This window comes from Asterias rubens, chromosome 8, assembly GCF_902459465.1.
Source record: "Asterias rubens chromosome 8, eAstRub1.3, whole genome shotgun sequence".
NCBI lineage: Eukaryota > Metazoa > Echinodermata > Asteroidea > Forcipulatida > Asteriidae > Asterias > Asterias rubens.
In genome coordinates, this window is record NC_047069.1 from 13,309,764 (window position 1) to 13,436,747 (window position 126,984).

Below are 126,984 nucleotides of genomic sequence, written 5' to 3' on the forward strand. Positions count from 1 at the left end.
CAAGGATGTACAAAGGCATAACTTTGGGGAAGTTTTTTAACTTATACAGAATTAATCTCGTCTCCATTGCTGTCTTGTGAATTAGTAATAGGCGTTATTTCACACCGTTATTTTCAATGTTGAAGACGATTGACACCTTTAGCAATGTCAAGGACCAGTATTCTCACTTGGTGTGTCTCGACATGCATAAAATAACAAACCTGTGAAAATTTGGACTCATTTGGTCGTCGAAGTTGCGAGAGAACAATGAAAGAAATAACACCATTGTCACAAAATGTGTGTGTTTTCAGATGCTTGAATGCGAGACCTCAGCTGACATTCGAATGTTTTAGTCAGAAACTACCTGAATGACTTTATGGGGAGACGTTACAATAATCTAGTAATGTACACTATCACCAGCTCTCCTCTGAGCTGCTTCTTTACCAATTAATTTCCAAATTTTTATGCTGAAACAGTTATTTTGAGTAATTACCATTAGTGTCCAGTGCCTTTAAGCTCTGCACAGGGTTTCTGTTAATGGTAAAAAAAATAGTCAGCAGAGTCATTTTGAGGCTGTCAGAGTGAGCAACCCAACTAAGGTGTCAAGCCTTCTTATTGTCTCCGGACTTTATAAAAACACTACAAATAAACCAAGTAACTGGGCGCCGAAGGCCTAACTCCTTTTTTCGAAATTTTTCAGTTTTGACCAAAATAAAATCGAAAAAGGAGTAGGGCCTACGGCGCCCCAATACTGGGTCTAACACCGTGCAAGTGTTTACAAGTTGCTGTGGTGCAGTAGGCATACGAGTATTTTACCATGCTGCCTCCGTCCCGTTCCTCGTATCGAATAACAATAATGCGTGTTAATAACCATCTTGCAATAAGGAACCAGACTAGTTTGTTCTTCCAGCCTCGGTCTGGTCATTCACATTAATGGGAGAAATGCAAGTTGGCTGCACCGTGATAAAGGTCTATTGAGCGAGCTGTGACATTATTGGGCCTATTTTTCTTTTGGGTTCCATTTTTGATAATATTATAACTTCAGCGCAGCACAATTTGCAGTCTACTCTTGAATCATGTGTGCGCGCACATGCGGATTTTTTTTTGTGTGTGGGAGATGCCGAAAAACGGCTCCTTAAATCGCAAACTGTCGCAACTCTGTCAATGCATAGCTCTGTATAGGCCTACTGGTATAAATATTGATGGCTGCGAAAGGAAAGGATGACCGACAACTTTAGTACGACGACAGACGGATGCAATCAGGGAAGTTTTTTATTCAATATTTTACAAAATTTAACAATGTCTTTGGAAAAAGGCTCTGATGCTTTTTGTTTATAATTTCTTTGTAGACCCGTTGTATCTTAGATTCAAATCCCGGATGTTGTTGCAACATGAAATTATTTTAAAATGTTCACAAGAAATATGCCACCCTCTCCCAATAACTGCCCCCTCTGCCAGCCCCCGCCCCACCCTCTAAAAAAAGGGGGGGGGGTAACAAAGACAATGTAACAGGAGATTTTATTAATCAAAGTGCTTTTGTTCCCCCATACGTCGAATTGAGTAGAAATTTCGTCAGTTAAAGTGCCATCTTTTGATTGATTTCAAGCCCATGTTAATTAATTTACCGTGGGGTGACAGTGGCACCAATTTAATTCCCTTACTGAAACTCCACATTTTTTAAACAATATAATTTTTGTTGACCCTCTTGCATAATGTTCATGCTATCAAGTAGTACCCTGGCCGATTTCATGTTGTCATGTTTGTTTGTTTGTTTGTTTGTTTGTGTTTTTTGTTTCTTTCTTTCTGTATTTATTTACTTCCTCTTTCTTTCTTTCTTTGTTTTAAGAACCTTAGCATAACTTTCAGTAACGACCGAACTGGGATGAGGGCCCAACCCTCCAGAGCTGCTTAAGAAAAAATTGCTTAATAAAATGTATGATATTCAAACTACGAGGCATGATAGGATGCTTCGGCGTTCTGCCAAATTCTTTTCGTTCAATTTTTGTTTAATGCTTAGCAAACTGTTGGTCTTAAGCAGCTCTGTTGTAGGTTGTCTACTTGACAATTTCGAACAAACCTCGGAAACTTTGAGGTATATATTGAAAAATACATTTTCAGTGACAACTTTGATTTCAACTTACACAAAGGGTGTACATGTGTACTTTTGGTAGCATTAATTTTGGGTACTTTTTGTAACGCAAAACACAATGTCCAAAGATTTACATTAAACTTACACCGTTTGAAGATAATGATAGTAGAAAACTTATCTTAAAATATTATTAGCCGAGGTGCTGTAGTTTTTGAGAAATTTATAAAACAATGTCACGAAAATACGTTTTAGAAGACGAAAATTATTTTCTTTACTAACTTGTTTTACTCATTCTCAAAAACATATACAGCACCTCAGCAAGTAATATTTTAAGGGAAGCTTTCTATCATCATTATTTTCAAACTGTGGAGTGAGATGTTTCGTGCCCCATAGTACCCAGACCCTTAAAAGGCACTAAACACGTTTGGTAAATGTCGAAGACCAGAATTCTCACTTGGTTTATCCCATAAAATAACAAGCCTGAGAAAATTTGGACTCAATTGGTCATTGAAGTTGCAAGAAATTGATGAAAGAAAAAACACCCTTGATGTACAAAATAGTGTGCTTTCAGATAGGAATAAAAGGCTTCTTGCCAGAAGTCTTTTATTATTTTAGTGAGAAATTACCCCTTTCTCAAAGACTACATTACTTCAGAGGGAGTCATTTCTCACAAAGTTTTATACTATCAACAGCTCTCCGTTGCTCGTTACCAAGTACGGTTTTATGGTAATATATATTTTGAGTAATTACCAAACGTGTACAGTGCCTTTAACAAAGGTATACTTATTAAATTCCATTACAAAACAAAACAATAATCGACAATGTAAATGATCCGATAATTATATCAAAAATAACTTCATTTTTATTGATAACTTGTGGTAATTAATGTACACTTACAATGGAAAGTTAGAACTTTCTCCTTATTTTAAACGAAAGCTGGAGCACAAACTACGGATTGATAAAGGCCCTCAGGGTGCATCACACCAAACTGCAGAGAGAAATGCATGCACGGAGCCTTAATGTAAACCAACATTGTTTTCTGTAACTCGCAAAAAAAAAATCAAGAAGGTCATGACTTTTATGGTTTGTTGAAAAAATATTGTGCCCCGTAGATGAAAATTTCAACCTGGAGCATTATTTTGGGTGTACACTGGCCCTTTAAAATGGCCATATCTTGCTAAAAGGTGTAAGGTCATTAATTTCCACAAGAGGGGTCTGGCCATTTAAGTTGTTCATTTTGTCATGTATTTTATATTAGCCTATAGCTCAAAAAGCCAAGATAACCTACTAAATACTCGTTAGAAAATATTGCTTAGTTGTATGGAAACATATTTGGCTTGTTTTCAAGAGGCTGAGATATTGTATTGCTTAACAAATTAATGTGTGCTAAACAACAACAAGCAGGACACCTGTCACAGATGCATGTACATTGGTATTTTAGCTGGTAACCTTTTTCTGGTAAGCATAATTTTTGTTGTGCTTAGTTAGCTACACTATAACAACTGTGTTTAGATTTTAAATACATTTCTAAGCATACATTTTTTACCCACATGACATAGCCTTAAACATGTTTAGTGAATCAATGATGAACAGGTGTCAAAATGATAAACATTTGTTTATCATTTAAACATGTTTTAAACTTGTGTACAGCATGTGTTTTAAACTCTAAACACAGTTTGTATAGTAGTTTTTGTGCTACAAAGCAGCTCTATGAAATTGGTCCCTGGTGCTGATTGTCTCCACTAAAGAAGGGCGCCACCATGGTTGCTTGTAGAATGTTGGTGGTGGATGAATCCTCTTGGGTAGAACTAGATCTCGAGGCAGTCCGTCTCCAGCTCCTATCACCTGAGCCTAATTTCATAGAGCTGCTAAGCACAAAAATTTTCTCAGCATGAAATGTTTGCCATGATAAAAACAGGATTACAAACCAAATTTCCACGAGATTTTCAGGATAAGCAAACAGCTGAATACCAGTAACAAGCAATGTGCAACAAATGGAAATTTGGTTGGTATAATCCTGTCTTTATCAAGGCAGAAATTTCACACTAAGCAAATGTTTGTGCTCTATGAAATTGGGCCCCGATCCTCATTGCAGCAAGAATATCCCATCATCTTTATCTCGTATCTTCGTCATCCTCATCCTCTTCCAGAACTGCAGATTTACAACAAAAAAATGGTCTTCAAAAATTGTACACTTTACTACAAAAATTTTGATGAGCAGTATTTTGAGAAAGGACTACCTATGAGGACTCCTTCTGATTCCTGAAAAATTATCCAAACCATACGGTTTGGATAATTTTTGATCCAAAAACATTTGAACCTGAGAAACGATTCATGCATGAATCTTTTCTCTTTTTTCTCTTTTTTACAGTTAAAGTTGAGCTCTCACACTGTTGGCCAGATATTTTATATCAAATATAATTTTCAGGAAAGAAAGATTTTTGTGTCGATTGAAAAGTGGAGCAGAGGGGAAATATTTGGAGGGAATTGTGCAGAAGTTGAATTAACCATGGAATTTGTCACACAGTCATAGTGTGTCTCAACAAAACCTATTTGGCTTTAGGGTCATCACAGATTTGGCCTTTGGAAAAGTATAGGTAGAAAATAACAAGCAATTGCAGCCATTTTGTAAAAAATGAAAATTGCTTTTTATTGTACATACTTTTTTCAAAGGGCATATCAGCGATGGCTCGATAGCCAAAATGTCTTTATTATGACATACTTTGATTGTGTGCCAAATTTAACACTATCATCAAACTAAGGCAGAATCCCATCACCTGTCTGCCATAGTGAGAAGTAACTTTCAAACTTCAGTGTGTCAATTCGTTTTGATTTTCTTATCACCTCCTGCCATGTATATAATCATACCTGTTAGTCCATTGTTCTGACTTGTGATGAGACCAATCAGAATGCTGATTCGATGATTCTTGAGTTCACTGAAGCACTTTGTAAGCAGGTTGAGACGTCATCACAATGCACCACCAGAACTACTCAACTGTCGGATGAGAAGAAAAACAACACTTTTAATAAGCTAGTTGTTCTGGGAACTGACTGTTTCAGAATCGATAGTATTTTGAACTCAATTCTTTCTTTGTTGCTCGCATTGTGCTGTACTGCTTCGATTTAAAAAAGATCTTTGATTCTTTTTGCATTTTTCTTTTGCACTTTTTAAAACTTTTTACTTCACTGTTAGTAAAATTTAAGGTTTACTCTTTTAAAGTTTGAGTTTTAAGATATTTTGACAACTTCTGAACATTAGTTTCGGTTTGTGATGTTTTCATGGAACTAATAGAGTTTAAAATGTCAACATTTTTAAGCCAAAAAGGTGTATCCATTTACACAGCTGTTTGCAAGGAGATTGGGAACTATGAGAATGAGGAAGGTGACTTTTGTTTAAACCAAGATAAAGGATTACATGACCTTTATGACATTTATATACTTGACCTTTCTGCTATGATTGCACCTGATTATCATGTCTCCTCTTTCGAACCTGCTTCCACGAGGTCCCTGTTCGACGTCAGGGACAATGTTAACCTTCTCATGATACCGTTTTCATGCTTAATACCTAAAAGGGATGACAAAAAGTTGCAAATGGTTAACAAAAACAGTCAAGAAAACTTGGTTTAAACCCTGTTGAAGAAACGGGTAACATAAGGAGGGAAACGGTTGTTAAGGAGGGAAACGGTTGTTAAGGAGGGAAACGGTTGTTAAGGAGGGAAACGGTTGTTAAGGAGGAAAACGGTTGTTAAGGAGGAAAACGGTTGTTAAGGAGGAAAACGGTTGTTAAGGAGGAAAACGGTTGTTAAGGAGGAAAACGGTTGTTAAGGAGGAAAACGGTTGTTAAGGAGGAAAATGGTTGTTAAGGAGGGAAACCGTTATTAAGGAGGAAACGGTTGTTACTGCTGTGGAAGGAATCGTTAAGGCTGTTGGAAAATCAAAATTGATATTAGGCTGTGGGAAAGTAAATTTGGTTAAAATCTTGAAGGATGTTTGTACCTTCACATCCATCCTTACATCACAACTCATGTGACCTTTATACTTACACATACTTACTCTCACTGCAACTGCACTTGACTTTGTTGATGTCACATAGTACAGCTTCTCAGTTCAGTGAGTCAATGACGAACAATTAGTGCTTAGTCTTGGCTCAAGGTATATTTTTTGAAACTCATTCGAAATTTTCATCTTAATTTTTTTTTCTTCAGAGAGATGTAGATAAAAAAAACGAAACGGGTAGCAAAACATCACTCTGTTCCTTGAAACCAAGACTAAGCAATACAATACCTGAACTTCACCATCTGATGACTCAAGCCTGTTGAAAAGGAAGGGTTAATCCTATATCCTGGGCCTACACTACTACATTCTAGACCTGCTAACTTACCATGTACTTACAATACATTGGGATCTTCAAGGTTGCTCCTTCTGTATCATCAAGGCTTCTGCATCATTGCATTGTTGACTACTTTACCCTCTGGAAAGACAGCATCTTTTTTTCTCTTCTTTTTTTTGTATGTGCATCCGCAGCGAGTTATGAATGGCTAGCAGCTTGCTTCCGCAGCGCTCAGCATAGAGAATTTTATGGTGTGTCTGCCCCCCCCCCCACGCCCCTTTTAGACAATTACTGCCTTGGTTCAACTGGTGGTATTTTTGGTGAGATATTGATTAACTTTTATGAATGTAAGGAATGAGTTGAATTTGTGTTAAAGTTTTCGGGAATTGGCACATGCAGGCGCATTTTTACTCTGGTCGATTAAATTTTAATTTAGACTAAACCAAATTCATGGATGTATGGAGCTTAATAATTGGGAACATAAGTTACATAAATTGATTAATTTAGCTTTACTAAATTGGAATCAATTTAATATTCCCAAATCAATAAACTTAGAAACTGACTGCTAATTTGATATTAAAAATGTCAGTCACTACTATTTGTATTATTACTGTATCTTCTTTACTGTCAATAGAGTTACAAAACTTTACGTTTGCTTAACTACAATTGGGATGGTTGAGAAGTCTTTGGGGATGAGGTCTATATAAAAATGGCGTGAGTTCCTCAGAAAAATGGTTTGAGTTCCTTAAGTTTGGAATAAATAATTTGTATTTCATCTATGGATAAAGAGTAATTATGTTAAATCAAGGTTTCCCCGGTTGAATTCTTTTTGGATATGAAACTAATTTGCTTTAAAAAATATTATTTGCTAGTTTACAGTAACTGTTGCATAATAATCATGGGTTTTTATTATGTACTATTCACATGACAACTTTTAAACTTAACATGTCAATGTAGAGCTTCAGCTTCCAACTTTCCAGGAAAAATATCCAAGTGAAATGAGAACAGAATCTAACAAAGAGGCATCACTGGCCACGACCAACATGCCACACAAAAGAACCCAAGAGAATCATTGTTCGAAGTCACCAAGAAACAAAACAAGTAGACAACATCAACAAGTTTAGTCGAGCATCTTGCAGAGAATCATGGGGAGGGAAACGGGTTAGATCTTCTCTTACCATTAGATGTCCCCAAGATCTTGTCCTACCTTTGTAGAACTCCACATCGTCAGAAAAACCAATACCACACACTCCAAAGAAACCTTCAACTTCACTGACAGCCAGAATCTTCTTTACCACACATAATCCATAGAAACCTTCAACTTCATCCAGCAAAAGAGTGGCTGGAAAGATCTGAAAAACACAAACAAAAAGCTAAGATTAAATTTCCTGTCATAAAACAAAACAAGGTTAAAGTTTTATCTTCAGCTGCTCACTTCACTGTTCACAGAAAACCTTTTTTCCGTTTAAAGGCAATGAAAATGTTAAACTTTGTGTCAAATTACTTCCCAAGTAAGCTGTGGCAATAGCCCCTTTACTTGCATTTGAGTTGTTCTTTATAAGAGCCGTTTGCTCTTTGCTGAAACTGAATGGTTGAACATTCTTCTGCTGCTGGTTGTTCCGAAATTGAATGGTCTTTGTGACTCAATGAAATTGAATGATCTAATTTGACCAGTGAATGATAAACTTGACATTCCCCCAAGTGCAATTGAATTGCTTTTCACTTTGAATGCTGTGGGATTTCCCTGGTAGATTGACTGAAATGGTCGTGCCAATAAAGCCCCTTTACAAAATGTAACCCTTACATTACAATACTTTTGAAATGTTGCAGAGTGCCGTTTGTGCAGCTTGTTGTGACAGAGCATGGACTAGCCCAGGTTGGACTCCTCCGTTGCATCATGGAGGAATCCTTCCTCCATGGTTGCATGCAACGCGACGGAGTCCAGTGGCACTGACTGACGTCCTACCAGAGGGCTAAGCATAGACATGCTACACACGTGGTTGCCGGTTATAGACAGCTGTGGTGGGCGGGGCTATGGTTGAGGGAAAAATACTCTAGCATAAAAGCCATTTACTGATTGGGCATTTTTGTCTAACAGGTGACCGTAGTCCTGCTTTTGTTCCTACTCACAAGTCCCTCAAAGGTATTTGGAATTACATAAGACTATAGCAAGACAATTTTGCATATGAAACGAGGAGTTAAAACCAACGAAATTAAACTAAACCAGCTCCTCTGAATGGCATCTGTAGCCAACAGTAATGGGAAAACCCACTTTTTGCACTTCTAAATTTATTTTCTTTGCTAAGGATTTGCAAATTCTAGATATCAAACATGTATAAACAGAAAGAAAAAAAAAGAAGAGGCATAAATGTTTTTGGTTTCGGGGGGGATTTTTTAAGGGATTTGTACAGTTTGTCACAGCGCTGACAGGCTGAACGAATTAGTGTAAATTCGATAACTTTCCGTATCTTGCCACCACTATTTTACTAATATTTACAAAAAGGGATATCATATCGAATGAAAAAGTGGTGGCATGATACGGAAAATTCTCCGTGGTGGGCACTGTACAAAACTATAGGGTAAAGAAGTGCAACGCAAATCTGTAACTTCAACAATTTTCCTTTTTTCTTACAGGCCCCGGTACAGTCAATCCTTTGCCTCTATTAACACAGCCTAGCAGTATTCAAAGTGTACTACTGTCTGCTGAGTAGTCTTTAGGCAAAAATATGAATAATGTTATTTTTGGCAACATTTCACTGGTCGGAATTCATTAGCTTCCCTACCTTTTAGCCCGTTCAAATCAGCGGTACAGCTTGTTGGCTCGTCTTCCCCGCCAGGCTGGGCGTCGCACAAGCCACTCTGCTCCGCGCCCCGGGCTGGGTTCGTCCTCGTTGTTGGTGTGGCCAAGGTCCCGTCTTCCTTGTCAAAAGGGAACTGAAGAGTTCAAGCAATGGAGCTCGCAAGAAACCGAAAGCTCAGCAGACAAACATTAAGTCTGGTTTTACCATAGTTCTCGGTGGCGGCAAACTCAACATCGCAAATAAATTGTTTAGTGAGATTGTTCCCTGCCATGTGAAGTCCAGTCCGCTCGACCCTCGTGTAAAACTCTGGAGCACATGTTTCCACATACAGTACGCCCTTACTGCATGCTGTCGTTGAAAAGTCAAAGAACCCGGGAAAGGCACTGAGTACACCATGCTTAGTACGGGGGGGGGGGGGGGGGGGGGGGGGTACTCATGGAAAACAAACATGTATCTGTTTAATGACATTAAGCAAAATCTGTTTTTATTATTTCAATATTTTTTACTGTGTGCGATCGTTTGAGTTACCCTTTTGGAGGATCTTATAAAAGAGTAATTATTTTATTTAACTGAACTGAGTTGAATTGAGCACTTTCTGTGCATTTTGCAAAGTTTGGTTAATGATAAATAAATTATTACGTTTCTTACATTGTTAAAGCGTTATATTATTGCAAGAAATAATTGAGTTTTGGAATGATAGAAGGGGCATTCCTGAGCACGTAACTTGTTTTTAAAAACCTCAACAAGCCATTTTGAGGTAATACTATTATGACTCTTTTAGATTTTGGGTAAATTTGTCTGTACATCAAACCAAACAATGCACTCCGAAAAACAATGTCCACCATTATCTCAAATAATATTCTAAAATAATGGCATTATTAGCGTGATAACGACATTTCAACATTATTTATTTTGCATTTCGCATGTTTTTAATTTTATTCGTAAAATTGAAAAGCAATGTCATTATCGCGTACCAGTTGGGGTGGGTGTAGGCCTATGAATTCCCCCCAAAATACAAAAAATTATTATGGCTTTAAGTTTATTAAATTATTAATTTTTAAATCTTACAACTTCAAAATTTTATAGAATTATCAGGTTTCCATATAATTATATATAGTCTAAAATCTCAATTTCAAACAATTTTTGTATACGTGCCATGCCGGTTTTCCCCCATCATTATGTCAATAAATTTCAATTAATTTTATGAGTTTAATTGACAAATAAAGCATTCCTGACAATGTTTTACTCACCCGTAAAATGTGCTAATAAGATGTTTTACAATATTGTACCCTTTTCCCTTAAAACTACTAACTTTGTTTTCAAAACACCTATCAGACTCCATTTCAAATTGAAAAAAAAAAACCACAAAACATTCCATTATATTTTCTTTTTATAAAATTGTATGACAACTATTTAGAAAAAATAAAACACCTCCACGTGGTTATTCGTTTTTTCCCAAAGACTATCCCAAACCCAATTAATAGCCTATTTACGTAATCTGCAAGGAATATGAAAATGTTGTGGTATTTTTTTGTGAATTATTGTTAAGTGCTTTTGTATCTTGATTTGAGGCTAATTACCTCCATGATTTGATTAAACAAAAGTAAGTGAATTTCCAGGCTTCCATTCGAATGAGGGCGGTATTGAAACTCAGAATAAAAATAAATAAAAAAACTCAATCAAAAGACTTGGACCAAGTCTATTTTTTACCTCTCTCGATGCGAGCTCAAGAGGGCGCCCTATCAACTTAACGGTTATGGTATTCCGACTTTTCGTATGAAATTCTACCGTATCATTTTGGGTTACCAGCGTAAACAAAAACGTGCATGTTCTAATGGCATGTTGTAAACAGTGTTGTTCTTGGTGATCAGACAGTCTGTAGTAAACGAATAAGCGCTAAGTTGAATGTTATTCGAGAAATCAGATCAGAATGGTGAGTCAAATTGTTTCTAACAAGAGGTTCCATCCATGACAAGAGCTTTTCACATGATCTAATTAGCTTAGTTAAAACAAATAGTTAGTAAAAACTATAATAAATGCAATGGTATTATTAATTATATTAATTATAAATTCCTAATTACAATTTGTTTTTATTTGTTTAATAATTATCATGTCATGGGGCCTAGTGGTTGGGGTTTAATTAAGTCCATATCCAAGGATTGTTGTTCTCTAGCTAAACTAAACTTACTTTAAAGCTTGAAGCTGACCCCACTGCACTCGCTTTAAGTTGTATGTCTATCTACTATGTGGCCAAGCTTAATTTTGCTATTTTTAGATGATCTTCTTCAGCATCATGATCATCAATGATCATCATGTCATTCATGATGGTGACGAAGGAACTCTGCAAACTTTTCTCCACACACGAAAACAAGGCGATGTAATTCTAGACATCGAATTGAAAAGTCTACATTGCTTTACAACAAGCCTACATACATCAGCCGTTGTTAACAAAACAAATGCTGGATTCCCAAATGCTTCCACCAAATGTAATAATGGAAAAGTTTCTTCCGTATGGCGCCACCACTTTTTCATTCAATATGAAATAGTATAGTATCTAGCTTACCTCAATGAGATATCCCTTTTTGTAAAAATGAGTGAAAAAGTGGTGGCGCCATACCGAAAGTTATCCGTAATAATAGTAATACCTGTTTGTTTCCTCTTTTTGCATTTTAAATTAAAGTAGTTGCGATAAAGTAACCCTACTCCCGACTGGAGGAGGGTTACGCTATCGCAACTAATTTTAAAGTTGCTTGTTTTGTGTACTGTTATTATTGATAGTATCATCATTGAGGAAATGAAATAATCAAGAAGTTAAGTTAAAGACACTGGACACTAATGGTTATTGTCAAAGACCAGTCTTCTCACTTGTTGTATCTCAACATATGCATAAAATAACAAACCTGTGAAAATTTGAGCTCAATCGGTCATCAAATTTTTTGCGAGATAATAATGAAAGAAAAAAAAACACCCTTGTCACACGAAGTTGTGTGCTTTCATATGCTTGATTTCGAGACCTAAAATTCTAAACTTGAGGTCTCGAAATCAAATTCGTGGAAAATTACTTATTTCTCGAAAACTATGTCACTTCAGAGAGAGCCGTTTCTCACAATGTTTTATACTATCAACCTCTCCCCATTACTTGTTACTTAGTGAGGTTTTATGCTGATAATTATTTTGAGTAATTACCAATAGTGTCCACTGCCTTTAAGGTACAATTTAAATGTCTCTTTTTTCTTCTTTTTTGGCCAACAGTACAGCATCTTGTTCAAGCAGGAGCAGGCCCATACAGACAGCATATGGAGCTGTGCTTGGATGAGGAGTGATAAAGATGGCATGGAGAACATCGTCACTGGATCTGTAGATGACCAAGTCAAAGTCTGGCAATGGTAAATTGATAGTTAACCGAGATGCTGAACTTGCAACGTTTGTGGGTTAGAATCCCACCCAAGTAAATAATGCCTGTGATAATATCATAGGGTTCTTTGATGAGAAGCCTACCTGGTTTTAAAAAGCACGTGACAGGCCTGGAATTTCAGCTTTTAAAGGGCAGGCCATTTCCATTTTGCAAAAGGTATTTTCATTGGAAAATCTTAAAATCTATGGGAAAAATTTGAAGGGGCGCCAAAGCCAATACCAGTGGCAACAAAGGTCATAATTTTTGTGGCCTCCACAATTCTAGGCCTACATAATACAAACACTTTTTGTTATTATTTTAACCCAATTACTTTATCCCTTTATCAGGTCCAATGATGAGCTGAAGTTGAAGTGGACATTAGAGGGTCACCAGCTGGGTGTGGTATCAGTGGACATCAACCCAACAGGGACAAGTATCCTTTATACAACTGTTCACAAAATATTAGCAATTTGGGCTTCCTCATTGGCTTGGACTGAAGGCGTGTCCAAACTGTGTTTCAACCAAGGAAGAGAAATGTTAGACTTTTATCTGAACTCAGACTCTTTAAAGACACTGGACACCTTTGGTAATATTGTCAAAGACCAGTCTCCTCACTTGGTGTATCTCAACATGCATAAAATAACAAACCTGTGAAAATTTGAACTCAGTTGGTTGTTGAAGTAGCAAGATAAAAATAATAAAAAAACACCAGATGTGGGGAGGCAGGTCTATGGACCACAGTAATTATTTTGCTTTTGTTTTTCCTAGCCCATCTGGAAGTATTTTTTGTATTGTGACAATTTGTCATGTATTGTCGAAATGGCTGAATGAATAATAATAATAGAAATAATTGTCACACGAAGTTGTGTGCTTTCAGATGCTTGACTTTGGGACCTCAAAATCTAATTCTGAGGTCTCAAAATCAAATTCGTAGAAAATTACTTCTTTCTTGAAAAAGAGGGAGTCGTTTCTAACAATGTTTTACAGCTCTCCATTGCTTGTTACCAAGTAAGTTGTTATGCTAAAAATTAATTTTAGTAATTATCAATAGTGCCCACTGCCTTTAAGTCAGCTTGATAGAAATAATCAGCTGTTTGGTTCGCCACAAATAAGTTCATCCTGCTCTTTGATCTATTCTCTTGTGCTGAGGACACTGTTCTTAAAAGTTCTGTGAAATCTTAACCCAAAGGGCTATCAAAATGTGGAAATGACATCATTTTGACATTCTGCCTAAAATTTGGATCATAATTTAGTTTTTGTTGTTGTCAGCATTGATTCTTAACCGCCACTTGTCAACTCCAGGGGTCAGTACATACAGCTGCCTAGCATTATTTTGATAGAAACTGGTTTCAAGCCCAAACACAACGGCATGAGAACTTAAACTGGTTGTCTTTGATTTTTTACATCTGTTGTGATAGTACACTGAAATTATTTTCTATCGTGTCTACATCACTAAAAACTGAACACACTACGTATATGTTAGCTGGCAAGAGCAGTTGATAAGTGAAAAAGTCTCTTGAGTCTTAAAATGTTACCCTAATAATAACAATAATGAAAATTTAAAAATTTCAAAAATCCACAAAAGTGTTCAGGGCACTTATACAAAACAAATAGAGCTAATATGTAGATAGAATGCTGAAAACCACTGAGAGAACAATTTTATGCAAACACTTCATAAGAAAGATAAGTTGAGAAGTTTTTCTTTAAAAACTGGTTTAAGGAAACCGATGATTTGACAGTTGTTGACAATTTTAATATCGATAGGCACTGTACAGCATGACCAGAAGATTTGCCACTCCATGAACGATTATATTTTGACTCAATAAAAGTGCAACTCTTGTAAAAAAAAAAGTTTCATCCTTAACCTTGTTGTTAATAAAAGTCGCCGCCTCAAGCTCTCTTGACAGCAACATCCGCCTTTGGGACCTGGAAGTGGGCAAACAAATGAGGAGCATAGACGCTGGGCCTGTTGATGCGTGGACCATAACATTCTCACCGGACGGTCGTTTCTTAGCTACAGGAAGCTACACGGGAAAGGTCAACTTGTTCGGGGTCGAGAGCGGGAAAAAGGAAGCCACACTTGACACCAGGGGAAAGTTCATCCTCAGTATTGCATATGTAAGTTTACTGTAGATGTTAATTTTGCATCTGGTACAAAGAATATTAATTTTAGTTTTATCCTTACACTGATGTGTGTTAGCACTGTATACTCGGTACTTTCCCTGAGTTCTCTGAGTAAAAATCACAGGCTTATTACTTGGGTGGGATTCGAACCCATGACCTTTGTAATTCTAGAGCAGTGTCTAACCAAAAACATTGGTGTTTGGGTAAAACCGAAATTAACAAGTTTACTGTCTCAATATAGGGTTCACAAGATCAGGGCCCAATTTCATGGCTCTGCTTACCTTTGAACTCTGCACCTATGATCAACATCCTCCGCTTACTGCTTGCCTTTGAACTCTGCACCTATGATCACCATCCTCCGCTTACTGTGCAAGCACCGAATTTCTGTGCTAGCTGTGTAAGCGAAGAATGTCTTGTAACTTGGAGTAGGCATGCACACAAGCAAAAATTCCCTGCCAACCCGTGAAACATGCTTAATGTAAGCGAGGAATTTCCTGCTTAAGTGTTGATTCTTTGCTTACTGTAAGCAGAGCCGTAAAGTTTGTCTCTGTCGTAGAGCCACAAGACATAATGAACAATTTTTTTAACATTTGATTTTGGGGTGATCAAAGACAAAGCGACCAGAGCAGAATTTGAACCAACGACCAATGGGTGGTCGGGTTGGCGTAGTGGTATCTTTCCTCCTATTCCAACTCTAGGACCCCAGTTTGAATCCAAACTGGGGGCACTATGTGGATTGGGTTTCCTCCCACAACTCAAATTAAAACTTCCTTCCTTGTCTTCTCTCCATTGGGTTCCTGTCTAGTACAGTGGATAAGTTTACTTTTGTAAGAGCCCGCGGCTTCACAACTGGAATAAATAAAATGAAATTAAATGAAACGACCTCTTGATTAACAGTTGGGCAATCTACCAAGCGACATGTATCTAGTCCTATCTCCCTGAAAATACCGGAACAGTTTGTTGACGTTATCTTAAAACAAGTAGACACTTTATTCAGCGGAAACTTTTACACTTGACTTTTATTGTATCATCCTCATTCAGCATTTTATTGACACAAAAAACCCACAATCTTTGTCCCTACAGAGTCCAGATGGAAAGTACATAGCTAGTGGCGCCATCGATGGCATCGTTAACTTATTTGACATTCAGACAAGTAAACTACTTCATACATTAGAAGGTAAGTATCAACAGTCAGTGTGCTAGTATATTACATATAGACTTCTTACATATGTGATGTGATCAAGCTAAATGAGTAGTTTGTCAGAGATATCAGTTTGGAGAAACAGGCCAACATAGGCGAAATAAAAAAATAAAAAATTGTTTAGAAGGTTAAAATGCCAAGTATAACACATTTTATATTGGCAACTTCCTTCCTGATAAAAAAGTCTAAACGGGACTGGCTAAATTTAGCATTGAAAGAAAATGTGCCGTTGTATTTTCAATAAACAACTCAACTTTAAAGGCAGTGGACTACGGAAGCCGGATAGTGCCAGGAGATAAGAAGTGAAATATTTTTTTCATGAGCGCGAGAATATTTTTTTGTACAATTTATCTGGCGGCCGCCACATATTATCTGGCGGCCGCTACATAATTATCTGGCGGCCGCCACTTATTATCCGGTGGCCGCCACTTATTATCCGGCGGCCGCCACTTAACTATCTGGCGGCCGCCACTTAAATATCTGGCGGCCGCCATATAATTATCTGGCGGCCGCTACATAATATTCTAGACTACACGTTCTTTACTTTGCGGATTTCGAGTGCGTGTTTTGATGCTCTCGTGTTACCACGACGACTTGCTCCACCCTGATCCTGCTGCTCCGCCGGATATTAAGTGGCGGCCGCCAGTTAATTAAGTGGCGGCCGCCAGATAATAAGTGGCGGCCGCCAGATAATAAGTGGCGGCCGCCGGATAATTAAATGGCGGCCGCCTGATATTAAGTGGCGGCCGCCAGAAAATTAAGTGGCGGCCGCCAGATAATAAGTGGCGGCCGCCAGATAATTATGTAGCGGCCGCCAGATAATATGTGGCGGCCGCCGGATAATTATGTAGCAGCCGCCAGATAATATGTGGCGGCCGCCAGATAATTATGTAGCAGCCGCCAGATAATATGTGGCGGCTGCCAGATAAATGGTACAAAAAAATATTCTCGCGCTCATGAAAAAAATATTTCACTTCTTATCTCCTGGCACTATCCGGCTTCCGTAGTGGACACTATTGGTAATTACTCAAAATAATTATTAGCATAAAACATTTCTTGGTGACGAGTAATGGGGAGATGTTGATGGTATAAAACATTGTGAGAAACGGCTCACTCAGAAGTGCCATAGTTTTCGAGAAAGAAGTAACTTTCAACAAATTTGATTTCGAGACCTCAGATTAGAACCTGAGGTCTCAAAATCAACAATCTAAACGCACACAACTTCGTGTGACAATGTTTTTTTTTTCTTTCATTATTATCTTGCCACTTCGATGACCGATTGAGCTAAATTTTTTACAGGTTTGTTATTTTATGCATATGGTGAGATACACCAACTGTGAAGGCTAGTCTTTGACAATTACCAATAGTGTCCACTGCCTTTAAACCTCTTTTTAGCTCAGTTTTATTCTCTCACATTTTTTGATGTTTCTACTGTCACAACATGGGGTTTACACAGTAAAAAAACATAGAGGATAATGCTCTTTTCAAATGTATCAACAGCAAAAAATTACCTGGGTTGACAAACAACTCATTTTACTTGATGTCATGTAATTATATAGAGTTATAAAAAAGAACTAAAGAGCGTGCAAATCCATATAAAATATAGAGTAATGCACCACAAGGAAAACTGACTGGGTAAGACTTAAATAGTTTGAACAAAGACAAAATTGACTGGAGTGGTACTTGAAGTGACAACCTCAGGGTTAACAAAACGGCACTCCACCAACTGAGCTATATTGACTAATAGGGAGACCGCCAATATAGGGCTGGATAGCTCAGTTGGTAGAGCACCGGGCGCCATTGGTTCAAGTCTTGCGCCAGTAATTTTGTCTTTGTTCAAACCTAAGCAAATCCATATGAAACGGCCAGACAAGAAGCATTTGGGGCCATTGAGAAAATGGCGCTAACCCATCTCGTAGTACGGATCACAACAATTTGTATGGGGGAAATTTGTTAAACCATGGTGGGCCCTTGTGGTTATGTGAGTAGGTATATACATTAAAACAGGGACCTATAACAAAATAGTACAATAGAGTCCATGGTTTGGGAAAGGTCCACGGTTGGAAAACGTGTACAAAACATAAGGGAGCTGTTGCAAAAAAGTTTTTAGAACGAGAGACAATAGGAGGTCCGCGTTTGCAGGAAAATACAATCTTGTGTGTACATGTATGTGTGCTCCATCTAGTTCTGTTATAAATGTACTCTATGCGTCATAAGCTCAAACAGTGCAGTCAATGAGGTCAAAGGTCAGCGCATGACCCCTGAATGGCTGGTAAGTTTGAAGCGTTTATTCACATTTTCATTGTTTTCCTCAGTGATGGCGGCTTATATCGGTTATAGAAAAAATATATAAATTTTTACCACCCCCCCCCCCCCCCAAATTTAAATATAAGAAGTGTTACAACTATATTTTATACAACTGCAAGGATTAAAAACAATCGAACGGTTAAAAAAAAAATATGCACTTTTTTAAAACTGATTTCTTTTTTTACTGCGACTAAAACACAACAATAATATAAGACAAAGAAATGTTACCCTGTTGAGCTATCAGTTTTATATAAAGAAAGAGATTTTATAGCAAATAATGAGCTGGACATTGCCCCCTTTTTTTGTCCTTTTTTTTTTTCGATTTTTAGAGCCAATAACATTTAATTTTTTCTCGACACTTTAAAATATCATGTCATTGATGCACTACATGTGCATTCAAATGTACATTGTACATGTAGTATATCAATGAAAATGAGTTAAATAGAAGTATCCAAGGTCTGGTGCGACTGGCCAACGGAGTATGGGTTCGAGTCCCGGTCGTGACACTTTTAAGTCTACATTGTATAGGCATTGTTTACAGACCACTTTTTACAGTTTTACTAAATTTGTCAACAAATTTGTTTGTGCTGCTCAAAACCAATTTTTAGTCCATCAAACTCAATTTACATTTTGCAAACAAATCTTTTTACATCGTTTTCACAGTGTGCCTCTTTCCAATACCCAAACTCATTATTTAATGTGTTGACACACAAACAGTCCATATAGAAATAGCCATACAGTGCTACTAAATGGTGATAAACATACAGACTCCCATCTTCCCAAACAAATACTGCCTCTATAGCTCTATCAGTGAGTCCAATCCAAAAATCATCCCTCACTATGGACGTCGCATATGCAATAGTGAAGCTGTTTTCCGCATCGCTAGCAATGGATACCAAATGGGAAGGTCTGCCAGGCAAGGACTGCTGCCTGCAGTAAAGCTCTGCATCATCAAATTTTAAAGATTGATTCACAAATAGATAACAATGTTTCCCGTAGCCTAGCCAGGGCGGACGGCAGCAAGCGGTTTTGTCCTTGCGCTCCTGAAGCCTTTCTTTGCATGTTTTTGTATTCAGACAGGTTACCTGAGTTACAAGTAAGACAACCAGTATGAATGGTTGACTAGTGATGAAATGCATCGTGTTTGTATCAAACTCACTGCAATATCAACTCAGACAACTCAGATTAACAAAATAGTCTGATTCAATGTTTTTTTCAACTTTTTAAATTTCAATAGTGCTGCTTCCTAAATTGTTGTTTTGTTTTATTGATATTGTTGTATTCATTGCTAGATTTTAAAATGTTTACACTGTCAAAGTTTCTGTAATTTCTCTATTGTTATCTTGATGTGTGCATTGTCTCAATTTAGCCTCTGACTGAAAATGCGTTGTCTTTAATTTAACCTGCAAACAAGGCTGCTTATCTGAAGTTAAGTGTGAGAATTTAAGCGATCAACAAAATAGTTTGATTCAATATTTGCCCTGCAAACAAGGCTGATTGTCGGCACATGCGGATATTTTTTATATTTCCATTTCAATCAGTAACCGCGGTTTTCACACTAGTCAGCACGTGGTGCATAACTTACTCAGGCAATGCAAGCAAAATTACAAGACATGCAAACAACACAAAGAAATCGTTGAAAAAATGCAATTCAACCCCTGTTTGATTTAACCTACAAAAAAAGTTGTCAGCATGTGTGTTGACAATGTAGAGTTACGTTAGTCCAAATATGAATGTACCTCACCTTGAGGTTTAAACAAAACTGATTTCTTAACTTCCAAATTGCAGACCTCTGTAGTTAAGTTTGAGTGGTTGTATCAAGCTGGTTCCTTTGACCTGTTGTTACATGAATCTCCAAGAGTCAAACAATTGTTTCCTTAGTGCGAAACAGTTCACTCAAAGTGGACCGCAACACAATGAAGTCAGGCCTGGAATAAACCCATGGCACCCACAGCAACTGTCATGCCCCTTTGCTGTGGTGTTCTTTGCAAAGTTCCAATACAATTTGAAATTTCCCTCATAGAAATTCCCCTTACCAGAGGAATACTGTTGTGCCCTTCAAGAACGAAATTCCAAGGCCTGTGGAGTACAGTACATTCGTTGCTCGGCAGTACAGTAATGGCTATTTTGGAGTCCACACAGTATGCACTGAAAGACACAAGAAAAATCAAGACAGGTCTCTGATCATACTGTCGATGTTACACGTTGGGTTCGTTGTCGCCAATGACTGGATATCACACAGCTGTAAAATATTCGTATATAGGCCTACTAACATGTAGCTTAAAATAGTGCAATATGCAATTCTTAAATAGGGCAATTCGTGTTACTGTACCACTGGGGTAACCTGAACCGGGTAACTAGACATTATTTGAGGGGTCATGTGGGGGGCAAAGAAATGTTTGTTTAACCATACAGAATGATTATTTTTTATGTTAGGGAGGGGAGGGGGGAAAAGGGCTACATGTTGAATACTTTTTTGTTAGCAGTGACCCTCAGCCTTACATGCTCAGATACAATAAAATATAATTTCTTTACCTTTGACTGACAGCAAATCTGAAAGGCCAACACACAGTATTAAGTATTAGGTAACTCGACTTCACAGGTTGTGTAGATTCACCTTACTTGCTGTACATGTACTGATAACTATAGCCACACTGACAGTCTGTAAAACAAACCTGTCCAGAAAATGCAAACTTAGAATTGTGGCACAGACCAGCGAGCTGTCTGTTCGTTTTCTGCCTGTGCGCAAACCCTGTCACAGTTGCCGTCACCGTCTCGTAATTGATGGTTTGGCCAACAAAAAAAAAAAAAAAAAAAGTGAAGAAAAGGTCTCCACCAGTGAAAATTGCTTTTGTCTGGTTACTTGTTTCTGCTCAATTAAGCCCTTAAAACGTGCAGAGTAACCATGGTCTCTGTGAACTCACTTTTGAGGTGAATTCAAGCAGAATTGCAAAATTGCAGTAATTTCGTTAAAATATTATTAATTTTATTAAGTTATTAATAATTTCATTATTTCTTTTGAAGAGCTATCATTGGCTGAGAGTCAGGCCTAGCGTGCACATGGAAACACTTATACTTGCACGTTTCCATTGATTTACATCAATTATGGCGGACAATGCAAGGGGGTCTATTTGAAGGAAGGCCAACGAATATTGCCAACTAATTGTGTGACTTTGCCACAGTTGGCATCATTGAAGATAATTTGATTAAGTCCTTTTGTTACCATGGGAACTATTTTTTAGGCCTGATCAATGTTGTAAGGGGAAGGTTGTATTACACTGAGACAAGGGACTACATGTACATATTACATGAGAAATGGTAGTCTGAGTCAGACACCATCTGAAATAGAGGGCGCTGTAAGATTGGGGGGGGGGCATTACACCAACTGCATTACACAGGCCAGAGGTCAGGGTCAATCTCATTTGGCACTGGTTACATATTAGGCCAGTCGTGTTCCCAGAATGCCTTGCTCGATCATAAGCCATACAATGTATATTGGATATTTTAATTTTGTTTATCCATTCTGTGTAAGAGACTACGCAGAGTGTACTTTCAAGTCATGGAGCAACTGGACCCTTTAATTCTTCTTTGACTTTTTGGTTTGTCAAACTGTAGCATTTCAGGGTGACCGTGATTCATTTGAAGAGGATTGCGTCAAAATACATACAATAGTACAATACTTGCATTTTGAAACACGCGTACGGGGCCAAATTTCATAAAGCTGTTAAGCAGAAATTACATACCGGTACTTCTTTGCCAAAAAAAAATTGAGTGGGGCACCAACCACAATAATGTTAACTTAATGTAAATTTTGCTGGTAACTTGTTTCCGCTAAGCTATGCTATTCTATGCTAAGCAAGTTTTGGTGCTTACAGGCTTTATGAAATTGGGCCCTAGTCAGCCAAAGAAACAGCAGCCAGGGGAAGCACACTAAGGGGACATATTATTTTGTGTTTAAACAAGTAAACTGTATCATTTCTTCTTCATTTGCAGGTCATGCTATGCCCATTAGATCACTGTGTTTCTCCCCAGACTCACAGTTACTTGCCACAGCGTCAGATGATGGACACTTAAAAGTTTATGATGTGTAAGTACATTAAACAAAATTAGGTGGGGGGTAGAGGGGAAGACATGATACAGGGTGGATCCTTTAAAAAGTACTAAATTGAAACATTTAAGGGCTGCAGGAACACCATGTGGAAAATCTCTTTTGAGTTGTGTTGATTCTGAAAAGAACCAATTCTGGTTGACAACTCAACACTTTGGTCAGATATGCTGTGATCATCTTTAGGAGAATGCTAGACTCTGTTGATGGACGCTAAATTTAAGGCCTTTAAAAGTATTAAATTTTGTTTATTTCAGGGCTGAATAAATTGATGGAGTGTGCACTCAAATTTTCCTATCGGATCATTTAGAACCAAATTACGCTGCTTCTAAAATTAATTAATGTAGTGTGAGTGGGTATGGCTGTTTCTCTCTCTCCTGCTTTATTCACTTCCTTTTGATCTTAAATTGTGTTAAGAGTTTGAAAAAGTCTTAAATTTTACTATTTGTAGTGTGCAGATACACTGTAATATAAACTAATGACCAACTTGCATTATAAAGTGTTCAGTTTTTGTTGTTGGATATGGACGAAAGCCCAAACTGGGGGAAAACTGAAATTTGAATCCTGTTTCAGTCAATGGCCGGTGATCAGCCAATGCAAGTCCAACCGAAACAGTTTTTGGTTACAACCGTGAAAATGCACCCCTGGCCTGGTTGGTGCAACAATGGCAGTCTGTGCATTGGAATAGTTAATGAAAGTAATTTTGTTCTTAATTTCTTTCATGTCTTGACCACTACAGGCAACATGCCAACCTAGCTGGGACGCTATCCGGCCATGGGTCCTGGGTTCTGAGTGTGCACTTCTGTCCGGACAACACCCATTTTGTCTCCAGGTAAGAAGAAGAGTGACCTGTAGCTGGCTCAAATTTGAGGAATTTGGGCCTTTTTATGAAGTAGCAAACCTAGCTAGTAGCTAGCTCCCCTCCCCCTATTCAAATTTAACAATGATAAAGACTTGTAATGTGTAGATATCCACCCTGCTGGGTGTTCAAGATGCAGTCAAACCAAAAACAAAACAAAAGAAAACAAACACAACAAAATTAGTCCTTGAAATCTGCGACATGAGATAAGTTCTGTGAAGAAATTTGTATTTTGTGGTACAAAGAGAAGATCTAAGATTAAGTTGTGGAGAGTTCCAGATAAGTGGTTTTATACTTGCCCCCAGAAAGTTTTAGTAGCCCAGATGTATTGTCATGAAAGTATATTCCTGATGTGATAATGGTAGCAAGCACAACAAGTTTTATTGCCAGTTGAAGTTAAATTACTCTCTTAAAAGGAAACTGAAAAAGATAAAAAAATTGAGCATTTTTATAAATAAGTAGGATGCATAGTTTTTAGAAGAAGTGGTGTTTGCTAGCCCTTGGCAGTTTTTACTAGACATTGTACACAGCGGATTATTCTTTTCCAAACGAAACTGAATGAGGCTGGTGTTGGATTAAATGATTTTATATTGAAATTGGTCAGGAACACTGATATTTAAATTACAAGCGCATTTGAATATATAGATATGGAAAATGCGCTATATAAATACATTATTATTATTATTATTATTATTATTATTATTACAACTGTTTTTACAGCTCGTCAGACAAAACAGTGAAAGTATGGGACGCCGGAGCGAGACAGTGTGTTGCAACATTCTACGATCACTATGACCAGGTATGTATTGACATTCTCTCCCTCACTCTCTATTTGAATTTTAGTATTATACTAAATTAAAATGGTGGATAAAGCCAAGTCCAAACTGGTGGCTATAGCTACTACAACTGTTGCTATGGGCATTTAATGCTTCAATGCGTGCCCATGTAAAAATCAAGCTGCTACCGCAATCGCTAACTCATCCACAGCCTAAGGGTTGGCTCCATCCTGCAAGTATATTTAGAAATTTCCAAAAGTTGCCTGCAGGCAATCTTTGGAGATTCAACCATTTTGACACATTTCAACCATTTTGATTTCGGTTATTGCGATGATGACATCTGGGCCAACGCAAAGGAACAAACAAAATGTAAAGTCAACCCTCAATATGGGCATTGTTGTAAAGACTTCTGCTTATAAAGAGTAGATTCTGAAGTCCTTAATCTCATTTCTGCTTTGTGTCTCTTGGTTTTGCTGTCCTCTTCTAACTCTGTTCCTGTTATAAAGAGGTAATTTTACCAGTCCCAAAGATCTTTTTAAAAGAGAGTAGACTGAAGACGCTACTTCAAATGTTTTGACACTTTTCTTTGATATATTTCATTGAAGACTTCAGTCAGAACCATTCCAGCAAAATACATTTTTAAATTTTCTTTCCCTTCTTCACTTTCCAGGTCTGGCAGTCAAAGTACAATGGAAACGGATCCAAGGTTGTTTCAGTATCTGATGACAGAGCCATCCATGTATACGACTGTCCGTTATAGTACAAGAAACTCCAGTAGCATACTTCTAAGACTTGACACATTCTTCCCAGGCTTTTAAGACGATCCCTTGATAAAGTCACTCTGCCTGTGGGGTTCTCAAATCGAGCACTGGAAACATCCCCACTTGCATCGCTGCAACACCACCTGCTGAAAGCCATTAAGGTGTACTGTACAGTCCCACAAATTCAGCTTCCTTTGAACATCGTTCCAAGCTTTTTAACTCTAAAGTTCCATCTTTGAAAAGTCACATGGCTGTGACATTTTTCCCATGGCCAAAAGAACTGTTGTCAGGAATGACTGAAAGGAGGCTAGTTTTTTTTGTCCGAAGATCCTACAGGTACAGACTTTACTACACCTTACTGATGTAAAGATGGGCAAAGATCTCTTGCAGAAAAGTGGAAGGAATTTTATAAGAAGTTGACTGCGTTGCTTTCCATTGAGTTTTTTTGCTGATACTGAATTTTAGGCAAAATTAATGTAATACCAGGGAACCAAGAATAAACTTGGACTGATTGGGAGCATGTAATTCATGTAGATAGTTTTATCTGACATCATACCTTGTAAACTTTAACTTCCAGCAAGTAGAAATTTCCCTTGGGGTCTGTCTACCATATTACAGAACACCGGTTTGCATACAATTATGTACACATATGTTGTGGGTGTTTTTGCTAGAAGAGCACAAGTACTCAAAGTTTTGAGTTTTTTTTTAAATTCTTTTGGAAGTTCTTAATGTCGTTTGCCCTTGTGGAACAAGAGGGAAAGTTAGTGTTTTCTTTTGAAACAATTTAGTAGAAAACAAGATTCTCTGATGGTACAATATGTATGTTGGGGGGGAATTTTAACTTGGTTAAACCATATCTTACCATGGATCTCTGAAATTTAATTTTTACTTACACTCTGTCGGAGTAAGTCTGTGATGGGTATTTGTTTATGCTATCATAGATTTAATGGTAACAGTCAAGGTACACTGGAAGCATCAGTCAGTACATTGTTGTACTAAAGGGAATGAATTTGGTTGGTAACTTGTAAATAAATATGTCACACTATTAATTGTGAATACATTTTGAATACAATCTTCCTAGTCTGTGTTTTCCTTTTATCTTACCATGTCTTGCCTTTTATCTTCTTTGAAATCGTTGTGTGCCCAGAAGAAGGGGGTACAGCTCTACGCCCCTTTTTTAACAGATGGTCGTAAGCAATAAAGTTGCCCGACAAAAAACAAACATGGCATTACTGATACATATTTTTGCTAGAATAACCAGACATGTATTCTTATTGCTAAGCAGAATTTAACATTTCTGTTATGATATGCTAATGGTAGAAAACCGATCAAACTTTCACACCCAGTTTTATAAGAAGGAAATTGTTCACACTTGTTGCTTACGCCACTCAAAATGCAAAACAATGGAATAGAAACAGTAAGTATTTATAGCCACTGAGCATTGACTGTGTACTGCAAAGTTTCAGTTTACATGTAGGATGTTGGAGGAGAATTATTCAAGGGAAAACCCACAAAGTCAGGCGGAGACTGACAACTCAATCCACATATAGAATCAATGTCTCCTATATAGCGCACGTATCTACCAACAAGGTACTCAAGGCGCTTAGTATATGTATTTATACAGTAAGAGAGGCTAAGGAAAGTTATGAGTTCTGAGACCCAATTATGTAGCACCTTGCAAGGGTTTACAAGGTGCTACAGTGCATATAGCAGCCATAGGTCCCCCATTGGGATTTGAACCCGGGGTTCCTGAGGTGGAAGGTCACCATGATGATGATGATAAGCTATGATTCAGACAGCACTGAAAACAGTACTAAGGATCAGACACATCTCGGTTATTTTACAGAAACAATTTAACCTTTAGACCTTACGTACATAATGACGTCATTTCAGTAGGACACCCTCGGCTAGTTATCAAAAGAAGGTACATGTACCTGATTGACCCGTCCTGTGCGCTGTGCATACATAGCTGCGCGTTTCTATCACTATTTTACCTCCAAGATGGCGGCTTTATGATGACAATGCATAAGGTCCATTTAGTAGGTGAACATGGAAGGTCAAGAACACCACTTTAGAGGTGCAATCAACAAATGGCAACTTTCCATAAACTGTTAGCAACTTTTCAATGCGTCAAACTGTTCATTTTTGACCTACATGTAGATGAAATTTCATAGAACTGCTGAGCACAAACAGTAGCTAAGCACAAATCAATTATGCTTACCAGATTTTGTTTACCAGCCAAAATACCATCATGTCAAATGGACTATTTGTGACTGGTATCGTGCAACAAACATCAGTAAAAACATTTAGCATTTCACATACTCAAAATGAACCTGTGAGTGGACTCTTTTATATTCTGTCATTGCAAAAATGTCCTCTTTAATAAGTGTTCTTCAATTAATTTCACAACAATGTGATAAAATCTCTCCTGTCATATATCTGTATTATATATGCATTGCGTATAATATAAAATGTTCACCTAATTACAAGTATACATTAATTTTGACACAAATATGGACAGGAAGTTAACGGATGGGTTACAAAATTATTACAAAATTACATTAATCACAAAAGGTTATAACTAAAGTTTTAGCCATACACCAATGTTTTCAAAGCACCGTTACTCAGAGTAACTGTCTCCCGAGTCCTGTAAGCATCCACAAATATTTTTCTTTATCCCTGATGAATTTTGAACATCCACTCACATTTAATTAAAACGTGTAATCAGTCAAGTATTACACAACTCTTTCTTTAAATTAATCCGAAACAAATATAGAGTACCTTGAAAGAAACAGTGAGTGAAAGATAGATTCAAGTTAAGCAGATTACAATTATGCAGCTTCAAACAAATAAATTTGGAACTGAGACTTAAAAGAGTGTAAAGAACTAGCCTGGCGAGTATGCACATGAAGACTGTTCCAAAGAAATGGAGCAGGGTAAGAAGATGATCTTTGACCATAAAAAAATGGGAGAAGCTCTTGTAGTTGTGGTGAGAAAAGAATGTTTAAATGATTATAAAGTACAATTTGGCAAATAGGTAAACAAGATTACAAAAGTGGTGGAAAGCTTGACTGAAAGCTTGACTGAAAGCAGACAGCCAGGTATTTTGAGCAAAAGTTACTTCATTAGTGCAGAGTGCTACTGTATAGTGTGCACTTTCCAAAATTAATGATCAGATAAAATATTAGCATACAAATATGTAGAAAAAGGGAATATTTCAGTAGGAATAATATACAAATGTGCACTTTCTCGTTTTGCAACATTTAACACTGTAAATGCTACTACTCTTTTTCCATGGTAAGTACAAATTTGTGTACATTTTCTTTTCAAAGGCATCTTTGGACTTTGGACGAGGCAATCTTGCCCGAATTTGTGCAGCGATTAAATATGTTTAATGATATAAACTTGAACGTCAATTGGCAAAATTGGAAACAGAGGTCAAGTCCTATTTTCTGGTTTTCTTTGTTGATTGGTTAAATATATTGTACTTCCATATCAGTTTCATTTCATTAGCCATAAAATATGCTAAACTAAAGTATTTGAAGAAACCAAATTGTGCCCATGTTAAAAAAAAACAAATATGGTTTGGGACCAACTTGGTCCCGGAAGTTTTAATAAGCACAAGACTTGAATAGTTTATGGAAGCACATCAGGGAATTGAGACAGCAGTGTCTGAGGTCTGTAACTGTAGGGTGCATCACTAAGAGCCTTACACCCTGTTCCGACAGGCGCTCCTGAGTCGCGCTGAACCAAATAGATTAGGAGCGACTCTGGGTCGATCCAGGCGAACTTAACAAAACATTTATACTAGGTTCAGCTCAAGACATGATCGACGTCTGAAACCAAGGCACTCCAGAGTCATCCTGAATGTCTGCAACAGTCGATCTTTCGACTTCTAGCGCGTCCAGTCGCTCCTAACTGTTTCAGACGTCAGAATTTGGTTATGCACGACTCTGGAGCGCCTGTCTGAAACAGGTGTTACGAGGCATAAAGTACACATCCTTCCTGTGCAAGTTGACACATAGCACCTAAGGATCTGTTCCTTCAAATAGAAGACCAGTTTCTTCTAAAGAAATCTACTCCGCGCTAGTAGAATAAAGAAACACAGTTCTCTAAAGAGCAAAATCTACCTGGCAAGTAGACACACACAGTTATGGCGTTACCGCAAACCAAATAATGTTGAATTTTAGTCAATACCATTATACAAATATATTTTCATTTATTAATTCTGGTTGTGGAGCCAAGGGCTCTCAGAAAAGCGAACTAATAACCACTGTACTAGCCAACAACCTAATGGAGGGAAGAAAAAAGAAGTTTCAGATTTAGATGTGAGAGGAAAACCCCAAAGAATTAGGATCGAATATAAATCCATACCAGTACCATTAATAAACAGTCTCTTTAATATAGACATTTCAATTACTGAAAATTAAATCAGCTGATAAGTGGTTCCGGTTATTTATAAGATGCTTTCTCAATTAGATTAAGAGTTGATGTATTAATATTTACACAATATAAATTTCAACCTACTTTAAGAGATTTGGTTGCTAATTTGATTAACTAAAGCTGCCAGTTATTCACTTTCGAAGCTAATATTAGTCAGAGTGAAACATGAAACCCAAAATTATGTTGCACACTGACCATTAAATTATTGATAGTACTTTAGTAAGAAAAAAAAGATAGAACAAATTTATGTTTACTATTTTGCGTTCTTTTTTTTTTACCTCACATCCAAAGGGCAAAGTTATTATGGTTAAGAATATGCTGAAGTGCCCTGACCTAGACTCGAACCCAGATTCTGCTGATCAGAAACACCAAAGCTTGAGACATGTGCCCTTAACTGCTCGCTATGAACGGCTGATAAGACAGCATGGTGTTAGTAATAAATATAAACAATGCTTATAAAGACCCCTTGCAATTGGCGCAGCGTACTCACATGTGCCTATCCTGGGTGTCATTTTGGGAGTCAAAACCGTATACGGTATACAAGCATCGGAAAAGAGAGTTGACACCCAAAATTGCGCGCATTGTTTGGAGGCGCATTCTGTTTTGTGTAAGAAATCAATAGCTCCCCCTTGCATAGCACGAAAAGCTACAGGTGTGCTGAGGTCACGGGCAAGTATTTACGCACAGAGAACAGCTATTGTGCAATGATCTGCCTCCTTTTTGAATGTGTGACGTCATATTATGAAAAGGGTCTATAGGGAGCAAAATATTTGCAGCACAAACAATATGAAGCATGTTGACGTGAACAGAATATGCTGATAGTTGTACATTGTAGCAATACTTAAGTGCCATGTCACACAAGGCAATAATTAAAGGCAACCAGTTCCAGGTAATCTCCAACAAGAAAAGCCATTCACATTGTAATGTCCACATATTTTTCTTGGGGACTGGCATACATTGTTTGAAGAATGACTCAAGTGCAAACCAACCAAAGTGGTCCTGTAGCATGCACTGTACCGGTAGTTGGTTGCCTCCAAGTTGCCCTCGTGTGACAAGGCCCTTTAGACCGAGTCACACAGCAGCAATAACGAAAACGATAACGGTAACGACGCAAAGAGAACGCATTCTGAAATGCTCCACACAGAATAACCCCACGCTTATTCATCAAATCGAGGGTGTGCATTTTTAACAATCTCGTTTTCGTTCTCGTTACCAAGGCCTGTGTGAAAAGGCCCTTAGACTTCCCTTTGACCGTGAATCTTCATCATCTTTTGGTCAGCTCCTCCACAGATGGAAGGTCCACATTGCTCTCCTCAAGAGACTGTCTGCTGCTGGATTTACGAACTTTCTTCTTGGATTGACCGGACGATCTCTGCCGAGACAACCAGAGAGGATACACTTATTAAAAACGATTTCCCAAACCTAAGTGATTCACATTTAACATTTCTATATTAAAATACGGACAGCAGTGGTATGATAATGTACGTCAGGCTTGATATCTGACCCTCACACAAGAAAAGAACAACTTTACAGATTGCAAAGGCTGACATTGACATAGCGCTTAAGCTTCTATAAACTTTTCAGGCTAATGAAAAACAGTTTTGCTGGTTATGCTGAAGGATAAAAAAAAAGTCAGATTAAAGTAGGAAGGATACGACTGAGATGTGGACTTTTTTGGCGTATAGGCCCTAATTCACTTGTATCGGCACGCAATTTTGCGCATACCAGCTCGATTCACTACCTTTGGGAGAACCCTAATTAACAACTTTACATTTTTATAGAAATAGATTTGGGGGAGGCTTTTGAAGTAATGGACCATTCCTTTGTGCATTTTTTAAAGCTCATTTGAGGGAGGGGGCAAGAGGGGGAAAGCAAAGGTCTGAGAAGGGAGTCACTAGGTTTAACAGTAAATAATAAACACCCTTAACATTAAATCTTTTAAAAGAAATTTTAAAATAAGAAAATCAAACCATGGATTTACCCGTTTAGTCCTGGATGACTTGATGGATAGCTGATGCTTATAGATTCTCTCCCCTTCTTGTCTCTCGGAGGTTGTGATAGCTTTATCGTCCAGCATTGTTAAATTTGGCAACTGGCTGATAACATAGTGTCTGAATTTAAGAATCAAAATTAACAATAATTAGAGTGATGTTTGAAGATGGGGGATAATAGACTGCGAAAAATGTATTAACAAATTGCATTCATTGTCCGTTTTATAGAAGTCACACATACTCACAAATGTACACGTATGTAGACCCTTGTAATTTGTTCACAATAAAAAATAATTAAAATAACGTCCACCCTACACTAAACAAAACAGACAGCTCTATGTTCACACAAAGTGTCCCCTTACCTCACTTGACAACAGGACATCAATTGCATGTGAAAATGCATCGTTAAAATAAAAGATAATATACTATCACTCGGTCAACTAATAATACATGTAAGACTCAAATATGATAAAAGGAAAAACTATGACGTATTAATGCCAGAACACATCAAGTGATATGAACAGTTAACTAGTGCAAAAGTGATATGAACAGTTAACTAGTGCAAAAAAAACTTTTATACTAATAAAGCTCTTTAAAATGATTACGGAAAAGCGTCCTAGATATACCAAGAAATTCATTTCTCAGGAAAAACGAAAGGGAGTTAACTATTTAAGGTAGATGTTTAAAATAAATGGAAGAAACCACATCCACTCTACAAATATCAGTAAGATTATCTTGTCTTGTAGCAAATGATGAAAAATACGAAGAAGAACCTAAATTAACCGGGAGAAAAGTAGTGAATGGCAAATTGAACATGAAACATATCTTTCAGCTTCAGAAATTTATATTTGAAACAAATAGGAGTGATACATATGCATTGTACTGGACAAGCCACACATACACGCTGGGCTAGTGTTAACGACGAGCGAGCCCTGCACAGATTTAAAGGCAGTGGACACTATTGGTATTACTCAAAATAATTGTAAGCATAAAAACTTACTTGATAACGAGTGATGGGGAGAGGTTGATAGTATCAAACATTGTGAGAAACAGCTCCCTCTGAAGTAATGTAGTTTTTGAGAAAGAAGTAATTTTCCGCGAATTCGATTTTGAGACTTAGAAGAGGTCTCGAAATCAAGCATCTGAAAAAACACAACTTCGTGTGACAAGGGTGTTTTTTTCTTCATTTTTATCTCGCAACTTCGACGACCAATTGAGCTCATATTTTCACAGGTTTGTTATTTTATGCATATATGTTGAGATACACCAAGTGAGAAGACTGGTCTTTGACAATAACCAATAGTGTCCACTGTCTTTAAACTGCGCAAATTGATACTTTATTTATGTCATCACAGACTATATTGGGTAAAGCCAGGACAACAATACTATACATACGTATATTAGGATACATAATACTGAATCATCTGAGCAGCAGTGTTCTGTTGACCTGTACATTATAATTTACTTTTTTTTCTTCAGGAAATCCTAGTACTAAGATGGCCTTGGAGAAAATGAGCCACAAGGAAATAAAAAAGAAGACCATTGACTAATCATATAAAATAAAATAAACTGATATTAGGATATTATAAAAACAGAGCAAATTAAATATGTTTCTACTTTACTTTCTTGAGAAAATAAGGGAAAAACATGCTGAAGCCTTCATGTAGCAAAGTCATAGACTAACTTGAAAACACAATAGATGTTGATTTTGCACTGATATAAAGGGTGTTGTTTAGTTTCTATCCTTACACCCGTACACAGGCCTGTATGCTTCGTTTTTGAAAGGGCAAGGGCACCAAGGCATTTTCTCCTAGGTAAAGGGGACCCTTTGAGGGGATTGTAAATTTCTACTGTGGCATTTCACGGGCACCAAGGCAATGACCAGGGGCAACGGAGGCAATTGCCTTCGTTGCCTCCGTGAAGTATCAGGCCTGCGTACACTGCTGTGTATTGAATTAAAGGCAGTGCACACTATCGGTAATTACTCAAAAAAATTAAAAGCATAAAACCTTTCTTGGTAACGAGTAATGGGGAGAATGATAGTATCATTGTGAGAAACAGCTCCCTCTGAAGTAACGTAGTTTTCGAGAAAGAAGTAATTTTCCACGAATTTGATTTCGAGACCTCAGATTTAGAATTTGAGGTCTCGAAATCAAGCATCTGAAAGCACACAACTTCGTGTGACAAGGGTGTTTTTTCTTTCATTATTATCTCGCAACCGTGAAGGTTAGTCTTTGACAATTACCAATAGTGTCCAGTGTCTTTAAGCACTGTATTCTCAGTACTTTCCTGAGGTCTTTGAACACAAATCAATCAGGATTTCGTTTTTCACAGAATTCAGCAACGATTTAACATTTAACTTAAAAATAGTTCACAAACCTGTAGTCTAGATACTGTTCATACGACCCTCCGTTGAAGAAACTCGGTGCAGCCGGGTTGTTTATCATACTCAAGTATTGAAGATCCGGGAATGCCTTGTCAACGGTCTCAATGAATACCGTCAGGTTGGCGATGCGATTCCTATTGACCCACAGAATCGTGATATTGGGAAGGGACGGGAACTTTACATGGGATTTCAGGCTGTTGTTGTCCAGGATGAGAGTGTGGATGTTTTGGAAGGTCTCCAGAGAGCGCAGGTCACTGTAGAGGGTAGAGTTTAAATGAAGATATTTACCTTGGTAATCTCTCTTTAAAATTAACGGCAATACACATTGGCTTGGTTCATAAGTAGAAGTACAGCTTTTGAAGCATTTTGAGAATCATTTCAATTCAGAGTCTTATGTGGTTATGGAAAAAAAGAAGAATTCCTGAACGTCGACTTTTTAGCATACTGAATTAATTACATTAATTTAATAACACTACAGCATACAGTATGCTCAATCCTCACTTTTAAGTTATTAATAGTAAGCACAAAAAATGTGCTATAAACAGCTTCATTAAAAATGATGGAGCACAAATTAGGCCATGGGGTATGAGCTGTTGGTTTGGAGAAGTGGTATCTTTCCTCGACCTCCACCTCATAGGGTCCCTGTTCAAATGCCACCGTGGGCACCATGTGGATGGGGTTTTCAGCCCATACCGTGGTTTTTCCAAGGCTTTTCCTCCCACATCTAAAACTGAAATTCCTTCTTTGTCTTCTCTCCATTGGGTTCTTGGCTATGATTAAAAAGTGCACTTTTGTGAGAGTACTTGGCTTCACAACCATAACCAATCAATAAAATATACGGCTAGATTTATAGTTTTAAAATATACCTGAAATTGTTGTGGCTTAAATCCAGGACCTGTGCTTTGCTTGAGTATTTTGAGACGATATCTTTGTCGAGTTCTGTCAGATCGTGGAAGGCCAATGAAACTCTGATGCTCTCGTCCATGACTGCTTTGGCACTCTCTAAGCTTACTTACAGTTCGCAAAATCCTTCTCAGCACTTGGTATTATTGTATTACATCTAAAAAATAAATATTTTGGGTCGAACAAAGGAAAACTTGAACCTGTGTCCTCCGCACTAGTAACGTACCCGCTCTCTACCAACTTAGCTACTCCTAGAACTATGAGGTTCGTTAAGCTATCTCCACGTGTATAGAGAGCGAACCTCATATAGTTCTAGGTTTACAGCTTAGCTATCTAGCCCTGATGTTGGCGGGAAAAATGTAAACAAAACTTTCAAATCACTAAAATATTCCATTCTAAGCAAATTTCTGTGCTTAGCAGCTAGGGCTGGGCCAGGGAAATTGGGCCCTGGGCCTGGTTGGACTCCTCTGTTGGGGTCAACGGTACAGTTGTGCTGAATGTGGTTGTCTTGCTCTCAGACCTACCAAGTCTCACGCATTAGGGGTGAGACTCACGCATTAGGGGTGGTCTGTCTCATGCTCCTCACGCACCGCAACCAATTTCTCACGCATTTGGGCCAGACTGAAAAAATAATGTCACAATCTTCAGACTGCACACAGTTCAGAATTATCAACTTATCAAAAATCTCACGCATAGCTGGCCTCTGAACTTTGCATCTCTGTGCTCTTGGAGTCCTTGGACATTGGTATGGTATTGGTAGCCCCACTTTTGTGACCAACTCTTAATCTTAACCGCACATCAAATAAAATAAAATTTGACAGCACAAATGGGATACCTTACATGCCTTATATTTATCTTTATAAATTGACATAACTCCATTGTATTTTAAGCTATGAAGCTGAATTAAGCACAATTGAACTTCTCGTGAAACAAGCTTTCCATTGATATCAAATGTGTAGAGTAATACAATTATTATGTGATGCAAAACCCACCAAACCCCTTACAATAAGGGTAGCTAAGTAGTAGGAAATCTAACAGATAAACAATGCCGTATAAACTTTTGTTAAACTTACTTTATTTTGTGACACACCTGTCCTATTTTGACTTCTGTGTGATGATGACACTGTCCACTGCTGACGACACGAATTGCATTATCAAGACACAATCAGCTAGTCGTCGGCGGCGGCCGGCCGGGGAGAGGTGGATTTTATACAGCGCCCTCTAGCGACATAGAATATTTCAGTGTCAAGAAACACACAACAAAATGACATAACAATCAAATAGTTCCCTTTTCTTCTCAGCATGATTTGCCTTTGAAAGTTTCCACAACATTACAATCATAATTGCAAAAAACTATGGAGGAAACAAACTTCCTCCATTTGAATCTGACTACTTTTTTTAAATTTCTGTCTCTATGGTATTCAACATCAGCCTGTTCAGCCATTTTGACTTTGAAATTAGGTGGCCACAGCACTATGAAACCATTAGGTTTTGGGTTAAATTGTCTGCTCAATACACAACAAGTCTAATTGAGGGTATGCCCATGAATACCAGGAAAATACACCCTGTGAGGAAAGTCGCTTCAGTTTTGCAATCGCCTGAAGCTTGAACAGGGCTCTATTGGCTCTTTTACGTGCAGTACACACAGAACCATTGGCTTTCTGGCTCAACTAAAAGTGCCTAGCTAAGGATACAAGTGTCAAGACCAGGACTCGAACCAACACTCAGCTAATCATTATAACACGAGAACTCAAGTCTGGTGCACTAAACCGCTCAAGCCTGACTTGCCACTTCTTTATGAAACAGAACACATATAATTCAACAGCCAACAAAAAATAAATACAATAAAACACCTTGATATTTTTTTATTTATTTTTTTAATTAAAGAAAGGACATAAACAACAACAAACAGTAGAGAAAGGAAAATAACTACACAGATTTTATCACAGTTCTACGAACTACGTACTTACAAACTCGGGACAATAACAGTTTGGGCCCAACTTCATAAAGCTGTTAAGCAGAAAATACTTGCTAACCAAAACAAAGAGTGGGGCACCAGTTTCCATCAACGTACACTTAATGGTAACCTGATTCTGCAAGAGTTGTCTATGCTTAGCAAGTGTTTGTGCGTACAATACCAGCTTCATGAAACTTGGCTTGAATCTTATATAGTAAACCAATAACTTGAAATACCAATCATCAGTGAGTGGGTGTTGTCTGTGTGGACCTCCTTATTTTAAATTGAGTATCAGTTAGCACCCAAAAGCACCATTGTTACTCTTAACATTTCTTAACGATTTCTTTTTTTTTATCAGGGCCTAATTTCATAAAGCTGTTAAGCATCAAAATTTGCTTAGCATAGCCAACACACCATGGAGAGTATATTGTTCGTGACTGGTTCCCTGCTCATATCTGCTTAGCAGGCCAATTTGCTAAGCTTTATCTTCTGCTTATCAGCTTTTAACGGTCATTATTTTTTAGCGCTATTCACAAAACCAGTAATTTCAAACCATGTTTCATAATGAAAGTTACATAACTGACAATTCTTATGCTCAAAATCATTTCCATGTTACTGATATTTTTTTCAAATGGACCTGCACAGATATTTCTAATTGGACTACAATAAAGTAAGGACTGATTTTGAGTGACTTTGGCTACTGTTACATGGCTGATGGCTACTTTGGGATAATGTGTATTTTTCAATGATCTAGCCATAGCCGCAACCAAAACCATGACTTCAGCCATGATTTCAGCTTTGACAACCACAGCTTTTGCTGTAGTATTTAATTAGCCCCATGCAGTAAGTGCGTAATGTCAAAATTTTCAATGGGGCCTCAGCCAGATAGCCAAAGCCAAAGCCATGAGTTAAATAAAAAAGTAGGACAAACAAAAGTCTTCAATTCATTAAGACCTAGATTGGTGCCTTTTAAAACATGTAATAATCAAGCCTATGGGTACAATGTACATAACGTATGACGCTACAGTCTTGGAACCAGGCAATCTGTTTTCAATGATGATCGTTTTCAATCGTGATAAGTTGGTAACATAATAAGAACTTCTTCAACAATATTGGCAATAATTCAGGCACTCCTTCTTTTTGGCAAAACTTGTCAGGCCAGTGCTTACAGCATTAGCAAATGATATGATTATGGTGATAATGATTGTCTTTTAAGTGAATAAAGTGAGTGAATGAATGAAGTAAAGTTTCCATCCTACCCAAAAGAGATCAATATTTCTCTGAATCCTGCAAGTTCGAAAATTGGACAAAAGTTTGTTTTCACTAAACTTAAGTTTCATTTTTGAGACATGCTTAAAACTCTCCATTTAAATGGTTGGTTGTATAATTTGAAGTAAAGTCGTGCTTTTTTTGTTTTTAATTGTTCACCACTTATCTGAAGAGCGAATGTTTGTTCTTTTTCAAACACCTGGCTTCAGAAATCTGTCAACCATCACATCACTACTCAATCACTGCGATCTGTAATTGGTTCAGGGTAGTCAATAACCAATCAGTGTTATCAATAACCAATCAGTGTTATCAATAACCAATCAGGAATATTTGCAAGGCAATAAATATCACCAGCTAATTTTGATGAAACAAAACCATTCAAAACTCATTTTTTTTTAAAGGGAAGCCAACTTCAATCAAGTTGAAAAGATACCAAGGCTTAGGCTGAGACTCCACAGCTTGGACTAAATCAGTAATTTGGAAAAATGAACAATCAAAGCCCAAACCATGCTGTGCTAATATGAAAACGACCTTAAAATCTATTAACCAGCAAAAGGGCTAAAACTTCTGAGCAGTGTAACCAAACATAATATGTTTCATCATAAATTTGTCCCTATAAGTCAATTAAGTATACATACTTTGCACATCTCAGACCATCAATTGCAGATTTATTTGTACCATCATTTGGAGACACACGAGTTGACACTAATCAAAATTGGTAACCGTGCAAAAGAAATGACTTCAAAATCAAACAAATAAATGTAGCTTAGCATGTCTTTATGCTTAGCTGAAGAGGACCAGTACAACCCACAGATAAGCACAAAGACATGATGTACAAGTTAAAAGGGTTTACACTGAATCATAGACAAGACACTCGTTGACACTGGTGGTAATCCGATTAAATACTCAATCCGGAAAAAACAAGCAAGATTATACGCCCAAGCAGCTTGTAAAGCATGGTTTAAATACTACAATATTTACACACATTTAAAACTACCGAGGAAAAAAACCAAAATTTAACAATGTCAAATTTAACATGCAGTGTTTAAAATTTATTTGTGGTGTTTTTGTATGTTTTTTTTTTAAACTTGGTTCAGCTCACAAATTTTGACAGTATATCGACCACTGAAATCAAAAGGAAAAAAAATACTACAAATATGACATGTTTCAAAGGTCAGAGTTCAAGGCCAATGAGAGGAGCACTCCCTCATCTTAAATAAATTTATCAAATAATCAAAATACAAAATAATGTCAAAGTTTGATCCAATGTATTGAATGTTTTTGAGAAGAAAAAAAATTCTGAACATCACTGAATCTATTGAATAAAAAATAACTCTCCTTTTAGATTTTCAACTAAAAAAGTACAAATTTATTAACAGCGGAATAGCCTTGATATGGAGCATTTTCTTATAATGCCTGTTGAATCTTCAGATTTTAGTGGATTTATTCTTGGTTTTGTTTTTTGGGGTTTTTTCGTAAAGAAACCATGATTCTTAAGCTTGCTTCAAAATCGGTACAAAACAGATGAAATGGACAAGACACACTTTTTAAAAACCAACAAAAAAATGGGCATTTGTTTTAAATGGCCATTACTACCAGACTACAATGGCTTGAGCATTTTAAAATGTACATGGAATGGAACAATAATTTTTGCTTTCAGTTAGTTGGTTTATTTTTTTGTGGAGGGGGGTTGAGGTTGACCAACATAAATGGGTTTTCTAGTTCTAGAACATGTTGTCACAAAGTTTCTAATTGTTTTGACGCACATCTAATGTGCAACTGAGAACTTGGCCCAACTTGGGAATCGGCCCAACTTGGGAATCAGCCCAACTACAGTTCAGATGGTAAAAAAGAACCCACTTGAGCACACCAATTCTGGAACATACCCATGTTGGAACAGTCAGGTGGTACAATTACCATGGAACTATAGGCGGTACAGTTACTCAAGTTGGGTTGACAACAGTATCCATAATGTGATAACAAAACAAAATCATGTAGCATCCATGTTTAACTCGCAAATTTGGAAATTTTGGGGGGTGTTTTTTTTTTAAGGGGGGGGGGGTCACGTCAGTGGACAAACGTAGTAAAACTGTACCTCTAAAGCAGGAAGCCATTCATGGGTAACACGGTACACAAAGGAATGCTTCAAATCAATGCTTCTCTGATTACTCTATGTTTAATGTCATACACTGGTCGCTGAAGCTGATGTTCTTAATTCACAGGGGTTGTACAAAGCTGGTGTTCTTTTTCCATGGGGGTGGGGTCGGGGAGGTAGTTTCAATGTTTCAATGTCTCCACAAGTGACCTCCTGTTTGAGGCATATACGCTTCTATTGTGTCATCATTCTCAATGTCAATCTGAAAATATAAGAAATTATATTGACTTGATCATACAGAATGAGTTCCAAATATAACAGACTAAAATCAGGCCTGGAATTTCAGGGCAGCCATGGCCTCCGTTGCCCTGGTCTTGGCTTCCCTTCAAGATTATTAATTTTGGTTTTTACCCATACACCGATGTGTGTTAGCACTGTATACTCAGTACTTTCCCCGAGTCCTGTGAAAAAAATATCACAGGCATGTTACTCGGGTGGGATTCAAACCCACCACCCTTGCAATTCTAGAGCAGTGTCTTACCAACTAGACTACCGAGGTTGCCCGGTAGCTAGAGGCAGTTCGAATCCTATGTTTTTTGGCAGCGGGTACCGCAACGATATAATAGATGTTAAATTTGCATCGGGGATAAAGAAGTTTCCTATTAAGATTTTACAATGGAAGTGCCCTTTCCAACATGAAAATGGACTTGCCACCTCAAGGGTGAAATTCAAGGCCTGCAAAATACATTTCTTATGGTACAACTATTACACACACCATTTGCACAAAGAACAAAGGGCACATCCATTGTCGATGTCTATGGGAAACTTTTGAAGGGGGGGCAAAGGCCAAGGTCTCTGTGTTACTCCGGGCCTGGTATTTAAAATGACAAACTATTGCCCAATACAGGGAAAAAGATATCTAAATAACTGCATTTTGAGTTTTCCGAAAAGCAACACATCCTCACAGATGCATGAAATGCATTGCAACTGAGGAGTGTAGGTATACATGTAGGTCAAATCATCTGACAGTTTCACAAAGAGACACATATTATGTCGGTGTGCGCATGATCACATGACGCGTGTGTCAAAATATGTTATTCAGATGATGGCAATAATAAGTATGTCATTTCACCTGTGGGGTTTCACAAGGAGACATTCTTTGTTTAATGACTAACGGCAATAAGCCAATGTTTTAATGTAAAGTCAGTACAGAATCATACGAGAGGTCATATATTGCAAACTGTGGCTTTAGTGTTGCAGTTTTAAGATTATTAATTTTTGGTTTTTAGCCATACACCAATGTGTGTTAGCACTGTATACTCAGTACTTTCCCCGAGTACTGTGAAAAAATATCCCAGGCATATTTACTTGGGTGGCATTCGAACCCAAGACCCTTGCAATTCTTGAGCAGTTTTAAGATAAGCGCATTGTAAAATGTAAATTGCATTCACAATTTCTGACATCGAGTATTTGGCTCTTCGTGACAATGTACTGGTTGAAAGTGAAAAATTTTAACTTAGATAAACTTTAAGAAATTCTGCAATTTCATACGACTTCAAAATGTACAAGATCTGACCCATTTCTAAAGCAACTCGATAAAATTCACAGGTGCTGTTCTCAGCATCACAGCTGACTTAATGAGCTTGTTGGGAGTAGACCATACAAGTCCAGCGTTTAAAAAAAACAAAAACAAATTGGGTCCACGGACACTGCTTTACCGTGTGAAGGAAATAACCTTGCACACTTTAATGGGTCACACGCAAGACTTGAGATTTACCAAACAATTTTTTAAAGACAGAAATTATAAAAAGTGCCGCAAAATTTACCGAGTTAGGGGTGTCGTCTTGGCCTATTGCATTTCCATCAAATCTAAACCTCATGCTGTCAAGTTGCACTCCCTGCAAAAGAGCACAAGATCAAACAAATTATTAAGAACTCACAGTTTGAAGTAAAATGAAAAAATAGAATGAGCTGTTGCAAACTGCTCACCAACTAAACGGACATATAACTGAAAACGGACATGTTAACAGCCAGACACTTTGCCCCTAGCAGAAAGACTCTGCTATGGTCAAAAACGTCAGACCATTAACTTTTTTATTCAGTTAAAAGTTGAAGACACCTTTGGTGTATCTCAACATATGCATAAAATAACCAATCTGTGAAAATTTGAGCTCAATGGTCATCTAAGTTGCGAGATATTAATGAAAGAAAAAGCACCCTTGTCTAACGAAGTTGTGTGCTTTCAGATGCTTGATTTCGAGACCTCAAAATCTAATTCTGAGGCCTCGAAAACAAATTAATGAAAATTACTTCTTTCTCAAAGATTACGCTACTTTAGAGGTCAATGGCAATGGTCAAAAGGCAATGTGGGAAGGAATATGGGAACACTTTTTGCCCCCTGTTCATTCCCAGAGTGCATTTCGGCCATACATCGTCTTAACACTGGTCGCACTTGGGTTAAAATACTCACCTGTTTTTCACAGTATGCAGTCATCAATTTTCTGAAGGGTGTTCCTTTCTTGATTTTGAACTGTATTATTGAGTTATCCTAGGGAAAGAGCAAACATTTCAATTTTAACCCCAAAGAAAATAAATAGAATTAGCTGTTGCAAATAAGCCATTTGCGAGTTAGATTTGAATAATGTCTGTACAATGACTTGCTTAGTTACGATGCACTGCTTACATTCGAATTCCTATGACTATCGAGACAGTTGCTACGCCACGCGATTAGGGTCAAGCTTTTGCGTACGTAAGAGACAGTGAACACCCATACACAATTCTGAATGGATGTGTATGTCACAATGGTACCAGGGTTTGCTCATCTTGGAGGTTGCTATACAAAAGCTTGCCCCTAATCACGTGGCAAAGCAACTGTCTCTATAGTCTGAGGAATTCAAATGTTAAGGGTGCATTGTAACTAAGCGAGTCATTGTACCAGACATTATTCAAATTTAACTCGCAAATGGCTTATTGCTTACTGCAAAAATTACCTAGGGTGTCAATGCAAAATGGGAAGGCAGGCCTGTACAGTATGCATCGTTTTTTAAAAGGCAAGGGCACCAAGGCATTTTCTCCTTGGTAAAGGGTACCCTATAAGGAAATTGTAAATTTCTACTGTAGCATTTTCAGGGGTTTAAGGCAATGTCCAGGGGCAATGGAGGTAATCGCCTTCGTTACCTCTGTGAAGTATCAGGCCTGGGGAGGGGAAAAAGTAATAAATAAGTAAATGAGGCAGACTACAAGGGGGACATCTGTGGTAAAAGGGAGCAGGAAAAGACAAGTGAAACCCTTCAGAAATCTTGAATTCTTGATGACCATTTGAAATAACGGCGGTCATTGCCATGCTGCCCCTTGAAATATTCCAGTAGAAATTTACAAGCCAGCAAATTAGAAAAAAAAGAAGATTTTGCTAATTTTGTCTCTTCAATAAGGAACCAAAAAGGAAACCGACTCATCAATTTTTAATTTACTTGGGGTCAAACAAAATAGACCAGAGCAGGATTAGATTCTGCCACCTCTTGATTACAAAGCCAGTGCTCTAGTGTGCCCAAAGTTGCAGGTTCAAATCCTACTCTAGGCAAATGTTCAACCAAACATTAATTAAAGTTTACCCAGTCAGTTTCCACGACTGGCACTCTGACAAATCTATTGACAAAATAGGGAGATTAAGGACATAGGACTAGATGGATTAGTTGGTGGAGTGTTGGTGTGGCATGAGATTCTATCCCCTTGGAGATTCTGTCCCCCCATACAGCGAACTGTGTACAAACTTCTTCTGGCAGCGTCCTCTTTTGAATCATCTTCCTTTAACCCATGTGTTAATTTCCAATTTGGGGGTCAGAATCTCCGGCGAACAGATTTCACGAGGCCAAAGGCAAGTTAATCTACAGGTGGCAAGGTTGGAGTCCTCCTCTGGTGTTATTTCCTTTAGTTTGTTGACTAAATAAAGCCCGGTTCATATTTCTTGCGAATTTGACGTCACAACTATCCTTTCGCAGCGATATTCGCAAGCGAGTTGACCAGAGCTGAACTGCTGCGAAATAGGTTGTGAATTTTATACATCAACATTTGCCTCGCGTTCGCAGGAAGTATAAACCGGGCTGAAAGACTCTGGACACTGTTGGTAATTGTCAAAGACAATTTTCTGCGCCTTGAACACCCAGCAGGGTGGATACGTGCACATTACAAGTCTTATTATTATTAAGATCAGTCTTCTCACTTGGTGTTTCTCAACATATGCATTAAACAACAAACCTGTGAAAATTTGAGCTCAAATGGTCGTCGAAGTTGCCAGATAATAATGAAAGAACAAACACCCTTGTCACATGCAGTTGTGTGCTTTCAATGCTTTATTTCGAGACCTCAAATTCTAAATCCGAGGTCTCGAAATCAAATTTCGCGGAAAATTACTTCTTTCTCGAAAACTATGTCACTTCAGAGGGAGCCGTTTCTCACAATGTTTTATACTATCAACCTCTTCCCTTACTCGTTACCAAGTGAGGTTTTATGCTGATAATTATTAATTACCAATAGTGTCCACTGCCTTTAAACCCAACTCTTTTATTACCTGGCCTTTTACTTTTACAAGTATTTGATCTTTTCCCTGGCCACCAGAGCCTTTCAGATCCTACAATAAGATAAAAACAAAAACAGTGATTAATTTCTGGCAAATAAACAGGTGTCAAATTTCTTAAAGGCACAACAAATGGATTTAATATTACATTTACACATTGAAGAACAAATTCTTGTTTTTAGAATGTGTGTCACAATTTTTAAAGCGGGCAAGTCTGTTCACTGCTCTGACAAAACTGGTCAAAACTGAACAATTTTATGGTGATGCATTTCATACAAGCCTAACAAAGGCCTGTGAAATCGTCATGACTACGTTTAACGGCAACGCAACTCATGCCGACTGCCTTATCTGAAGTAAGAGTTAGTTGGTAGACGGCAGCTTTCATCCTGCACGAGGTGTTTACAAGTTAATTTTTCAAATTTTAAATAACCAGTTGTTTACAATTATTCATTCTTCACTTTTCATCTTTATTTACGGTTTACCGTTTACCACACCGTAGTCAGGTTTGACAAGCTAGAGCGGTGCAATTAAAAAGGCCTACTCCCTGGACTCAGGTCAGGAGTAGATTTTAGCAAATACATGTACATGCTCGTGCTGGTCATATTTACCGGTACAATTCTTGATACTTCACTCTAATATTATTATTAATTAATGCTTCTTTTTTTGGATAACTTTCCGTATGGCGCCACCACTTTTTCACTGATTTTTACAAAAAGGGATATCTCATTGAGGTAAATTAGATACTATATTGTTTGATATCGAATGAAAAAGTGGTGGCGCCATACGGAAACTTTTCCCTTTTTTTTTTAATAAAGAAAGGTAAACTTTCACTTTTCAAATTCTTGATTTTTTAAATTGGGAAGACCCTTCCTCGATCTGAAATTGCAAACCAAATCATGTACTAATTTCATAATAACCTCCTTTTAATAAAATCATAGAGCCAGAGTTATAGCGTTTACAACCGACGAGCCCGTCTAGAAAAGCCGAAACTTCTCGCCCTAATCGGCATTAGTGCGCAAGACTTTTCATCCTTCGGTCACCCCCATCTCGTCCGTCCACTTTCTTTGTCAGTGTTTTGTGGAACACCGGACAACAACGTGACTTTGGATGTTAAAAATTTGCAGTTTAAAGCATCAGAACAAGGAACAAAAACACACAAATAAACTGCAACAATAGTCTAAATACAAAGTTAAAATCTGAAAATATACCGCTGATTGTTGCGTTAATTGGTCTGACATCTTTGTAACTGGACTAAATTCAGCAGCAACTCTACTTTGACGACTTCGGCTGGAGCGCTCGATTGACGAAATAAATCAGAAATTACATGTGCATTACTCATCATATAAAGTGTTTTTGATTGGTCAAACATTTATAGCACTGAACAGCATGTTTTGCTTGTTAAAGTTATTTTAAGAGCCACTAAGTAAAATATGATGTGTTAAAAAGTTATTTTGATATATTTAAATTATAAAAAATAGCATTTAAGATTTAAAAAGGTGGAATATTACAAGTATTTTACAAATTTGTACTGCTTTGTCATTTTATCTTAGCCAATCATATTATCCCAACCATGTGTATTTATCCAGCATTTTTCGACACTTGAGGGCGCAGTCACCACATGCCAGTTTGTTATTTTTACCGCTGTATTTTATGTTTTCGTGCATGCATAAACATGTGAGATACGCTGAGGACGAGGTGGGTGAGTTTGCTTATTTTTGATTGTGTTGTCCATTTGGCATTGCCAAGTTTTGTAATAATAATAATAATAATAATAAAACCATTCTTATATAGCGCATATCACCGTGAGGTCCCTGTGCGCTGTGGTTAGTTTACTTATTGTTCAAGTACAGTAGGCTACCATTACAAGAAGGCAAAGGTAGCCGTTTTAAAAGTAAGTTTTGAAATGGCTATTTTCTCGCATTGTCATCTTTTCTTTTGATCCTCTGACTGTCTAACTGTCTGTGTTTGTTTATTGACACAAGGGGTTTCCGACAGTGACACAAGCACGCTCATGAGTGTAAGTAGAGTGCTAGTGCTAGGTGTGCTAGTGACTTTCGTCAGCAAGCTGACAATCAACAAAGACCTTCAGTACACACGCACCACTGCACTACGGACTGACAGTGACAGTGTGAGAGTATGACACTGACCATGCTGACCAGTGATTTTTTTTAAAGAATAATGAATGCTGAATACTCAATAAAATGTATAAAACAAAATTTAAACTAAAAAGGTATTTATATAGGCCTATTTATTAAAATTATTATTTATAGAAAATAAAAATGGGAGGAGTCTGTATCCTGCCACCACTTTATCATTGTTATGAAATAAAAAAAGTATCTTATTTACTCAAACAAGACATTCCTTTTCATAAAAATGAGTGGACAAGCGCTGGCAGGATTCGGAAAGTTTTTCGCGAGGATCATCAGATATAGTCTGGATCTGGTTGTTGCTGTACAATCGCCTGGAGGGGCTATCACGTACAGGAGCGCGCACATAGGCTAAAAAATAGCGCTAGTCGTAGTCCCACTTTTACTATTTAGTTTTAAGCCTTAATATTATGGCTTAATAATAACATACATCGGCGATGTAAGGATAAAATCAAATTGTGTTTTAAAATTTGTTCTTAAAACTATTTTTTGTTTTTTCTTGCTTTATTTTTCCTACAGATACTGCTGGACCAGTTTACTTGAAAGCAGAGAAGAAAATATCCATGGTCAATTGTTTTAAATTTGACGTAAGAACTTCCTTTTGTCAACAAATCAGTTTTCTGAATTTGTTGGGGAAGATTATTAAAAACCACTGGGAAACCCCAGCCCAAAAGCAGAACTGAGTGAATATTTTGACTTTGTGAAACTTATTTCGGTTGCCAGAATGTACAAAAAAAGCCATGGCGCATTTTGATGAAAAGAGCGGCGTAGTCCCTTGCCTGACCCCATGGGGTAAGTGGTATCAGACCATGGAGGAAATCTTCATTGAGGTGAATGCTCCAGAGGGTACAACATCTAAGATGGTCAAAGTGATCTTTGGCTCCAAGCAGCTGGCCTGTACAGTCAGAGGAGAGGAACTCATTAAGGTTTGTGCTTGTCAACCCCGCCCCGCCCCAAACCCCTGCTTCCTTTTGAATCGGAACAGTTGCACCAAATTTATGTGACGCAAAAAACGACTAAAATTACCAGTAACTGGTTTCTTTACTGTTATGATAATCGTTTTTTATTTGGCCATGGATACAAGATAGGAATATACAGGCAGTTAAATGAGATAAAACTTGAAGTTAAAAACTTGAGGGTTAAAAAATATGGTAGATTAAAAGTCTGGTTATCAACTTTGTGATTTCTATGTGTATAAATGTCTGTATTAATTAAATTTTCTGTCACTGCATTTTCTGAATTTTAAGCTTTTTACATCTTTCTGTTCATTTTCTTCTCCAGGGTGAACTGAGTGCTGCAGTTATTTCTGATGAGTGCACATGGACACTTGGTAAGGCATTAAAGTCTGATGGAATATTGATTTGATACAAGCTTGGTTATCAATGAACAGATTGAATGTGTTTTATAAGCGGGAACTGAAGCTTTAGTGAATGAACTCGGTTGTTTCGCAGAATATGTGTTGTAAATCAGTTTTGGGTGAACAAAGAAAAGTGGAAAGGAATGTGATTACCAAAACCGCAATGAGGTGTTTTGACCGAGCATCTAGAGAGCATTGGTCTCAAGTTCTGTGTTTTTGAAGTTTGCAGTTTGCTTGCTAGGGTTGGAAACCCACAACCTTGTTATTTCAAGGCCTGCAGTCTAAACTAGCCACTCTTTGGGCCTTTCTCTATTCTTGGCTTAGGCTCTGACTTTGGCTTTGCGTGCTGCGTATGCAGTGGAAATACAGCGATCTAAACCGTCCTTCAGGCCTATCAAATTAAAGAGCAGTGTGTATTTTGCACCCAGTTGTTTGTACAGCAACAGACAGAGTCTGAGCCCAAGCCCAAACCAAGGTTTGAGAAAGGCTGTCCCTTTTTGACAATCTTACTTTTTATTTTATACATGTACCAACAGAGGACAACAAGCTGATTGTAATCGTCCTGGTCAAGTCGAGCCGACTGGCTGAGAACTGCTGGCACAGCTTGCTGAAGGATCAGTACACAGCTGACCCGTACATCTATGATCAGATGGAGAAGAAACTCACCTTGCAAAGATTCCAGCATGAGGTAAGAGGAACTGTTATCTCAAATGGCCTTATAAAGAGCAGTGAAACAATTGTATTCTCACCCATTAGATGAGAAAGTTTTTCAGTTTGGCAGGAAGTTTCGGTTTTCGGCATGGAACATCACATTTTATCCTACCTTTCGCCCAGGTTGTTTAAAAGCAGGACAGTTCTTTTCATAACTAAGTACTCTCCTGAATTTCTACTCTGCAGCAGCAAAATAAATAGTTAGACAAGTTCTCAAGTAACAAAATCTACACAGCGAATACACATAGTGTTACCGCAAACCGCGTTGACATACTCTCCAAGGTTATCTCTGTGAGATTTCTTGGAGAACAAAGACAGATTTCTAAGGGCTATGTCTGCCATCTGTGACCAATTTCATGGAGTTGCAATTGCTTACCACTAAAAAAGAGTTTTTAGCAAATCATGAGAATTTCATAGGTACCTATTTGTGGCTGGTTTTCTGCTCACTTTTGCTTCTAAAGCTGAAAAAATTGTAAAGCAACATTTCCTGCTTTAGGTCATGTATGAATTGGAAGCTACGACTTAGAGCTGTTAAAATATGCTCGTTGACATGATGATGAAGCGACAGCGGCTGATTCAGACATCAGGGTTCTCCCCACGTACAAGCTAGTGTATCGGGCTGATACGCAGAAATTATTGGCCGATACGCTGCCAAAATTGCCGATCACACTTTTTCCCACCCGATACGCTACCCATTTTTGAATACCTTTATTATTGGATACAAAATCCTCTGCGAGACAATGGAATTTTTATCATCCCATAAGTCACTCTAAATCATCAGCTGCATGTCGTTTCCCAGCTGGTAAATCACACGCAAAAAGACCACACTGACACAGCGGACGACGTAGACATACAGAAAAACCCACAATGGAAGCTCTTGCATAATGCATGCGAGTATGCATGCAATGTACATGTACATGTATGCTGTTGATGTGATCGCGTGCGCGGTGCACAGTGTAACTGGTTTCCTTCCGAAGAAGGCAATTTTGCCGTTGCATACTGTTATCCGACGACGGGTACCAGCTTTTAAAAACAACTTCGAACGCAAATTAATGTTGATCGCTCAACCCCACGTTTGAACACACACCCAAAATAACATGTTACGCGAGCCGTGAGTTTGCCACAGACCTGCGTTAACAATGGCTGCCAAACAACTGTGTTTTTTGTGTCTAAACATTCTTTACCAAATTGACTGTATACATGTAATGTGAATTGTGTGTGAAAAAGTTTTCTTTCATTAAAAATGCAGCTCACTTGTAAAAAAAAAAGGACAGATTATAAGAGACTTTTTGTATCTGAACTTAACATACTCAAAATAAGTTAGGGTTGAAGAACATAAAACACTGGCTGGTATCTAAATGGTAAACTGTGTTACCTGTCCTTTTGCAATTTTGTTATTTATTTTGTGAATTATTGCTCACTTAAGTGTGCTTACACACACAAAAATCCTTGATAAAAAAAGTAATTTCAGATGCCTCTGGAGTCTTTTAAAATGCACCAGAATGCAGCAGAGAGCATGTAAAACCTCAAATTTTCCCGTAGGGGGCTTCGCGCTCGCATGCTGGGATTGTGAACATCCAAAATTAAAAGCCCCCCAGTTTTGAAAAATCCTGGGGAGAACCCTGAGACATGGCTTAAGAGAGTATCAGTATAATACTTTTATAGTACTGATCTAATCCCTTCATTTTTGACAGAATCCCGGCTTTGACTTCAGTGGGGCTGAAATAACAGGCAACTACTCTCATGGTGGGCCCACTTTTGATCCATAGTGCACTTTCATCAGGAGACTCCTTCCAAAGATGACGCCCTGCCTTTGCTTTTATTTTGTTAACTTACTGATGAAATAATAATTTGTGTTTTTCTGATGACAGTTATACTTCTTTCTTTTTATCAATGATGTAAAAAAAAGACATGTTCATAGATATTTCATTCTTGTGCAGCGTGAATTGGGGAAGTGTCACCCATAGCAATTCACAGGAAACCAGTTCCAGACAAATCTTTTTGGAGAAAATGCTGTCACATTTGAACATTAACATTATAATGTGGGTTGTTTTGGTGATATTAAGACACTGGGAAATACTACTCATATACCATTGCAGTGTGAGCTTTTGCAAGAACTGCACAGTTGGTGTCCTCAACATTGCCTGTAAAAACTGACTTATGTAAGGCCCTGAGCCTTGGTGAATTGTCAAAATGTTTCCAGAGTGCTCTTTGTATAGTGCACTTTGTCTTGCAAAGTAAAATGGCCTTTTCCCCTAAAAAGTGATTTTAAATTCAAGGTCAACATGTTTGTTTTCTTCCTGCTATTTGTTAAGTTTTCAGATTGTTTTCACACCATGTTAAGCTTCATTTTTAATCCTGTGTGCATGTCACAAAATAAAGTTTATGTATAATTCACCAGTTTAGGCTCGATTCAGGAATCAAAGTTTACCTTAAAAATGTAATTGACTGTTATAATACACAAACTGTGTTCAGCTAATTGGTTGGTACCCTGCTAATGCACACATTCTTTGATCAGCTAATTGGTTGTTACCCTGCTTGCATGTATTCTCGCAAGTAAACTTTGTTCGGGCTTTTAGGTTTTGGATGTTTAAAATCTGACAATAGTCAGACAATAACAACTTCTTCATTGTTTTGTTTCCACATATGCAAACAGCAAAATTCTGGAAATTTCCTCTTTTTAATTTTTTCTTTTTTAAAATTTCATTTCACCACTTTTCTCCAATTGTGTTGATCTGTTTGTTTATTTCTGTAGTTCATTGACCAGTACTTATGACATCGGTAGGCGGAGGAATCGCCAAGCAACCTTACATAAAAATAAACAAGGTAAATCAAATCAACTTATCATTAATATACCACAGAAAGATCAGTGAACAATTTGCACGGTACCAACCAATTCAGCTTAAACGAAAGCTTTGCCTAAAATAGTTTGGCTAACTGTAAAACATATTATATTTTTTGCATGTGAAATTTACTGCAATGAGAAGTATTCCTATGGAAATATTGTTTGCATTTATAAAAAACTTGTGAAATCTTATACTTAAATTTTGTGAAACATATTGCATACAAAAACTGATGTGACTGTGATACAATGCTTTTTATATTAAATTCCATTTGCAATTAAAGGTTGTAACAAAGCGTACATTTTGTTTGCTAATTTTGTTCGTTTATTATTAATTAGGGGGAGAGATATAAATCAAGTGAAAAACAACATTCAAAATCCGAGCATGGCTGAGTTCAAACGGAAATGCTCTAACTCTGTACCGTGCACAATTATCAGCAAGTGACTCTTTGGCTGATACAAGTGTGCATTGGGTGACCCTTTCCGCCCCCCCCCCAATATTTGCTTTGCTTGGCACACAGCTTCATGACATTGGGCCCTGCTGTGGTCAAATGCAATGGAATTTGGGGCCACTGTTGGAAGTGATAGTTCTCAAACTTTGGTCAATTTCTGCACTGGCAATCTGTAGCACTGATTGATCACACACAACCTGACAACACACACTTACAATGACAGAAAGTGTGGCAGTGGTTACTGAACCATTTTGTGCATGGCATGAGCATGGGAGAAAAGATGGTGACCAGATTATTGTATTTATTCTCAGTGATTTGTATTTGTATTATGATGGTTTGGTTTCAGTGAGAGACGACACTCTATAAACGACCGAGGATGGCACATCTAAGCTTACTGCTTACAAATCAGTGTACAGAATCAAAAGAAAAACACATAATCAGTCAAGCTTTGCTGATGTGGTGTTAGGGGGTTTGTGGGGGCTGGGGGTTATGTCATCGTACATTATGAGAAAACATCTCAAAATCAATCAGGGTTTTTCCCCAAATTAGAAGGCCAGAATTTTCCATTTACAGAGGAAAGAGAAAAAATGATTTTTCGTCCAAACCTCTAGTTTCCATTAGAGGTGGTCAGGTGTGGTTCATGCCTCCTGCAAATGTGAATGCCATGAGAATTTTGACTTCACATGTTCACAACGACGATTCAGAAGAGTTGAGCTGTGTTCAACTCTTCTGAAACTTTTGCAGTGAAAAACAGAGTTGTGACGTCAAATTCGCTTCACAGTATGAACTGGGCTTTTAGTCTGTAAATTCTCTCAGAAGTTATGTTAATATAATTTCCAGAGAAAGAACTTTTCTTCATTTCTTGGGATCGCTTCTAGTGGTTTTCAGGGTGGGGTGGGGGGGTCACCGAAATATTCCAGTGGGGGATACACTGTTACCCAGATTGCAATAGTTTTCTCAAGTTGGTTTCTAGGAAATGCTTAATGACACTGGACACTATTGGTAATTATTGTCAAAGACCAGTCTCCTCACTTGGTGTATCTCAACATATGCATTAAAATTGGTTGTCGAAGATGCAAGATAATAATGAAAGAAAAAACACCCTTGTTACACGAAGTTGTGTACTTTCAGATGCTTGATTTCGAGACCTCAAAATCTAATTCTGAGGTCTCAAAATCAAATTCTTGGAAAATTACTTCTTTTTCGAAAACTATGTCACTTCAGAGGGAGCCGTTTCTCACAATGTAAAGTATTATACTATCAACCTCTCCCCATATTACTCGTTACCAAGTAAGGTTTCATGCTCATAAATATTTTGAGTAATTTCCAATAGTGTCCACTGCCTTTAAGCAAATTTAAGATAATTTCACTCGTAGCTTTCCGACATTATTGTTCACCGCATTTGATTTAATGTTTGGAATTTAGGCAACAAATATAAAGGCTGCAAGTTGAAACCCTTGCAATTTTTGCTTTGCACCGAAATAATAAATTTGTATTCAGTTAACCATGCTTTTTATGAACCCAAATCCTTTTTGCCAAATTATTATTATTATTTTTTTTAAATACCTTTGTTTAGATATAAACACTGCAGGACACTGTTTGACAGTAATGCTCTTTGATTTGTTAACTGTACATGTAAATGTGATAGCAGAAATGACCTTCTCTATGGTGATAGTCAATGAATGTACATGTACTTCTTCTAGGGGGGGGGGGAGGTGAGATATTTATGAAAATGTCCAACTATATTGGAAAGCAGTTCTTACGATGGGGGGGGGGGTCACACCTATGTATTTCATGAATATTTAATAGTGTTTACCTTGAGTTTTTACTGACATTATTGAAAACAATTATTTATGAAAACTTTCTTATCTTAATATCAACACGAAATCAAACATTAAAAGACAAAGAAAAAAAGAAAGAAAACTATTGGTTTATATTTAACTGGAGAAAACAGTTTTTTTCTTTCTTAAAACGTTGAAGTGCTTTTAAGAGTGTCATAATATGCTGTTTTTGGATTGGATTAAATTTTTGGTTTCTGATTTCTACATTTCATGGTGCAATCAATGCAGATTGGTAATACAGCGAAAAGAAAATCTCCCACTGTTAAATTGTGAAATTGCAATCTACACTGCATTATGAGTAGACATTGCAAATTACTCTAATACTGTATAACTAAATTACCTCTTGAACTTGTGTGATGTACAGAATAATAATTAAGTTGGTGTGAGAATAGGAGCTTGTTTCGACTAAGAAATTACCAAAATGTGTGTACCATAAATTTTAAAAGAAAATACTTTTGAGATAAACACTTTTGAGATAAACCCACCCATAAAAAAAACTACTTAAAGGAACACGTTGCCTTGGATCGGTCGAGTTGGTCTTTGAATAAGCGTTTGTAATCATTTGTTATAAAATGCATATGGGTAGAAAGATGTTGTAAAAGTAGAATACAATGATCCACACAAACATGCCTCTAAATTGCATGGTTTTCCCTTTACATCGTCGACTAACACGGTCGGCCATTTATGGAAGTCAAATTTTTGACTCCCATAAATGGCTGACCATGTTAGTTTGCACAGTAAAAGGAAAACCACGCAATTTCGATGCAAATTTGTGTGGATCATTGTATTCTACTTTTTAAACATCTTTCTAACCATATGCATTTATATAAAAAACGGTTACAAACGCTTTTCGAAGACCAACTCGACTGATCCAAGGCAATGTGTTTCTTTAAAGTTTACCCTTGAGATATAATTTCTTTCCATTAAATTTAAAAAAGGAGATGGTTTTGAAATTGTGTATCTTTATTGTAAATAAAATGATCACTATTGCTTTAAGCATAATAATTTTGTAAAATGTATAATTTTAAAAGAGATCTTTGTAATTAAATGCTTTATGCTTTATAAATGAAAGAAAGACGCCTGATTCTGTGTGGTTCTTTTATACATGCATTTAATTGGCAAATGATATTCTCAATAGATGTATCCCAGCATTAAATAACAAATCTGTGAAAATTTAGACTCAATTGGTCAGCGAAGTTGCAAGAGATTAATGAAAGAAAGAATGCCTTTGTTGCACAAGAAATGTATGTGCTTTGGCAGATGCATAAAGTCTTTAAATATTTTAGTGAGAAATTACCTCTTTCTCATAAACTAGGTTACTTCAGCGGGAGCCTTTTCTCATGTTTTATATTATAACACCCCTAACAAATATTCTGCCTTTTCATTGGTTTAGCGTGTGTCACATGATATGTCTGAGTTTTACTAGACGGCGGCCGTGTGATAGTGCATCCTTTGCCGTGTGATAGTGCATCGTTTGCCGTGTGATAGCCTGACGACTATCACAAGGCGTGCAGTACCCACACGTCTTTTTACCCACCTCAAACCCAATCAGTTGTGCATCTGTGTATCTGAAATGCGCATACGAACGTTACGTGTACGAAGATGATAAATAGTCTGTTACCAAGTAACTTTTTATGCTAACAATTATTTTGAGTAATTACTAATAGTCTTTTTTGTTTTTATACCATAGCGGTCGCACTCCTGTTGGTGTTTGACACAATGACATACATGTACCAACATAATAACAGCCTCAAAGCTGACCACAAGATTTGACTTCTCTCACTGGGCCAGAAAGGTCACAGTAAAGGTCTTCTTCTGAACTGACTATTTAGAAAATATAAAACTAAAGGTCCGTTTCAAATTGTAAAAAGTACAAACGTCATGAAAATCAGATCTTTCATTGAAACTTTTTCGAGAGAATGCTCTTCAGTTTTCATACATGTACATTCAAACTTGGCCGATTTATCCAAATAGTTCCTGTGAAAATACCTTTGTACAAAGGATGACCGTCAGTACCGATGACTGTAAAACTTACAAATATTTGAAGAGTCCGTGGTTAAAGGCACTGGACACCTTTGGTAATTGTCAAAGACTTGGTGTATCCCAACATATGCATAAAATACAAAATCTGTGAAAATTTTGACTCAATTGGTCATCGCAGTTGCAAGAGAATAATAAAAGAAAAAACACCCAAATTTGTGTGCATTCAGATATTGAAAGACTTCAGGCCAAAAGCCTTTTATTATTGGAGTAAAACATTACCTCTTTCTCAAAAACTACTTTACTTCAGAGGGAGCCGTTTCTCACAATGATTTTATACCATTAACAGCTCTCCTTTGCTCATCGTAAAGTAATTTGTTATGCTAAAAATTATTTTGAGTTATTACCAATAGTGTCCAGTGCCCTTAAACTGGAAACTAACATTATATGCCACATAAACAGATCCTTCTCATTTGATTGGTGGAACACCCGTCACATATCATTCAATATTTTGCCATGTATTTACTGATGCGCACTACAAAATTTAATATTGGATAGGCGCCCGTCCAATATTTAAACATCTCTATTGGCGCTAAGCATCGACGTTCCAAAATAAATTTGTTCGGTGCTAATTCATCAACACAAGGCAATGGAATGATCCAGATTTTACATCGTCATTTTATTTTGCTGCAATGCACTCGTACATCCAATACGCAAATAATGTTATCTCAACCACAACTTTTTGTTGCATTATAAATGATTTGGGGTTGAACAAAGACAAAATTACTAGAGCTGAAATTGAACCAATGACCTCAAATTGAACTATATCTAGCCCTATATTGGTGACCGGACACATATTTTTATATGTGATATTATTAATTAATATTTTTAATCAATCTGTCTGTTTATTGTTATAAAATGTTTAGTGTTTTTGTCTGTACTGTTTGAATCAAGGCCAGTTTTAATTTCCACAGTGTGGGATAATAAAGTTCTTATCTTATCTTATCCTATCTTATCTCCCAATTTTTCAACATCTTTGTTCCAGGTGCCAGTCAGAATTTTAAAACATTTTTTACTTCCCCCCCCCCCCCACTTCCAACTCCGTACATGTATTCTCAACTGGCTGCTTACGACACATAACAACATCAGTTTTCCAACTCTTGAAGGTGTTTACTGAATAATGCCTTCTGTCTTGTGAGCCAGCTGTGCTTCAGTCCCCACCGTGCAGCATTCTCCCTGAGTTGCATTAACTCATTTCTCTCCGTCTCAGAAAGCTCCAGTGTCTTACTGGCAGTTTGACAGATGTGCATCATCACCGTGGCACTTTCTAGAGCATCTGGAAATGGGTGATTTACCTGTAGAAAATGAGAGGATAAATTATAATTTTGCAATATTGAAAGAAGGCATAACATTATAAGGGATTGCATGGTTACATGTAGGTGTCAATATATATTTGGTATGTGGTAACATCACATATCTATTTGCCAGGTATAACTGTCTTGCTTTATGTTCTACTACCATGGCATAATATTATTATTATAACTGATGTGTGTGAGCACTGTATACTGCGTGTATAGTTCTGTGAAAAGTACTGGGTATACAGTGCTTACACACATCGGTGTAAGAAAAAGAAGGAAAAACAAATTCTTTATCCCCACCCAGATGCAAATTTAACATTTATTAAGGCATTTAGTGTTCTAAAAACACTATGCCTTAATAAATGTTAAATTTGCATAAGAACACTGACTATGCCTTAATAAATGTTAAATTTGCATAAAAACACTGACTATGCCTTAATAAATGTTAAATTTGCATAAGAACACTGACTATGCCTTAATAAATGTTAAATTTGCATAAGAACACTGACTATGCCTTAATAAATGTTAAATTTGCATAAGAACACTGACTATGCCTTAATAAATGTTAAATTTGCATAAGAACACTGACTATGCCTTAATAAATGTTAAATTTGCATAAGAACACTGACTATGCCTTAATAAATGTTAAATTTGCATCGGGGTGGGGATAAAGAATATTATGTTCTTCCTACTTTAATCTGATTTCTGATTTTTTGGCCCCGAGAAAAATCAGTAACATTTTTATTAAATAGTCTAAAAAAAAGTATATACCATATGTTTGTCAGCCCTTGTACTCAATACATTTTGCCTATTGTTATTAAATAGTCTGACAGGTCTATACCATATGTTGTTTGACCTTTCATTTCAATTCAATTCACATTTATTTCCACTAACACATTTCCACAAATTATAGAACTACGTTGTAATGCATTATGTATAATAGACAGAAAAAACTAAACCAGCGGGAAAGCCCTGGTACTCAATTCAATTTTCCCAATATGTTTCCCATCAAGGACCAAATATCACACATGACTGAAAACTTTCAATTTGGGTTAGAAGAAGTATCTAACTGTAGAACTTCTGCTCATCTGCACGAGAATCAATCTAAAATCGTAGTTAAAGCCTATTTGAAGGTTAAAGAGTGTACATAAATTCACAAGAAAATTAAATTGTTCACAGATTAAAAAAAAAAAAATTAAATGGTATAAAGATGGTCATGGTGGTAAAACTTCCCTTGAAATATTTGTTGCCAGAAATGTTATATTTTCGAGAAGTGAGTAAATCAATTGGTTTTGATCTTGCGAGTCCAAAACCGGATGTTTGATGGTAACTGTGAATGGGGTTATACATGTATAGTGAGGTTTCCAAGAGTACAAATGTTGTTCCCTATAATTGCCATCATAATAATGTACTGTAAATTTGAGTTGCCTTTTATTCAACACCTTTCTTGTTGAGGCTCAACCAGTTTGTTTGCCACTGATATGGATCTAAAAGAATTGAACACTAAATTGAATATTGAAGCTTCTTTGATACTTGTTTTCATCCATTTCCCAAACTATAGTGCATCCACCTATGGGTTCCAAAAACTCACCTCTGAATTGCTTTCAAGTTCCCTCAGGTCCTGTGACAGTTTGTTTTGTTCCTCTAACAAAACGGCGCACGTCACGGCAGGGTGCGTATACTGAACATCAGCCATCAACTCATTCCAGTCTCCCGGCAAAAGATCTTCTGAAGATATGTCCACAGCTGAGGAAATTCCCAAAGCTTTCGAGGTACCTTCACTGAGCTCTGTTCCATCATTGATCAGTTTGTTTGAATTCTCTTTTGGAATCTTCCCATTTGGTGTGATATCCGAGGCAGCTGACCCAGCTTTGTCGTTGAGAATACCTCGAGTTTGACCCTTGACATCTGCTGGAGGTAGCAGTTGTTGCACAACCGCATCCTCACAGTCACCATTTTGAGTCAGCTTTCTACCCTGAGGTATATCACCCGAGGTTCTTGTATCATCAGAAACCTTATTTACAGGGTCTAAAGGATCCCTGTGTTTGTCACTGACAGTCCCACCAGCAGGTTCTTGGGGTTGGAGGACCTTGTGAGTCGGGTCTTGGGGCAAGAGGACCTCCTGGGTTGGGTCTTGGGGTAAGGGGACCTCTTGTTGACCCTCTTGGCAATGCTGGCTGACGAGCCTCCCCACAGCCATCTGGATGTATTGAAGCCTACCCCTGATGCCACTTAGCCTAGCATGTGGCTCTGACAGCAACACATGAGATGTTACACTCAGTTTTTCACTCAGAGAATATATTTTATGTTCAGAATCAACCATTTTCTGTGAGGATTTCATTTCACTTTCAGTCATTTTATTATTTGCAACTTCGTTTTGTTTTCCAGTCATCTCCGACACAGCCCCATTACAGTCAGGTTCCAACTTTGTCCCGACTGAAGTTGATTGATGATCAGTTTGATTGGTCTCAGCATTGACCCCAGATATAGAAGGAGCTTTTGACGAGCTCTTCATCATTTCGATTGGATATGAAGCATCAGCGGCTCCCACCATGACTGACTTACCATCCGCAATCTGATTCCCGACACCCCACCAGAGATGGTAAAGCTCAGTGAGCATGAAGTGAGCTTGTAGACTCGTGATTGCACCTGTAGATTCAACTGTAGACCCTTCAAGAAGTTGCTTGATTGATTCACTTCCTAAAATGATCAAAATAATAATACCATTAGTGGCTTCTTATATAGCGCTCAATTATATCAGTCAGTGCCACTCAAGGGGCTTTAACAGTCAGTATATTCCGCCAAGGCATTGTGGAGCTACATTTTTGAAGTACATATGAGACCAATTCCATTACAAAGCACCATATAATGGTCTACAAGGTGTCGCAATAACCAGCCAATCAAACCAGGAACACTGGGGCAAATCCCTTCTCTTTTTGATAAGTGCACTGGTTTCTTTGATGTGCATTTCACAATACACTTTATGGCTTTAAGTGGCACGACCGGGACTCGAACCCACACTCTGCTGAACAGAAACACAAGAGCTTGATTCCGGTGCTTTTCAATATCTACTCGGCCACAACACGTTAACAGGCAAGTTTTTCTATTTCTCATGTTTATTTCATCATGTTCATTCAACAAAAAATTGCTAGAAAATTTGTCAACAGAAATAACATAAAACAGAAAATTTGTTTTGTGTTTAGAAAGTTGGATACAGTGTTAACATACTACAATGGAAAATTTCATATTTGGACATGGTCTTTACTCTGACGTCTTTATGTGAATGGTTGTTGATCAAACCCTGCGGCTATTTGCGGCCACATGAGCATTTTGGTACAAGCCGCTTGTGGCTGCAATGGTCTCTAAAGGGTTAAGTTACCCCAAGATAGTTTTGAGAAGGTGCCCTATAGAAAAATATTTGTACAGTAAATTTAATTTTCATTTTACCTTCAGGAAGTATAAGGGAAAATATTCCTCTAGCAATGTCCATGTTCCAAACACTGTGACACATGACAATGGCTTGTAGCCAATGGGCGACTGCCTTGGAAGGACAGTCCATCATGACAGACAGCTGACCCAGTGTCAACTCAAACGCCAACTCCACAAGAAGCTGTAGAAGAGCCAAAACAAGTTTCAAGAAAACGTTATCGTTCACATTTAACATAATGCAGTACAGACCCAAGCCCCCCTGTCTAACATTCTGTTGGGTCAGTTTATGGTACAATCCAATGGGTAATCTAATAGTAATCCATAGTAATCTAATAGTAAATAATAATAATAATAATAATAATAATAATAATAATAATACCAAAACTTGTATAGCGCCCTAATCATGTGTAAACATTCTCTAGGGCGCTGAACATGGAAAAATAGACAAACTAAAACATAAGAAAATACTGAATTATAACAACGGGAGTAAACATTCTTAAAAACATTCAACAACAAACTAAATCAATAGAAATCCTGAAGTAGTAAAAAAGCAATTAGGTCTAAAATCTCAAATACAAAACATTGTTACACATTGCAAGCATTAATAGTAGGTTTAAAAAAATACATTGATTATTGACAATTAAAAATTAGTAAACAAAGGCAAGATGAATTTTACACACCAGCGGTTTGCAGAAACCAGCTAGGCAAACAATCAAACAAACAAACAAACAAACAAACAAACAACCACACCAAAGGACAGACAAAAACAAGACATGACAATAGCTACACTGACACACAATAAAAATACTCATAGATCATCATAGATAATTATGATGGACAGATGGTTTAACGATAATTAAAACAGGTTGGAGTTTTGGTATCTGCTCCATTTATCCTTGCTTACCTGTTTGGTTTGCCCATGCTGGGCATTTGGTTGTTTGATCCCTACCACTGCGTCGTACAGACCATGTACAATACCCTCATCTGATGAGTCTAATGTACATTGCTTAAACCATTCATGTATCGAACGTTCAAGAAATGTGCCAAGGTCCCCATGAGGTGTACACTGCGTCTTGTTTTGACATTGTTCTTGTATCCAAGGGTTATTTCCGGCCTCCTTAAACAGCTCCTCTGATATAAATGCCTGATGCGTTAATGTTGTAACTATGATCTCATGCATGGTGGCAACCAGACTACCAAACTGTAAAACACAAAGAAGAAACGCTGTAAAAAAATGCTGATATTTGGATTTTTTTTCCGATACATCAAATTCAACATTCAAAATGTCTATAAACCCAACCTTCAATACTTTAAGAACATGTCACAAAGGGCAATTTCTTCCTGCAACTTGGAGGCAAACTTTTCTATATCATATTCCCACCATGCAAAGTTTCAAATCCTACAAATGATTGTATCTACTTAAAAAACACAAGATCAAAAAACATTTTATGACCCCAAATGATTAAAATTGCGAAACAAATCACAAAACAAACCATCAAACTGCTGCGGTTGGCTAGAAGTCCTTGAGCATTCAGCCAATCACCAGCCATGAGACATTCATGCAAATAGCGGACAAGCAAGCCATTAGTCAGGTGACTTTGGCCCGAGATGCACGCGACATGAAGGGCAGTCGACAGTGATGGGATGTCACTTTTCCTTGCTAGGAGCATTACTGCATCCGCTGGCTGGTTAATTGTCAGGTAACTACATGTAAAATAAAAACAAACAAGATTTTCTTTTTAGTTTTAAAGGCACTGGACACTATGGTAATTGTCAAAGACCAGTCTTCTCACTTGGTGTATCTCAACATATGCATACAATAACAAACCTGTGAAAATTTGAGCTCAATTGGTGGTCGAAATTGCGAGATAATAATGAAAGAAAAAACACCATTGTCCCACAAAGTTGTGTGCTTTCAGATGCTTGATTTCAAGACCTCAAAATCTAATTCTGAGGTCTCATAATCAAATTTGTGGAAAATTACTTCTTTCTCGAAAACTACATTACTTCAGAGGGAGACGTTTCTCACAATGTTTTATACTAACAACAGCTCTCCATTACTCGTTATCAAGTAAGTTTTTATGCGAACAATTATTTTGAGTAATTACCTATAGTGTCCAGTGCCTTAAAAGAACCCAGGGGAAATGCCGAGTATACAGTGCTTACACACATCGGTGTAAGGGGAAAGTACTGAGTATACAGTGCTTACACACATCGGTGTAAGGGGAAAGTACTGAGTATACAGTGCTAACACACATCGGTGTAAGGGGAAAGTACTGAGTATACAGTGCTAACACACATCGGTGTAAGGGGAAATGACTGAGTATACAGTGCTTACACACATCGGTGTAAGGGGAAAGTACTGAGTATACAGTGCTAACACACATCGGTGTAAGGGGAAAGTACTGAGTATACAGTGCTAACACACATCGGTGTAAGGGGAAAGTACTGAGTATACAGTGCTAACACACATCGGTGTAAGGGTAAAACCAAAATAATATTCTTTATCCCAATGAAAATTTAACATCAATAGGATTCAAACTGCTTCTGGCTACCAGGCAATCTGGATGGTCTAGTTGGTAAGACTTCTGCTCTAGATTGACAAAGGATGTGGGCTCAAATCCCACCCGAGTAGTATGCCTGTGCCTGAAACTAGGGTAAGTGCTGATTATACAGTGCTAACGCACAAACAATAATATTTTCTTTCTTAAACAGGAAGTCCTAGAATGACATTTGGAAAAATGTACATTCCCTGCAATCTACTAAAGGTACAATCATTCCAAAGAGATAATTCCTTGTACACACTGCAAAGTTGCAAGTCCTGATTTTCACTGAAAACTTGTTAAGAATAACAATTTGTTATTAATGTATAGCAGTTTAAACCAAAATCTCAAAACGCTGTACAGGAAATCACAACAAAACATACAGTAAACCATTATATCAGTTAAACGAAAAAGCAAACTTAAACAACATTTGCAAATGCCCCCTGCAATGCACATAATTTATAAATGCAAAATTATTCATTTGTACATGGCTGATAGATGTGAGATAATGTCAGGATCACAACAATAATTCATAATTAAAGTTTAATCAACTACCACTCATCATTGGTTGACTGTGGGGTCCAATCAACCAACAAATCAGATCTAGCATCTTTAATCAAGCTCCTGCGATTAGCTCTATCGGACTATGTGATCAGCGCATAAGTGGCTACATTCAAATGTGCTATTTATATCAAATCCCAAGCCTGGTACTTACCACTTAGCTGCTGGTCCATAGTTACCCTCAGACTCAAGATGGCTTGCCCAGGCTTTGTAAACGTTGGTAAAAGCTTCATCAAATGGAGACAGCCTAACAGAGGCCAAAGCTACTGCTTCTCTAAAATTGTAAACAAAATAAGAAAATGGAATTAGCTGGTGGAAACTTCATACCAAACCAAAGGACCTAAGGTATAAATGCAAAACAAAATTAATGGTATGAAAAATGATGAAACAAAAATACAGTGGGTGCGTTCAATTAGCTTCCCTGGGTCGACCCCGCGGTGCTCACTCGGGTGAGCCTCTGACATGAGCTAATAGAACGATCACTCACCCTCTCATGGTGACGTCATGCACATGGGACCAGCCCCAAGTGACCCACTCCCCAAGCAGGGCACTTGGGGTGACCCGGGTGAGCCGCTGCAATGACGTCAAAGCTATTGGAATGTACCGGGAGCAGACCGGGGTCGACCAGGGAAGCTAATTGAACGCACAAACTATTTCCTTTTAGGCCAAGTAAAAAGGACACCAGTTGATCGTCCACACCCTCCTTATGAAGCCACATCTTTTGAAAAAAAAAAATGTTGTCCCCCAAAAAAAATTAAATTGTTAATGCGGTTTGCTGCATTTTTGCTCCATCTTGGCACCATTATTTCAACTGTTGATTGAAGTTTGACTTCTTAGGTCTATAAAGCCAGCATTTTTTTAGTCTGCCCATTTCCTCCTTGAAAAAAGGAAAAAAGAAGACCCCCATCTTGTTCTTTCTATATTCAAAGAAACCAGGACAATCAACTGGTGTCTTTTTCACAAGTTTTTGTTTATCTGCTCGGTCCTTTTACCATGACTCTAAGAAAACTTCCAACTGAAACGCTTTGGCGTAACAAAATCCTGACTACCCACAGCATTTAACTTATTAGCAGAATCAAAAACATGTACAAGGCTTGTACATGTTTTTTATTAAAAAAAGAAGGGCTAAAAAGAAGGGCTGCAACAAATCATTCAAGAACTCTAATAAAAACCATTCTAAGATGGTTCCTTAAAGATATTCTAAGATGTTTCCTTAAAGAAACTAGACACTATTGGTAATTGTCAAAGACCAGTCTTCTCACTTGGTGTATCTCAACATATGCACAAAAAACAAACCTGTGAAAATTTGAACTCAATTGGTCATCGAAGTTGCGAGATAATAATGATAGAAAAAACACCATTGTCACACGAAGTTGTGTGCTTTCAGATGCTTGATTTCTGGACCTAAAATTCTAATTCTGAGGTCTTGAAATTGAATTCAAATATTTTTAGTGGAAAATAACTTTTTTTCTAAAAAAACTACGTTACTTCAGAGGGAGCCGCTTCTCAAAACGTTTTTTACTATCAACAGCTCTCCATTGCTCGATACCAAGTTCATTTTTGAGCTAACAATTATTTTGAGTAATTATCAATAGTGTCCAGTGCCTTTAAAGACATACTCAATTGCCACAATCATGCTAATGACATACCTGTACAGCTTGTTGTCTTGTAGGACTTTTATGGCCTTGTGAATCTTATGGCATGCCAAGTAGTAGGTAGCAGCTTGTGTGTAATCTTCATTCATTTCTAGCTGTCTTGCATAGGCCTCCGTAGTCTCCAACCACACATCGTGACCACCTGAAAACAATGAAAAAAGGGAGAAATTCATTCATTTATTTGACTGTTTGTTTACAAAAATCATTCAAAGAGCTTCATCCAGACATAATGCTATTAAAACTCAGCATTGTCTCAGATAACTCAACATAGTTACCTCATCTATCTCATATCTGCCTGAGTCATTTCTAATGCAATGTCTGTATATATATCTGGTCATATACTGCCTCAAATAAAAAAACGTTATGACATTGTAAATAAGGCAGGGTAATTGTCAAAGACCAGTCACCTCACTTGGTGTATCTCAACATGTACGTACAATTACTTTTTCTCTTTAAACTACATTACATGTACTACAAAGGGGGTCGTTTTTAACTATGTTTATGCTAAAAAGGGAAAAACCAAATGTAATTTTGCTTTTGCAGAACCGTTGACTCCTTTTTGTTGGAGCAATTATCCCTGGGGTGCCTTGTTGCTACTGCTCACGGTCATTCATTATTGCCATCATCTGGAGGGCTACATGCCACCTTGCCAGAAGGACACTTAAACAATGTCCTGCAGTTGCAATCGTTAGAACATTGCTTTGCAAGCTTTTAGGTTAAAGGAGCTCATAACCATTCCAATCTCGGCAGCACTTGCACCAACAATCTTTCTTTATTAGTCTGTGTTTCTATAAAAACACCTTAATAGAACACAACACATAGTTTCAAATTTTTTGACCACTGAAATAAATCAACTGTACACTTCATACAATGTCCTGTGTAGATTACTACTAATTGCAACATATTATAATATTGTCAACAGATCTTTATTTGCACAGTAACAACAACAAAAGTTTACCTAGTGGTGACATTGCGACCAAAAAGCTGTTGAGTTGATTGTGTTCCGTTGCCTGGGTCAGGGCACCAGCTAAATTCCCTTTCCACATCTCTAGATTCTGGCGTGGGTAACCACCTTCCTCATGTTGCCCGCCTGTACAGATGAAAGCATAAAGTATGTTCTAAATGCGCATAAATACATGATAGATTGACTGTTAGCCAATCTTTGTTGCAAACAAGACGATAACAACAAAAATTGCTGCAAACCTAAAAAGAAATTCCCAACCCACCCACTGTTGGGTCATGAAACACAGTTAAAGTGAAAGTGCAGTCCTTTTATCTAGTGGATGAAAATTTTCTTGAAATTTGAGCCATTTTGAAGTTACAAAAGTTGGTAGAGCCCCAGCACTTTAATCCGGAGGTTGCTGGTTCAAGTCCTACGTTAGTAAATTTTTCTTTGTTTAACCTTAAAGGAACACGTTGCCTTGGATCGGTCGAGTTGGTCTTTGAAAAGCATTTGTAACCGTTTGTTATAAAATGCATATGGTTAGAAAGATGTTTTAAATGTAGAATACAATGATCAACACAATAATGACTCGAAATTGCGTGGTTTTCCTTTTACTTTGCGAACTAACACGGTCGGCCATTTAACCCCAAACCATTAGTTTGGCTTACAAGCAATTAAACCATCAAGAAAAGACAAACCAACACTTATCATTAGGTGGACTTATCTTATGGTGGACACTCTAAGAATGCACTGTTTATTTACGGTGTAAACAGATAAATTAACCCAAACCTGATGGTGCCATAGTAATTTGTCCACTGTATCTCAAATTGGCTTACATACATGTACATACAGATCGAGTTATGTGTGGGGCATACACACATACCCGTTTCCAGCTTAATCATAATAATAATAATAATAATATAATACAATTTATTAGGCGCATAGTATCTGGAATAGAACCATTCAAAGGAGCTGGATGCTAGCAAGCTGACAAATTGAACAGATGAGTCTTGAGGTTGTGTTTGAAAGTAGACAGATCAGGTGTGTCCCTCAGCTCGTCTGGCAATGAATTACAGAGACGCAGCGGAGCTGTAAAAGGCATGGTCTCCGTAGCTTGCCAGACGAGTTTTGGGAACATAGAGTATGTGTGATGAAGATGACGATCTAAGGCCTGGTCTCATGTTACGTAGTTGTACAATGTAGTATATCTATAATGTATAGCAAGGTGCTAATCCATCCCAACAATGGCGAACTATGCAAGGGGTCTATTACGTTTGCCTGCTGTGTTAGTGAAGAAGGTTTTTTGAAGTAAAACTAATTCAAATTTCATTCTCTAGTTTGTATAACTCTTACCTTCCTCTTTGAACATAGCATAGGCTGCTCTACGGTCAGCAAAGAGACCCAAATGAACATTATCACCGACTCCTGGGTGCAGTGATGCAGAGAGTTGGGTCTCCTTCGAACCTAGGAATCAAATGGAGATGTCCATATAAAGTCATACATAGCACATTTTGGCATTATGTACAAAATTAACACGACTCTGAGTTTCTGTGCAACTCTGTCATACATGTATATTACTCTTTGATAAGCCCTTTTTACAATGTATCTAATCCGCCTCTCCAGTACTTAAGCAGCATGCAGCATCAGAGTCCAGCTTTCTCCAGAAGACGATCAGAGCAGGGCCCAATTTCATAGAGCTACTTAAGCACAAATTTTTGCTTAAGCAAAAAAATCCTTGCCTAGTAAAATCAGATTACCGGCCAAGACTCCACTCAATTGTTATGCTAAGTAAAAAACAGCTAAATACCAGTCACAAGCAATGTATATGGCATGAATTTTTTGTCAGTAAAATGTGAAAAATGAGCGAGCAAATTTCGTGCGTAAGCAAATTTTTTATCGAAACGCCGAGTTGAAACCAACGGTTCTTTTCAGAACCACCCCAACTCATTAGAGATAGTCATTGCATGGTGTTACCGCAAACCTTTCTATATCGTATTTCCACCATGCAAAGTTTCAAATCCTACTTAATACAATGTATCTCTTATCTCAGTGGGATACAGCCATGGGCCTTTTCTCACACATGGTTACCCCGACGTATTTTACACTGTGTCCCTCAGGCCTGATACTTCACGGAGGCAACAAAGGCGATTGCCTCTATGCCACCTGGTCATTGCCTTGGTGCCCAAGCAATGCTCCAGAAGAAATTTACAATTTCCTCTTAGGGTGTCCTTTACCAATAGAAAATGCCTTGGTGCCCTTGCCCTTTTAAAAATGAAGCATACAGGCCTGGTCCCTATTCCGAGGGCTTCTGGTTACATGTGTTGTGTAACACATGTAAAAGAACCCAGTGCACTTTTTGAAAAGAGAAGGGGTTCGCCCCGGTATTCCTGGCTGTGGCTGCTGTATGCGCCGTAGCACCTTGTAAATCCTTATAAGGTGCTAAATGATTGGGTCTCAAAACTCATCACTGCAATTACCTATCTTTCTGGAAGTTTGTATATACTCAGCGCCTTGAGTACCTTGTTTGGTAGATACGTGCGCTAAATAAGACTTTGATATTACTATTATTATTATGTTTCAACAATTCAATAACACCCCAGGGTTTTTTACTGCATGCTCCTACTCCAGAGCATGGGTGGCAATTCCCCGAGGTATACCCATTTACCGGGAAAGACCAGAGGTAAAGTGATCATAGTGTGAAATAGATAAGTGTGAAAAGGGCTTCGTAATTAGTTTTTTCATATATATTTTTTTATAACAGCCCATTTGCAGCATTATACACAAAATGTACATAACTCTGACTTTCTGTTTGACTCTGTCATACAATACGCTTTGATATCACTTTTCAAAATTTAAAGTCAACAACATTTCACCATGAATGTCGAATCCATCCACATTTAGCATTCACAAATGGACAACATGGTAAAATAAATATTAATATTTGTTCTTTCAGGAGGTCTTTACCACAGAGTGACCGTATGGTTACAATAATTGTTGCATGGCCTTCTTCTGAACATCAAGCGAGTTACAAACATTCATTTTGTAATTCTCACCCCACAATTAAACCTTTCATGGGTGTCTGATTTGTTTACTTACTGTATTTATGGCTTGCTAAAGCAATGCAGTCCTCTAGATGGTAGATTTTGCCTCGGTTGTCCTGATTGCGGCTCATGGGGAAAAGCGACTTTTGTTTCTTCCTACGACGGCCATCTGCAAGATGAATGGAGACAAAACTGTACTTGATGAATCGAGATGGAACATTCAAATACTCAGCCACCTTTGCCTTATAAAAGCCAACTGGGCATTCGGGGTTGGTTTGGTTTCTTGCATGCCTTTCACTTCAGTAAACTCTGGTTCAAATCCCACTTCAGTAAACTCTGGTTCAAATCCCACTTCAGTAAACTCTGGTTCAAATCCCACTTCAGTAAACTCTGGTTCAAATCCCAATTCAGTAAACTCTGGTTCAAATCCCACTTCAGTAAACTCTGGTTCAAATCCCACTTCAGTAAACTCTGGTTCAAATCCCACTTCAGTAAACTCTGGTTCAAATCCCACTTCAGTAAACTCTGGTTCAAATCCCACTTCAGTAAACTCTGGTTCAAATCCCACCTCAGACCAGGGCCCAGTTTCATAGAGCTGCTTTAAAAGCAGACAAAATATTCCTTAAAGTCACCTGGAAATAGAATTGTTTTTTCTTTCAAACATAAGAGTATATGCTAACGAACAATAAAACAATTTTTTTAGTAATTGTTTGTCACGATTTATATGTTTAAAAAATATATAAAGTTGTTTGGGGGGCTGACTCCACCTACCCCTTTTGTGACGTCAATCGAGGCAGACTTTGCCTGCAATGCGTATAGTAAACACACGTGCAAAGTACATGTACGTCCAAGTCGTGAGTTGGTACATTTCAAAAAGTGTTTTTCTGCATTCAGCAGCAATACACCTGGTCGGGATTGCCGGAAAAAAACAAAAACAATTTTTTTTTTAAACGTACAAACTCACGACTTGGTCCGTACATGTACTTTGCAATTGTGTTTACTCTTCGCATTACAGGCAAAGTCTGCCTCGATTGATGTCACGAACAGCGCCCTCTCGGGTCGGGGTCTACTCTTAAATTTGTAAATAACATAAGAACTGATTATTTAAAACCTTAGTTAACTGTTTATTCACATTCCACTCATCAAAACACATATATTAGTGACAAAAGCTTTATTTTGAAAAAACACCACTTCCAGGTGACTTTAAGAATTTGAGCAGGATACCAGTCACAAATTGTACACTTGATATGGTAGTTTGGCTGGTAACCTTATTCAATTTAGCAAACTTTTGTTATGCTTGGCTACTTAATCTACTTAAGCAGCTCTATGAAATTTGGCCCAAAACCTTGCATTTGAATTGGATTATTAGTCAGTGCTTAAGTGCGTGGGTTTTCCGCCAGTTGGGTTTCCCTCCCACATCGAAAACTGAGATTTTCTCTATAATAATAATAACAATAATAATAACATGCATTTATATAGCGCTTTTAATACAGGGTTTCTAAGCGCTGAAACATGAAAGTAATTAAATACACTATATAATGACCATAACAAAGTAAGTGTATCTTCAGGCCTACAGGTTACAGTGCAATGCACCATTGAGAGTCCCTTAGTTTCATTACCAGAAAGATTTGTAAATAAAAAATATGAATAAACAAAACGTTTTGCTGCTGTGAGCAAAAACCTTCTCTTCTGGGTAAGAGTTTTATACATTGCTGTCTACTTTAACATTGAACCGATTTGGACCTGTGTTATTCAAAGATGTTCAATTACGAAGCATAACAAATCCCTGTGGATGTATTTCCTTTGCTTAATATTTCTTAATAATCTCTGATGTGATGTGGACTGAATAGATAATTATTGTAAGATACTTAAATCAACATGGATATAAAGTTCACTGACCTTTCTTCGCTGCAGCATCAGGGGCATCTCGTGACTGGAAGTCAGAGGTCATATCTGAATCTTTGACCCTTGAACTCTCACTCCCTTCTGCTACGGCCGTCTGCCTTTCATTTCTGTCTGCATCGCCTAATTCAGAACTACAGTTTGTTTCAGTTACCCTCTTTTGTTCTGAGGAGTCAACTGCGACCGCGACCTGTAACTCCAGTCTCTTTGCTACAACGAGTCTCTGTAGATCACATGCATCACCCTCAGAAGATTTGGCCAGATCAGATCCACTAGCCGGAGGTTCGTTTCGGGAATGGGTTCCGGGAACTAAAGGGGTACCTCCTTCAAGTTTGGCTGGCACTTCTGGAGTGGATGGCCGAGGCGGTGTGCTTCCCTCACTCGATGTGTCCTTGAGGATTTTGGATTTCTTTTTGTTCTTAGATGACGGTTTTCCCTTCCCCGGGCGTGATGTCATCATGATGTTTCTCTTGTCTTTTTAAGTTTCAACAGAGAAGAACACAATTACAAAATGTTTTACCCCTCCTTTTACCCAAGTTGACAAATGATCAAATTTAAAATTTCTAAAAAACATCTACGCCATGCCTTTGACTTTAGACAAGTTAGAGATAACAAATCTAACACCAGGTTACCAGAAGAAAATTCATGTAAAGAGTTGTTGGCCCTACATGAGAATTAGTGTCTAGAACTTGGGCAAGAAACGTTACACAACAGCAACCTGAATGTCAATTCGAGCAGCACTAGCAGCAACCCTGGCAGGCTAGAGGGGACAGGGCCCGAGATGCAACAATTGTTGGGAAATTGCTTTGAAATTATGTCAATGCTATTCATGTCTTATCATATGTAATAAGCACTTGGAATCAACCAACTACAGTCAATTCTACAGGACCACTTTGGTAGCACAAAGAAAAGTATGTGAACAATCTCTTGGAGATTGCCTGGAACGGTTGCCTGTAAATTGCCTCGAGTGATATGGCCCTAACGTTACATTCCCATGCTTCACAAACACACAACAACAAATTGCAACTCTGATTATTTCTTACGTGTTGGTGGTTTGGTGTGTTGGGTTTTTGATATTCTCCATTTCATCAGACAGAAGTCCTCTCCACCCGAGAAGATAATATCAGGGTCAATGACGCTCCACGCCACTGAAAATAACCGCCCAAGATGACCCCGAAAATTGGCAATGGGTTCCCCTTTCAGAACGTCCCAAACCTTTGGGGAAAAAAAACAAAGAACACAGGCAAGTAAATCCATCTGAAAATGGAGGTACAATCGACATACATTTGTAGACTTGATGCACTTTGATTGTTTTAGATCAGTTCCTATACTGCATTCATTGTACCCCCACCAATAGCATAATGTGAACGCCTGCTACACTTTTCAGTATCCTCCTTAAACTCCACACCTTTTTGCATGTTTTTTTTCTTTTGACCCCCATCCTCCCACCCTTGTACGACCATGAACATTTAAAAAAATAAATGGTGACACATGAAGTAATTACAGGGGCACCTATTCACTTGTGGGTAAATGTCATCACCACATTTAGTTCTGACCTGAGCAGTGTAGTCATACGATGCAGATACCAGATGACCATTGCCATGGGGACTCCATGACAACGCTGTAATCCTTAGGGTGTGGCCATTCAGAGTGCGGAAGGAACTTGTCATGGGGGCTTTCATTTGAACTGGTTCTACTTCTCCTGCAAAAGAAAAAAACATGAGATGAACATCGAGATATCTATATGTACTCGCAACACATTTGGAGGAAACACCAACTGACATGTCTCAAATTGTTTTTCTATGTCTTGCGATTCTTGCAAATGGTTTTCTTTCACCCGTATATGAGCATCATGGAGTACGGCCAGAGATTGAAAGTAAAATTTTATTTTTCTTTAGGGAGGTAATCCAGAGGGCCCAGAGAAAACCCTTGTGGCATTAATTCACAACTCTTCTGAGCTTTTGTGGTGAGCGCTTTATGCACAAGCTATCCCCACCCAAATAGCCAATTTTCACCCCCCCCCCCCGATGAAAATGTCCAGTTGTATATGGCAACCAGTTATCTATAAACAAAATCTACATCCCTTTTCTACAACAATTCTGTCCATTCAAATCCATGTTTAAACAAAATTATTTACCTAATACAGGCGTCAGGTCATGCACTTGCACCTGCGGTTCGTTTGAACCCGAGGCCAGCCAGTACCTCTTCCCTGATTTGTTAGAGCCATTCAAGTCATCTTCTAAGACAACATCTGATTGGTCAGTGAGTTGTGTGTTTGTTCCTGATTGACTGTTGTTGGGATACCATTGCAGGCAGTTGATGAGCTTATGATGGACTTGGATAGTGCACAGCAACAAGAGATTGGGTGCCGCATAGACATCGATCGAGCTAGAATAAAATTAAGGGTCACCTTTTTAGTGTCAGATGAAGCAGTTATTAGACATCACAGAATGTACCCTTCAAGCTGCCCTTACATTCTGAAGCTCACATCTTCAATCTCAACATTTCTATCTGCTTTGAACAGTGTCAATTTGAGTTTACGATTGATAAATTTGGTTATCACTAATTTGATTGGCAACTATGGTTATCAACCAATTTATCACTAGTAATAATAAATTAACAACTTCTGGTCTGTTTTCTTAAACAAATTTCGTGCTCACCAGCGGGTTTATTTTGCAGAACTTTTTGAGCTTCTTGAGTTATCATTCTCCTTTGAAAATATCGTCACGACAATGAAAACCTGACGTGAAGAACACACAGGTTCTCATAAAAAGCATTGGGAATAACTGTGATTTGTAGAACCTCGGCCGTGAGCAACGGCAGAAAATAATAGTGTGCTGAATAAATAAACGAATAAATATTTTTAAGAATTAGGGCTTACCCATCCTCGTTGCCTGTGGCAACAGCTACTCCATCATCCCTCCATGACACATCTGTATGCAGGGGTAGCATATGCTAGAAAACACAGAAAGGTACAAAAGAAATAAAGTGAGAATCAAATATGTTTATGTTACAGGTATAAAACATGCCCCCCCCCCTTTACTTTTTTGGTGAATCAACTTTAGTTTCCTCCTTTAACTAATTCTTTTGTAAATTGATTACACTCAACGCCAGGTTTTTGGGTGCTCCAATAATTCCTATGAAGACAGCTGTCTATAATGGTACTTTGATTGTCTTCATTCTTTCATGAAAATTTCCACTTTTCGTATTATATATATTTCTATTTCTACAGTTTTTAAAGTTTATTACCTAAGCTTGTTGTTCATAAGACATTAGTTTGAGAAATCAATGTCTTCAGAATCTGCCATCTATGCTCTAGTTTTGTTACCGTTTTGTAAATTTTGCCAATGTAAATAGTACTTCAAGATGGCGGGGCCCAGAAATCTGTGGCAGGAAGTGTTTTGAATAATCTTCTGCTCTCATTCAATCATTTATTTTAAGTAACTTTGATATGATTTATTGTAAAGTGTTTAAGTTTTTTGATAATTTCTATGAAGAAAACTATCTGTAATTGTACTTTGATTGTCTTCATTTTTTTCAGATCGATATTAAAACAAAAGAAGCCAAATCCTCAGAAGCATATTAAGACCCATTATTTAATGAGTGTCACATTCAAAAAATAATAATAATAATAGAGGGGGGAATATTCAATGATCAAAGACCAAATGTGTTACTCATTGAATGACAAATGTGGGCAAAACTGCTGAATTTATTTTCCTGTGATAAGTATAATTTCCCTTCTGAAAGGAATTCTGGATTTGTGAAAGCAGGAAAACAAATCATGCACATGAAAAAAAAGGGGGAAAATAAGAAATCTTGGTTTAAAATTAAAGAGCATTCATACTGTGATCTTGTTGGTGGAGCGCACAAGGCTGTTGAAGTTTGCGGCATCCTCCCCCAGTTTGCTTGGATCATGTTGGTATATAATACCATCTCCACTGCAGCTGTAGAGACAATGGGTCCCTAGCCCTACACCCTCTGGAAAAGAAAACAATTTAAATTGAAAAAAAAAAAAAGTGTTATGATTCAGTAGGTCAACATAGCTCAATCTTAAAATAATTGCAATAAAACCTTACTGATCAAAGAAGTATAAAGCGTTTTGAGAATTATTTTACTTCGAAGTAATGTGGTTGTGAACAAATTTAAAAGGTTTAACCCCCAAAATCTGAGAATCTCAGATGTTTCTCAGATTGTGTATTCCAATTACCGAATATTCTTCAAACGCAGACATTCATGTAACCGCTCTGAATTTTCGGTGATATCTCAACAAGGGTTCCACCTTTCAAAATGAATTTTTCACAGGTTGGTTTTACTGTACATATCTACATGTATACAAGATTAAAACAATCAAACAGTTCCATAAACAAAAAGTTTATGCTCCCTTAAAATAATTTTGGAAAAAAAATAAATATCCGATATGTGAACAAAATTACCTTTGGCTGGGCACTGCGGACCCCAACTCAGCGAGTACACTGTCTTCTTGTGAAATGTACTGGATAAATGAGGCCCCTTCCTGAAAACAAACCAAACATTTCAAAGCAGAAAGAAACATTAGCAAATGATGAACAATTCCACAAGAAATATGGCAATACTTTTTACAAGGTAATTGTTTACTCAGGAAAACTCACTGTAACTCAGTGCATTAAAATCCCAAACCATTAAAATTCAACAGAAGGTTTTGCCTGATTCTGTTTTAGGTTAAAACCTGCTAAAGAATCATAAAGTCTATTTTTATTATTATTTTTATTACTTTTTTTTATAAGATCATCATCATCATCATATCGGTTTTAAAGGCCGTTGTCCAGTCTGTTTTTGGATGGCCTGCTTACTCCATATGGCTCTCCTCCACTTGGCCCTGTCCGTCGTGTCTCTAATCTAAAATCACCAGGCCAGACAGACACTTCAAAACGAGGGCTACAGATTAACTGATTTGGGATGTGTTGACCAAAATCATTTGTCACCAGGACATGTTGCCACCTACTCCTGGGGCTGAAACATGGTTACCCCCTAGCTGGTAGAGCAGAATGCACTACCTTCCCTTCTTGATCAAGAACTAACTGTGGCCTAGACTTTTCTGAGTTTTGAATAAGACTAGAAGACTCTTTTTGTGTTTTCTGGGTGCTGTTGACAGTTTTTATTCACAAGATGCAACTCCAAACTTTACAATCTTCGAGCGAATAGGAGAGGCATCCCTGGTACCGAGTTACTCAATTGCCCAGCAGCGGGTGGCTAGTGGCGGAAGCTCTACAGAGGAGCTATGCTGGCAACACCCCCCCCCCCCCACCACCAGATGATCAGCTTCGTCATTACAGTAAACTCACCCCTGATTGAATGTATTGTAGATGCCAACACGTCCATCATCAGTGCCATATGCAAGGCAGTTGTCCCTCTCTGGGTGCCAGGAAAGCTAAGACAGGCAAATATGTAAAGGTCAAGGACTGGACCGTTCCGGCTTTCCACTAAGCTCCGCCCACTGCGCACGTGAGCAAGACACGTGTACGAGCACTCTCAATGACATTCTGCACGATTCTGCCGCGCGTGCCAAATATACACGCATGACCGAGTTTGTCCGACCACAATCATTGCTGTGATTGGTCACATGGGTGAAGGCGCACAGTTTGATTGACAGGCCGGATCGGTCCATTGTCCTTGGAACAACTAAAGAATGCCCTAACTGATTTTCTTGAACATTCCATATGTATGACCATACCACTCAAAATCATCCACTGTGGGTTTGAATGATAGATTAAACAACTTAGCCTGCAAGATGATATCATGTAGTGAAATTCACTGAACCAATTTGATTGTTGTCTTTGTTGGCTTTGGTCTTGGCCTTGGTGCCCCATAGACTGTAAGATTTTACAATGGAAGGGCCCTTTGCAAAATGCCCTTGCCCTATCAAAGGATGAAATTCCAGGCCTGTTACCTGGTTTAGTGATGGCTTCATCTTTAAAAACAATATTCTTGAACATAAATTTCAATTTGAGTAATCCGAGAAACTATACTTTGGTTGGTACGGGAAGAATTGGGGGAATCTGAACTAATTAAAAAAAAAATTACATCCTAGGGCTTGAATTTTTGGAGAGAATCCACAAGACAGCAGCGCTGACCAAGATTAACTTTTATTTAAAGCCATTGGACACTTTCGGTACAGAAAAAAAATTAAAAGTTCACAGATTTACAAATAACTTACAGGGTCTACAGAAGGTAATGGCGAAAGACTTCTCTTGAAATACTATTTCATGAAATGCTTTAATTTTTGAGAAAACATAAAACCAATATCAATTCTCGATATCGAGAATTACTGATTTATTTTAAACACATGTCATGACACGGCGAAACGTGCGTAAACAAGGGTGGGTTTTCCCGTTATTTTCTCCAGACTCCGATGACCGATTGAGCCTAAATTTTCACAGGTTTGTTATTTTATATATAAGTTAAGGTACACAAAGTGTGGGCCTTGGACAATACTGTTTAATAAAAGTGTCCAATGGCTTTAAACAAGCGCTTAAATATCTAAGTGAAGATTTAACTCATTTGTCTTCATAGGTATTGCATAAACTTTGTCAATGTCATTACTTAGTAGAATTGAAAAATTGCCAGGTTGGTCGGTCAACTGTTTATTGACCCGACACAAAAACTACTGGCTGCGCCTCAAGCCTGTGGTCCAGTGTAAAAAAGCCCTGAAAGAAAACCCGCTGCTCAAAACTGACTTTGACACCACCCCTGACTTACCACGGTAACTTTGGATTTGATCCCCTGCCACAAGATGTTAACAGCATAACTCTTCCCTGCAGCTGAGGTGTTCCACACACGGATCATGTTGTCCCCTACACCTAACGCCACACACCCTGGATCAACGGGACAAGTAGCTAAACTATAGACGAATCCCCCCAGGGTGGGGATAGACCAGATTGGTTTCAAGGTCTTTGTATTCCAGCATATAATCTGAAATAGAAATGGCAAACAAATAACGAATGGGCAAGACAGTTGTGATAAAGGTGCGGCGAGTCTAAATAGTACTCATAATGTTTTATAACACACTTCTTGCTTTTTCTGTATTCTGGTTGGCTGAAACACAGTCACGTGGGATGAACTAATATAGGCTAGTGATCGCGCGTGCATGTTTTGCGGGAATAGTACCAGAGCGGGCACTAGTCTTTGCAAATAGTGCTCGTGGTAACAGCGCCCTCTCTTGACTTGAAACGTGAACAAACTACAAAATTCCTTTTTCTGTTCTTATTTGACATTTTAAGACCGAGCTGTGTTATAAAACACTTATTGACTGGCATAATTCGGTAACTAGTGTACGTCTATTCCCCTCGGGCCTTTGGCCTCGGGAAATAGGTCGCTCTTCTGGTCACTCAAAGTACCTCGTGGGAATACATGTATACTAGTTACCTCGTTGCCAGTCAATAATGTGTATAATAGTGTATATATTAGAGTGTGCACTCTATAAATCATCATACTATTTTTCATGGGCAATTTTAATAGTGGGATAAAGTTTGATCCTTATGAAGCTCTCTTCACATGAATTGCACTGTGGGAGAAGAAGCGCATCGACAGTCACCATCAAGAGAAGCGACCCCCTCCAAACCAAAGCACAGCTACCCCCTGGAAGAATAAATAATGCCCAAGTTAGTGGCCAGGTTTTTCATATTTGAGCTTTCTTAGTGCGCAGAAGATGCACGTTTTGTGTTTCCTTCTTCTTTGATAACCACTGACGGGTAGCGACAATGAGGGGTGCAAAGTACAAGCACAACCACTTGATGCTCAGCTCTTGTCAAAGAAGGTTCTCCATTATCTTTAAAGACACTATTGGTAGTTGTCAAAGATCAGTCTTCTCACTTGCTGTGTCTCAACATATGCATAAAATTAAAAAAAATTGAAAATTTGAGCTCAATCGGGCATCAAAGTTGCGAGATAATAATGAAAGAAAAAACACCCTTGTCACACGAAGTTGTGTGCTTTCAGATGCTTGATTTCGAGACCTCAAATTCTAAGTCTGAGGTCTCGAAATCAAATTCGTGGAAAATTACTTCTTTCTCGAAAACTACTCCACTTCAGAGGGAGCCGTTTCTCACAATGTTTTATACTACCAACCTCTCCCCATTACTCATGACTTAGTAAGGTTTTATGCTAATAATTATTTTGAGTAATTACCAATAGTGTCCACTGCTTTTAACTAAGACCGTTTTCATCACTACTTTTGTTCTTTAGCCAATGTAGCAGGTTTGGAACTGGCTCGGTGGTGTTTGCCCCTTACAGCGGAGAACCTGCGCATTGGTTAAAGTTGTAAGTAATACTTTATTTTTTGCCTAGGCAGCTGCAGGCATTTTTTATAATTATAAACCCCGGCAATTGCAGGCCGATCTAACTTAAATTGTGGGTTACATTTTAAAAATTAATAAACTCTTACCACAAAAAGTCCCTCAATAGACTCTGTACAGAGGAAGGATGATGCAAGACAACATGAAGAAATTGGGGGTATATCAACGATGATGACACCAAATGCGATTGTCACACCTCACCTCAATTTCTGACACACTTTCCATGAAGCCCAGCCGTTTGTTTGGGGCAAACTCGCATTAAAAAAAAAACCAAAAGGAACTTATACCTGTCTGTCCATGGACGTTGTGATGACCATATCCTGACTGCATGAGTTGATAATGTTGAACACTATCCTGTTGTGGGAAATGCTATCCTCTGAACCAAAATACTCCCATTTCTGCCTACCAGGTTTGCTCAGGTTCCACTGTAAAACATCTCCTCTGGGTATGAGATAAAATCATGGCGCACACCTAATGTTAAAATTTTGTGATAACGCCAGGGGGGAAAAAATGTGTCATTTCTATCCGAAAGCTTGTGAACAAGATCGTCATGTACATAAGCATCCTGTAAAAAAAATAGAAATAAATAAAAAAACATTTGAATTTGAGATATCTGTGGTTTCGTTCGTGAATGCTTCAGCCAGAGATGTCACCTTCCTCACATGGATGGATTCAACATTTTTGTCTGCTACCACAACAGTTTTTGTATGTGTTCTCAAAAGTAGACACCGGGTTCAGTCAACATTTTTACAGGTCACTTTTGTTATACCTGTCTTGATAAAAATGCCAAAAGATCAGCATTACTTAGACAAAAAAACAACTTACGACCATTTCTTAAAGGGTGTTTTGTAGGACAAAAAACACAATGTCCACAGATTTACACTAAACTTACACAGTTTGAAGATAATGATAGTAAAAAGCTTCCCTGAAATACTACGAGCTGAGGTGCTGTAGTTTTTTTCGGTAATGAGTAAAACAATGTCATGAAAATAATTTTCGTCTCATGAAACGAAAATTATTTTAAGCATTTACAAACATATTTTCATGACCATGTTTTACTCATTTCTCAGAAGCTACAGCACCTCAGCAAGTAATATTTGAAGGGAAGCTTTCCACTATCATTATCTTCAAACCCTGTAAGTTTAATGTAAATCTATGGACATTTTGAAAAAGTACCCAAATCCTTTAAAGTATGGCAACAAAGTTATACAAGCTGCCTTTTTTCAGTTGGTAATTAGTAAAAAAAAATTCACAGAGAATTACTCACCCATAGGAGCTTGAAATAAACTCTCTAGGCCGATTCTGGGGCCAGCAGAGACCCAGCCATACCCTTGCCTTGATCCCTTCTTCTCCCCTCTCTCTAGTTCGATGGGCCCCACCCCGAGGGGGTAGACTGAGGGTCAGCACTGCCTTTCCATGGGTGGTGTTCCACACCCGGATGGTACGATCCCGGCACCCAGATATCAAGAGGCAACCATGTTCTCTAAATGTCAGGTGAGCAGGAGCGTCTGGTTGGGGTACTTCAAGTGGCCCTTCGGGGGCGGTTCCTTCCTCAAGCTGAGTGGTTTCTTCTTTAGGCTTTTGAAAGAGGCGAATGTTCTCACCAAGGGCAGGAGACCAGCAGATCGATTGAACTTCATCGTCATGGCCCCTTAACTTGTGGATGATTTGCCCCTTGCCACTGATATCTAAAATCAGCACAAGACCTGTCTTATAGCTGTGTGGTAAAACAAAATTGATAACCTGGAAATATATCGTTTCAATTGGTTAAAAGTGAGACGGGATAGTGTAAGTTGTGATCTTTATTCCAGCTCACATCCGCATAATTCCGTATTCATAAAATTACTACGAATTTCATGCTAGAGATTTTCCTCTAGTAAGGGCCACTTCTATGAGGAAAATTGAAATTTGTATGGAAACCTTGCAGAGGGTACCACAGCACAAAACATAGCGCCCACACCAATTACTGTGGACGTGTCAGAGGTTATTTTGAGGCCTGTATGTAGGTTTATGAAGCCATATAATAGCCGAACCTCAATTTCTTTGCTCAAGGCGTACGTGAACATTGTAAATGTTGACTTGATGAAACCAAACTTATTGGGTGCAGCTTTATATTTGAGTATCATACATGTAGGTCTTTTTCTCTAATTGCAAAACTTCTGTCCAATATTATAGTCTTTACTTACCCTACAGCAATGTAGTCCCCATCGTGTGGGCAGCTTGCCAGAGAGCCAATAGGTCGTCTTTCTGGGACAAACTCCCTGTTCTCACCACTAACAGGATTCCACCATATCAGTGTACCCCTCTCATCTCCAGACACGACCAGGCCCTGGTGAACTTGCGATGTAGACCATTGAATTGTTGTTACTTTGACCTTTATCATTTAAATATCAACAAAACAATACTGTTGTGGTTTGAGTTATAAACTTCAAAATTCGTAGTACTAGATAATCAGGCTACTAGAATTGTCATGTAGAGTACTCCTAGAATTATGAGGAGACGATAGTGAAACGAATATCATCATATATTACAAATTGTAATAAAATGTAGTTCAAGGAGTAGGAGTATCTAGAGTATAGTTTGTTCCTTTATTAAAATTAAAGCCAGGAAAGCCGTGACCAAATCTACATAAAAATAGTTATAGCAAATTTATGTTGGATTGGATTAGGCCTAGTATTACTCGTTTGGTGAAGGGAAAAAGTTTTTGTATGGCGCCACCATTTTTTCATTCGATATGAAATAACATAAAATCTAATTAACCTCAATGAGATATCCCTTTTTTGTATGATGGCGCCATAGGGAAAGTTATCCAAATTAAGAGCTAACTTTAGGGTGGATACATTTTTGGCGAGTTGCGGAAAATTGTCCTCATTGTTTACCAAGCAGGCACTATTTTTTACAGAAAAAGGAATATCTTATTTGAGTAAATTAGATACTATTTCATAATGAATTAAAAAGTGGTGGCAGGGTAGGCCTACACTCCCTAAAGAAATTTCCAAAAAGCATAACAAATCCAGCAACCTCAGCCCAGAAAGTTTTTTGCTACAATTATTAATTCTAACATTAAAGTTGTAACCTTTTTCATGTTCATGGTTATTGCAACAGCTGTAGCAAAAGTTTGAAGTGTTCAAAATAAAAGTTGAAAACTAAACAATAAGCAGAACAAGCAAGCAATATGAAATGATTAAGTTGCGATAAGGTAACCCTCCTCCTGGACTAGTTGCGATAACGTAAACCTCCTCCCTCCTCTTCGCCGTCGGGAGGAGGGTAACGTTATCGCAACTACCTGGCTACTCTCACTGTAACAAACAGTTTAGAATTAGATAGAGACTAGAGTGTTTACAGATAAAAGTAAACATTTCAACAACATAACAAGCACGACATGAAGAAACAGAACAAGCAAGTAACAAGCAAGGGTTACCTCCTTGTGAAAATGATGTTCGGTCTTCATAGCCCTTCCAATCACGTCCCAGACTCTTACAGTACAATCATCACCCGCCGTAGCACACAGGTGTTTACCACGGATTCCATGTCCAAACTTCACGGCCGTCACCCGGTTCGAATGTCCCGCCTGCCCGGCCAGGCATCCCACGTAACACGGCGGACTGGTTCGGAGATCGAGCAGAAACACGACGCTCCGTGTGGAATAGGCAAACAATCCATCCTCGCTACAGTCACTCGCCTGACTGCAGTACCAGTTAGGTGAGGGTGGGAGCAAATCGTCTACCATTCTACCGCTGAGGATCGAGTGACGATTTTGATTCACGATTTAGTTATTATAATCTCAAACGAATGAGTCACGTTACCACATCCATGGGGGCTGCCATCTTGAAACTCATCTTTAGACTGTTCCTGTGTGTGCGGTCCGCAATTTTTTTTTCCAGGATGGTAAAGGCCAAGATTTGCATACCTCGCTCTCATTGGCTGAGTCTTGCTTTTATTCATTAAAAAGTTGTTGCATACAAGCTTACGCGCGTGTGTTTTGTACACTGTACTGTATGTACATATGTATGCTCGACTCTAACACACCGTGTCTGATCTATGTGAATGTACAGTACACGAGTGTGTGGTGTATCATAGGAGGTCCTGTTTTCGAGGTGTCCCTAAAATCGTGGCAAATCTTTTACCTCTCTGTGCGCGATGTAAACAGTCCCTAGATACAAATTGTGTGGTTTTATTTGCCAAGCAAAGAGTCTCCTCTTTTTTGACTGGACAAATTAAATAAATAGTAACAACCTCGTCCGTTTGTGGTTTGTGAAATGACAAAGCTAACTGTTTGTCTTTTGGGAAACCCAGACTTCAATGTAAATATCGGTATGAAAAAGAATCAATAATTTGCAAAAAAGACATAACTTTTTCAGACTGTAATGCTGAAATATAGCCAAGAAAAGTAATAACAGCTAAATTAACTGCTGGTTAAAAGACTACAACAGCTTAAACATCAATATTCATTTATTTCGTCACACAAATACGGCGATGCCATTGGTTAAAAACATTTTGACGTCGAACAAAAGCGGTGACCCCGCCGCTGCTGGGGTTAACACGCTGTGCGCATGCGCGAGTTGAGCAGCGCCATTTTATACGTTTGCGTTGCAGGAAAGACGTAAAAGTGGAACCAGCCTACCCGCCTAGTTCTAGGAGTACTTCGTGACGCAGTTCCAAATTTCACTCAGGAAAGGTAAATCTATTTTGTTTTAAGTTCCATCTGTCGAAATGCATTTCCGTAAAATCCGCTGTTCGGCTTGAACGGTGTTCTTCGGATATTTGCACCTAAATAAAATACATATACAAAAGCTGCGAACTTCCTTCAGAATCTGTGCTAATACTGTGATGACGACACTTCGTTCACTTGCGTGTATTTCACATGTACATTTTCATGTAAAGGACCTGCGTACACTTGTCAGGCGAACGGCCACAGTATTCAGTAAACAGCCTACCACTCAAGATTAATTGGGAGCTAGTATTTTAATAATAGAGCAATACGATGTTCAAAAAGAATTCTAATCATTCCAGATGTATTTAAATCATAATAATCATTAATAATATTTCATTCATTCATTGTCTGAATGATCTGAATGAATGAATTCTAAAATTGCCATCCCATCCACACAATGCGCAAAGCTGGTGTGATGTGTATTTAGACACGTATTTGCCGACTCAACAATACAGACGGATACAGATAGTGCCAAATAACGTCAAAAAAGTCCCTCCACTTCTTGTCTATCTCTCTCCATACATAGGTAGGAGGTGGAACCATTTTTTAATTTTTTAATAGAAACACACGTTTTTATGCCGACCCCAGCCATCTTGCGTTTTTGAATCTTGTCTTAGGTTTTTTATTCTCCCACGTTTTAGGTTTTTCATTCCTACGTCAGGTTTTACAATCACCAGGTAGGAGGGCAATCCCCACCCCCCAAATTTTAGGTCTGGGAAAAGTTTCCGTATGGCGCCACCACTTTTTCATTTGATATGAAATAATATAGGGAAAAGTTTCCGTATGGCGCCACCACTTTTTCATTCTAAATAAAATAATATAGTATCTAATTTACCTGATTGATATATCCCTTTTTGTAAAAATGAGTGAAAAAGTGGTGGCGCCATACGGAAAGTTATCCTAATATAGTATCTAATTTACCTCAATGAGATATCCTTTTTTGTAAAAATTAGTGAAAAAGTGGTGGCGCCATACGGAATGTTATCCCCAGTCTATTAAATGTCTTTTGTAAATATCCTTCTGTAAAAATTGTCTTTGTTCACCTCTGACTTTATGCTGCAATAATGTTTTTATCAATAAACTATTTAAAACCATTTCAATTCAATTCAATTATGGAAGTTCTTAATACTTTATTTGCAGATGTTGTTGAGCTGCCAAGATGCTTTGATCTGAAATCAAGCATTATCATTAATTGTGTCAACACACAAGGTCGGATCTGCACTCAAGCTTGCAAGAAAAAGAATGGAATCAGGTCAGTGTGTAGAATGCATCCAGAAATGGATCCAATTGTATCAATAAACATGTATTCTGTTAATCTATGCAAAGGTACTCTTTAGTTAACAATAACAGTGCCAACTGTTGCTTCAGTAAATATCAGTAATGGTTGTTGTTGAGCTACCTTTCCTATGTAATCACAATCAGGGTTAAAATTTCGTTAATGGTTCTGCAAAAGTCATGCAGCATCAACTTATTTAAGTCCACTCAAGATCAATGGCATATTTTTATTGTTTATGTGTAATCTACATGATGTTTTTCGAATGGACCACGCAATTTCTACAGATAACATAGTGTCAAAAATCATTGAGGTCTTTAAGTGTGTGTAAGGATCGACAATAAGTTCACGTCCTTCACGAGGATGAACGAAGGCACGGTATGAAAGCGCAGCTAATGATTTACAAAACGTGCCAATGAAAACAACGTTGACGTTGTGCAGCACGAATCACGTACTGCACAAAAACCTGATAAGCTCTGCAACTTCGGCTCGCACTCATCATACACGAGATGGCGCACCCGCTAGAAATTAATTCTGCAAATGTAGCGGTTCTTGGTAGGCATCTGCAAGTGTAGGTCGACAGAATTTAAGTCGCCTTGTGGTCATACTCAGAGGTGGATATGACCACAGTGGTGTTGTCCCTTGTAGTTGTAGGCTGACATGAAGTAGATGGATTGGTCTTGAGGTAGAGCTTAGTTGGCCGCATTCTTTAGCTTACTTTGGTTGGTTCTCTGGTAGTTTTAGGTTCTTGAAAGTTAGCTATCCCTGGATAGGGACTTTTAAGGTTAGGACTAGGGTTGAGTTCAGGTTAGGGTTAGGGTTTGTAGTTTAGGTTGACTGTGGTCAACACCTCTGACTTGACTTCAAGTAGACTGATTTTGTTGGCCAACACTTGCAGACACTTACCAAGAAACCCCATCTAGGCCATCAAGCACAAGATCAGCAACCAGTCGCGCTGCAAGCCATCAGCACACGCATGTCCTGCCACCATAAGACCTCTGCATTTTCCTGCCTTGTTTCTAAGGTGAACCGTAAATACACAAGCCCGATGTTCCCCTCTATCCAATTGTGGCGTTCAGGGTTTCAACAACCTACAACGAGACCAGACATTTTAACCAAGATCCTCCACCCATTAGTCGGCCTCTCACACAAACCACACACTTATACACCTCAATGATTTTTGATACTATTTTATCTGTAGTAATTGCATGCTTCACTCTAATAATAATATTAATAATAGTAAAAATTAATATAGCTATATCCATCAAGAAAATGCTCCATGGCGCTAATACAGAGAAACATTTAAAATATAGATAATCAGCAAAAACAACAAGATATAAAATTAAGTTTAAAATCAGCAAAAAAAAAATAAAAAAATCAAGCGAACAATGACAAGCAAAATCATCATATATGAATTGTTTGTAACCAATCAAATTAGGTCAATCATCTCGAGTGGACTTTTCACAGGAATCGGGGAAAGTACTGCGCCTGGAACACCCAGCAGGGTGGATATGTGCACATTACAAGTCTTATTATTATTATTATTATTATTATTATTATTATTATTATTATTATTATTATTATTATTATTATTATTGTGTTAACACACATAGGTGTAAGGGTACAACCAAAATTATTATTCTTTATGCTTGATGCAAGTTTAACATCTAACAATAGGAACATGGTAGTTTTACAACAATCATTACTGATTTTTACTGAAGCAACAGTTGTCACTGTGCTCAGAACTGTTTGCAGTCCATACTGCAATTTGTATGGGTCTCGTAAAAATGCTTTTGCATATTTTGGAGATCCTGGTAAATGTGGTTAACTGAATCTGCTTGGCCAAAAGAAACTTTTATTTCAAAGGAAAAAAAAAATTCAAATGTTTTGAATTTGTAATGCATTTTTCGTTCAATTGATTTGATTATTAGAAATACGAATTTGCTGTTAATGACCTTATAGTTCTGAGCAATAAATAACTGTGCAAATGGAGTGAGAAAGTGTGTTGGCTAGAGGCTAAGTAAAGTTTAATGAATCTACACTTCAGAGTCTATTCTCCGACTTAAACTATTTCACATAAGCCATTGTTAATGAAATAAATTAAATGATTTTGGTATCTCAATAGTAAGTGTAGAATCCTAAGATTACCTACGCATGCATTTTGTCAGCAATTTTACAAAGGACCCAAAAAAAAGTTGAGCAAGGTTTGAAAATAATGGTTTGAAGACTATTCCCGGTTTAATCTTTGAAGTTTTACATACCAGTGAGGTAAAGATCTGAAATAATTTAAATTCCTTTTAAAAGTTTGTCTAAAACGGTTTGGTAAAAGAGTGTTCACTAAATTTAAAAACAAAATGCCTCTTCCTGGCTGTAAAGTTGTGTGAAGTTTTTGGCTGTTTTTTCATATTTTTGGCTTTTTGTGAAATTACTGATGATTATAGTGAAATGCTTAACTTAGCTACGTCAACATTCATTTGGTGTAAGAATTTCTAAGAGCACGCTATGTGGACCAAGAGAGGCCTTCAGCAAAGCTTAACTTTTACAGATTGTACATTATCTGTGTAGTGGGATGAATTGGTGTATGCCTATAAATAATTACAGTGTATTCTGTTCACCCTGTAAATTTCCTGAAATGTATCAAGAGTTTTATCAAAGAGTGTTTAAATGATTTATATACAGTGCAGGCCTGGAATTTCATCTCTGAAAGGGCAAGGCAATTTTCATTCTACAAAGGGCACTTCTATTTCCAAAGTTTAAAGTCATTGGGAAACTTTTGAAGGGGCACAAAGGGCTAAACCAGGGGCAAGGGAGCCCATGGCCTCAGTGGCGGCGTGTATTCCAGGCCTGACATTGTATGATTATTTTAAGGCATTGGATACTATTGGTAATTACTCAAAATAATTGTTAGCATAAAAGCTGACTAGATTGTCGTGCAATGGGATGCTGTCAATAGTATAAAACATTGTGAGAAACGGCTCCTTCTGAAGTAAATTTGTTTGAGAAAAAAGTTAATTTCTCACTGAAATATTAAAAGACATTAGGTCTGAAGCCTTTTGAAGTCATCTGAAAGCAAAGAATTTGTGCTGAAGTAACATAGTTTTTTAGAAAGAGGTCAATTATAACTAAACTGAAGCCTTTTATTAGGCTTCTGAAAGCACACACACTTGTGCAACAAGGGTGTCTCTTTCATTTTGGTCAAATAACTTTGTTGTCCAATTGAGTCAAAATGTTCACATACTTTGTTATTTTATGCATGTCAATGTCATGTACAGTGAACATTTATTGTTGGGATACACAAAATGAGAATACCGCTCTTTGACAATATTACCAAACGTTTCCAGTGTGTCTTATACAATGCAGAAATATTAAGAAAGATTATCATGAAATGTCTGCTCAGAACCATATGAGGCTTAATTGCAATAAGTATGGGTTTGGGTCTGATGAAACTTCTTTTGCATTTTTTTTAAAGCTCCTGTGGTGAGTGGGTTTATTGATCAAGACCAGTCTTAAAGGTAGTTGTGTGGCAAAAAGGGACAATCATTTTCAAAGTCAAACATTCATCTTTGATTTGTTGTAACTTATGCGTTTTTTTTTTTTTTTTGACCATGGTCATAAAAAATATGAAATTGTAACTAATGACCTTATATATGTCTGAGCAGCAAATCATTGTGCAAACACTTTTAAAAGAGAACTTTTGTGGATCGAATTTAAGATTCAATGGTGGGTACATGTACATGTACATTGTAGTGACAAATACTTTCAGAGTCTATTCTCTGACGACTTAAACTATTTCCACCGAAGCCAATGGAAACATTGTATAGTTAATGCTAAACTACTTGTCATCATTCATTTGGTGTCAATCTTCTGACAAGAGAACATTATGGAGTAGTCATGGACCAAGACACGCCATCAGGAAAGCACTCAGTACTGCAGAGTCTGTCGCACATTCAAGTACCATCTCTTTCAAGCAATGCACAGAGTTTGCATATTCATCAAAAGACAGCCACATGTATCAGTTTATAGTATAGTAACATTAATATTCCAATTTGAATTTGATCTTGTTATTGATTAGTTTGTTTGAAGACACCGGACACTATTGGAAATTGTCAAAGACCAGTCTTCTCACTTGATGTATCTTAACATAAATGCATAAAATAACAAACCTATGAAGACTTGAGCTCAATTGGTCGTCGGAGTTGCAAGATAACTATGAAAGAAAAAAACACCCTTGTCACACGAAGCTGTGTGCTTTCAGATGCTTGATTTCAAGACCTCAAATTCTAAACTTGAGGTCTCGAGATCAAATTCGTGGAAATTAACTTCTTTCTCAAAAACTACGTTACTTTAAAGGGAGCCGTTCTCTCACAATGTTTTATACCATCAACAGCTCCCCATACTCGTCACCAAGTAAGGTTTTATGCTAATAGTTATTTTGAGTAATTACCAATAGTGTCCACTGCCTTTAACACATAATTTTTATTGTATTGTGGTGAATTGGTCATTGTCCAAATTATTAAGTGGGTATTTTTATAGGAGTGTTTCTAAATTGAAGTCATTTTCGCCCTAGTCTTGTGTTGGCATCTGCAACTCTCCTTAAAAAGTCTTTAACAAGAAGATTTTTGTATAGAAATATTTTGCAGATGATTTTTGGAGGTCCAGCAAAGTTGAGCTCCTCCATTTTGTTTTATCACCTTTTTAAAATATTCAGTAAAAGCGATATCAACTTTCGAGACTTAATTTTCAAAAAAGTATGAATTATTTACATTTAAGACACTCCTTTGACCAACATGTAGTTTGTAGGCAATGATCATGACCAGGGGGCATGGAGGCAATCACCTTCGTTGCCTCCAAGAAGAATCAGGCCTGAGTTTTGGGTATGTCTGTTCACTCTCATAATGACTTTTTCTGAACTTCATGTAACCAATTTTGTGCTCTTTCCCTCATAGCAGTCTTAAACATCTGCAATTTATGCAAAACCACTATATTTGTACCCGTTGGATATACTAGTCATGGGAGAGCAGGAAAGACTTCAAGCCTGAAGCCCTTTTCTTGCATCTGAAAGCACACATAAGTGCAACAATGGTGTTTATTCTTTTATTATTTTCTTGCCACTTCGATGACCAATTGAGTCAATTTTTTCTGGACGTTGACAAATACCAAACAGGTAAAATCTTGGGAACAAATGGAGAAGCCTAAAACAACATGACATGTCCTCAGTGGCCCTTAAACCACTCATCACATGAAAAGCCCTCTAGACATTGCATTTCTTATGAGAGGGAACAGACATCACCCAAAAAATTCACTTCAGCCGTCACTAAAAACAAGTTATGTAATTGGTTGTTAGGATTAATAAAGTAAATTATTATGTCTGATTCTTTTAGTGTAGGCCTAATGCACATGAATAATCTGCTTTCAAATAAAATAGACATACGTACATTTTGTCTTTTTGCTAGTGATTTTTATATCTCATTGTAGGCCTACTATATTTACAATTCAGCCATGTGCTGTGATTGTGAATAAACCTTTTATCTGTCTATAATCATACTTTCTATCTATCTATCTATCTTTCTTTGAATCTGTGGAGCGCAACAGCCAGCGGCAACGCTTTTCTTGTTACAGATAACATATGTTAAAACCAACGTTGACATTTAAGTCCGCTTTTAACCGGAAGTAAAGGTCACATGGGGTCAAACTCTGTGTAGCACTTGTTAAAGTATTCGAAGTCCATCATTTGATGTATAGATTGTATTTTTATATAAAACATTCGTTTTAAAACATGTTTAAATTTGTTATTCAATGTGTTTGGGCCAAACAGTAAAAAATAAAAGATAAGGTATCAACCAGGATTAAGGCAGGATGGAGCTCATTTGGACAAAACAGAGGAACACTTGGTGATAAGAACAGAATTACAAGTATAGCACTTAGGAGAAAAATAACTTGATCAGTGTGTGCTACGAACAATAACTTATGGAGCAGAGACAGAACTGATATAAACTCTGCAAAGCACAGAAAGCACACAGAGCAATGAAGAGACAATTGTGCATCTCAAATAGAGACAGGATTAAATGCACAGAAACACCAAAGAAAACTGGAGGAAGAGAATGTTATATAAGGACAATAAAACAAGCTAAATGGAAATGGGCTGGACACACTGCCTGAAGAAATGACAACAGATGGACAACAAGAATAGCGGATTGGCAACCAAGGATAAGGAAAAGAGAAGAGAATGGAGAGATGACATCAGGGTTTATGCACGAACAACATGGACAAAAACTGCAAGAAATTGAAATGAATGGCTTTTACATTTGGAGGGACATCCTACACAGCCTAAATGATGATGATGAATAGTGACAGCACTATGATGTAGCTGAAGAATGTTCAGTTTCAAGTTTCTAATGGGAGTTGCCTGCTGGCTGGATGTGTGTAGGCTGGAGTGTGTCATCAGTGCTGTGGTGAGTGGATGCAGGTGTTGGAAGAACTGTTGTCTTGGCATGGGGCCCATAATGTAGCAGAGCAGAGGTTGGGGCGAAGATCAGCATTCTGGGTGTGTCCAGTTCGAACTCTTCCATATATGAGCAATTTCGTCATTGAATTTCGCCAGAACCATGGATAGAGGAGATCCCGTGGTAGGGGCCCAGCAGTTTGCTCATAGAACAGGTCCATTTGTTGGAAGCTTGATGAAGCAATACTTGGGCGATAAGAAGATCAAGGATTTGTTGAGGAATGAGGCTCATGGCCATTGGGTCTATGTCATGGTGGAATCGGCTTGGCATTGTTTTGCATTGAGGCATGCTGTTTTCGTAGGAACTCGTTTTATGGTGAAGAAAACTGAAATTCTGTGTTAGGCAAACTAGTTGGTGTGGAGAATCTTGGTGAGATGTCTGGCCATGTTGTAGGCTGGTAAACCACTTCGACCCACTTTGTTATTGAGGGAGTCATCAAGATTGTGTATCTTGGGTTGACTGAGGAAACAAGGGCAGTAGGATTCAGAGAGCTTGAGATTGCAGAGGGCTTTTAAAATGACGCTTAATTAGCTTGAAACAAATGGAGAGACCGGAGCTGCTATGTGATCTTGCATTTAATATCCGGGATGGGCTTTCTTGTAGGTGCTGTCCCTAACACAACTCTATATAACCCTCATCTTAACACTAACCCTAGGACTACCCGGGAGTTCTATCACCTTAACCCTTAACATAACCCTATAACATACCTACACTCATGTCCAACACTTACAGACAACTGACTACTCTAACCAACTCTTACAGGCACCAACTCTAACTTACAGACACCAACTAATACACTTATAGATACCTACCAAGAAAACCCCATCCCAGATATTGAATGTAAGATCACATACCAGTTTCGGTCTCAAGCATAGATGTACAGTGCAGCGCAATGTGGCAGATTTCGCTATTGCTCTCCTTAATAAAACGTCTCTGTTTTCTCTGTTTTCTTGCTATATTGGTTGTCTACCAGTATGTGAACTCCTGACAGCGTTGACCGTGGGTTGCATTGAACACACACGAAGGTTCAGTTAACTGGCTTTTCTGTCCTCGTTCCGGAGCTTGATTACAAGTCTTATTATTATTATTATTATTTACATTCAACAAGTCATACTGAATACACGAGAAGATAAAGAACCTTATTGGTGAGCAGATTTACCGATTGGCCTACAGAGGCCGCCAGCATCACATGACGGGAGTGGTGCTGGCACCCCCTACTGGTTGATCGGCACCGCCTCTACACTGCCACTCCTAGGCCCTTGCTTGTCCCAGAAGCAGGCAGCGAGCACCATTGCCTGAAAGTGAAGCCAGTGAGAACAAAATAGGGGGAAACTGTCCTGGTGGTCCCCGCTGCACCTAAGTCCTGTGCAGTAGTTGTTTTCCTCAAAACTGTGGGTAACTCCTTTTAGAGATCACAGTGGCGGGTGGACTGGCAGGGGTCCTTGATGAATGTTGCCGCAACCTGGGTGCTGTTACTTGCGGCAGAGGCGGGTCGGTCAGTGCTCTCCTTCTGGGTGCTGTTATCCACCTGAAAGGATGGTTCACTCCCCGTCCGGCCAGGTGTTTGGAGTTCCCGTGTCCTCTGCTCCACCGGGACGGTCCTGGTCGTGGCTACCCTCTGCCGCTGGGTTAGGTGGTGTCAGAGGCCACTCCGAGGGGAGATGGTCCTCTGTGTTTGGCCCAACCCCCAGGAAGAAGAGATCCCTCAAGGGGCTCAGTTCAGGCGGATGAGGTGACGTTGCGGGTTCTTGTGCGTCGCTTCCAGCCTCTGGCCGGTGTTGTCGGTGTTCATTGGAGGTTGCCTCCGCCGAGGTTACCTCATAAGGGAGGGAGATGGGGGGCATTCCGAGCTGTCACAATGTCCCTTTACTCACTGTAGGCCTATGCTTATCTCCCTTGTGTTCGATGGAATGGTTGGAGGGCGCTCCGAGTGGTCGCAAACCTCCCCCACTCCATTAGCTCCTCTTCCAGTGCCGAGGTGATGGTGGGACTGTCTAGTCTCCTGTCATCCCAACTCTGGTTCGTCTCCAAGGGGATCTGTGCCCCTGACGTAGACAAGATGGGCATGCAGCGATGGCTGGATTGGAGATGTGTGTTGTGTGTGTGTGATTGATGTCGAATGAGACGGTTCTGAGTGGATCCGAGCATCCGGCGTAGGTGTGTTTGTAGCCTTGAGCATCTCCGAGTGGAGATGTGTGTGGTGTGTGTGTGATTGTATGTCGGACGAGACGGTTCCGAATGGATCCGTGGGTCAGACATAGTGTGGGGCTGCTACCAAAGAGAAAGTTGTCTCACCCTGGACTGCCCCCAGTCCCTGAGAACCCTATCAAAATTCTGGAGATAATACTTCCCCCTTGTCCTCTGTTCCCTCCATGGACAATATATCTTCAACACCGATGAACAAGTGATGAACAGTTATGGAGACCGCCATTAAATATTTCGGGATAAAACTTCCCCCTTGTCCTCTGTTTCCTCAAGTTTTCTTAGTTTTCTAAAATATACAAATATTTATGTAAAACACTGTCTACTAAACACTGTTTCAAGTAATTATCTGTAGAACAATATATACTGCTAATTAGCATACTTCTAATTGCATATCAAAGTAATTGATGATGTCACAACATTAAATTAAAAAATATTGTTTAAAAAAATTATCTGTAGAACAATATCTACTACTAATTAGCATACAAGGTATTTTGCATATCAAAGCACTTGATGTATATATATAAGTATGACCCCATGTGACCTTTTCTTCTGTTTAAAACCGGAAGTTCAAATCTCTTAATTCAAGGGTTAATATCACAGCAACCAAAATAAGTTTACACATGAAACTAAATTCATCTGATAGTATGCATGGCCCAGTATTTCTTTGGGGACGATGATATCATCAATGACGCCACAACGTTAAAACAGCGCAAGAGAACTATAATGCATACAATACCCTTATGGACTCACACACAAAGTGCCATGTAAGAATTTTTGAATAGGTTCGCTGCGCTCCTTTTCCACTTCCTCTTCTACTTCCCATTCTCTCTTTTCAAGGAACACCTTTTCCAGTTTAGTTTTAGCTTTTATTTAGTGTAGGTAGAGTTAAAAGCGCCTGGACCCCAGAAAAGATAATGGTCAACACTTAATTGTTGTCAGTAGGAGCAAGTGGGAGTACACATACACACAGATCTCCTGCTGGCGGAAAAGGCGTATCCCCACACTGCAGTATGGGTATTGGTCTGGTGTTCCAACTTACTCTTTCTGTCGTGTTCCTCAACCCTCTTGGGCTATATTATTAATCCAAACTGTTCCAATAAAGAATGCCCAGTTGGCAGCACGATTTTTAGATTATACAAACATCTGTTAAATTGTCAATATGTTTCTTGTGTATATGTAACTGTGGTTTTTACTCTTGGTGCCAATTTTAATTAGTGTTTTCAATTCCTTATTAAACAGCCGACATGTTATACATGTATTTGTCCAGTATTTTTGTAAACAATGAAGCCTTTTTAAATTGTAAAGTGCATTGTGGGACCTGTGATGCAGAATGAGCTGTTGTTCTAATATCTATTGTTAAATTTAACTGTTTTTATAATGTTTAATATTAATATGTTTTATCAATCCTGTAAATGGCGCTTGCGCTGTTGGATGTTGTATAAAATAAAATTAAAATAAAATAAAATATTACTATAATTATAATTAAAAGACACTGGACACTATTGGTAATTGTCAAAGACTAGTCTTCACAGTTGGTGTATTTCAACATATGCATAAATAACATACCTGTGAAAATTTGAGCTCCTTCGGTCGTCGAAGATGCGAGATATTAATGAAAGACAAAAACACCCTTGTCGCACCATGGTCACACTGAGTTGTGTGCTTTCAGATGCTTGATTTCGAGACCTCAAATTCTAAATCTGAGGTCTCGAAATCAAATTCATGGAAACTTACTTCTTTCTAGAAAACTTGGTTACTTCAGAGGATGCCGTTTCTCACAATGTTTTCTACTATCAACAGCTCCCCATTACTTGTTACCAAGTAAGGTTTTATGCTAATAATTGTTTTGAGTAATTACCAATAGTGTCCACTGCCTTTAATTTATAGTAGATTTAATTAATTGACTATGTACATTGGCTAGAGGCTAAGTATAGTTTAATGAATCAACATATCAGAGTCTATTCTCCGACTTAAACTATTTCACATAAGCCATTGTTAATGAAATAAATTAAATGATTTTGGTATCTCAATAATGAGTGTAGAATCCTAAGATTACCCACGCATGCATTTGAAGTTTTACATACCAATGAGGTAAAGATCTGAAATAATTTAAATTCCTTTTAATAGTTTGTCTAAAACGGTTTGGTAAAAGAGTGTTCATTAAATTTAAAAACAAATCGCCTCTTCCTGGCTGTAAAGTTGTGTGAATTTTTTGGCTGTTTTTTCATATTTTTGGCTTTTTGTGAAATTACTGATGATTATAGTCAAATGCTTAACTTAGCTACGTCAACATTCATTTGGTGTAAGAACTTCTAAGAGCACATTATGTGGACGAAGAGAGGCCTTCAGCAAAGCTTCACTTTTACAGATTGTACATCATCTGTGTAGTGGGATGAATTGGTATATGCCTATAAATATGTACAGTGTATTCTGTTCACCCTGTAAATTTCCTGAAATGTATCAAGAGTTTTATCAAAGAGTGTTTAAATGATTTATATACAGTGCAGGCCTGGAATTTCATCTCTGAAAGGGCAAGGCAATTTTCATTCTACAAAGGGCACTTCTATTTCCAAAGTTTAAAGTCATTGGGAAACTTTTGAAGGGGCACAAAGGCCAAAACCAGGGGCAAGGGAGCCCATGGCCTCCGTGGCCGGCGTGTATTCCAGGCCTGACATTGTATGACTATTTTAAGGCATTGGATACGATTGGTAATTACTCAAAATAATTGTTAGCATAAAAGTTGACTAGATTGTCGTGCAATGGGATGCTGTCAATAGTATAAAACATTGTGAGAAACGGCTCCTTCTGAAGTAAATTTGTTTGAGAAAAAAGATAATTTCTCACTGAAATATTAAAAGACATCAGGTCTGAAGCCTTTTGAAGTCATCTGAAAGCACAGAAATTTGTGCTGTTCAAAGTAACATAGTTTTTTAGAAAGAGGTCAAATATAACGAAACTGAAGCCTTTTATTAGGCTTCTGAAAGCACACACACTTGTGCAACAAGAGTGTCTCTTTCATTTTTGTCAAATAACTTTGTTGTCCAATTGAGTCAAAATTTTCACATACTTTGTTATTTTATGCATGTCAATGTCATGTACAGTGAAAATTTATTGTTGGGATACACAAAATGAGAATACCGCTCTTTGACAATATTACCAAACGTTTCCAGTGTGTCTTATAAAATGCAGAAATATTAAGAAAGATTATCATGAAATGTCTGCTCAGAACCATATGAGGCTTAATTGCAATAAGTATGGGTTTGGGTCTGATGAAATTTCTGTGGTGAGTTGGGTTTATTGATCAAGACCAGTCTTAAAGGTAGTTGTGTGGCAAAAAGGGACAATCATTTTCAAAGTCAAACATTCATTTTGATTTGTTGTAACTTATGCGTTTTTTTTTTTTTTTTGACCATGGTCATAAAAAATATGAAATTGTAACTAATGACCTTATATATGTCTGAGCAGCAAATCATTGTGCAAACACTTTTAAAAGAGAACTTTTGTGGATCGAATTTAAGATTCAATGGTGGGTACATGTACATGTACATTGTAGTGACAAATACTTTCAGAGTCTATTCTCTGACGACTTAAACTATTTCCACCGAAGCCAATGGAAACATTGTATAGTTAATGCTAAACTACTTGTCATCATTCATTTGGTGTCAATCTTCTGACAAGAGAACATTATGGAGTAGTCATGGACCAAGACACGCCATCAGGAAAGCACTCAGTACTGCAGAGTCTGTCGCACATTCAAGTACCATCTCTTTCAAGCAATGCACAGAGTTTGCATATTCATCAAAAGACAGCCACATGTATCAGTTTATAGTATACATTAATATAGTAACATAGTAACATTAATATTCCAATTTGCATTTGATCTTGTTATTGATTAGTTTGTTTGAAGACACCGGACACTATTGGAAATTGTCAAAGACCAGTCTTCTCACTTGGTGTATCTTAACATATGCATAAAATAACAAACCTATGAAGACTTGAGCTCAATTGGTCGTCGGAGTTGCAAGATAACTATGGAAAAAAACACCCTTGTCACACGAAGCTGTGTGCTTTCAGATGCTTGATTTCAAGACCTCAAATTCTAAACTTGAGGTCTCGAGATCAAATTCGTGGAAATTAACTTCTTTCTCAAAAACTACGTTACTTTAAAGGGAGCCGTTCTCTCACAATGTTTTATACCATCAACAGCTCCCCATACTCGTCACCAAGTAAGGTTTTATGCTAATAGTTATTTTGAGTAATTACCAATAGTGTCCACTGCCTTTAACACATAATTTTTATTGTATTGTGGTGAATTGGTCATTGTCCAAATTATTAAGTGGGTATTTTTATAGGAGTGTTTCTAAATTGAAGTCATTTTCGCCCTAGTCTTGTGTTGGCATCTGCAACTCTCCTTAAAAAGTCTTTAACAAGAAGATTTTTGTCTAGAAATATTTTGCAGATGATTTTTGGAGGTCCAGCAAAGTTGAGCTCCTCCATTTTGTTTTATCACCTTTTTAAAATATTCAGTAAAAGCGATATCAACTTTCGAGACTTAATTTTCAAAAAAGTATGAATTATTTACATTTAAGACACTCCTTTGACCAACATGTAGTTTGTAGGCAATGATCATGACCAGGGGGCATGGAGGCAATCACCTTCGTTGCCTCCATGAAAAATCAGGCCTGAGTTTTGGGTATGTCTGTTCACTCTCATAATGACTTTTTCTGAACTTCATGTAACCAATTTTGTGCTCTTTCCCTCATAGCAGTCTTAAACATCTGCAATTTATGCAAAACCACTATATGTGTACCTGTTGGATATACTAGACATGGGAGAGCAGGAAAGACTTCAAGCCTGAAGCCCTTTTCTTGCATCTGAAAGCACACATAAGTACAACAATGGTGTTTATTCTTTTATTATTTTCTTGCCACTTCGATGACCAATTGAGTCAATTTTTTACAAATACCAAACAGGTAAAATCTTGGGAACAAATGGAGAAGCCTAAAACAACATGACATGTCCTCAGTGGCCCTTAAACCACTCGTCACGTGAAAAGACCTCTAGACATTGCATTTCTTATGAGAGGGAACAGACATCACCCAAAAAATTCACTTCAGCCGTCACTAAAAACAAGTTATGTAATTGGTTACATTTGTAAATTATTATGTCTGATTGTTTTAGTGTAGGCCTAATGCACATGAATAATCTGCTTTCAAATAAAATAGACATACGTACATTTTCCTCTTTTTGCTAGTGATTTTTATATCTTGATGTAGGCCTACTATATTTACAATTCAGCCATGTGCTGTGATTGTGAATAAACCTTTTATCTGTCTATAATCATTCTTTCTTATCTATCTATCTTTCTTTGAATCTGTGGAGCGCAACAGCCAGCGGCAACGCTTTTCTTGTTACAGATAACATATGTTAAAACCAACGTTGATATTAAAGTCCGCTTTTAACCGGAAGTAAAGGTCACATGGGGTCAAACTCTGTGTAGCACTTGTTAAAGTATTCGAAGTCCATCATTTGATGTATAGATTGTATTTTTATATAAAACATTTGTTTTAAAACATGTTTAAATTTGTTATTCAATGTGTTTGGGCCAAACAGTAAAAAATAAAAGATAAAGTATCAACCAGGATTAAGGCAGGATGGAGCTCATTTGGACAAAACAAAGGAACACTTGGTGATAAGAACAGAATTACAAGTATAGCACTTAGGAGAAAAATAACTTGATCAGTGTGTGCTACGAACAATAACTTATGGAGCAGAGACAGAACTGATGGAAACTCTGCAAAGCACAGAAAGCACACAGAGCAATGAAGAGACAATTGTGCATCTCAAATAGAGACAGGATTAAATGCACAGAAACACCAAAGAAAACTGGAGGAAGAGAATGTTATATAAGGACAATAAAACAAGCTAAATGGAAATGGGCTGGACACACTGCCTGAAGAAATGACAACAGATGGACAACAAGAATAGCGGATTGGCAACCAAGGATAAGGAAAAGAGAAGAGAATGGAGAGATGACATCAGGGCTTATGCACGAACAACATGGACAAAAACTGCAAGAAATTGAAATGAATGGCTTTTACATTTTGAGGGACATCCTACACAGCCTAAATGATGATGATGAATAGTGACAGCACTATGATGTAGCTGAAGAATGTTCAGTTTCAAGTTTCTAATGGGAGTTGCCTGCTGGCTGGATGTGTGTAGGCTGGAGTGTGTCATCAGTGCTGTGGTGAGTGGATGCAGGTGTTGGAAGAACTGTTGTCTTGGCATGGGGCCCATAATGTAGCAGAGCAGAGGTTGGGGCGAAGATCAGCATTCTGGGTGTGTCCAGTTCGAACTCTTCCATATATGAGCAGTTTCGTCATTGAATTTCGCCAGAAGCATGGATAGAGGAGATCCCGAGGTAGGGGCCCAGCAGTTTGCTCATAGAACAGGTCCATTTGTTGGAAGCTTGATGAAGCAATACTTGGGCGATAAGAAGATCAAGGATTTGTTGAGGAATGAGGCTCATGGCCATTGGGTCTATGTCATGGTGGAATCGGCTTGGCATTGTTTTGCATTGAGGCATGCTGTTTTCGTAGGAACTCGTTTTATGGTGAAGAAAACTGAAATTCTGTGTTAGGCAAACTAGTTGGTGTGGAGAATCTTGGTGAGATGTCTGGCCATGTTGTAGGCTGGTAAACCACTTGACCCACTTTGTTATTGAGGGAGTCATCAAGATTGTGTATCTTGGGTTGACTGAGGAAACAAGGGCAGTAGGATTCAGAGAGCTTGAGATTGCAGAGGGCTTTTAAAATGACGCTTAATTAGCTTGAAACAAATGGAGAGACCGGAGCTGCTATGTGATCTTGCATTTAATATCCGGGATGGGCTTTCTTGTAGGTGCTGTCCCTAACACAATTCTATATAACCTTCATCTTAACACTAACCCTAGGACTACCCGGGAGTTCTATCACCTTAACCCTTAACATAACCCTATAACATACCTGCACTCATGTCCAACACTTACAGACAACTGACTACTCTAACCAACTCTTACAGGCACCAACTCTAACTTACAGACACCAACTAATACACTTATAGATACCTACCAAGAAAACCCCATCCCAGATATTGAATGTAAGATCACATACCAGTTTCGGTCTCAAGCATAGATGTACAGTGCAGCGCAATGTGGCAGATTTCGCTATTGCTCTCCTTAATAAAACGTCTCTGTTTTCTCTGTTTTCTTGCTATATTGGTTGTCTACCAGTATGTGAACTCCTGACAGCGTTGACCGTGGGTTGCATTGAACACACACGAAGGTTCAGTTAACTGGCTTTTCTGTCCTCGTTCCGGAGCTTGATTACAAGTCTTATTATTATTATTATTATTATTGTTTACATTCAACAAGTCATACTGAATACACGAGAAGATAAAGAACCTTATTGGTGAGCAGATTTACCGATTGGCCTACAGAGGCCGCCAGCATCACATGACGGGAGTGGTGCTGGCACCCCCTACTGGTTGATCGGCACCGCCTCTACACTGCCACTCCTAGGCCCTTGCTTGTCCCAGAAGCAGGCAGCGAGCACCATTGCCTGAAAGTGAAGCCAGTGAGAACAAAATAGGGGGAAACTGTCCTGGTGGTCCCCGCTGCACCTAAGTCCTGTGCAGTAGTTGTTTTCCTCAAAACTGTGGGTAACTCCTTTTAGAGATCACAGTGGCGGGTGGACTGGCAGGGGTCCTTGATGAATGTTGCCGCAACCTGGGTGCTGTTACTTGCGGCAGAGGCGGGTCGGTCAGTGCTCTCCTTCTGGGTGCTGTTATCCACCTGAAAGGATGGTTCACTCCCCGTCCGGCCAGGTGTTTGGAGTTCCCGTGTCTTCTGCTCCACTGGGACGGTCCTGGTCGTGGCTACCCTCTGCCACTGGGTTAGGTGGTGTCAGAGGCCACTCCGAGGGGAGATGGTCCTCTGTGTTTGGCCCAACCCCCAGGAAGAAGAGACCCCTCAAGGGGCTCAGTTCAGGCGGATGAGGTGACGTTGCGGGTTCTTGTGCGTCGCTTCCAGCCTCTGGCCGGTGTTGTCGGTGTTCATTGGAGGTTGCCTCCGCCGAGGTTACCTCATAAGGGAGGGAGACGGGGGGCATTCTGAGCTGTCACAATGTCCCTTTACTCGCTGTAGGCCTATGCTTATCTCCCTTGTGTTCGATGGAATGGTTGGAGGGCGCTCCGAGTGGTCGCAAACCTCCCCCACTCCATTAGCTCCTCTTCCAGTGCCGAGGTGATGGTGGGACTGTCTAGTCTCCTGTCATCCCAACTCTGGTTCGTCTCCAAGGGGATCTGTGCCCCTGACGTAGACAAGATGGGCATGCAGCGATGGCTGGATTGGAGATGTGTGTTGTGTGTGTGTGATTGATGTCGATTGGGACGGTTCTGAGTGGATCCGAGCATCCGGCGTAGGTGTGTTTGTAGCCTTGAGCATCTCTGAGTGGAGATGTGTGTGGTGTGTGTGTGTGATTGTATGTCGGACGAGACGGTTCCGAATGGATCCGTGGGTCAGACATAGTGTGGGGCTGCTACCAAAGAGAAAGTTGTCTCACCCTGGACTGCCCCCAGTCCCTGAGAACCCTATCAAATTCCTGGAGATAATACTTCCCCCTTGTCCTCTGTTCCCTCCATGGACAATATATCTTCAACACCGATGAACAAGTGATGAACAGTTATGGAGACCGCCATTAAATATTTCGGGATAAAACTTCCCCCCTTGTCCTCTGTTTCCTCAAGTTTTCTTAGTTTTCTAAAATATACAAATATTTTATGTAAAACACTGTCTACTAAACACTGTTTCAAGTAATTATCTGTATAACAATATATACTGCTAATTAGCATACTTCTAATTGCATATCAAAGTAATTGATGATGTCACAACATTAGATTAAAAAAAAATTGTTTAAAAAAATTATCTGTAGAACAATATCTACTACTAATTAGCATACAAGGTATTTTGCATATCAAAGCACTTGATGTAGATATATAAGTATGACCCCATATGACCTTTTCTTCTGTTTAAAACCGGAAGTTCAAATCTCTTAATTCAAGGGTTAATATCACAGCAACAAAAATAAGTTTACACATGAAACTAAATTCATCTGATAGTATGCATGGCCCAGTATTTCTTTGGGGACGATGATATCATCAATGACGCCACAACGTTAAAACAGCGCAAAAGAACTATAATGCATACAATACCCTTATGGACTCACACACAAAGTGCCATGTAAGAATTTTTGAATAGGTTCGCTGCGCTCCTTTTCCACTTCCTCTTCTACTTCCCATTCTCGCTTTTCAAGGAACACCTTTTCCAGTTTAGTTTTAGCTTTTATTTAGTGTAGGTAGAGTTAAAAGCGCCTGGACCCCAGAAAAGATAATGGTCAACACTTAATTGTTGTCAGTAGGAGCAAGTGGGAGTACACATACACACAGATCTCCTGCTGGCGGAAAAGGCGTATCCCCACACTGCAGTATGGGTATTGGTCTGGTGTTCCAACTTACTCTTTCTGTCGTGTTCCTCAACCCTCTTGGGCTATATTATTAATCCAAACTGTTCCAATAAAGAATGCCCAGTTGGCAGCACGATTTTTAGATAATACAAACATCTGTTAAATTGTCAATATGTTTCTTGTGTATATGTAACTGTGGTTTTTACTCTTGGTGCCAATTTTAATTAGTGTTTTCAATTCCTTATTAAACAGCCGACATGTTACACATGTATTTGTCCAGTATTTTTGTAAACCAATGAAGCCTTTTTAAATTGTAAAGTGCATTGTGGGACCTGTGATGCAGAATGAGCTGTTGTTTTAATATCTATTGTTAAATTTAACTGTTTTTATAATGTTTAATATTAATATGTTTTATCAATCCTGTAAATGGCGCTTGCGCTGTTGGATGTTGTATAAAATAAAATTAAAATAAAATAAAATATTACTATAATTATAATTAAAAGACACTGGACACTATTGGTAATTGTCAAAGACTAGTCTTCACAGTTGGTGTATTTCAACATATGCATAAAATAACATACCTGTGAAAATTTGAGCTCCTTCGGTCGTCGAAGATGCGAGATATTAATGAAAGACAAAAACACCCTTGTCGCACCATGGTCACACTGAGTTGTGTGCTTTCAGATGCTTGATTTCGAGACCTCAAATTCTAAATCTGAGGTCTCGAAATCAAATTCATGGAAACTTACTTCTTTCTAGAAAACTTGGTTACTTCAGAGGATGCCGTTTCTCACAATGTTTTCTACTATCAACAGCTCCCCATTACTTGTTACCAAGTAAGGTTTTATGCTAATAATTGTTTTGAGTAATTACCAATAGTGTCCACTGCCTTTAATTTATAGTAGATTTAATTAATTGACTATGTACATTGGCTAGAGGCTAAGTATAGTTTAATGAATCTACACTTCAGAGTCTATTCTCCGACTTAAACTATTTCACATAAGCCATTGTTAATGAGATAAATTAAATGATTTTGGTATCTCAATAATAAGTGTAGAATCCTAAGATTACCCACGCATGCATTTGAAGTTTTACATACCAATGAGGTAAAGATCTGAAATAATTTAAATTCCTTTTAATAGTTTGTCTAAAACGGTTTGGTAAAAGAGTGTTCATTAAATTTAAAAACAAATCGCCTCTTCCTGGCTGTAAAGTTGTGTGAAGTTTTTGGCTGTTTTTTCATATTTTTGGCTTTTTGTGAAATTACTGATGATTATAGTCAAATGCTTAACTTAGCTACGTCAACATTCATTTGGTGTAAGAACTTCTAAGAGCACATTATGTGGACGAAGAGAGGCCTTCAGCAAAGCTTCACTTTTACAGATTGTACATCATCTGTGTAGTGGGATGAATTGGTATATGCCTATAAATATGTACAGTGTATTCTGTTCACCCTGTAAATTTCCTGAAATGTATCAAGAGTTTTATCAAAGAGTGTTTAAATGATTTATATACAGTGCAGGCCTGGAATTTCATCTCTGAAAGGGCAAGGCAATTTTCATTCTACAAAGGGCACTTCTATTTCCAAAGTTTAAAGTCATTGGGAAACTTTTGAAGGGGCACAAAGGCCAAAACCAGGGGCAAGGGAGCCCATGGCCTCCGTGGCCGGCGTGTATTCCAGGCCTGACATTGTATGACTATTTTAAGGCATTGGATACGATTGGTAATTACTCAAAATAATTGTTAGCATAAAAGTTGACTAGATTGTCGTGCAATGGGATGCTGTCAATAGTATAAAACATTGTGAGAAACGGCTCCTTCTGAAGTAAATTTGTTTGAGAAAAAAGATAATTTCTCACTGAAATATTAAAAGACATCAGGTCTGAAGCCTTTTGAAGTCATCTGAAAGCACAGAAATTTGTGCTGTTCAAAGTAACATAGTTTTTTAGAAAGAGGTCAAATATAACGAAACTAAAGCACACACACTTGTGCAACAAGAGTGTCTCTTTCATTTTTGTCAAATAACTTTGTTGTCCAATTGAGTCAAAATTTTCACATACTTTGTTATTTTATGCATGTCAATGTCATGTACAGTGAAAATTTATTGTTGGGATACACAAAATGAGAATACCGCTCTTTGACAATATTACCAAACGTTTCCAGTGTGTCTTATAAAATGCAGAAATATTAAGAAAGATTATCATGAAATGTCTGCTCAGAACCATATATGAGGCTTAATTGCAATAAGTATGGGTTTGGGTCTGATGAAATTTCTTTTGCATTTTTTTTAAAGCTCCTGTGGTGAGTTGGGTTTATTGATCAAGACCAGTCTTAAAGGTAATTGTGTGGCAAAAAGGGACAATTTTTTTTTTTGACCATGGTCATAAAAAATATGAAATTGTAACTAATGACCTTATATATGTCTGAGCAGCAAATCATTGTGCAAACACTTTTAAAAGAGAACTTCTGTGGATCGAATTTAAGATTCAATGGTGGGTACATGTACATGTACATTGTAGTGACAAATACTTTCAGAGTCTATTCTCTGACGACTTAAACTATTTCCACCGAAGCCAATGGAAACATTGTATAGTTAATGCTAAACTACTTGTCATCATTCATTTGGTGTCAATCTTCTGACAAGAGAACATTATGGAGTAGTCATGGACCAAGACACGCCATCAGGAAAGCACTCAGTACTGCAGAGTCTGTCGCACATTCAAGTACCATCTCTTTCAAGCAATGCACAGAGTTTGCATATTCATCAAAAGACAGCCACATGTATCAGTTTATAGTATACATTAATATAGTAACATAGTAACATTAATATTCCAATTTGCATTTGATCTTGTTATTGATTAGTTTGTTTGAAGACACCGGACACTATTGGAAATTGTCAAAGACCAGTCTTCTCACTTGGTGTATCTTAACATATGCATAAAATAACAAACCTATGAAGACTTGAGCTCAATTGGTCGTCGGAGTTGCAAGATAACTATGAAAGAAAAAAACACCCTTGTCACACGAAGCTGTGTGCTTTCAGATGCTTGATTTCAAGACCTCAAATTCTAAACTTGAGGTCTCGAGATCAAATTCGTGGAAATTTACTTCTTTCTCAAAAACTACGTTACTTTAAAGGGAGCCGTTCTCTCACAATGTTTTATACCATCAACAGCTCCCCATACTCGTCACCAAGTAAGGTTTTATGCTAATAGTTATTTTGAGTAATTACCAATAGTGTCCACTGCCTTTAACACATAATTTTTATTGTATTGTGGTGAATTGGTCATTGTCCAAATTATTAAGTGGGTATTTTTATAGGAGTGTTTCTAAATTGAAGTCATTTTCGCCCTAGTCTTGTGTTGGCATCTGCAACTCTCCTTAAAAAGTCTTTAACAAGAAGATTTTTGTATAGAAATATTTTGCAGATGTTTTTTGGAGGTCCAGCAAAGTTGAGCTCCTCCATTTTGTTTTATCACCTTTTTAAAATATTCAGCTTTGAGACTTAATTTTCAAAAAAGTATGAATTATTTACATTTAAGACACTCCTTTGACCAACATGTAGTTTGTAGGCAATGATCATGACCAGGGGGCATGGAGGCAATCACCTTCGTTGCCTCCATGAAAAATCAGGCCTGAGTTTTGGGTATGTCTGTTCACTCTCATAATGACTTTTTCTGAACTTCATGTAACCAATTTTGTGCTCTTTCCCTCATAGCCGTCTTAAACATCTGCAATTTATGCAAAACCACTATATGTGTACCCGTTGGATATACTAGACATGGGAGAGCAGGAAAGACTTCAAGCCTGAAGCCCTTTTCTTGCATCTGAAAGCACACATAAGTACAACAATGGTGTTTATTCTTTTATTATTTTCTTGCCACTTTGATGACCAATTGAGTCAATTTTTGACAAATACCAAACAGGTAAAATCTTGGGAACAAATGGAGAAGCCTAAAACAACATGACATGTCCTCAGTGGCCCTTAACCACTCGTCACGTGAAAAGACCTCTAGACATTGCATTTCTTATGAGAGGGAACAGACATCACCCAAAAAATTCACTTCAGCCGTCACTAAAAACAAGTTATGTAATTGGTTACATATATAAATTATTATGTCTGATTCTTTTAGTGTAGGCCTAATGCACATGAATAATCTGCTTTCAAATAAAATAGACATACGTACATTTTCCTCTTTTTGCTAGTGATTTTTATATCTCGATGTAGGCCTACTATATTTACAATTCAGCCATGTGCTGTGATTGTGAATAAACCTTTTATCTGTCTATAATCATTCTTTCTATCTATCTATCTTTCTTTGAATCTGTGGAGCGCAACAGCCAGCGGCAACGCTTTTCTTGTTACAGATAACATATGTTAAAACCAACGTTGACATTAAAGTCCGCTTTTAACCGGAAGTAAAGGTCACATGGGGTCAAACTCTGTGTAGCACTTGTTAAAGTATTCGAAGTCCATCATTTGATGTATAGATTGTATTTTTATATAAAACATTCGTTTTAAAACATGTTTAAATTTGTTATTCAATGTGTTTGGGCCAAACAGTAAAAAATAAAAGATAAAGTATCAACCAGGATTAAGGCAGGATGGAGCTCATTTGGACAAAACAGAGGAACACTTGGTGATAAGATCAGAATTACAAGTATAGCACTTAGGAGAAAAATAACTTGATCAGTGTGTGCTACGAACAATAACTTATGGAGCAGAGACAGAACTGATAGAACATAAACTCTGCAAAGCACAGAAAGCACACAGAGCAATGAAGAGACAATTGTGCATCTCAAATAGAGACAGGATTAAATGCACAGAAACACCAAAGAAAACTGGAGGAAGAGAATGTTATATAAGTACAATAAAACAAGCTAAATGGAAATGGGCTGACACACTGCCTGAAGAAATGACAACAGATGGACAACAAGAATAGCGGATTGGCAACCAAGGATAAGGAAAAGAGAAGAGAATGGAGAGATGACATCAGGGTTTATGCACGAACAACATGGACAAAAACTGCAAGAAATTGAAATGAATGGCTTTTACATTTGAAGGGACATCCTACACAGCCTAAATGATGATGATGAATAGTGACAGCACTATGATGTAGCTGAAGAATGTTCAGTTTCAAGTTTCTAATGGGAGTTGCCTGCTGGCTGGATGTGTGTAGGCTGGAGTGTGTCATCAGTGCTGTGGTGAGTGGATGCAGGTGTTGGAAGAACTGTTGTCTTGGCATGGGGCCCATAATGTAGCAGAGCAGAGGTTGGGGCGAAGATCAGCATTCTGGGTGTGTCCAGTTCGAACTCTTCCATATATGAGCAGTTTCATCATTGAATTTCGCCAGAAGCATGGATAGAGGAGATCCCGAGGTAGGGGCCCAGCAGTTTGCTCATAGAACAGGTCCATTTGTTGGAAGCTTGATGAAGCAATACTTGGGCGATAAGAAGATCAAGGATTTGTTGAGGAATGAGGCTCATGGCCATTGGGTCTATGTCATGGTGGAATCGGCTTGGCATTGTTTTGCATTGAGGCATGCTGTTTTCGTAGGAACTCGTTTTATGGTGAAGAAAACTGAAATTCTGTGTTAGGCCAACTAGTTGGTGTGGAGAATCTTGGTGAGATGTCTGGCCGTGTTGTAGGCTGGTAAACCACTTGACCCACTTTGTTATTGAGGGAGTCATCAAGATTGTGTATCTTGGGTTGACTGAGGAAACAAGGGCAGTAGGATTCAGAGAGCTTGAGATTGCAGAGGGCTTTTAAAATGACGCTTAATTAGCTTGAAACAAATGGAGAGACCGGAGCTGCTATGTGATCTTGCATTTAATATCCGGGATGGGCTTTCTTGTAGGTGCTGTCCCTAACACAATTCTATATAACCTTCATCTTAACACTAACCCTAGGACTACCCGGGAGTTCTATCACCTTAACCCTTAACATAACCCTATAACATACCTACACTCATGACCAACACTTACAGACAACTGACTACTCTAACCAACTCTTACAGGCACCAACTCTAACTTACAGACACCAACTAATACACTTATAGATACCTACCAAGAAAACCCCATCCCAGATATTGAATGTAAGATCACATACCAGTTTCGGTCTCAAGCATAGATGTACAGTGCAGCGCAATGTGGCAGATTTCGCTATTGTTCTCCTTAAAACGTCTCTGTTTTCTCTGTTTTCTTGCTATATTGGTTGTCTACCAGTATGTGAACTCCTGACAGCGTTGACCGTGGGTTGCATTGAACACACACGAAGGTTCAATTATCTGGCTTTTCTGTCCTCGTTCCGGAGCTTTGTTTACATTCAACAAGTCATACTGAATACACGAGAAGATAAAGAACCTTACTGGTGAGCAGATTTACCGATTGGCCTACAGAGGCCGCCAGCATCACTTGACGGGAGTGGTGCTGGCACCCCCTACTGGTTGATCGGCACCGCCTCTACACCGCCACTCCTAGGCCCTTGCTTATCCCAGAAGCAGGCAGCGAGCACCATCGCCTGAAAGTGAAGCCAGTGAGAACAAAATAGGGGGAAACTGTCCTGGTGGTCCCCGCTGCACCTAAGTCCTGTTCAGTAGTTGTTTTCCTCAAAACTGTGGGTATCTCCTTTTAGAGATCACAGTGGCGGGTGGACTTGCAGGGGTCCTCGATGAATGTTGCCTCAACCTGGGCGCTGTTACTTGTGGCAGAGGCGGGTCGGTCAGTGCTCTCCTTCTGGGTGCTGTTATCCACCTGAAAGGATGGTTCACTCCCCGTCAGGCCAGGTGTTTGGAGTTCCCTTGTCTTCTGCTCCATCGGGACGGTCCTGGTCGTGGCTACCCTCTGCCACTGGGTGAGGTGGTGTCAGAGGCCACTCCGAGGGGAGATGGTCCTCTGTGTTTGGCCCAACCCCCAGGAGGAAGAGACCCCTCAAGGGGCTCAGTTCAGGCAGATGAGGTGACATTGCGGGTTCTTGTGCGTCGCTTCCAGCCTCTGTCTGGTGTTGTCGGTGTTCATTGGAGGTTGCCTCCGCCGAGGTTACCTCATAAGGGAGGGAGACGGGGGGCATTCTGAGCTGTCACAATGTCCCTTTACTCACTGTAGGCCTATGCTTATCTCCCTTGTGTTCGATGGAATGGTTGGAGGGCGCTCCGAGTGGTCGCAAACCTCCCCCACTCCATTAGCTCCTCTTCCAGTGCCGAGGTGATGGTGGGACTGTCTAGTCTCCTGTCATCCCAACTCTGGTTCGTCTCCAAGGGGATCTGTGCCCCTGACGTAGACAAGATGGGCATGCAGCGATGGCTGGATTGGAGATGTGTGTTGTGTGTGTGTGATTGATGTCGAATTGGACGGTTCTGAGTGGATCCGAGCATCCGGCATAGGTGTGTTTGTAGCCTTGAGCATCTCTGAGTGGAGATGTGTGTGGTGTGTGTGTGTGATTGTATGTCGGACGAGACGGTTCCGAATGGATCCGTGGGTCAGACATAGTGTGGGGCTGCTACCAAAGAGAAAGTTGTCTCACCCTGGACTGCCCCAAGTCCCTGAGAACCCTATCAAATTTCTGGAGATAATACTTCCCCCTTGTCCTCTGTTCCCTCCATGGACAATATATCTTCAACACTGATGAACAAGTGATGAACAGTTATGGAGACCGCCATTAAATATTTTGGGATAAAACTTCCCCCTTGTCCTCAAGTTTTCTTAGTTTTCTAAAATATACAAATATTTTATGTAAAACACTGTCTTCTAAACACTGTTTCAAGTAATTATCTGTAGAACAATTTATACTGCTAATTAGCACACTTCAAATTGCATATCAAAGTAATTATCAAAGTAATTGATGATGTCACAACATTTAATTATAAAATTGTCTGTAGAACAATATCTACTACTAATTAGCATACAAGGTATTTTACATATTAAAGCACTTGATGTATATATATTAGAAATCTTTTTCGAAGTATGACCCCATGTGACCTTTTCTTCTGTTTAAAACCGGAAGTTCAAATCTCTTAATTCAAGGGTTAATATCACAGCAACAAAAATAAGTTTACACATGAAACTAAATTCATCTGATAGTATGCATGGCCCAGTATTTCTTTGGGGACGATGATATCATCAATGACGCCACAACATTAAAACAGCGCAAGAGAACTATAATGCATACAATACCCTCTTGTGGACTCACACACAAAGTGCCATGTAAGAATTTTTGAATCGGTTCGCTGCGCTCCTTTTCCACTTCCTCTTCTACTTCCCATTCTCGCTTCTGAAGGAACACCTTTTCCAGTTTAGTTTTAGCTTTTATTTAGTGTAGGTAGAGTTAAAAGCGCCTGGACCCCAGAAAAGATAATGGTCAACACTTAATTGTTGTCAGTAGGAGCAAGTGGGAGTACACATACACACAGATCTCCTGCTGGCGGAAAAGGCGTATCCCCACACTGCAGTATGGGTATTGGTCTGGTGTTCCAACTTACTCTTTCTGTCGTGTTCCTCAACCCTCTTGGGCTATATTATTAATCCAAACTGTTCCAATAAAGAATGCCCAGTTGGCAGCACGATTTTTAGATTATACAAACATCTGTTAAACTGTCAATATGTTTCTTGTGTATATGTAACTGTGGTTTTTACTCTTGGTGCCAATTTTAATTAGTGTTTTCAATTCCTTATTAAACAGCCGACATGTTATACATGTATTTGTCCAGTATTTTTGTAAACAATGAAGCCTTTTTAAATTGTAAAGTGCATTGTGGGACCTGTGATGCAGAATGAGCTGTTGTTCTAATATCTATTGTTAAATTTAACTGTTTTTATAATGTTTAATATTAATATGTTTTATCAATCCTGTAAATGGCGCTTGCGCTGTTGGATGTTGTATAAAATAAAATTAAAATAAAATAAAATATTACTATAATTATAATTAAAAGACACTGGAAACTATTGGTAATTGTCAAAGACTAGTCTTCACAGTTGGTGTATTTCAACATATGCATAAAATAACATACCTGTGAAAATTTGAGCTCCTTCGGTCGTCGAAGATGCGAGATATTAATGAAAGACAAAAACACCCTTGTCGCACCATGGTCACACAAAGTTGTGTGCTTTCAGATGCTTGATTTCAAGACCTCAAATTCTAAATCTGAGGTCTCGAAATCAAATTCATGGAAACTTACTTCTTTCTAGAAAACTTGGTTACTTCAGAGGATGCCGTTTCTCACAATGTTTTATACTATCAACAGCTCCCCATTACTTGTTACCAAGTAAGGTTTTATGCTAATAATTGTTTTGAGTAATTACCAATAGTGTCCACTGCCTTTAATTTATAGTAGATTTAATTAATTGACTATGTACATATTACACTTGAAATGATGTTCATTGCTTTATTGATAACACGTTGGCCCAACATTGCTCCGACACTGTGTCAGCATCCTGCAACTGGTAATCGTACGCGCACAGCTGTACAATTAATGTTTTCAGTTTAGTCGTTAGGAGAAATCAGCTGTTGATTTTAGCCAATAAAGCAATATAATGTTGTCCTAGTGTATTTACTTAAAGTCAAACAAACGTTACATGTGCAGACGTCAGCTGAGTTACACCAACGTTGAGCAGATGGAAAGCAATGCCGCTGCAATGTCACTTGCCATGGGTTGCCCAACCAAAATTGTGTATGTTTGTCAGCATTCAGCCGACGTATACATGTTAGCTGGGTAGTGGAACTTTATCCCTTGGGCCAACACTGAAAGAAAGTGTTTACTTGGACGGTCCTTGCCCTCAAATTTGGCACTTATAAGACCTTACTTAGTCTCATTCTCTACTTGTGTTTTCTGAAAGCCTCCATGGGTGGTTGGTCTGCTTCGCCTGTAACCATCAACTTTTCCTCTTTTGCATCTTTCGCTTAAGTATCCCAGCAGACATTTTGTTTTTTTCTTCCCTTTCTACCAGTTGCTCCTGGCCACACTGCTTTCAGGGTTGTCTTGACAACCCATCACCATTGCAATGCTTCTTATCAGCTCTGTCAGTCTGTGCTCATCTGTACTCGGAAATTACTTTGAGCAAACATCTTAAGGCGTTGTGGTAAATTCTGACTTTGCTCCTCGGCCATTGATATACTGTTTGAAATACTCTACAACAGCTTGCAAATCTCTGTGGGTTACACAGTTATTTCTCTCTGGCTCGCTAAGATTGTTGCTAGCATAAGCCAAAATTCTTTCTTCTCCCTCCTGAACTTGACTCAACACTGCCTCTATGCCATCTTTCCTAGCATCCGTATCTAGGATGAAGTCTCTCTCCCGCATGTGGTATGACAAGATGGGGATGTTGGTCTACTCTTGAGTTTGCTTGACTCAACTGCCTCAGTGCCATTTATACTAGCATCCGTATCTAGGATGGAGTCTCGCTCCCACAATCATGTGGTACGACAAGATCAAGGATGCATGTGAGTCTACTCTTGAGTTTGTCAAATGCACACTGACTCTGGCATAACTCACTCTACCAATCAAACACTCTTGATTTCGATGTCAGGGCATGCAAAAGGCTAGCAAAACCCTATTTGACTTTGTTGTTATAGGACACAGTCCTTCACACTCGTTGGGACAGCCCAATCCTTGCCTTGTCCCATCTTTGTACAACATTGGCAACCCTCGGACTATCAGAGGTTTCCATCACTCTAAGACTTTATGACTCTAAGACTCTTTGTTTCTTCCTCTATTTCATAAAACCTCTGTCTAATTCCTGTATCACACTCTGATGATATCTGTCTGTCCCAGTAGCTCTCTCTACTGAGCCACTCTGTCCTGTGCTTGTCTTGTTTCAACTCTGATAACAATCCAAGAAACAACACTCTTTGTTTTTTCTCTTCTTCATAAACCTCTGTTTAACTCCTGTATCACACTCTGATGATATCTGTCTGTCCTCAGTAGGTTTCCATACTGCGCCACTCTGTCCTGTGCTTGTTTTGTTAACTCTTTAAAACAATCCAAGCAACAACAATTTTCGTTTCTTTCTCTACTTCTCTATTTCTCCAAGAATAGAGGAGATCCAATGGCAGCCTCAGCGATTTGCTCATATACGTGGTTCCTCCATCGGAAGCTTGATGAAGATAGGCAGTTGATGAGGAGATCGAGGACTTGTGGCTTGTGCTGTCATGGTGAGATCAACTTGTAGGCATTACTTTGTGATGAGGGTATATTGGTGAAGAGGGAGACTACATCAAAATTTACAACAATGTCAGATTGATTAAAGTGGACGTCCTTAAAGATGTTGACAAACCAGCTTAAGTTTGTGATGTGATGCTTTGTGAGGCAGCTTGAGGCTGACAGAGAGATGGAAGCAGGTCGGTGATCTTGTGTTCGATGGCCTGGATTGGGTTTCTTGGTAGTTGTCTGTTGGAGTCTGTTGATTGAATCTCAGTTACCTTGTTGTCATAGTCAGAGGTGGACATAACCACAGTGGCATAACCTTAGTTGCATTTTTGATGGTTTGCAGGATCTGGATATGGACTTAGTTAGGATAAGGTTTAGCATTAGGGTTAGGGTTAGGTATAGGGATAGGGACAATTTGATGAATGGATGCTAGTTGCTCAGGTGTTGTAGGAACTGATGAAGTGTTGTCCCGGTCACGGCCATTGAACAAAAGATCACCAGACCTGCTCCCGTCTCTCCATCAGTCTCAAGCGGCTTCACAAAGCACCACGCCACCAAATAAAGCCGCTTTGTGAACATCATAAAGTCAATGTCTATATCTTTGGTTGTGCTGTCAATCGCAGGAAAGTCTCGCTCTTTGGTTGCGCTGCCAATTACAGAAAAGTCTCACTCTTTGCTAGTGCCGTCAACCAGAGAAATGTCTTGCCCTTTGGTTGTGTCGACAACCAGAGAAATGTCTTGCTCTTTGGTTGCACTGCCAACTACAGAAAGGTCTCGTAAAATGTCTTCCTCTTTGGTTGAGCCTTCAACCATCGAGATGTCTGGCTCTTTGGTTGAGCCGTCAACCACAGAAATGTCTCGCTCTTTGGTTGAGCCGTCAATGACATAAATGTCTCGACCTTTAGTTGAGCCATCAACCAGAGAAATGTCGTGCTCTTTGGTTGAACCGTCTACCAGAGAAATGTCATGCTCTTTGGTTGAGCCCTCAACCAGAGAAATGTCTCGACCTTTAGTTAAGCCATCAACCAGAGAAATGTCTCGCTCTTTGGTTGAACCATCAACCAGAGAAATGTCGTGCTCTTTGGTTGAACCGCCAACCAGAGAAATGTCTCCCTCTTTGGTTGAGCCGTCAACCTCATAAACGTCTCGCTCTTTGGTTGAGCCTTCAATCAGACAAATGTCGTGCTCTATGGTTGAACCGTAAACCACAGAAATGTTTTGCTTTTTGGAAGAGCCGTCAACCAGAGAAATGCCGTGCTCTTTGGTTGAGCCGTCAACCAAAGAAATGTCGTGCTCATTGGTTGAGCTGCAACCAGAGAAATGTCTCGCTCTTTGGTTGAGCCGTCAACCAGAGAAATGTCTCGCTTGTTGGTTGTTGCCGTCAACCACAGAAATGTTTCGCTCTATGGTTGAGCCGTCAACCATAGAAATGTTTCGCTCTATGGTTAAACCGTCAACCAGAGAAATGTTGCGCTTTTTGGTTGAGCCGTCAACCAGAGAAATGTCTCGCTCTTTGGTTGAGCTGTCAACCAGAAAAATGTCTCGCTCTTTGGTTGAACTGTCAAGCAGAGAAATGTTTCGCTCTTTGGTTGAGCTGTCAACCAGAAAAATGTCATGCTCTTTGGTTGAACTGTCAACCAGAAAAATGTTTCGCTCTTTGGTTGAGCTGTCAACCAGAAAAATGTTTCGTTCTTTGGTTTTGTCGTCAACCAGAGAAATGTCGTGCTCGTTGGTTGAGCCGTCAACCACATAACTGTCTCGTTCTCTGGTTGGGCCGTCAACCAGAGAAATGTCTCGCTCTTTGGTTGAGCCGTCAACCACAGAAATGACTCGCTCTTTGGTTGCACTGCCAACCAGAGAAATGTCTCACTCTTTGGTTGCACTGCTCTATATGGTTGTGCCGTCAACCAGAAAATAACTCGCTTGTTGGTCAAGCCGTCAACCACATAAATGTCTTGCTCGTTGGTTGAGCCGTCAACCACAGAAGTCAACCACAGAAGTGTCTCGCTCTTTGGTTGTGCTGTCAACCACAGAAATGTGTGGCTCTTTGGTTGAGCCGTCAACCAGAGAAATGTCTCGCTCTTTGGTTGAACCATCAACCACAGAAATGTCTCGCTCTTGGTTGTGCCGTCAACCAGAAAAATGTCTCGCTCTTTGGTTGAACCATCAACCACAGAAATGTTTTGCTCTTTGGTTGAGCCGTCAACCAGAGAAATGTCTCGCTCTTTGGTTGAACCATCAACCACAGAAATGTCTCGCTCTTTGGTTGTGCCGTCAACCAGAAAAATGTCTCGCTCTTTGGTTGAACCATCAACCACCTAAATGTCTCGCTCTTTGGTTGAGCCGTCAACCACAGAAATGTTTCGCTCTTTGGTTGAGCCGTCAACCAGAGAAATGTCACGCTCGTTGGTTGATCTGCCAACCACATAAATATCTTCACTCTTTGGCTTCCTCTATCAAATAAAGAAATGTCTTTATTCTATGGTTTCCTCTGTCAACCACAGAAATGTCTATCTCTTCCTCTAGCAGGAAAAGTTGATGATATGGCAAGGTCTACACAATTTCCAAATCACATGTTTTATTGAGGGTTCCGGGATATTATACGCATGGCACGATATAGTTCTTTTTTGGCTTGATTGTTGTAATATTGTTTTACTGTTACATTTTTGCTGTAATTTTAATTTATTGTCTGTTTATGTTGGTTTACATGGTTTGGGACAACAATGAGTTTGCGTAGTGGATTAAAGTAGTTGAAGGAAGTTTTGTTTTAAGCTGTCTGTAATTTTGTTTAGTTTTTGTTTACTTGGGTAAGTCTTCACTGGGTTTTCTTTGTACATGTATAAGTAGAGGTTCCAAAACAGATTTAGTGTAAGGTTTAGCTAACCATCCATATTGATGTTCGGGTGTTTTTATCCTGCTTTAAAGGCACTGGACACTATTGGTAATTACTTTTAAAAAAAAAATAGCTCCCTCAATTAAAAAGTAACTCAGTTTTTAAGAAAAAAGAGGTAATTTCTCACTCAAATATCAAAATACTTCAGCTGAAGTATTTGTTTATGCACCTGAAAGCACATCATGTGTGCAACAAGGTTTGTTTTCTTTTCTCTTGCAACTTTGATCAATTGAGCCCCAAATTTGTACAGGTTTGTTATTTTATTCATATGTTTTGCACCGAGTGAGAATACTGGCCTTTGACAACAACTGTGTCCAGTGCCTTTAACCTTAAAATTTCTATCAGTCAGATTTGCGAATAAACTCCCAGAATGAAAAGACCACTCAGTATAGCTTAATTGCTGCATGAATCTGTACAATAATAATAAATCTGACCCACTGCATCAATGTCATCAATGTGAAAGAGTTAATTTGTGAAATCTCACTCAATAAAAGGCAACAAGGGTGGTTTTTTTCTTTCTTTCATTATTTTCTTGCAACTTCAATGACCAATTGAACCTCAACAAACCTGTGAATTCACAGGTTTGTTTTATGTTGGGATCAACCAAGTGTGAATACGTGTTCAGTGCCTTTAAAGTAGTTTTTGTTGCTAATAGTGTTACCTTTATTCATTTTAATGTGTGTAAGGGTATGTTTTTTTATAGTGCATTTGCTTGTTTTTTATTAATACTTTATTGTTTAGAGCAATTTATATAGGAATTTGTTGTACATCAATTATTTAGTTATTATTATTATTATTATTATTGATAACAAGGTGCTTTATCATGTTTTATACTCTTTATTGTACTTATAAATCAAGTATTAAACCTCAAGAAACACTGACTGGGTAAAGTTTTCGTTGCTCATTTTCCAATTCATTCTTTTACTTGTAGGAATTGTTCAGAATTGTGACACTCTGAGATGTGCGGGAGGTTGAACAGGGAGGCAGCCCAGCAAGGCTGAAGAGACTCAAGTCCACAAAGTACCATCAAAGCTTGACTGTAGTGAAATCTTTGCCATCGTCCTGCAATACACACAAGGCAGGTACAGTTTTGCAGTCAATTTTGTTGTTATTCTATCTCTAAAATAAGCTAAACACAGCAGTTCTGCTTTATACAAAAGTTTTACTGAACTTATGTATTTGAGTAGGATTTGAAACTTTTCATGGTAGAATTAAGATATGGAAAGGTTTGCAGTAACGCCATTTATTGACTTTCTCTAATGAGTTGGGGTGGTTCTGACAAGAACCATTGGTTTTAACTCGACATTAGTGATTTTGTTGTGGCTTTAGTGTTTAAATGGCCAAGTTTTTTGCGTCTGCCTATAGTGCACAACTTTATGGCATTTGCCAACCAAGAGTGTATGAAGATATGCATGCAGCATATTTCGTGGACAAGGCCAATGGTGGCCTTCATTACCAAAGTCGTCCCCAGTGGTGTTTAGTTTCATGGTGCATATTTTTCTTTCCCATAATGCCTTGCTTTATTATAACCGCAGGGATGCGTTTTGGAGGTTGTAACCAATAACAATTTTAGCTGAGTTGATGACCGAAACAGTTATTGGTTACAGCAGCCAAAATGCACCCCATGAAGAGTGACTTGAAAATATCCTGTTTTCATATTTTAATTAGTCCTGTGATTGATCCATTCAGTGTTGAAGACTACATGCATCAGAGCCCACTGTCAAAAGATCAAGTCATAGATCTAATGTTGTGCCACTCTCATTGTTATTTGATCTTGAGGGAGATCATATAAAAGCATGACTCATTTGAAATGTATTGCGTAAAAATACAAAATTTTGTACACCTGTGTATTGAGGGCATAAATAAGGGAATAAAAGGGTAGCTACTAGTTCTTTCACATTCGTTTAAAACACTGTGGCATGGTCGAATTGCCGTGTAAGATAAAGGCCCGAGCCGAAGGCAAGCGCCTTTATCAAACGGCAATTCGACCATGCAAGGTTTCAAACGACCGTGAAAGAACTATAGTAGCTACCCTATTATTCCCATTTAAAAATACCTTTTTGGTTAAAAGGCGTAATAAAGTAAGAAACTCTGTAAAACTTAACCATTTCCGAGTGCTTGAGCTCTGTATGTTTCAACCTCCATGGTATGTTCAGTATACATGTTACATGTACATGTACGATGTCTGTACGCGTGTTTTCCGGTTCCGTTCGTGCGCATGCGCGTATAGTCTTGGTGCATATTCGCTGGTTTTTCATTCACTCGCCGACAGCGCCTGTGTCGCCCATAACAAGAAACGTCTTGCATCAAGACTAGCGCGGAGTCTCCGCTTACAACCGGTTATAATCAAAGGTTTAAACACCCCCACGTGACGCGCACTCCACCAATAGGAATAGCGAAACTGTCTGAGGTATTTATGAATGTGTTTTAACAAGCGTGCACACACAGCAGTAAATTTGTTAAAGGCAGTGTACACTATTGGTAGTTGTCAAAGACCAGTTTTCTCACTTGGTGTATCTCAACATATCGAAGTTGCAAGATAATAATGAAAGAAAAAGCACCCTTGTCACACAAATTTGTGTGCGTTTAGATGGTTGATTGCGAGACTTCTTTCTCGAAAACTACATCACTCCAGATGGAGCCATTTCTCACAATGTTTTATACTATCAACCTCTCCCCATTACTCGTCACCAAGACAGGTTTTATGCAAATAATTATTTTGAGTAATTACCAATAGTGTCCACTGCCTTTAAACTTGTTTCATCAAAAGATACCCCTAGAAAGCATAGTTATGAAGATATTTTCAGTATTGATTTTCAGTGGTTAGGATACAAAAAGATAAAGAGATACTGATGTTGCCTGTTGCCCAGGGTAACGAGGCTGCTTTATTTTTTACCTCCATGAAGTATCAGGCCTGCTGTACACCGTGTTCAAATTCAGTATTGGCTTATATAAAAATAAATCACAAAGGCAAAAGTTTAAGACTAAGGGAAATAGGTTCACAAAATAATTAAAAATATATATGAATGTAAATTATTTTAATACATTATTACAAACATTATTAGGGTTAAACAGACAAACAGTAATTGGGAGAGCAGCATTTAAAAAAGTAAAAAACGGTTGTTTTTATCTCAGAAAACTGTTACTCGGTGAGTTGGAAGGTGTAGACACACTCCTGCAACAGCTTGCTGTAAGTAGCCACTAGATTGTTTTTCTTGTCTGACAAACATTATTATACAAATATTGACTGCTTCGAGTACTATGGTGGAAACTACGACTCCCAAGAAGATCTGGCAATGAGGTACGTCTATTCCGCCCAAGGGACTTTGAGTGACCAGAAGAGGGGCCTATTTCTTGAGGCCGAAGGCTGAGGCAAACAGGTCCCTGTTATGGTCACTCACAGGCCTGAAGGGGAATATACGTACACTAGTTACAGAATGATGCCAGTCAATATGTGTTTTATAACACCTCAATCTTAAATGAGCTGCAGCTTAGGCAAAATGCAACGGTCCGGGATCAACAAGGGAGTCAGAGTTTTAATCTGCAATAGCATGAGTAAAAGCAGTCAATATTTGTTGTATAACATCCTGAAACATGTAACGTTCGTACGCGCATTTCGGATACACAGATGCGTAACTGATTTGGTTCGAGGTGAGTTAAAAAGATGTCTAGATACTGGGCGCACCATGTAATAGTCGACTATTACATGGCAAACGACTACTACATGACCTCCAGGTTTCTAGTAAAACTAAGACGTATCATGTCATAAGCTTTAAAAGCACTGGACACCTTTGGTAATTGTCAAAGATTAGGGGATCTCAACATACCATAAAATAACAAGCTTGTGAAAATTTGAACTCAGTTGGTTTTTGAAATTGCTTGCGACCCAGTATGCTAACAATTATTTTCAGTAATTACCAATAGCGTCCAGTGCCTTTAAGTTGATGGTTTAAATGAACATAAGTCAAGGTACACCCAAAACTAACAGTACTCCTATGTTGTTCAAAGGAGCTCTGGTGTAGTTTTAGCGTACACCAATCTCTGCAACTGACTACACTTAAACTACACCAAATTGGCCCTAGACATGCTAGAGTTGGGCAAGGGCAATGAAATTGATCCTAACATTCAGTGAAGAGTTCTTTGATATAAGTAGAGATAGTTCAAGGAGAAGGCTCATACAAGACTCAAAGTAAACCATTGGCCTTTTGCTGTAATGTCACATGCGGATTATGTGTTCCACTTTAAAGGGAAATTCTATAGGCTGTCTGAGAGAAATTTTTCTGAATCTTTAGTGTTTTAAAATGTTTGTCAAGGGTAGTCAAAAAACAGATGGACACTTCATCCCCATTATTTTAACCACATGTTGGATGATGTATGCAAGGTCTAAATCAATTCAAACTGGCTTATGGTGAAAACTTAAAGACGCCTAGAATAACTTCAGAGTATGCTTTTTGTGTGTGGTCAGTTGACCGATTGATGTGGTCTACTTTGATCCAGAAAATCTGTTGTGCTGTATACACAGGCAGGCACCTAACCAGCTACGCTTCGATCCCCTTATACAAATAGGAACCAAATGTACTGGAATTCAGGTTAGAAATCTCCCTTTTCGCGGGGGTTATTGTGTACATGTAGCTCAGGATTCCAGACCTTTTGCCCTTTTGTTACCTTTTTGTTTTATATTTCTCTTCGCTATTAATTTTTTGTTGTTGAAATTATTACTCTTGCAGTACTTTGAGAACATCTTCAAGATGGCTCACAAATTTACGACAAAGCTGGCAATGGATTGCCTCCACTACGGAAGAGACTGAAAGAGAAAAGGCGAGGGTGTGCAACTCCAGGAATGTGCCCCACTGCTACAACTTGAGGATGAGGCCACCACGCAAGTCTATGTCAGATTCGCAACACTTCACTCAAGCGAACACTTTCATAGCCCAAAGTGCCCAATCTTGAAGTGCCTCGCATGCTTAAAGGCACTGGACACCTTTGGTAATTGCCAAAGACCAGGAGTCGATTTCACAAAGAGTTAGGCCTCATCTTATCTCGAGTTAGGACGAGTACTTAGGATTAATCTTAAGGTCCGCATATTACAGTTGGGACTCGTCCTAAGTCCTAAGATTAGTCTTAAGTTAGGAAGAGTTTTGTGAAATCGATGGCAGGCTTCTCACTTGGTAAATCTCAGCATATGCACAAAACAACAAACCTGTGAAAATTTGTACACTCAATTGGTCGTTGAAGTTGCGAGATAAAACACCCTTGTCACACAAAAATGTGTACTTTCAGATGCTTCATATCGTGACCACAAAACCTAGCTTCTCACACTGTTTTACACTATCAACAGCTCTCCATTGCTCGTTACCAAGTGATTTTTTATGCTCACAATTATTTTGAGTAAAATTAACAATAGTGTCCAGTGCCTCTAATGTGTATATGACAGATTGCTTGTGGATTGGGTATTTTGTGCTTTAGATGGTGCTTTAGAAGGTGCTTGAATGCTAAGAAAAGAATACTACATGGTTGGAAAGATGTGTCCAGTTTAGAAAATAATGATCCACACAAATGTACCTGGAAATTGTTTGGTTCTACTTTTATCTTCTTGAACTAACACAGTCTGCCATTTTGATGAAGCAAACTCTTGAATCCTCAAAATGGCGGACCATTTTAGTTCACAAAGTAAATAGAAAACCTCACAGTTTTGAGGCACATTAGTGTAAATAATTAAACACCACTTTTCAACCCTAAAAAAGGTTTTGATGAAATCGTTGATTGTGATTGAAATTGTTGTAAATTTTAGATGAGATGAATTTTCAATAACAAGGTAGCGAGTAGGCCTACCAAGCCTGTCATTATAATGTTGAATTACCTCACATGCCTAAAGGGACATGTTACTTTGAGTTGCGTTTTGTTGTTGTTTTAGAAAGTGCTTTTGCTATGAAATGGATGTGGTTGGAAAGATGTTTCAAAATTAGAAAAATAACGAACCGCACAAATGTTCCTGAAAATTGTTTGGTTTCCCTATTACCCTCTTGAACTAACACTAACTGCCATTTTGTTGAAGCAAATTTCTTTTTTTACTCTACAAAATGTCAGACCATTTTAGTTCACAAAGTAAAAGGAAACACAGTTTTGAGGCACATCAGTGTAAATAATTATACACTACTTTTCTACTGTGACTTTTGCAATGTTTTTAATAAACCAAAAAAACAAAACTATAAAAACAACTGCATGTGTTCATTAACTTGGGCCGATTTCACAAATTTTGCAAATCAATACTAGTAAGTTAAAAGTGTGATGTAACAATGTAAATAACTATGGTGAAACTGAACAATTTTCTTACGACGGATTTTATTGCTTTGTGAAATCGACGACCCTAGGTTCATGTCATAACAAAAGCTTCCATAGTCCAAAGCGCCACATCTAAAAGCATTATGTGTTTCTTTAAGAAGGTTTTCCATGAAATCAATGATTGTGATTGTGATTGTGATTGAAATGTGAGATGTGATGAATTTTCAACAAGGTTTGATAATGAGTACTGAGCCTGACTTGTTCATGTTGAATTACCCCACATGCCGAAAGGGATAAGTTAATATTGCATTGGATATGTTCGACTTAAAAAATGCTTGCTTTGAGATGGATATGGTTGAAAAGATGTTTCAAAATTTGAAAAATAATTATACACCTGGAAATTGTTTGGTTTTCCTTTTACCCTATTGAACTAACACGATCTGCCATTTTGTTGAAACAAATTTTTGATCCCACAAAATAGCAGACCATTTCAGTTCACTAAGTTAAATGAAAAACACACACTTTTGAGGCACATTAATAGAAATAGTTATACATGCTACTTTTAAAGATTGATGTCTTATCAAACGCTTTCATAGTCCCCGAAGTGCCAAATCTAAAAGCACAGTGTCTCTTAAAGAAGGTTTATGACTCTTTGATTGTGATTGAAATTGCTGAATTTTGAGATGTGATGAATTTGTGCTTGCATCAGGCTTTATGAAATCGGTCCCTGCTTGAAGCCCCTTGTGCCCAAGCCGTGGTTGTAGGTGTGACAAAGGGACACTGACTGCCACTAAGCCCGATCCACTCACACTTGGGATTAATACAAGTTTAACTAGAAATTCAGATTTTGTATCACTACAAAAACTGGGTGTTCGGAAAGAAGTAATGATTGCTTGTAAACATCGATGAGTGAATATACACAACAATGTACATGACACAGTTTACAGTTAGTGTTGTAGCATCATTTTTTGAAACTTGTTAGCAGCGGGCGCGAAAATGTAATCATTAGGTTTAAACTGGAAAAATGTAGTTTTCAACATTGACAAACTGAAACCATGTCTAACAGTTGCTCTATAGTGACCACAAAAGTAAGAATTATGGCTTTGTCATATTTGTTCCTTAAACTCCCCGTTGGAGCCGCAAGACAAGGTCAAATTGGGATCATTTGAGAGGGACATTTAATATGCTTTCAAAGACCTTTGCGATGATGTAGTGTATACATTGTATTGTGTTCTGGAGTTATGGATGATTTTATTGTTCAAGTCACGTCTTCATATTTAGGTTCAAGTATATGGAGGTTCAACAAAAATGCAGGCATTTCTGTTGTATGGAGGCGTTACTGTTTTTTTTTGTCTTCAATGTAATGTGTTTTCTTTTTTCAAAAACAGTTTGTACAAAATTCCGTACCTTTTTTCCTTTTACTGTTGGGCTTTTGTATACGTTATAAACAATTATACATAAGTCTGTTGTTGTACATAAGTCTTTTCACATGTAAAAAAATCACCCAGGGTTTAAAGATATTGTACTCTTTCGAATCATATAATAATATTGTCATCATTTATAAGAAATTCTTAAAGATTGTTCAGTTTGTTCTTTAAAGAATATGTTGAAATAAAGACTTGTATACAAGTAAAATAATTGCAGAAATTGTTTCTGACTGAAGTTTTACTATAAAGTTAAATTTACTCACTGCGACTGCTCCCAAAGTTCTCGTATTTTATATATTTTGCCCATGGAAAAAGAAAATTCAAACGGGGGAACAAAACTAATATAAATGTCAGTTGTTTGCAAACAATAACAAATGAATTCACAGGCATACTCCTTTTATTTTCATAACATAAGTTCGCTCCTACCTCAAAAACTCGCCAAACTTAGATAAATCTCATCGAACAATAAACTTCCCCCTAACATAAAATTTACATTAACTTGCTTTTTTCCCCAATAACTGCAAATTCACTAACACGAATTACCTAAAAATTTAAATACACTGTAACTCAACTTTTGTCAATGTAAATGAGTTGTCATTCATTTCTACAAATTCTGCGAAAACTCGCAAGATGTTTACAATTTTTCTTTCAAAACTTTTCACCATAAGAGGGCGCTGTTACAGAAAACAACTTCACACTTCTGGCGGCAGATAACAACACGTCCATGTGCATTGGCTACATCGTTCTTTACGGGGTATAGACCATGTGACCCTTGTTTACAAAAGAGTGACCTTGTACATTCCAGGGCAATTACTGGCAGGCAAGATACTGCATGGGACATATGAGAAATTTTACATTTTGTATCATAATTTCCACATAAATTCAATGGCTATTAAAATGAGAGCTGAACTAGTTGTGAGATGTGCCCCTTTCCTTCATATCCAAAGTTGATGACAATCGGACAGTGCAATCTCCATAAAATGAAAGATTTAAAGTATTTTCCCATTGAGCCGTGTACAAATCCTGCCTGCAGGAAGTCCAGGTTCTGTGGCTCTTTTGTAAACATGTGATGTCACAGGTAACATGGTCTATACCAGTTGCAAGCAATGAAGGAAAGACAGTAACCTTTTCAATTTACACACACGCACACACATACATAGAGCTTAACAACAAACCGCAAAGTTCGATGAACTGTGACAAGACCTGGCTTGTCGCGTGTATGTGTACACGTAGCATGCAGTCAAAACCTTGAGTGCACACGCAAGTGGCGCAATACAGTGAGGGAACTGTACAGACTTTATCGCCGATTGAACTAAAAACGGCACTTTGCACGTTAATATAACTTCGTTATGCAACGGCCGATTTTGTTCAACTTTCACAATTATGCTTTTATAGTCGTTATCTATTTAAAAAAAATTCAACATGAAGTTTGCTCAAAAGAAATTTGAAATAGAATTTATTTATTTTTTTAACTCGTCGTCGTAACAAACTGTAACATTTTTATGACGTCATTAATGTAATAATTTCAAAGGTCATGAATTACACTTCATTTCGTACACTAAAACCATGTCCAAACTCTGTTTCATATTGACTCCACAGCTTAAATTG

At 38.3% G+C, this 126,984-nt stretch overlaps 5 protein-coding genes and 1 long non-coding RNA gene across 11 annotated transcripts; 3 read left to right on the forward strand and 3 right to left on the reverse strand.

The window, feature by feature from the left end:
* The first annotated feature begins 11,001 nt into the window (after positions 1–11,001).
* On the forward strand, positions 11,002–26,917 carry LOC117293736 (WD repeat-containing protein 61-like). Its single transcript, XM_033776163.1, has 9 exons — positions 11,002–11,132; positions 12,452–12,585; positions 12,941–13,026; positions 14,476–14,711; positions 15,801–15,894; positions 22,219–22,312; positions 23,070–23,162; positions 23,910–23,988; positions 24,636–26,917. The coding sequence occupies exons 1-9, from the start codon at positions 11,130–11,132 to the stop codon at positions 24,723–24,725; spliced, it is 909 nt and encodes a 302-aa protein (XP_033632054.1). The 5' UTR covers positions 11,002–11,129; the 3' UTR covers positions 24,726–26,917.
* A 161-nt stretch (positions 26,918–27,078) lies between these two features.
* On the reverse strand, positions 27,079–35,608 carry LOC117293737 (leucine-rich melanocyte differentiation-associated protein-like). Its single transcript, XM_033776164.1, has 5 exons — positions 35,523–35,608; positions 34,413–34,606; positions 33,540–33,800; positions 31,151–31,280; positions 27,079–30,541 (listed from the first exon to the last, which is right to left on the reverse strand). The coding sequence occupies exons 2-5, from the start codon at positions 34,529–34,531 to the stop codon at positions 30,434–30,436; spliced, it is 618 nt and encodes a 205-aa protein (XP_033632055.1). The 5' UTR covers positions 34,532–34,606; positions 35,523–35,608; the 3' UTR covers positions 27,079–30,433.
* Positions 35,609–36,307: 699 nt separating this feature from the next.
* LOC117293621 (small ubiquitin-related modifier 2-like) lies at positions 36,308–45,643 on the reverse strand. The gene is made up of 5 exons (XM_033775988.1): positions 45,552–45,643; positions 44,338–44,397; positions 42,241–42,318; positions 41,597–41,668; positions 36,308–40,032 (listed from the first exon to the last, which is right to left on the reverse strand). Exons 1-5 carry the CDS (start codon positions 45,579–45,581, stop codon positions 39,961–39,963), a joined length of 312 nt encoding a protein of 103 aa, XP_033631879.1. The 5' UTR covers positions 45,582–45,643; the 3' UTR covers positions 36,308–39,960.
* A 310-nt stretch (positions 45,644–45,953) lies between these two features.
* LOC117293807 (nudC domain-containing protein 2-like) lies at positions 45,954–52,902 on the forward strand. Of its 6 annotated transcripts, XR_004519474.1 has the most exons (6): positions 45,954–46,042; positions 47,010–47,416; positions 47,772–47,820; positions 48,384–48,535; positions 51,314–51,384; positions 52,199–52,902. XR_004519474.1 is itself a non-coding variant. In XM_033776251.1 (5 exons), the coding sequence occupies exons 2-5, from the start codon at positions 47,231–47,233 to the stop codon at positions 50,325–50,327; spliced, it is 462 nt and encodes a 153-aa protein (XP_033632142.1). In that variant the 5' UTR covers positions 45,954–46,042; positions 47,010–47,230; the 3' UTR covers positions 50,328–51,700. The 6 variants fall into 6 exon arrangements, 5 of the variants coding, with proteins under 5 accessions (XP_033632142.1, XP_033632148.1, XP_033632143.1 ...); XM_033776251.1 differs by lacking the exon at positions 52,199–52,902 and having other exon boundaries at positions 50,253–51,700; XM_033776257.1 differs by lacking the exon at positions 52,199–52,902 and having other exon boundaries at positions 51,314–51,700.
* A 3,863-nt stretch (positions 52,903–56,765) lies between these two features.
* On the reverse strand, positions 56,766–83,245 carry LOC117293896 (gem-associated protein 5-like). Its single transcript, XM_033776373.1, has 23 exons — positions 82,857–83,245; positions 81,622–81,809; positions 80,703–81,152; positions 79,723–79,876; positions 77,841–78,053; positions 76,427–76,512; positions 75,539–75,618; positions 74,950–75,083; positions 73,987–74,060; positions 73,243–73,493; positions 72,662–72,807; positions 72,149–72,320; positions 71,103–71,579; positions 69,259–69,372; positions 67,516–67,626; positions 66,178–66,309; positions 65,214–65,361; positions 63,719–63,838; positions 61,954–62,164; positions 61,365–61,661; positions 60,479–60,641; positions 58,623–59,731; positions 56,766–57,028 (listed from the first exon to the last, which is right to left on the reverse strand). The coding sequence occupies exons 1-23, from the start codon at positions 83,163–83,165 to the stop codon at positions 56,819–56,821; spliced, it is 5,349 nt and encodes a 1,782-aa protein (XP_033632264.1). The 5' UTR covers positions 83,166–83,245; the 3' UTR covers positions 56,766–56,818.
* Positions 83,246–84,030: 785 nt separating this feature from the next.
* Positions 84,031–86,781, forward strand: LOC117293753. The gene is made up of 2 exons (XR_004519469.1): positions 84,031–84,113; positions 85,290–86,781. It is a non-coding gene; the product is annotated as an uncharacterized LOC117293753 (long non-coding RNA).
* Positions 86,782–126,984: the final 40,203 nt, after the last annotated feature.

Coding starts and splice junctions, on each gene's coding strand:
- LOC117293896 (XM_033776373.1), bottom strand. CDS start 83,165: ATGGTAGACGATTTGCTCCCACCCTCACCTAACTGGTACTGCAGTCAG. Junction 75,084..75,538: donor TCCGCAGTGCCCAGCCAAAG/GTAATTTTGTTC, acceptor TTTCTTTTCCAG/AGGGTGTAGGGCTAGGGACC. Junction 72,808..73,242: donor TGACCTGACGCCTGTATTAG/GTAAATAATTTT, acceptor TTTCTTTTGCAG/GAGAAGTAGAACCAGTTCAA.
- LOC117293736 (XM_033776163.1), top strand. Junction 14,712..15,800: donor TCATCCTCAGTATTGCATAT/GTAAGTTTACTG, acceptor TTGTCCCTACAG/AGTCCAGATGGAAAGTACAT. Junction 22,313..23,069: donor CACTTAAAAGTTTATGATGT/GTAAGTACATTA, acceptor TGACCACTACAG/GCAACATGCCAACCTAGCTG.
- LOC117293807 (XM_033776251.1), top strand. CDS start 47,231: ATGGCGCATTTTGATGAAAAGAGCGGCGTAGTCCCTTGCCTGACCCCA. Junction 47,417..47,771: donor GAGGAGAGGAACTCATTAAG/GTTTGTGCTTGT, acceptor TTTCTTCTCCAG/GGTGAACTGAGTGCTGCAGT. Junction 48,536..50,252: donor TGCAAAGATTCCAGCATGAG/GTAAGAGGAACT, acceptor CATTTTTGACAG/AATCCCGGCTTTGACTTCAG.
- LOC117293621 (XM_033775988.1), bottom strand. CDS start 45,581: ATGTCAGACCAATTAACGCAACAATCAGCG. Junction 42,319..44,337: donor TTGTAAAAGTAAAAGGCCAG/GTAATAAAAGAG, acceptor CTCTTTCCCTAG/GATAACTCAATAATACAGTT. Junction 41,669..42,240: donor CTGCATACTGTGAAAAACAG/GTGAGTATTTTA, acceptor GCTCTTTTGCAG/GGAGTGCAACTTGACAGCAT.
- LOC117293737 (XM_033776164.1), bottom strand. CDS start 34,531: ATGGACGAGAGCATCAGAGTTTCATTGGCCTTCCACGATCTGACAGAA. Junction 31,281..33,539: donor GAACAGTATCTAGACTACAG/GTTTGTGAACTA, acceptor TCTTAAATTCAG/ACACTATGTTATCAGCCAGT. Junction 30,542..31,150: donor AGTCATCCAGGACTAAACGG/GTAAATCCATGG, acceptor TTGTCTCGGCAG/AGATCGTCCGGTCAATCCAA.